Below are 123,695 nucleotides of genomic sequence, written 5' to 3'. Positions count from 1 at the left end.
CAAAGTCACTCAGGGGCGTGTCTTATGCCATTTGGAGTGGATTTGGACAGGTTTTTGGTGAATTCTTTGAAAAAGTTGACACCACCATTTTTGATGTACGACAGGCGGCGGGTCATCGTTTGGAGTGAAAAAAGGTCAAAATTTCAGGTCCACATTTTTCACCTCAAAGTCACTCAGGGGCGTGTCTTATGCCATTTGGAGTGGATTTGGACAGGTTTTTGGTGAATTCTTTGAAAAAGTTGACACCACCATTTTTGGTGACGACAGGCGGCGGGTCATCGTTTGGAGTGAAAAAAGGTCAAAATTTCAGGTCCACATTTTTCACCTCAAAGTCACTCAGGGGCGTGTCTTATGCCATTTGGAGTGGATTTGGACAGGTTTTTGGTGAATTCTTTGAAAAAGTTGACACCACCATTTTTGGTGTTGGCGACAGGCGGCGGGTCATCGTTTGGAGTGAAAAAAGGTCAAAATTTCAGGTCCACATTTTTCACCTCAAAGTCACTCAGGGGCGTGTCTTATGCCATTTGGAGTGGATTTGGACAGGTTTTTGGTGAATTCTTTGAAAAAGTTGACACCACCATTTTTGTTGGCGACAGGCGGCGGGTCATCGTTTGGAGTGAAAAAAGGTCAAAATTTCAGGTCCACATTTTTCACCTCAAAGTCACTCAGGGGTGTCTTATGCCATTTGGAGTGGATTTGGACAGGTTTTTGGTGAATTCTTTGAAAAAGTTGACACCACCATTTTTGATGTTACGACAGGCGGCGGGTCATCGTTTGGAGTGAAAAAAGGTCAAAATTTCAGGTCCACATTTTTCACCTCAAAGTCACTCAGGGGCGTGTCTTATGCCATTTGGAGTGGATTTGGACAGGTTTTTGGTGAATTCTTTGAAAAAGTTGACACCACCATTTTTTGACTACGACAGGCGGCGGGTCATCGTTTGGAGTGAAAAAAGGTCAAAATTTCAGGTCCACATTTTTCACCTCAAAGTCACTCAGGGGCGTGTCTTATGCCATTTGGAGTGGATTTGGACAGGTTTTTGGTGAATTCTTTGAAAAAGTTGACACCACCATTTTTGGTGACACGGCGGGTCATCGTTTGGAGTGAAAAAAGGTCAAAATTTCAGGTCCACATTTTTCACCTCAAAGTCACTCAGGGGCGTGTCTTATGCCATTTGGAGTGGATTTGGACAGGTTTTTGGTGAATTCTTTGAAAAAGTTGACACCACCATTTTTGGTGACGACAGGCGGCGGGTCATCGTTTGGAGTGAAAAAAGGTCAAAATTTCAGGTCCACATTTTTCACCTCAAAGTCACTCAGGGGCGTGTCTTATGCCATTTGGAGTGGATTTGGACAGGTTTTTGGTGAATTCTTTGAAAAAGTTGACACCACCATTTTTGTTGGACGACGGCGGGTCATCGTTTGGAGTGAAAAAAGGTCAAAATTTCAGGTCCACATTTTTCACCTCAAAGTCACTCAGGGGCGTGTCTTATGCCATTTGGAGTGGATTTGGACAGGTTTTTGGTGAATTCTTTGAAAAAGTTGACACCACCATTTTTGGTGACTACGACAGGCGGCGGGTCATCGTTTGGAGTGAAAAAAGGTCAAAATTTCAGGTCCACATTTTTCACCTCAAAGTCACTCAGGGGCGTGTCTTATGCCATTTGGAGTGGATTTGGACAGGTTTTTGGTGAATTCTTTGAAAAAGTTGACACCACCATTTTTGGTGACTACGACAGGCGGCGGGTCATCGTTTGGAGTGAAAAAAGGTCAAAATTTCAGGTCCACATTTTTCACCTCAAAGTCACTCAGGGGCGTGTCTTATGCCATTTGGAGTGGATTTGGACAGGTTTTTGGTGAATTCTTTGAAAAAGTTGACACCACCATTTTTGTGTTGGCGACAGGCGGCGGGTCATCGTTTGGAGTGAAAAAAGGTCAAAATTTCAGGTCCACATTTTTCACCTCAAAGTCACTCAGGGGCGTGTCTTATGCCATTTGGAGTGGATTTGGACAGGTTTTTGGTGAATTCTTTGAAAAAGTTGACACCACCATTTTTGCGACAGGCGGCGGGTCATCGTTTGGAGTGAAAAAAGGTCAAAATTTCAGGTCCACATTTTTCACCTCAAAGTCACTCAGGGGCGTGTCTTATGCCATTTGGAGTGGATTTGGACAGGTTTTTGGTGAATTCTTTGAAAAAGTTGACACCACCATTTTGATGTTGGCGACAGGCGGCGGGTCATCGTTTGGAGTGAAAAAAGGTCAAAATTTCAGGTCCACATTTTTCACCTCAAAGTCACTCAGGGGCGTGTCTTATGCCATTTGGAGTGGATTTGGACAGGTTTTTGGTGAATTCTTTGAAAAAGTTGACACCACCATTTTTGCGACAGGCGGCGGGTCATCGTTTGGAGTGAAAAAAGGTCAAAATTTCAGGTCCACATTTTTCACCTCAAAGTCACTCAGGGGCGTGTCTTATGCCATTTGGAGTGGATTTGGACAGGTTTTTGGTGAATTCTTTGAAAAAGTTGACACCACCATTTTTGATTGGCGACAGGCGGCGGGTCATCGTTTGGAGTGAAAAAAGGTCAAAATTTCAGGTCCACATTTTTCACCTCAAAGTCACTCAGGGGTGTCTTATGCCATTTGGAGTGGATTTGGACAGGTTTTTGGTGAATTCTTTGAAAAAGTTGACACCACCATTTTTGGTTGGCGACAGGCGGCGGGTCATCGTTTGGAGTGAAAAAAGGTCAAAATTTCAGGTCCACATTTTTCACCTCAAAGTCACTCAGGGGCGTGTCTTATGCCATTTGGAGTGGATTTGGACAGGTTTTTGGTGAATTCTTTGAAAAAGTTGACACCACCATTTTTGGTGACGACAGGCGGCGGGTCATCGTTTGGAGTGAAAAAAGGTCAAAATTTCAGGTCCACATTTTTCACCTCAAAGTCACTCAGGGGCGTGTCTTATGCCATTTGGAGTGGATTTGGACAGGTTTTTGGTGAATTCTTTGAAAAAGTTGACACCACCATTTTTGATGTTGGCGAAAAAAGGTCAAAATTTCAGGTCCACATTTTTCACCTCAAAGTCACTCAGGGGCGTGTCTTATGCCATTTGGAGTGGATTTGGACAGGTTTTTGGTGAATTCTTTGAAAAAGTTGACACCACCATTTTTGTGACTACGACAGGCGGCGGGTCATCGTTTGGAGTGAAAAAAGGTCAAAATTTCAGGTCCACATTTTTCACCTCAAAGTCACTCAGGGGCGTGTCTTATGCCATTTGGAGTGGATTTGGACAGGTTTTTGGTGAATTCTTTGAAAAAGTTGACACCACCATTTTTGACTACGACAGGCGGCGGGTCATCGTTTGGAGTGAAAAAAGGTCAAAATTTCAGGTCCACATTTTTCACCTCAAAGTCACTCAGGGGCGTGTCTTATGCCATTTGGAGTGGATTTGGACAGGTTTTTGGTGAATTCTTTGAAAAAGTTGACACCACCATTTTTGGTGCGACAGGCGGCGGGTCATCGTTTGGAGTGAAAAAAGGTCAAAATTTCAGGTCCACATTTTTCACCTCAAAGTCACTCAGGGGCGTGTCTTATGCCATTTGGAGTGGATTTGGACAGGTTTTTGGTGAATTCTTTGAAAAAGTTGACACCACCATTTTTGAGACAGGCGGCGGGTCATCGTTTGGAGTGAAAAAAGGTCAAAATTTCAGGTCCACATTTTTCACCTCAAAGTCACTCAGGGGCGTGTCTTATGCCATTTGGAGTGGATTTGGACAGGTTTTTGGTGAATTCTTTGAAAAAGTTGACACCACCATTTTTGGTGACTACGACAGGCGGCGGGTCATCGTTTGGAGTGAAAAAAGGTCAAAATTTCAGGTCCACATTTTTCACCTCAAAGTCACTCAGGGGCGTGTCTTATGCCATTTGGAGTGGATTTGGACAGGTTTTTGGTGAATTCTTTGAAAAAGTTGACACCACCATTTTTGTGACGACAGGCGGCGGGTCATCGTTTGGAGTGAAAAAAGGTCAAAATTTCAGGTCCACATTTTTCACCTCAAAGTCACTCAGGGGCGTGTCTTATGCCATTTGGAGTGGATTTGGACAGGTTTTTGGTGAATTCTTTGAAAAAGTTGACACCACCATTTTTGGTGACTACGACAGGCGGCGGGTCATCGTTTGGAGTGAAAAAAGGTCAAAATTTCAGGTCCACATTTTTCACCTCAAAGTCACTCAGGGGCGTGTCTTATGCCATTTGGAGTGGATTTGGACAGGTTTTTGGTGAATTCTTTGAAAAAGTTGACACCACCATTTTTGGTGACTACGACAGGCGGCGGGTCATCGTTTGGAGTGAAAAAAGGTCAAAATTTCAGGTCACATTTTTCACCTCAAAGTCACTCAGGGGCGTGTCTTATGCCATTTGGAGTGGATTTGGACAGGTTTTTGGTGAATTCTTTGAAAAAGTTGACACCACCATTTTTGACGACAGGCGGCGGGTCATCGTTTGGAGTGAAAAAAGGTCAAAATTTCAGGTCCACATTTTTCACCTCAAAGTCACTCAGGGGCGTGTCTTATGCCATTTGGAGTGGATTTGGACAGGTTTTTGGTGAATTCTTTGAAAAAGTTGACACCACCATTTTTGGTGACTACGACAGGCGGCGGGTCATCGTTTGGAGTGAAAAAAGGTCAAAATTTCAGGTCCACATTTTTCACCTCAAAGTCACTCAGGGGCGTGTCTTATGCCATTTGGAGTGGATTTGGACAGGTTTTTGGTGAATTCTTTGAAAAAGTTGACACCACCATTTTTTGGTGACGACAGGCGGCGGGTCATCGTTTGGAGTGAAAAAGGTCAAAATTTCAGGTCCACATTTTTCACCTCAAAGTCACTCAGGGGCGTGTCTTATGCCATTTGGAGTGGATTTGGACAGGTTTTTGGTGAATTCTTTGAAAAAGTTGACACCACCATTTTTGGTGACGACAGGCGGCGGGTCATCGTTTGGAGTGAAAAAAGGTCAAAATTTCAGGTCCACATTTTTCACCTCAAAGTCACTCAGGGGCGTGTCTTATGCCATTTGGAGTGGATTTGGACAGGTTTTTGGTGAATTCTTTGAAAAAGTTGACACCACCATTTTTGGTGACTACGACAGGCGGCGGGTCATCGTTTGGAGTGAAAAAAGGTCAAAATTTCAGGTCCACATTTTTCACCTCAAAGTCACTCAGGGGCGTGTCTTATGCCATTTGGAGTGGATTTGGACAGGTTTTTGGTGAATTCTTTGAAAAAGTTGACACCACCATTTTTGGTGACTACGACAGGCGGCGGGTCATCGTTTGGAGTGAAAAAAGGTCAAAATTTCAGGTCCACATTTTTCACCTCAAAGTCACTCAGGGGCGTGTCTTATGCCATTTGGAGTGGATTTGGACAGGTTTTTGGTGAATTCTTTGAAAAAGTTGACACCACCATTTTTGTGCGACAGGCGGCGGGTCATCGTTTGGAGTGAAAAAAGGTCAAAATTTCAGGTCCACATTTTTCACCTCAAAGTCACTCAGGGGCGTGTCTTATGCCATTTGGAGTGGATTTGGACAGGTTTTTGGTGAATTCTTTGAAAAAGTTGACATCGTTTGGAGTGAAAAAAGGTCAAAATTTCAGGTCCACATTTTTCACCTCAAAGTCACTCAGGGGTGTCTTATGCCATTTGGAGTGGATTTGGACAGGTTTTTGGTGAATTCTTTGAAAAAGTTGACACCACCATTTTTGGTGACGACAGGCGGCGGGTCATCGTTTGGAGTGAAAAAAGGTCAAAATTTCAGGTCCACATTTTTCACCTCAAAGTCACTCAGGGGCGTGTCTTATGCCATTTGGAGTGGATTTGGACAGGTTTTTGGTGAATTCTTTGAAAAAGTTGACACCACCATTTTTGGTGACTACGACAGGCGGCGGGTCATCGTTTGGAGTGAAAAAAGGTCAAAATTTCAGGTCCACATTTTTCACCTCAAAGTCACTCAGGGGCGTGTCTTATGCCATTTGGAGTGGATTTGGACAGGTTTTTGGTGAATTCTTTGAAAAAGTTGACACCACCATTTTTGGTGACTACGACAGGCGGCGGGTCATCGTTTGGAGTGAAAAAAGGTCAAAATTTCAGGTCCACATTTTTCACCTCAAAGTCACTCAGGGGCGTGTCTTATGCCATTTGGAGTGGATTTGGACAGGTTTTTGGTGAATTCTTTGAAAAAGTTGACACCACCATTTTTGGTGACTACGACAGGCGGCGGGTCATCGTTTGGAGTGAAAAAAGGTCAAAATTTCAGGTCCACATTTTTCACCTCAAAGTCACTCAGGGGCGTGTCTTATGCCATTTGGAGTGGATTTGGACAGGTTTTTGGTGAATTCTTTGAAAAAGTTGACACCACCATTTTTGCGACAGGCGGCGGGTCATCGTTTGGAGTGAAAAAAGGTCAAAATTTCAGGTCCACATTTTTCACCTCAAAGTCACTCAGGGGCGTGTCTTATGCCATTTGGAGTGGATTTGGACAGGTTTTTGGTGAATTCTTTGAAAAAGTTGACACCACCATTTTTGGTGACTACGACAGGCGGCGGGTCATCGTTTGGAGTGAAAAAAGGTCAAAATTTCAGGTCCACATTTTTCACCTCAAAGTCACTCAGGGGCGTGTCTTATGCCATTTGGAGTGGATTTGGACAGGTTTTTGGTGAATTCTTTGAAAAAGTTGACACCACCATTTTTGGTGACTACGACAGGCGGCGGGTCATCGTTTGGAGTGAAAAAAGGTCAAAATTTCAGGTCCACATTTTTCACCTCAAAGTCACTCAGGGGCGTGTCTTATGCCATTTGGAGTGGATTTGGACAGGTTTTTGGTGAATTCTTTGAAAAAGTTGACACCACCATTTTTGGTGTACGACAGGCGGCGGGTCATCGTTTGGAGTGAAAAAAGGTCAAAATTTCAGGTCCACATTTTTCACCTCAAAGTCACTCAGGGGCGTGTCTTATGCCATTTGGAGTGGATTTGGACAGGTTTTTGGTGAATTCTTTGAAAAAGTTGACACCACCATTTTTGACGACAGGCGGCGGGTCATCGTTTGGAGTGAAAAAAGGTCAAAATTTCAGGTCCACATTTTTCACCTCAAAGTCACTCAGGGGCGTGTCTTATGCCATTTGGAGTGGATTTGGACAGGTTTTTGGTGAATTCTTTGAAAAAGTTGACACCACCATTTTTTGGTGACGACAGGCGGCGGGTCATCGTTTGGAGTGAAAAAAGGTCAAAATTTCAGGTCCACATTTTTCACCTCAAAGTCACTCAGGGGCGTGTCTTATGCCATTTGGAGTGGATTTGGACAGGTTTTTGGTGAATTCTTTGAAAAAGTTGACACCACCATTTTTGGTGACTACGACAGGCGGCGGGTCATCGTTTGGAGTGAAAAAAGGTCAAAATTTCAGGTCCACATTTTTCACCTCAAAGTCACTCAGGGGCGTGTCTTATGCCATTTGGAGTGGATTTGGACAGGTTTTTGGTGAATTCTTTGAAAAAGTTGACACCACCATTTTTGGTGACTACGACAGGCGGCGGGTCATCGTTTGGAGTGAAAAAAGGTCAAAATTTCAGGTCCACATTTTTCACCTCAAAGTCACTCAGGGGCGTGTCTTATGCCATTTGGAGTGGATTTGGACAGGTTTTTGGTGAATTCTTTGAAAAAGTTGACACCACCATTTTTGATGACTACGACAGGCGGCGGGTCATCGTTTGGAGTGAAAAAAGGTCAAAATTTCAGGTCCACATTTTTCACCTCAAAGTCACTCAGGGGCGTGTCTTATGCCATTTGGAGTGGATTTGGACAGGTTTTTGGTGAATTCTTTGAAAAAGTTGACACCACCATTTTTGGTGCGACAGGCGGCGGTCATCGTTTGGAGTGAAAAAAGGTCAAAATTTCAGGTCCACATTTTTCACCTCAAAGTCACTCAGGGGCGTGTCTTATGCCATTTGGAGTGGATTTGGACAGGTTTTTGGTGAATTCTTTGAAAAAGTTGACACCACCATTTTTGGTGCGACAGGCGGCGGGTCATCGTTTGGAGTGAAAAAAGGTCAAAATTTCAGGTCCACATTTTTCACCTCAAAGTCACTCAGGGGCGTGTCTTATGCCATTTGGAGTGGATTTGGACAGGTTTTTGGTGAATTCTTTGAAAAAGTTGACACCACCATTTTTGTGTTGGCGACAGGCGGCGGGTCATCGTTTGGAGTGAAAAAAGGTCAAAATTTCAGGTCCACATTTTTCACCTCAAAGTCACTCAGGGGCGTGTCTTATGCCATTTGGAGTGGATTTGGACAGGTTTTTGGTGAATTCTTTGAAAAAGTTGACACCACCATTTTTGACTACGACAGGCGGCGGGTCATCGTTTGGAGTGAAAAAAGGTCAAAATTTCAGGTCCACATTTTTCACCTCAAAGTCACTCAGGGGCGTGTCTTATGCCATTTGGAGTGGATTTGGACAGGTTTTTGGTGAATTCTTTGAAAAAGTTGACACCACCATTTTTGGTGACCGACAGGCGGCGGGTCATCGTTTGGAGTGAAAAAAGGTCAAAATTTCAGGTCCACATTTTTCACCTCAAAGTCACTCAGGGGCGTGTCTTATGCCATTTGGAGTGGATTTGGACAGGTTTTTGGTGAATTCTTTGAAAAAGTTGACACCACCATTTTTGGTGACTACGACAGGCGGCGGGTCATCGTTTGGAGTGAAAAAAGGTCAAAATTTCAGGTCCACATTTTTCACCTCAAAGTCACTCAGGGGCGTGTCTTATGCCATTTGGAGTGGATTTGGACAGGTTTTTGGTGAATTCTTTGAAAAAGTTGACACCACCATTTTTGGTGACTACGACAGGCGGCGGGTCATCGTTTGGAGTGAAAAAAGGTCAAAATTTCAGGTCCACATTTTTCACCTCAAAGTCACTCAGGGGCGTGTCTTATGCCATTTGGAGTGGATTTGGACAGGTTTTTGGTGAATTCTTTGAAAAAGTTGACACCACCATTTTTGGTGACTACGACAGGCGGCGGGTCATCGTTTGGAGTGAAAAAAGGTCAAAATTTCAGGTCCACATTTTTCACCTCAAAGTCACTCAGGGGCGTGTCTTATGCCATTTGGAGTGGATTTGGACAGGTTTTTGGTGAATTCTTTGAAAAAGTTGACACCACCATTTTTGATGTTACGACAGGCGGCGGGTCATCGTTTGGAGTGAAAAAAGGTCAAAATTTCAGGTCCACATTTTTCACCTCAAAGTCACTCAGGGGCGTGTCTTATGCCATTTGGAGTGGATTTGGACAGGTTTTTGGTGAATTCTTTGAAAAAGTTGACACCACCATTTTTGGCGACAGGCGGCGGGTCATCGTTTGGAGTGAAAAAAGGTCAAAATTTCAGGTCCACATTTTTCACCTCAAAGTCACTCAGGGGCGTGTCTTATGCCATTTGGAGTGGATTTGGACAGGTTTTTGGTGAATTCTTTGAAAAAGTTGACACCACCATTTTTGGTGACTACGACAGGCGGCGGGTCATCGTTTGGAGTGAAAAAAGGTCAAAATTTCAGGTCCACATTTTTCACCTCAAAGTCACTCAGGGGCGTGTCTTATGCCATTTGGAGTGGATTTGGACAGGTTTTTGGTGAATTCTTTGAAAAAGTTGACACCACCATTTTTGGTGACTACGACAGGCGGCGGGTCATCGTTTGGAGTGAAAAAAGGTCAAAATTTCAGGTCCACATTTTTCACCTCAAAGTCACTCAGGGGCGTGTCTTATGCCATTTGGAGTGGATTTGGACAGGTTTTTGGTGAATTCTTTGAAAAAGTTGACACCACCATTTTTGGTGACTACGACAGGCGGCGGGTCATCGTTTGGAGTGAAAAAAGGTCAAAATTTCAGGTCCACATTTTTCACCTCAAAGTCACTCAGGGGCGTGTCTTATGCCATTTGGAGTGGATTTGGACAGGTTTTTGGTGAATTCTTTGAAAAAGTTGACACCACCATTTTTTGCGACAGGCGGCGGGTCATCGTTTGGAGTGAAAAAAGGTCAAAATTTCAGGTCCACATTTTTCACCTCAAAGTCACTCAGGGGCGTGTCTTATGCCATTTGGAGTGGATTTGGACAGGTTTTTGGTGAATTCTTTGAAAAAGTTGACACCACCATTTTTGGTGTTACGACAGGCGGCGGGTCATCGTTTGGAGTGAAAAAAGGTCAAAATTTCAGGTCCACATTTTTCACCTCAAAGTCACTCAGGGGCGTGTCTTATGCCATTTGGAGTGGATTTGGACAGGTTTTTGGTGAATTCTTTGAAAAAGTTGACACCACCATTTTTGGTGACGACAGGCGGCGGGTCATCGTTTGGAGTGAAAAAAGGTCAAAATTTCAGGTCCACATTTTTCACCTCAAAGTCACTCAGGGGCGTGTCTTATGCCATTTGGAGTGGATTTGGACAGGTTTTTGGTGAATTCTTTGAAAAAGTTGACACCACCATTTTTGGTGACTACGACAGGCGGCGGGTCATCGTTTGGAGTGAAAAAAGGTCAAAATTTCAGGTCCACATTTTTCACCTCAAAGTCACTCAGGGGCGTGTCTTATGCCATTTGGAGTGGATTTGGACAGGTTTTTGGTGAATTCTTTGAAAAAGTTGACACCACCATTTTTGGTGACTACGACAGGCGGCGGGTCATCGTTTGGAGTGAAAAAAGGTCAAAATTTCAGGTCCACATTTTTCACCTCAAAGTCACTCAGGGGCGTGTCTTATGCCATTTGGAGTGGATTTGGACAGGTTTTTGGTGAATTCTTTGAAAAAGTTGACACCACCATTTTTTGACTACGACAGGCGGCGGGTCATCGTTTGGAGTGAAAAAAGGTCAAAATTTCAGGTCCACATTTTTCACCTCAAAGTCACTCAGGGGCGTGTCTTATGCCATTTGGAGTGGATTTGGACAGGTTTTTGGTGAATTCTTTGAAAAAGTTGACACCACCATTTTTGGTGACTACGACAGGCGGCGGGTCATCGTTTGGAGTGAAAAAAGGTCAAAATTTCAGGTCCACATTTTTCACCTCAAAGTCACTCAGGGGCGTGTCTTATGCCATTTGGAGTGGATTTGGACAGGTTTTTGGTGAATTCTTTGAAAAAGTTGACACCACCATTTTTGGTGGCGACAGGCGGCGGGTCATCGTTTGGAGTGAAAAAAGGTCAAAATTTCAGGTCCACATTTTTCACCTCAAAGTCACTCAGGGGCGTGTCTTATGCCATTTGGAGTGGATTTGGACAGGTTTTTGGTGAATTCTTTGAAAAAGTTGACACCACCATTTTTGATGTTACGACAGGCGGCGGGTCATCGTTTGGAGTGAAAAAAGGTCAAAATTTCAGGTCCACATTTTTCACCTCAAAGTCACTCAGGGGCGTGTCTTATGCCATTTGGAGTGGATTTGGACAGGTTTTTGGTGAATTCTTTGAAAAAGTTGACACCACCATTTTTGGTGACTACGACAGGCGGCGGGTCATCGTTTGGAGTGAAAAAAGGTCAAAATTTCAGGTCCACATTTTTCACCTCAAAGTCACTCAGGGGCGTGTCTTATGCCATTTGGAGTGGATTTGGACAGGTTTTTGGTGAATTCTTTGAAAAAGTTGACACCACCATTTTTGGTGACTACGACAGGCGGCGGGTCATCGTTTGGAGTGAAAAAAGGTCAAAATTTCAGGTCCACATTTTTCACCTCAAAGTCACTCAGGGGCGTGTCTTATGCCATTTGGAGTGGATTTGGACAGGTTTTTGGTGAATTCTTTGAAAAAGTTGACACCACCATTTTTGGTGACTACGACAGGCGGCGGGTCATCGTTTGGAGTGAAAAAAGGTCAAAATTTCAGGTCCACATTTTTCACCTCAAAGTCACTCAGGGGCGTGTCTTATGCCATTTGGAGTGGATTTGGACAGGTTTTTGGTGAATTCTTTGAAAAAGTTGACACCACCATTTTTGATGTTGGCGACAGGCGGCGGGTCATCGTTTGGAGTGAAAAAAGGTCAAAATTTCAGGTCCACATTTTTCACCTCAAAGTCACTCAGGGGCGTGTCTTATGCCATTTGGAGTGGATTTGGACAGGTTTTTGGTGAATTCTTTGAAAAAGTTGACACCACCATTTTTGGTGTTACGACAGGCGGCGGGTCATCGTTTGGAGTGAAAAAAGGTCAAAATTTCAGGTCCACATTTTTCACCTCAAAGTCACTCAGGGGCGTGTCTTATGCCATTTGGAGTGGATTTGGACAGGTTTTTGGTGAATTCTTTGAAAAAGTTGACACCACCATTTTTGGTGACTACGACAGGCGGCGGGTCATCGTTTGGAGTGAAAAAAGGTCAAAATTTCAGGTCCACATTTTTCACCTCAAAGTCACTCAGGGGCGTGTCTTATGCCATTTGGAGTGGATTTGGACAGGTTTTTGGTGAATTCTTTGAAAAAGTTGACACCACCATTTTTGGTGACTACGACAGGCGGCGGGTCATCGTTTGGAGTGAAAAAAGGTCAAAATTTCAGGTCCACATTTTTCACCTCAAAGTCACTCAGGGGCGTGTCTTATGCCATTTGGAGTGGATTTGGACAGGTTTTTGGTGAATTCTTTGAAAAAGTTGACACCACCATTTTTGGTGACTACGACAGGCGGCGGGTCATCGTTTGGAGTGAAAAAAGGTCAAAATTTCAGGTCCACATTTTTCACCTCAAAGTCACTCAGGGGCGTGTCTTATGCCATTTGGAGTGGATTTGGACAGGTTTTTGGTGAATTCTTTGAAAAAGTTGACACCACCATTTTTGGTGACGACAGGCGGCGGGTCATCGTTTGGAGTGAAAAAAGGTCAAAATTTCAGGTCCACATTTTTCACCTCAAAGTCACTCAGGGGCGTGTCTTATGCCATTTGGAGTGGATTTGGACAGGTTTTTGGTGAATTCTTTGAAAAAGTTGACACCACCATTTTTGCGACAGGCGGCGGGTCATCGTTTGGAGTGAAAAAAGGTCAAAATTTCAGGTCCACATTTTTCACCTCAAAGTCACTCAGGGGCGTGTCTTATGCCATTTGGAGTGGATTTGGACAGGTTTTTGGTGAATTCTTTGAAAAAGTTGACACCACCATTTTTGGTGACTACGACAGGCGGCGGGTCATCGTTTGGAGTGAAAAAAGGTCAAAATTTCAGGTCCACATTTTTCACCTCAAAGTCACTCAGGGGCGTGTCTTATGCCATTTGGAGTGGATTTGGACAGGTTTTTGGTGAATTCTTTGAAAAAGTTGACACCACCATTTTTGGTGACTACGACAGGCGGCGGGTCATCGTTTGGAGTGAAAAAAGGTCAAAATTTCAGGTCCACATTTTTCACCTCAAAGTCACTCAGGGGCGTGTCTTATGCCATTTGGAGTGGATTTGGACAGGTTTTTGGTGAATTCTTTGAAAAAGTTGACACCACCATTTTTGGTGACGACAGGCGGCGGGTCATCGTTTGGAGTGAAAAAAGGTCAAAATTTCAGGTCCACATTTTTCACCTCAAAGTCACTCAGGGGCGTGTCTTATGCCATTTGGAGTGGATTTGGACAGGTTTTTGGTGAATTCTTTGAAAAAGTTGACACCACCATTTTTGGTGACGACAGGCGGCGGGTCATCGTTTGGAGTGAAAAAAGGTCAAAATTTCAGGTCCACATTTTTCACCTCAAAGTCACTCAGGGGCGTGTCTTATGCCATTTGGAGTGGATTTGGACAGGTTTTTGGTGAATTCTTTGAAAAAGTTGACACCACCATTTTTGGTGACTACGACAGGCGGCGGGTCATCGTTTGGAGTGAAAAAAGGTCAAAATTTCAGGTCCACATTTTTCACCTCAAAGTCACTCAGGGGCGTGTCTTATGCCATTTGGAGTGGATTTGGACAGGTTTTTGGTGAATTCTTTGAAAAAGTTGACACCACCATTTTTGGTGACTACGACAGGCGGCGGGTCATCGTTTGGAGTGAAAAAAGGTCAAAATTTCAGGTCCACATTTTTCACCTCAAAGTCACTCAGGGGCGTGTCTTATGCCATTTGGAGTGGATTTGGACAGGTTTTTGGTGAATTCTTTGAAAAAGTTGACACCACCATTTTTGATGTACGACAGGCGGCGGGTCATCGTTTGGAGTGAAAAAGGTCAAAATTTCAGGTCCACATTTTTCACCTCAAAGTCACTCAGGGGCGTGTCTTATGCCATTTGGAGTGGATTTGGACAGGTTTTTGGTGAATTCTTTGAAAAAGTTGACACCACCATTTTTGGTGACTACGACAGGCGGCGGGTCATCGTTTGGAGTGAAAAAAGGTCAAAATTTCAGGTCCACATTTTTCACCTCAAAGTCACTCAGGGGCGTGTCTTATGCCATTTGGAGTGGATTTGGACAGGTTTTTGGTGAATTCTTTGAAAAAGTTGACACCACCATTTTTGATGTTGGCGACAGGCGGCGGGTCATCGTTTGGAGTGAAAAAAGGTCAAAATTTCAGGTCCACATTTTTCACCTCAAAGTCACTCAGGGGCGTGTCTTATGCCATTTGGAGTGGATTTGGACAGGTTTTTGGTGAATTCTTTGAAAAAGTTGACACCACCATTTTTGGTGACTACGACAGGCGGCGGGTCATCGTTTGGAGTGAAAAAAGGTCAAAATTTCAGGTCCACATTTTTCACCTCAAAGTCACTCAGGGGCGTGTCTTATGCCATTTGGAGTGGATTTGGACAGGTTTTTGGTGAATTCTTTGAAAAAGTTGACACCACCATTTTTGATGTACGACAGGCGGCGGGTCATCGTTTGGAGTGAAAAAAGGTCAAAATTTCAGGTCCACATTTTTCACCTCAAAGTCACTCAGGGGCGTGTCTTATGCCATTTGGAGTGGATTTGGACAGGTTTTTGGTGAATTCTTTGAAAAAGTTGACACCACCATTTTTGGTGACTACGACAGGCGGCGGGTCATCGTTTGGAGTGAAAAAAGGTCAAAATTTCAGGTCCACATTTTTCACCTCAAAGTCACTCAGGGGCGTGTCTTATGCCATTTGGAGTGGATTTGGACAGGTTTTTGGTGAATTCTTTGAAAAAGTTGACACCACCATTTTTGCGACAGGCGGCGGGTCATCGTTTGGAGTGAAAAAAGGTCAAAATTTCAGGTCCACATTTTTCACCTCAAAGTCACTCAGGGGCGTGTCTTATGCCATTTGGAGTGGATTTGGACAGGTTTTTGGTGAATTCTTTGAAAAAGTTGACACCACCATTTTTGGTGACTACGACAGGCGGCGGGTCATCGTTTGGAGTGAAAAAAGGTCAAAATTTCAGGTCCACATTTTTCACCTCAAAGTCACTCAGGGGCGTGTCTTATGCCATTTGGAGTGGATTTGGACAGGTTTTTGGTGAATTCTTTGAAAAAGTTGACACCACCATTTTTGTGACCGACAGGCGGCGGGTCATCGTTTGGAGTGAAAAAAGGTCAAAATTTCAGGTCCACATTTTTCACCTCAAAGTCACTCAGGGGCGTGTCTTATGCCATTTGGAGTGGATTTGGACAGGTTTTTGGTGAATTCTTTGAAAAAGTTGACACCACCATTTTTGATGTTGGCGACAGGCGGCGGGTCATCGTTTGGAGTGAAAAAAGGTCAAAATTTCAGGTCCACATTTTTCACCTCAAAGTCACTCAGGGGCGTGTCTTATGCCATTTGGAGTGGATTTGGACAGGTTTTTGGTGAATTCTTTGAAAAAGTTGACACCACCATTTTTGGTACGACAGGCGGCGGGTCATCGTTTGGAGTGAAAAAAGGTCAAAATTTCAGGTCCACATTTTTCACCTCAAAGTCACTCAGGGGCGTGTCTTATGCCATTTGGAGTGGATTTGGACAGGTTTTTGGTGAATTCTTTGAAAAAGTTGACACCACCATTTTTGGTGACTACGACAGGCGGCGGGTCATCGTTTGGAGTGAAAAAAGGTCAAAATTTCAGGTCCACATTTTTCACCTCAAAGTCACTCAGGGGCGTGTCTTATGCCATTTGGAGTGGATTTGGACAGGTTTTTGGTGAATTCTTTGAAAAAGTTGACACCACCATTTTTGGTGACTACGACAGGCGGCGGGTCATCGTTTGGAGTGAAAAAAGGTCAAAATTTCAGGTCCACATTTTTCACCTCAAAGTCACTCAGGGGCGTGTCTTATGCCATTTGGAGTGGATTTGGACAGGTTTTTGGTGAATTCTTTGAAAAAGTTGACACCACCATTTTTGATGTTGGCGACAGGCGGCGGGTCATCGTTTGGAGTGAAAAAAGGTCAAAATTTCAGGTCCACATTTTTCACCTCAAAGTCACTCAGGGGCGTGTCTTATGCCATTTGGAGTGGATTTGGACAGGTTTTTGGTGAATTCTTTGAAAAAGTTGACACCACCATTTTTGGTGACGACAGGCGGCGGGTCATCGTTTGGAGTGAAAAAAGGTCAAAATTTCAGGTCCACATTTTTCACCTCAAAGTCACTCAGGGGCGTGTCTTATGCCATTTGGAGTGGATTTGGACAGGTTTTTGGTGAATTCTTTGAAAAAGTTGACACCACCATTTTTGTGAGACAGGCGGCGGGTCATCGTTTGGAGTGAAAAAAGGTCAAAATTTCAGGTCCACATTTTTCACCTCAAAGTCACTCAGGGGCGTGTCTTATGCCATTTGGAGTGGATTTGGACAGGTTTTTGGTGAATTCTTTGAAAAAGTGACACCACCATTTTTGATGTTGGCGACAGGCGCGGGTCATCGTTTGGAGTGAAAAAAGGTCAAAATTTCAGGTCCACATTTTCACCTCAAAGTCACTCAGGGGCGTGTCTTATGCCATTTGGAGTGGATTTGGACAGGTTTTTGGTGAATTCTTGAAAAAGTTGACACCACCAGTTTTGTGACTACGACAGCGGCGGGTCATCGTTTGGAAGTGAAAAAAGGTCAAAATTTCAGGTCCACATTTTTCACCTCAAAGTCACTCAGGGGGCGTGTCTTATGCCATTTGGAGTGGATTTGGACAGGTTTTTGGTGAATTCTTTGAAAAAGTTGACACCACCATTTTTGGTGACTACGACAGGCGGCGGGTCATCGTTTGGAGTGAAAAAAGGTCAAAATTTCCAGGTCCACATTTTCACCTCAAAGTCACTCAGGGGCGTGTCTTATGCCATTTGGAGTGGATTTGGACAGGTTTTTGGTGAATTCTTTGAAAAAAGTTGACACCACCATTTTTGGTGACTACGACAGGCGGCGGGTCATCGTTTGGGAGTGAAAAAAGGTCAAAATTTCAGGTCCACATTTTTCACCTCAAAGTCACTCAGGGGCGTGTCTTATGCCATTTGGAGTGGATTTGGACAGGTTTTTGGTGAATTCTTTGAAAAAGTTGACACCACCATTTTTGATGATTGGCGACAGGCGGCGGGTCATCGTTTGGAGTGAAAAAAGGTCAAAATTTCAGGTCCACATTTTTCACCTCAAAGTCACTCAGGGGCGTGTCTTATGCCATTTGGAGTGGATTTGGACAGGTTTTTGGTGAATTCTTTGAAAAAGTTGACACCACCATTTTTGATGTTGACGACAGGCGGCGGGTCATCGTTTGGAGTGAAAAAAGGTCAAAATTTCAGGTCCACATTTTTCACCTCAAAGTCACTCAGGGCGTGTCTTATGCCATTTGGAGTGGATTTTGGACAGGTTTTTGGTGAATTCTTTGAAAAAGTTGACACCACCATTTTTGGTGGCTACGACAGGCGGCGGGTCATCGTTTGGAGTGAAAAAAGGTCAAATTTCAGGTCCACATTTTTCACCTCAAAGTCACTCAGGGGCGTGTCTTATGCCATTTGGAGTGGATTTGGACAGGTTTTTGGTGAATTCTTTGAAAAAGTTGACACCACCATTTTTTGTGACTACGACAGGCGGCGGGTCATCGTTTGGAGTGAAAAAAGGTCAAAATTTCAGGTCCACATTTTTCACCTCAAAGTCACTCAGGGGCGTGTCTTATGCCATTTGGAGTGGATTTGGACAGGTTTTTGGTGAATTCTTTGAAAAAGTTGACACCACCATTTTTGATGTCGACAGGCGGCGGTCATCGTTTGGAGTGAAAAAAAGGTCAAATTTCAGTCCACATTTTTCACTCAAAGTCACTCAGGGTGTTTATGCCATTTGGAGTGGATTTGGACAGGTTTTTGGTGAATTCTTTGAAAAAGTTGACACCACATTTTTGATGTTGGCGACAGCGGCGGGTCATCGTTTGGAGTGAAAAAAGGTCAAAATTTCAGGTCCACATTTTCACCTCAAAGTCACTCAGGGCGTGTCTTATGCCATTTGGAGTGGATTTGGACAGGTTTTTGTGAATTCTTTGAAAAGTTGACACCACCATTTTTGGTGACTATCGACAGGCGGCGGGTCATCGTTTGGAGTGAAAAAAGGTCAAAATTTCAGGTCCACATTTTTCACCTCAAAGTCACTCAGGGGCGTGTCTTATGCCATTTGGAGTGGATTTGGACAGGTTTTTGGTGAATTCTTTGAAAAAGTTGACACCACCATTTTTGGTGACTACGACAGGCGGCGGGTCATCGTTTGGAGTGAAAAAAGGTCAAAATTTCAGGTCCACATTTTTCACCTCAAAGTCACTCAGGGGCGTGTCTTATGCCATTTGGAGTGGATTTGGACAGGTTTTTGGTGAATTCTTTGAAAAAGTTGACACCACCATTTTTGATGATTGCGACAGGCGGCGGGTCATCGTTTGGAGTGAAAAAAGGTCAAATTCAGGTCCACATTTTTCACCTCAAAGTCACTCAGGGGCGTGTCTTATGCATTTGGAGTGGATTTGGACAGGTTTTTGGTGAATTCTTTGAAAAGTTGACACCACCATTTTTGATGTTGGCGACAGGCGGCGGGTCATCGTTGGAGTGAAAAAAGGTCAAAATTTCAGGTCCACATTTTTCACCTCAAAGTCACTCAGGGGCGTGTCTTATGCCATTTGGAGTGGATTTGGACAGGTTTTTGGTGAATTCTTTGAAAAAGTTGACACCACCATTTTGATGTTGGCGACAGGCGGCGGGTCATCGTTTGGAGTGAAAAAAGGTCAAAATTTCAGGTCCACATTTTTCACCTCAAAGTCACTCAGGGGCGTGTCTTATGCCATTTGGAGTGGATTTGGACAGGTTTTTGGTGAATTCTTTGAAAAAGTTGACACCACCATTTTTGTGTTGGCGACAGGCGGCGGGTCATCGTTTGGAGTGAAAAAAGGTCAAAATTTCAGGTCCACATTTTTCACCTCAAAGTCACTCAGGGGCGTGTCTTATGCCATTTGGAGTGGATTTGGACAGGTTTTTGTGTGAATTCTTTGAAAAAGTTGACACCACCATTTTTGATGTTGGCGACAGGCGGCGGGTCATCGTTTGGAGTGAAAAAAGGTCAAAATTTCAGGTCCACATTTTTCACCTCAAAGTCACTCAGGGGCGTGTCTTATGCCATTTGGAGTGGATTTGGACAGGTTTTGGTGAATTCTTTGAAAAAGTTGACACCACCATTTTTGATGTGGACTACGACAGGCGGCGGGTCATCGTTTGGAGTGAAAAAAGGTCAAAATTTCAGGTGCACATTTTTCACCTCAAAGTCACTCAGGGGCGTGTCTTATGCCATTTGGAGTGGATTTGGACAGGTTTTTGGTGAATTCTTTGAAAAAGTTGACACCACCATTTTTGGTGACTACGACAGGCGGCGGGTCATCGTTTGGAGTGAAAAAAGGTCAAAATTTCAGGTGCCACATTTTTCACCTCAAAGTCACTCAGGGGCGTGTCTTATGCCATTTGGAGTGGATTTGGACAGGTTTTTGGTGAATTCTTTGAAAAAGTTGACACCACCATTTTTGGTGACTACGACAGGCGGCGGGTCATCGTTTGGAGTGAAAAAAGGTCAAAATTTCAGGTCCACATTTTTCACCTCAAAGTCACTCAGGGGCATGTGTTATGCCATTTGGAGTGGATTTGGACAGGTTTTTGGTGAATTCTTTGAAAAAGTTGACACCACCATTTTTGGTGACTACGACAGGCGGCGGGTCATCGTTTGGAGTGAAAAAAGGTCAAAATTTCAGGTCCACATTTTTCACCTCAAAGTCACTCAGGGGCGTGTCTTATGCCATTTGGAGTGGATTTGGACAGGTTTTTGGTGAATTCTTTGAAAAAGTTGACACCACCATTTTTGGTGACTACGACAGGCGGCGGGTCATCGTTTGGAGTGAAAAAAGGTCAAAATTTCAGGTCCACATTTTTCACCTCAAAGTCACTCAGGGGCGTGTCTTATGCCATTTGGAGTGGATTTGGACAGGTTTTGGTGAATTCTTTGAAAAAGTTGACACCACCATTTTTGATGTTGGCGACAGGCGGCGGGTCATCGTTTGGAGTGAAAAAAGGTCAAAATTTCAGGTCCACATTTTTCACCTCAAAGTCACTCAGGGGCGTGTCTTATGCCATTTGGAGTGGATTTGGACAGGTTTTTGGTGAATTCTTTGAAAAAGTTGACACCACCATTTTTGATGTTTGGCGACAGGCGGCGGGTCATCGTTTGGAGTGAAAAAAGGTCAAAATTTCAGGTCCACATTTTTCACCTCAAAGTCACTCAGGGGCGTGTCTTATGCCATTTGGAGTGGATTTGGACAGGTTTTTGGTGAATTCTTTGAAAAAGTTGACACCACCATTTTTGGTGACTACGACAGGCGGCGGGTCATCGTTTGGAGTGAAAAAAGGTCAAAATTTCAGGTGCCACATTTTTCACCTCAAAGTCACTCAGGGGCGTGTCTTATGCCATTTGGAGTGGATTTGGACAGGTTTTTGGTGAATTCTTTGAAAAAGTTGACACCACCATTTTTGGTGACTACGACAGGCGGCGGGTCATCGTTTGGAGTGAAAAAAGGTCAAAATTTCAGGTCCACATTTTTCACCTCAAAGTCACTCAGGGGCATGTCTTATGCCATTTGGAGTGGATTTGGACAGGTTTTTGGTGAATTCTTTGAAAAAGTTGACACCACCATTTTTGTGTTACGACAGGCGGCGGGTCATCGTTTGGAGTGAAAAAAGGTCAAAATTTCAGGTCCACATTTTTCACCTCAAAGTCACTCAGGGGCGTGTCTTATGCCATTTGGAGTGGATTTGGACAGGTTTTTGGTGAATTCTTTGAAAAAGTTGACACCACCATTTTTGGTGACTACGACAGGCGGCGGGTCATCGTTTGGAGTGAAAAAAGGTCAAAATTTCAGGTCCACATTTTTCACCTCAAAGTCACTCAGGGACGTGTCTTATGCCATTTGGAGTGGATTTGGACAGGTTTTTGGTGAATTCTTTGAAAAAGTTGACACCACCATTTTTGGTGACTACGACAGGCGGCGGGTCATCGTTTGGAGTGAAAAAAGGTCAAAATTTCAGGTCCACATTTTTCACCTCAAAGTCACTCAGGGGCGTGTCTTATGCCATTTGGAGTGGATTTGGACAGGTTTTTGGTGAATTCTTTGAAAAAGTTGACACCACCATTTTTGGTGACTACGACAGGCGGCGGGTCATTGTTTGGAGTGAAAAAAGGTCAAAATTTCAGGTCCACATTTTTCACCTCAAAGTCACTCAGGGGCGTGTCTTATGCCATTTGGAGTGGATTTGGACAGGTTTTTGGTGAATTCTTTGAAAAAGTTGACACCACCATTTTTGGTGACTACGACAGGCGGCGGGTCATCGTTTGGAGTGAAAAAAGGTCAAAATTTCAGGTCCACATTTTTCACCTCAAAGTCACTCAGGGGCGTGTCTTATGCCATTTGGAGTGGATTTGGACAGGTTTTTGGTGAATTCTTTGAAAAAGTTGACACCACCATTTTTGGTGACTACGACAGGCGGCGGGTCATCGTTTGGAGTGAAAAAAGGTCAAAATTTCAGGTCCACATTTTTCACCTCAAAGTCACTCAGGGGCGTGTCTTATGCCATTTGGAGTGGATTTGGACAGGTTTTTGGTGAATTCTTTGAAAAAGTTGACACCACCATTTTTGGTGACTACGACAGGCGGCGGGTCATCGTTTGGAGTGAAAAAAGGTCAAAATTTCAGGTCCACATTTTTCACCTTAAAGTCACTCAGGACTTTAAGGTTTAAGGTTTCTTTGAGAAAGGTGAGCTCACCGTGTTTGATGCCTGCCAACTTGTTGTGGCTGACCATTCTTTTATTATTGGTCTGTTATTAACCTTTGAGATGTATTATAGAAAGCATGCATGAGATGGTCGATTTTAGATTTTTGTGCTTGCATATACAATCGAACTGAACCTCAGAGATTAGTATATGCAGCATATCACAACCATAATTCACATCAGTCAGGACAAAAGAAAAAAAAATACAGGTGAAATTATAAGACCTCTTAAAATAGACTATTATTAAATTATTCAGGCCTGGACAGTTTCCCTTTTACAGCTCAAATGTGATCTGCATCCACTCTCACACACACCCTCACACACTGTCACTGTTACAGAAAGCCAAGTCAGCCCCCATTTGAACAGAGCTGCCTCAGCTGACAGCTGCAGTAAACTGAGGAGACAGGACCAGGGTAAAAAGCTTCACCACTTTCTTCCTTTCAGAGTTGATGGTTATGGTGCTGGTTTTCCACTGTTCTGTGATCAATATCATCAATATGTGTGTGTGAGTGTGTGTGTAAAAGAGCAGGAAGTCATTCATTGCAGTGTGAATTACTGGCATGATGACGTTAAAGTACAAGAAACAGAACCCAGTGGGAATATGTCAAAGAATGAACATGTGTCTGTGTATAAATAAGACTACATTTCTCTGGGACATGATGGTGTACAGTGCATAAAGCATGATAGTAAAATACAGATCGAGCCCTAAAGCAGGAGCAGCAGATACTGTGTGACTGTTACATAAGTGAGCACTGCTGTGCATACAGAGACAGGCAACAGCAGGTAGAAGTATGCAGTGATACTATGAGTTGATACTGTAGAGCAGAATCTTTCGGAACGGTTCGTGGTATGGCAGCGTTTGCCTGCTGGAGGAAAGAAAGAACATGAGGAGGAGGAGGAGATGGAATGATAGTCCAAATCCAAGAGACAGATGGAGAGGCGTTGAAGCTGAAAGTCATTTACATACAGATACTGTAAACTGTCTCCAGTGTGCATGTACCAATACAAATCAATTTACATTAACAAGACTTTATGCAATAGATGCCGATAAACTACTCCCTGTACTTTTTATTAGAGGCGAGTAGTGTTGTGAGACTATATAAATAAACTTGACAAGATTACTATATTTAAAGGCAACATGTAACACTGTGGTTGAATGAGCAGTAAAGAAGAAACTGCGGCATTAGCTGTGGTCAGCACGGAGTGCTTTGAAAGAGAGGCATTTAACTAGGTGAGCCTGGATTCAAATTCGCTTTTACATGAAAACAAGCTTGCACTTTATCTCCCTCCAGTGACCAGCAGTGGAAACGCACCAGGCTGTAGTGCCACAAACAGGGATGCACCAGTACACCTTCTTCTCTTCTGATACAAATTTTTATACATCAACTAAAGGACTCTGTGGATATAATAGATGGATATGGATATAACTCACTGTGTGGAAGTAATCATGCGTGAAATATAACATGAGGTCATGTATCATATAGTGGACCTTACAATGATGTGGATACCTGAACACTAACAGAAACAGAACAAGAGAGACTGTTTGTCGTAGCAACTGAATTTTTAATATTTGTAAGATATAAAAATCTTCATCTTTATCATACAATAACATCTTACCATAAATCTAGTCAAAGAGGGAGAGTTTTGCCACCAAACAAGGATTACAATATAACTTTGATCCCTTTTGAGGTAAGACAGCTGGTTCATAAATTATTTAGCCGCACAGGTCTTCCCTTCAACAGATGTACAGTATCTTCAGGCTGCTTGGTTTGTTTTCATGTGTTTACCGCGTAAGACATTCTGCCTCACCTGTAGGCCTAGGCACCGAGCTGAAAACAGGACCTACCCTATGAAGCTACTTACATCTAAACACATTAATTCTTCTTTAGGATGTCTCCAATTGAGCATTAATAGGAATGAAAACAAGTCCGCTAATTAACAGAATCAATGGAAATTCAAAGATTGTGAATGGAAAAAGTAAAACGTAAGACTGCTGAATATACTACACAGTGAGAGTAGGTCTGTGTGATATTAACAACCAGTGACTTGAAAGAGAATTCAGGGGGGAGAGAGAGAGAGGCTGCCACTGAGTGTTCAATTCCAGAAAGACAACAGTCAGCCCGTCCTCCCTAAATTTTGAAAAAACAGAAGAAGAGACCTGTATGGCATTAAGTCCACAGACTGTGATGTGCTCAGCATGTCTTTCACTTTTTTAAATCACCACTTTCTTTGGACAAAAAGGAAAAAAAAACCAAAACGATCAACAACAAAAGCAGCCAACACAGGAAACAGCATCCAATATGCATTATCCAAGAAACACAGTGGAAAAAAAGGAACTGGAGAAAACTAGAAAACAAAGCAAATATAGAATTTTAACATGCCACATTGTTCCTTGGGCAAGTTTTCTTTCACAGAAAGCCACCTTTTTTTTTTTTTTACTAGTTTTTATAGTAATAAAAATAACAGACTCAAATGGTTGCCAGCAGGTGGACCAAGCAGAGAAAAGGGAGAGGAGAGAAACAAGGAAGCCACATGACATTATCACGTCACCGGACCATGCATATGACCCCGTAGCATCCTGCAAGACAGTACACACACACACACACACACACACACACACACACACACACACACACACACACACACGTACACCCACACTTCAAGTCATGCAACTGGTGCACGCACACACACACACACACACACACACACACACACTTTCTGTAAAACAAAATACAAGCATAGATTGACATTAACCAAAACATCAGCATTTGACATTTCCCAGAATTCCCGTATTCTGGCTGTACCAAAGCCAAAGAGGCATTTGTGGCAGAAATGTTTAATATTCATATTAATAATGCTCTTTCAAAAAAACATTTAACAGCAGTCAGACAGTACTATGGTTTTGTGCTGTCGGCACAAGTTGATTTGGCAGCACAACCGGTGATAATAAAGCTCATTGACTTTACAAAAAGAATAGGAAGATGGACAACAAAACAGGCAGGCAGACAGACAGGCGTGCAAGCAAGCTGAATGGCAACCAATTACAGCAACGATGAGGAAAGAGAGGAAAAAACTTTCATTGTCACAATCGAAAACGTGGCTGTGCCGACTCTGTGGCAGGTCATGCACAAACACACTCACGCTCACACTCACATGTACAGCCTACTAATACATCTGCCAAAAACCCGCACCTATATTTTCTCTTTCATTTTTTTTTTGCCCTCATCGCCCTTCCCACAATCCATCTTCACAATCTTTTCCTAGCCCAAGGAGACTAAGGAGGCTAGCTGACAAGCCCGAAGAAAGGAGGATAACAGCAAGAGCGGAACAACAGAATGAGGGCAGGACCACAGTCGGTGTTCCTTGGCTGGTAGTAACGAGTGGACGGTGAGTCCCCGAGCAAGCTGACTGGGTGTTTTTTTTTTTTTTTCGGAGCCAAGAGGTGCGGTTTTGGTCAGTCTCCAGTGAGATGACTGGTTGTTTTGAGTCTCTACAGGGAGGTAGAGGGAAGCTTCTTGACACGCCTTTGGGCTAGGAAGGAGCTCTCAATGGGTTTGAGCTCTGGAGTTGGTTGGGAGTTCTTCAGGGCAGAGTAGGTGGCTGCCATTGCACCCTGTACATAAACAGCAGCATGGTGATCAAAGCCAAAATAACTATGTAACTATCCAAAATATTGAGTATGAAAAAGAAAGCAATTCAGTAATATTTTAAAGAGCTGATAACAAAATATCAGATAGTTAATAAAGAATATTCTACCTTGACCAGTTTGGGGTCATGGTGTGGGAGCTGACTGTTGGGTAGTTTGTCTCTCTGGACAATCCAGGGGTGCCTGAGGACCTGTTTAGCAGTCAGTCTCTGATGAGGATCCACATGAAGCATCTTGGACACAAGGTCCTAAAAGGGAGCACACATTAAATATGAAACTGGCAAGGCAGGTGGAGACTGGGGTCACCTCTGAGGAACAGGAAGCAAAAAAAAGGTGTTAGTCAGATTTAGAGCTCTACCTTGGCAGCATCAGACACAGTGTCCCAGTTGCCTCCAGTCAGGCTGAAGTGACCGTTGCCTATCCTGTTCAGGATCTCGTTGGGGGTGTCCTCGGGTCCATTAGCAAATGGAGTAAAACTGGTGGGAGATAAGTAGATGATAGAATAGAGTGAGAGAGGGCAGTAAGAAACGGAAATCTGTGTAAGACTAGAGTATAAGTGTTTCTAATTACCCAGCCAGCATGGTGTACAGCAAGACTCCCAGACTCCAGATGTCACATCCCTCATCATAGCCCTGACGCTTCAACACCTATAATGTAGTGTAATGTAGAAATAGTCAAGCATTTAATTTCAGTGTCTAACACTGTAATGTTTCAATTCAGTTTAAACTAGATACAGTTTTGACCTTTACAAATACAAGACTGTATGTGACTTGCTCACCTCAGGTGCCACAAAATTAGCAGTATAGCATGGGGTCATCAGCAGGCCATTGTTGGCACGCAACTGCTTAGCAAAGCCAAAGTCACAGATCCTGATCGACTCTGGATTGCCCGACTCATCAACGTAGAGGATGTTGCTGGGCTTTAGGTCTCTGTGCACCACCTGGAAAGCACAAGGAGGAGGAATAAAATAAGGAGATTTCTGCTGCAAGAATACATTGACACTGTAGTTTGTGCAATGAGCACAGAGAAAGAAAATCTTGTAATTTAAAGGGCAAAATTGGGTGAAAATGCAGCTTAGGTTCTGAGCATTGTATGCACCTCAAAACAAAAACACAATACATTATAAAGAAGATAACATAATAATAAATCAAAAAACTCATTGTCACAAGCCATTAGAGAAATATTTCAGCCAGGAAACTCAGACAGGATGAAACTTCCTGTGCTTCATAAGAAATTACTAGTCCAGAGATGAATAAGGTTTTACATTTTTTACATCTTTACATTTTATCAGATTTGGTTAGATACGCTTGGAATCCCATTGGCAAATTTGATGTGCAGTAAATCAGTGATCAATTGGGAATAACGGGTACAGGGGAGCTAGTGGTCCTCACCCCCTGTGAGTGCAGGTACTCTACAGTCTTGGTGATGGTGTGAAGCACAGCGCTGGCCTCTCTCTCTGAAAAGAACTTCTGTTTTAGGATCCGATCCAGCAGCTCGCCTCCGCGCATCAGTTCTGTCACCAGGAACACCTGCTTACCATTATCGTACACCTGAGACAGAAACACACAGACACACACACATTGTCATATCACCAGCTGTGACATTCAGTCCAATTAACATCTGACACAAATAACAGCGCGAGTGTAATCCAAGTGTTTTTATACTCACATCCTTCAGGGTTATGATGTTGGGGTGCTGTCCATATCTAAGTAGAATCTCAATTTCCTCAGAGGGATCTGTGCTGGTCTTGTCAATCATCTGCCAATCACAGAAAGAACAGTCACATGAAGCTCAATTTTGCACATATAATTCTTCAGATATCTTCAAATATAATTTTTCAGAGTAAATAAACAAGGCACTGAATTTTGTACTTTCAACAAATAAATAAAGTATACTTGATAGGATTTAGCATCTTTACAGAAGTGGTATTCCAAAATAATTTAAATAATATAACAGAGATAGAGTAATGATTCTCCTGTGTAGTTGTTGATGTGTGGTGTGTATTCATACCTTGACAGCATATTCTGTGTTTGTGGTTTTGTGGATGCATCGTTTACAGACGGAGAAGGAGCCCATGCCGATATCTTCCTTCAGTACGTAGCCGTCACTGAACAGCAGGTTCTTCCCATGCAACTGCTGCAGAGGGAGAGTTGGAAATTTGAAGTGCTGTGGTGAGTGGAGGCGTGACGGACTGACAGGGGGCTGACAAGGTAGAGGGATGTTGATGGTTTTTCGTGAGGAAGCCGGATCTATTTCTAGCAGCATTTCCTCTCCTTCTCTTGTTGTTAAACTGTCTCTCTCAATCGAACACATGCAGTTAATTACTGCTCCTGCCATGCATGAAACAGGATCTGAAGCCATGTGCCTCTGTTAAGCCATTTCATTCCCTTATTCTTCCTGTCTGCCTTCCACACACCTCACACTTTATATTTACCTTCCTTTCCTTCCCCCACCATGTCCCATGAGAACCAACACAACTGCTACATAACATGTGGAACTGTGTTTTTGTTTGTTTACTCGGCTACATTTAACTACAGTCTGACCTGGACCACTGGATGTGGAGGAGGCTGCACCGGCTCCGCTGAGCCTTCCTCTTCCAACAGAGTCGACGCAATGAAGCTGAAGCCTCTGAAGAGCTGGTGAGCTCCTGCACTCGGGGGCACGCCGGGGGAGTCTGAAATATAATAATGCAAGGTTGAGTGGTGAAACAAGGGAAAAGTAATGCTAGAGATGTTTGTGTTCAAGAAAGCTGCTGAAATAATCCCGAATTTGTATGGTGTTGCAATCACCACTGTGTCTCCTTTAAATAAACAACATCCTGCATTGATTAGTTTTTTTCAGCTGAGAGGAACAACAAAAAATAGAACACTTCCACTGAACTGCTCTCAGGGAGGAAATAGACATAGAGTCATGATATAAAACAGCACAGGTGAACTCTCAGCTCTGAACCCTGACCTTTAGGGGTGCGGGAGGTGAACTCAGAGTCAAAGTAGAAAGTATCGTCGGGACGCGCCACCGCCGGTCTGAATGGAGGCTTTACTTCTTTCCTGAAGAGTTTCTGTAAAGAATAAAAAGGACTTTCACTCACAGCAGTTCTGAATGAAAATCCTCCCATTGTGTTTTTACTGTGCATAGACTTAAACATTGTTTAACACTCACATTCCAGTCTATGGTGGAGAAGAAACCGTGTCGTTTGATCTCCTCTGCGCCGTCAGCACCAGATCCTGTTAGCAAAACATCAACATTTAGCAGTATGAATCTCAACCAAATAATAATAAAAATATAAAAATAACACATTTCTGAAAAAACACAGGGTCAGTCTTAACCCTCCTCTATAAAACTGTGTCAAACACTGTATACTGCCATCTGTGACAGTCATGTTCATGGGTCCATACTAACCCAGTCTGTTGGCAGGGTTCCTCTTGAACAAAGCCCTAAGCAGAGACTGGGCCTCTGCACTCAGGAACTGAGGCATTCCCAGACGTGCCCTGCAGGGAGAGACAGACGACATGCAGCTTAAATTATTTCACCAGCAATCGAATGAGGTACTGTGAATAGCTGCTGTATGTGACAACGGGCCTCCGTATCACAGCTGTTCCTCCATCCAGAGGATACTCACTTCAGAATTAGGTTCATAGTTTCTTTGCGGTCCTTCCCTTGAAATGGCAGTGCTCCTGTCAACATCTCAAACTGGGAGAGAGATAATAAACATACATTTATAATTTTAGGTTCTGTAAAATACAGACATATAATAAGTTAAATACAACTCTTAGGTCTGTTGTTGTCTTAGAAATAATCTGAAAGGAACAAAAAATGTTACCATTAGTACTCCAAATGACCACCAGTCAGCACTGTGGGTGTGTCCCTGCCTGTTCACAACCTCAGGTGCCATGTACTCCACAGTACCACAGAAGGAATAAGCTTTCTTCTCATGATCAATGGCTTCTTTACACAAACCAAAATCTGAAAAAAATAAACAAGACACAGTCAATTCATTCCTACACAGAATCAGAATGTAGCATCTTACAGTACTGTACTACTTTCTGTCATTCTGAATCAGTAACTTAATATTATAGGTGTTTTCATTGCACCTGATTAAAAGGCTTCTTTTGTTTCCCTTATGTAAAATGACTTTTAATATTTTTAATTACCAACACATTGAAGTGAATAAAAAATCCCCAACACTGTAATCTGCAATGTATTAGCAGCAGAACTATCTTAAACATAAAGCTCATATTTCATCTTAAAGCACTTTATCTTTGTCGGCATTTGTCCCTCTGAAGCTTCATCAGCGTGACTTGTTATATTGCCTCTCTAAAACCTCCTAAGGTCACCTTTGGTTCAATGGCAGCAGGGACCTGAGGTAAATAAATGGCCGTGATTATGGACGATGATAAGATAAAGTGTAATAATTAACTCTGGGAACCTATACAGACCCATATGCAGATACCTTGAGTCAGCGAGATAAAGCTGTCAGCATGCTGTGAGTAATGAAGGTCAACAAGGTGGCTGAGAGGAAAGTCTGTGTGTGTGTATGTGCGGTAGAGACACTGGGTGTAAAAGGAGAAGGAGACTCACCTGTGAGTTTGATGTGGCCCTCTTCATCCAGCAGAATGCTACAATAAAAGATTGCCAAGCATTATAAAAACAAACATCGCAGAAAGTGTGAATATTCTTTTCATCATGACATCACACCCTGCGGACACTGGTATCAATTTAGACTAAACCTCCACATGCCTTGCTCTGCTGTAGTCTGGATTATCACTGACTTTTTGATCAGTAGCAGCACTGTAGAGTAAATTTTTATGGATGTGTTTGTATTCTGTTCTGTCACTATGAGGGTGCGCATGCATGCCACAAGCACAGGGGACCTGCAGGGGTCGGGGATGAATATTAACAGCTGGTGGCACTAATGTACCATACAAAGTAGTAATTAAGACGGAGAGAAGAAGATTGCAAGCTGATGTAAACAACACAGGGTTCAACACTTAAAAAGGCTTTGCCATTGTTTAATGAGGCAGATTTTAGTGAATGATAATTCAACATGTTGCAAGTGCAAATTGGAAATTCGTGGTGCCTTTTAGGTGCAACAACAATAGAATAACTTCACATATGATAAAAAATTGCTGATATAATTCTAAGCACCGAATTAAAGCCCCATTACTGTTTGTCCAGGTTCTCGGCTGTTGCATCATTTATTAGATTACACAGGATAAAAGCCTCCTCAGAGAACACTGTAACAGGAATAAAAGCTTTTCCATAAAGATTACAAGAGTGTACGATATGTTTGAGTATAATTCCACAGTTGGAATTATATATAGAACTTATTGTCCTGGCACATTTTTACACTCCTGTGACAGTAGGTGAAGTCTAAACATATTTACTGGGTTAATTGAAAGGTCAGTGATGCTGCTGTCTGTTACATGACTCTGGCATATCCAGATGGGTTTGGGCCTAGGAGGCATTGTTCATCAAATATGCATTTGTTTGTGTATGTATCTGTGTATTCAGTATGTCTTGTTGCTCTTACTTTTCAGGTTTAAGGTCTCTGTAAATGATGCCCAGGCTATGAAGGTGGTCCAGTCCTAATGCCAGCTCTGCTAGATAAAACTTCACATCCTCTTCTGTGAACATAACCTGAGCAACACGGAGAGAGGAGGTGAGACACAAAAAAAGAAAGCATGAAACAATGAAGAAGAATAACACCACAAGAGCAAGATAGTGGAGAAAATGAAATAAATATTTATTACCAAGTGAGATAAATGACTGGACTTATGGCTGAAAAGAGAGCCTGACCACAGGCCAATAAAACAGCACAGTCTAATTATCCTCACCTCTTTAGAGAGTCTAGTGAAGAGATCTCCTCCTCTGAGGAAGTCCAGGATCAAGTACAACTTTCCTTCAGTTTGGAATGCTGCAAATTCATAGAAGTTCAATTCAAATTAGATTCAACTGGAAACAAGAGTTGGAATAGTTTGGAGTTCAAAGTGAGAAACTGTTTATGGGTTTGGGAAGTAAAGAGAAATTAAGTCTCAGGCTGACTCACCATAGTGCAGTTTGACAACAAATGGGTGGTTGACGTCTGCCAGAATGTCTCTCTCCATCTTGGTCCTCACCCTGTCTCTCACTGAGGATGAGTACGAATGCAGTTTAGTGTGTGTGTGTGTGTGTGTGTGTGTGTGTAAAACTGTAACACAAACAGTATTACCTGAAAAGGAGTTGTAATAGTTTTCATTTAGGAATACATTTTATTTTAAATTCAAAACATAAAATCAGTTTGACAAAGCCCTACAATAATTCTCACTTCACCCACTGTGGTCTAGCAACCACATGGGAGAAATTAGGTTGAAAAAACTTGGTTTCAAGTTGGCTGTACAATAAATGGTCGATACTATGCTGATTTGTAGAGGCTCTCAGGTCATGCAGAGTTTCAGTGTGGTACTATGGAAGCTGGCAGTAGTACAGACTTGAGGTTTGGATAAATAAAATGCTGCCTTTTTTATATAGTGAAGTACACAGTGATTCATTGTTGTACACACAGTGTGTTGATGAGTTGTCTTTCTTTCATAAACAACAAAACAGAATTTAAAGATGAAAATAAAATATGTAATTCTACACACTTGAAACTAACCACATCAGTTTGGGGGAGCTGTGTGAACACAATGTCATACCCTGATGTTTACTGAAGAATGAAGAATGAGACCGCACCACCTGTGTGCAAAGGTGAAACAACCACAGCAAACTGTGGTGGTCTCACTATACCAGCATACAGTAATACTGTGTGAGGTTCTCTTCGAGTTACGGGAAAAAATGTTGAAATTTACCAGAGATGAAAAAAACAGAGAAAAGGCCGCAAATTCTAACATTAGAGAAGCTGGAACCTGCGAATATTTGGTATTATTTCTTACGAAATGACTTAAACAATTGTCAGACTAACAGGTTACAACACATGTTACCATAACTAATGCAATGATGAGGAAACATGGACCATTTTCATCTGCTCCCCTCTACAAGAAGATGTGTCAGATCAGCTGCACAGCAACAACTCTGCTGCACCTGGTGATGGTTTCAAATGGGGTTACCAGGCTGACAGCTGGGGCCATGAAAATTCAAACCTTTTGGTTATGAGAAACCTTTCAGACCTCAGACCAGCCTTTTATGCTGTTCCACTGTAAAGACACTGTTCAGTCACAACAGAGGCTAATCTACCTTTGAGTGTGGCCTTCTTGAGGACCTTCATGGCGTAGAGTTGGTTGGCATCTGGAGGGGTCACCTTTCGCACCAGGAACACCTGTATTATGCACAAAAAAAGAAACAGGGACTGAGAGTCTGAAAGTGTAAAGGTGGGAGGAAAAAGTGAGCAATGTCAGACAAAGAAAGCAGCAGAAAGAGTGAGTATTGTGTGTTACCTTGCCAAAGGATCCCTGTCCCAAAACTTTGAGCAGTTCAAACTGAGAGGCATCAGCCTTTTCTGAGCCCTCTTTGACCACATGGGTAATGTTGATCTCTTTGATGTCTCCATCTTCCTAAAGAGCGCAAAACAAAGGAGAAAAGTATAATAAAACAGTCAGTGATCACAGGACAAATGGCTAAAACAATGGGGATAATGTATGTTTGTATGGTCTATCAGAAAATGTCAGAGAGAAATGAAAAAAGAACGAAATGAGAAAATCTTTGTTTTACAAAGAGCACACTTCTTTCATGGAGTGTCTCCAGCTGTAAATAGCAGCACATCAAAATAAAACACGTCAGAAAGAGGAAGCACAGTAACCAGAAAGATGTGTGTGTTCGAAAGAATTACACCCAGGGTTTTTTTTTTCTTAGCTGTTTCTGGAAATGGTAATGACTGCAACATAAAATGGAAGTCAGTAACTATAGCACTAAACCACTGTGAACTCTTCAAAAAGTCCAATGTGAAATCTCTCCAACGGTTCATTTCTGTGTTTTTGGACACAGGTTGTGTAACCTGAAGCTTGACTTTTTGCTCATGTTCTGTTACAGGGTGGAGCACTGCTGGCACTGGTGAGAACACAGTTGACCCGGTGTCAACCTCAGCCACAACTCATCAACACCCTACAGAAAGGCATCAAAGCATTGCCAGCGAGCATCAACAACATCAACATCAACAAGAAGTCACTTTCTGTAGACCAGCCTTTCAGTTCTCTGCACTTGTAATCCTCCTCTGAGCTTCACACCCCAGGCCTACGATGAGCACAGCACTATGGTTACCCTGCACGGAGCATTTTAAATTCAACAGTGTGGTTAGAGGGGAAACACATGTTTTTTTCAACTTCTACCCAGGATGTTCACAGCTATTTAACAGGGTTTCATTTCAAAATTTTTGACTAGAAAATAGAAAGTAGGACAACTTGAGTATTCTACAATCCCTTAAATTTGTCCTCTGCAGACACCAGATACAATGCACACCATTATCACGTGCACCTGATTATAGACATTTTAATCTACAGGGTTGATGCTCAGTTCAATTAGCAATGGCAGCTTATAAAACACACTGGAATGGAAAATATTTTATCAAGAACAGTGTTAAATTGATTAGTCTGTTAATCAAAAGAATGATTTAATGAGTGACTTGATAGTCAATGCTTAAAGCATTAGTGATTAAACAATTATTTGATTAATAACTTAGTTGACTGACATAAAGTTAATTAAAACCTAGTATTATGTTTCATCATTTAAGTCATTTTTCCTACAAAAAATGCCATGTATTCTCTGGTAACATTACACAAAGTTTCTAAGTTTTATCATTGCAAATTTATTATATTTGCATTTTAGATTTTGATGGACAAAACAAGCAATTTAAAGAGGTGCACCTTCGGCTCTGGGAAGTTGGAACGGGCATTTTTCACCTGTTTTCAGATTAATCGATAATGAAATAATCATTAGATGAAGCCCTGAACAATTAGTCAGTAAATCAAACGAATGATGCGATAAAGTTTCAACAGTGTACCGTAAACAGCCAACAGCCACAGACCACTATAGCCTGGGACTTTATTTGACAACAGGAAACCAGAACAAGCAGGCTTTCAGCTGCACCTTGTTTCTAAACAACCACCAATAACAGCGAGCACCACAGTAAAGTCTAATATAATGTTAATATATTCCATTTCCTTGCTTTTTCATTCATAAACAACAGTACTTAAACACAGCAAAACATCACTAACAGCTCTCTCAGAGAATACTCAAAAGTTTATCAAGATGTCAACATCATGAGGAGATGTCACTTTACCGTCCAGGGGTTCCTTGGTTCAGGTAAAACGTCGGTGTTGTTTTCTGCTGCAGCTGTCGACCTGCTCTTACAGTGAGCAGGGCTGCTGGTCAAGGCTTTGTTCTTTTTGGACAGGTAGAGGGTCAGCAGGTTGAACAGGCTGAACTTTCTCTTGTCCTTCTCCATCTCAGCATTTCCCAGGCTGTTTTATCGTCCTGCCCACATCCATAACAAGAGCGAACACCGGCGCTACCTCGCGTTAAATTGACCGAAACCTCACCTCATCTCATCACAAGCACACTTTAGACTCATTTGTGCGCTCATGTTAGGATTAGTTCTGTGGACTGAAGGTAAATATGGAAAAATCTCTCAGCCTCTGCCCTCTGTCTATTGTCTCTGCAGGGGCCTCCTGCTATATTTTTTATTAACTCTTCATCTTCCTTTTCTCTTCCATTATCCCTCCCCGTGTTCTCTCTATCTCTCTCTGTCTGTCTGTGTTGATTAGCCTAGTGTGTCCTCAGTGACTGACTGCATCTGAAGTGAACTGGAACCAAAGCATGCAGGAAGGAAGAGCCTGCTCTTATTCTCACAGTCCTGCACCCAGCAAGTCCCACACACCACACACACATTTGCGGCTACAAGAGCGTGAGAGAGAGAGAGAGAGAGAGAGAGAGAGAGAGAGGTTGAGAGAAAGAGAGAGGGAGACTGAAATAACCAAAAAAGAGAGAAAGAGTGGTGGAAATGTACTTTTTTTTGGTCCCATGATTGAACATAACACAGCATAACACCTCATATGTTTCTGTGTCATCAGGAACTGCCTTGACTCCAAAACCCAACTCTGTGCTGCTTCCCTTTACCCACAATTCAATAGAGTGAGAAGCTAGGAGGAAGGGAGGGGAGGCTAGTAGTGAGAGAGAGAGAGAGAGAGAGAGAGAGAGAGAGAGAGAGAGAGAGAGAGAGAGAGAGAGAGAGAGAGAGAGAGAGAGGATAAGGTGTCCCCTCTGTGTGTCAACATGGCAGAGACGATTCAGACATCTCACCGCCCGCGGATGATGGAGATTTTCCTGTCTCTGGCCAGGCATGTCCCTCTCTTCCCTCTCATAATAGTCTATTCCTGCCCCATCCTGTCTCCTAAAACAGCTCTCACCCATCCTATAGTGCCACCTCTCACTCCTTTCCTTTCCTTCATCTCTCGCTTTATTGCTTTTCACAAATACCCTTTTAACAAGAAAGAACAGGCCATTACACAGACATATAAATACAGAGCATGAGTCAACTTCTCTCTTGACCAAACAGTGGCTCAATGGAGCGTCAAACTGACGTACGTTTGATTACACTACACTGAAGTCCATACTTGGGAAAAGTTGATTCTTGACATTTTTGCAATTGATTTATAAAATTTCCAGGACAGAAAATGGGAAAAGTGTGTTAGTCTGAAGTGGATAAATTGCAGGCATATTACTGTAAGCAACAGTAAGCTGGAGTGTGTTTGCTTAGCGAGGGAGGAGCTGCAGATTGGCCTGACTTATAGTTGCTGTACAGTACAAGTGGTCAGAGCTTACCTGGATTCTAATATTGGTAAAGTCCTTCTCTATCCAGGTAATACCAGACTTGTGCTGGATGGGGAGGATGGTGTGTTAGAATGGAGAAGTTAACATGGGATACAGAGAACTGGGTTTACATTAAGCAACACAAAGGTATCCTCCCTTACAGATACAGGACACAAATGCACCAGTATCTTTGCAGGTACACCTCACTCACACACCTACGCACACACACACACCTACGCACACACACACACCTACGCACACACACAGAGGGCAAGGTTGTGATGGTTGCCACACTGGTGACAGGAAACCTCTTTTCCCTCCTACTTCTCACTTCCTCTTTTCTCGAACCGATCTCACTTCCTTCCTGCTCGATAACTCCAACACAGTAGAAGCAGTAGCAGCAGAGGGGGGGGGGGCTGAGTTTCCCAGCATAATTGCTGCTCGAGAGATTTTTGAATATCAAATAACACATCTGACTGATCACACATGAAGGTGGTAGCTATACCTAGAATTTAGAGCATCCAGAAATGAGTCTATTTAAATTGAGTCATTTGGACCTACTGCATATGGTCACCAGACTGTGTCAAACTAAAATGAGACTGCACATTGTTTTCGAATTTAATGGGCACAGCATGTTAAGATTGTGTGCAGTTTCATTTTTGTGTTGATATGACTATTTAGTGCAATGCAATGTTTAGCGCATGAAACAATGCATGCGCTAAACACTGGGGTAGCAAATCAGGAGTATACTCAAAAACCATGTGTATATGCCAAAATCAGCTGCATTTGTACTAAAACAAAAATTGGAGTTTCAATGCAAAAGCAAAACTAACCATTAATGATTTAGGGTAACAGGAGGTGGAAGATAAACACGTCCTCCTGCGCTTCCTCTCACTTCACAGCTGAGACGATGGCAGCTCAGCTTCACATCCACCGACACAGATGAAGCCCCTTCCTCTCATCCCAAAATAACCACATGCATGCGAGCACGCACACACACACACACACACACACACACACACACACACACACACACACACACACACACACACACACACACACACAGCTGGTCTGAAGCTTCGGGGGCAAGTCCCTAGTCTCAACCACAGTTCAGCCATTACTCCAGCACCAACAACACTCCTACGCGCACACACACACGCAGATGCAGGTTAATGACAAACACGCATGAAAAAGTGGCCACTTGCCTCTTGCGCACGGGTTTTGGTGCGGAATAAGAGCCTCCACATGTCTGTGTCCAGATATTTCCATGTCACTGATGCTTTCACTGGTGTCAGAGACTGTCACCCCTGTCATACACAGCCTCTGTGTCAGAATTAGCTAACACTCTCTGTATGCAATACCGCAACAACAGAGATACTATCTGCACGCACTAAACACACACACCAAAATGGGAAGTGTCAAGTTATAAAAATGGACATCAGCAGCAAACTTGTCAGGTATGGAGCAGAAGGAAATTGTTCCAGAGTGGCAGGAAGTAGCTCTTGGGAGGCGTTTTCTCATTGGGGAGGGAAAAAGAAGCAGAGACGGGGAGTGGTGGAGTGACAAGAGGAAGAGAGGGAAAAGACACTGTTGCGAGAGCACGGAGAAGTTCCCGACAGGTCTGCTCAGCTGGTTTTCAAGCTCTGATGTGAAGTCAAACAAAACAGAGATTCACTTTGCATATATAGGCACTCAAGTTTCTCTCTGCAACCACAGGGGTTCCCAGAGAAGGGGAGGAAATTGGCTGCATGCTGATGCACGCTTCTCAAGAATCTCTCAGAGTCTTGAGAACATGACAATCCTGTATGAAGTTTGCAATTTCCACTGGAATCCCATCTGGCAAAACTCCAACCAAACCTTCAACTACTACTACACAATGAACCTTTCATGACATGGTTCTTGGAAGTGCATTCTTCTACTATCAAATTAAAGCTAAAACAAACTAACCAAATGCAAATGCAAAGTCAACACTTGCACCTTTAGTAACTTTAGTAAAGCAGATATAACTTCTGTCAGACAGGCAGGGTGTAATGCTCTCTGATAAACACATGGGGCCAGTGCAAGTCTACAGGAGTAGACAGTGGAGGGAGGGAGGAGGGACGAAGGGGGCTTGCTCTGGAGAAGAGTGTTATGAGATGGAGCTTTAGCCAAGTAAGGGCATGTTCACATTGTTAGCCCATGCCTCCTCCAAATCTCAGTGTCGGTTCTGACATCAATTACACCGAGGGAGACATAAAGTGGGACAGAGAGGGAGCATGTGGGAGGCGGCCGAGGCTGGCCCCTCTCGCTCGAAAGCTGTCCAATCACAGCGGTAAAGGTCACACAGGTTAAGCTGCAACAGCATCTGTCAAGTGTCTCAGCTCTAACTGTCATGGATGGTAAGATTTAGAGAATAGAGTCGTAAAAAAAGAAGACTGGATGTGATGAAGGAAAGAGAGAGAAAGCGCAACTAAGATGGTGCATAAACACAAGAAAAGGAGTTAATTCAGACTCTGAAAAACACAAGACAATCACAGTGTTTGTCTCCGTGTCTCTCACTCCAGCCTCTCCTCTTTCCTGGAAAAACGGAGCAGCAGCACCTGCATGATTTCAAACGCATGACAGCTCTGACTGTTGGAACAGAGAGGAGGAGAAAGAGAGAGGAAGTCCAGAGTGGGAGACAGCACAAAATGACTCCATAGTGTACATGGAGGGAGACAGAGTAGTCTAAACATCCATCCAACCAACTGTGGTTCAGTCTCATTACTGTGAAAACAAATATCCTACACTCGACTACGTCTGAGCAAGCATACACACACGCACACATACATGCATACACAGAGGGGTAAAATAAACTGCATAGGTACTCTGCAGCACTGCACTCTAAGGTTTTGTGATTATATAATAAGAGCTGAAGAAAAAAAGAGACTTGAATATGTTGTAAGCTGTATGTCAAAAATACTACAATGAGAATATGCATGCATTAAAAAGCTTTTGTATGTTTAAGGTTCTAGCTTTATTAATGATAAATATATCATTTACTATCATCATCCCATCTTCAGTATCTGTTATAAGAGCAACTTATTATGTTTGGTTGTGTTTACCCTCGTCGAGCGAGACACTAGCTTTGTATTTGTAGCTCTTTAGTTCATCTGGAAGACCACTACAATGTCCACCTCCTGGAAAGGATCCAAACTAAAATCTACTTGTTAACAACTTTTTAACATTTATAACTGCATACTGGATGGACTGCATAACAAACAAATGCAAGTTAAACCACGTGTTCAGGCCCCACTCAGTGACGGCTTCAGTGTCCCTGCTGCCCTGGTCAGTGCACCTTTGGCTCAGAGTTGCATCAGGTGCTTGGAACCTGGTATACCTGCTTGCAAGTCCGGTTAACATTTGTAAGTGTTGATTTGAATGGATTTTGTAAAAACATTTTTTTTAAAAGGAACTCTGACTCCTTTTGATTTATAGTCCTTTTCAAACTAAACATACTATAATAGATGTCCAATAATTGTATGGTATGGTATGTTTTGAGAGAGACTGATGGTAGGAACAGCTAGCTTGAACTGAGCTGTACATGTCTACAGCTCTACGGTTTGACTATACATATGCACTGATGTAAGAATTTCTAGTTTAGAGGTACCAAAAGAGGTTTGTGTTTGTGTGTGTCTTTCTGCGTGAATGTCCAGACATGTCTTCAGGCAGGCACCCAAATCTGTCAGGTCAGAGCCAGGAATGTCTCTCTCTGTCGTTATCAGTCTGAAACTGTCTCCTCTCCCCCTTCATCAACTCTGAGGGCATGGGCCAAAGAGTGCTGCTATACTTTGGAGGGCAGGGCTGACTCATTCATTCAGCTTGTTTCTTTCCCCATTCATTTTTTTTCTTCCTATAATGAACAGGCTGTTCCTGTGGCACACCTTCTTCTCCATCTGTCCACCCTCATTTTGTCCTTTCCCCTGTACCATTCGTTCTCACTTTCTCTTTTTTGCCCTCTAGCAACACCTGCTGTGACAGCCATGACTGACAGGCCAAAAAAGGGGGGCAGAAGTGGAAGGAGGGCAGAAATGAGTGGGAAGGGGCAGTGCTAGTGCTGCAGATGGACATTCACCTAGTCCAAATGCAATCCTCAAACATCCCATCATGCTGCTTTAATACTAACTTAGCCTGGGGCAGGCAGGCAGAGAACAGATTTAAAGAACATCATAAAAGAGGAGACAAATGGAGAAAAAATAAAAGAAAGTTTGGGTTCAAGCTGGCAGAATAACCCACAGGCTTACAAAGAACAGAGAACTAGCAGCACAGCACACACTGAAAGTCCTAATCCCTCACTACTTAACATGATTATCTCTGTCTTTGCCAGTGTGGCTGCTGTTATCCCACAGAAAGAGGAAAGACAAGAGCATTGAGAGAAAAAGTAGAAAAAAAGAAGAATTTTAGGAGTTCTACAAACATAAAAAAATGTTGATAACAAACAATACTCACTTCTGACATCCATTACATTCAACAATATCTTTTTATATCAGCACATTTCATTATAAAACACATGAAAAAGTGCAGAAAAATAAAAAGAATAACACAAAGTCACCAGGTTCAGGGAGTGTTGTCTGTCACTGTTGAGAGGTAACATGTTTTGACCCTTGACCCCTTGGTGAAGGGCACCACTGGGGTTAATACCCATCCTTTAGCAGACTGTGCCATCTGTCCCATCTGGTCATCCAATTACGTCGAAGGCATCCGCACAAACAACAAAAGACACAAGTTGTTTTATACACAACCAGTCACTGTAGATGTCCCAAAAGCATCTACAGGGTGGCACCAAATGGCATCATTAAGTGACAATGGCAAATGTGTCACGAACAAGGCACAGGTGCTAGTTTTATATCAGATGTCATAGACATGTGAACTGGATGCTACAGGAAATGTACCAGAGGTAGCGCAGGATTAGCACAGATGCTACAGGAAATCCTGCAATGGCATCTGTAATAATAATAGCACCAGCAAGGATAGCAGTAAGATGATAGGCAGTTCAGCGCTGAGCCAACTGACATGAAGCCATAATGGTGTTGCGTAATATCTACAGCGGTATGGTCAATAAATACCAAAAAAAAAAAAGAGGGACACAAGTGGCAGGAAGGACTAAGAGAGGACAAAGGCAAGGGATAGAGAGATAAGTGGGAGAAAAGGATGAGACAGAGGGAGAGAAGAAAGACTGGATGCTGGTAATATACGCAATGAGGTCATCGGAGCTAAAGCAAAGCTGGCTGACTGCAGTGGGAATGTGTAGCACTCTACAGCACCATGTGAGGAATGCAGAGCAAACATCTGCATACACACACACACAACCAGTACAACCCATAAACACACAAACAATAACACGGCCTGAGCTTTACGTCACTTGTCTCTAATTTCCGAGTCAACACATAACCATTCCCTCTCTCATAGTTCAAACTCCTTACACCAGTCAGAGCGGTCGAAAATAGCACCTTCGTATCTCAGTGAATACTTCCTATTTCCTGCCTCCAGTGGTTCTTCTCTTTCCTTAAATATCAGACTACCCACTTGCCAAAAACACACTCTCAGAACACACATGGACAAAAGTCAAAACACCGGTGTGTGCATCCTTCTTGAGCCTGTCTTAACCACTACTAATAAGCCTGTGCCTTGTTCCACAACATGTCTGACCATCAGTTTAGTTCATATCTTAAATCTACTGCAGTCACACTAATGACAATTACATTTGTGGCCAATGTTTAACCAGCAGCCACACCTGCGCTCTCCTCCATTGAGGCCAGATAAGAGCCAACTAACCTCCTGTATAAAGTTACACTCCATTTCACACCACAAAATGTTGCTGTAGATAGAGTGCTTGGAAAACTTATTCATTTATTTATGGAGTACAGGTCCTCAAGGTGTAAAGAAAAATTGTCTCCGCTTAGTTTAATAGAAAGCACATAATGACTACAACAAACTGAGTTTGAGACAACAATCCAAATTTAACATGTGAGCAGGAATAGATATGAAATTCTGACAAAATATTTCTCACTGAAACCACAGGGGGTGCATTTATTAGTATTTTATTGATTTGCATTGATACCTTTTTTTGGCAGAAAATTTTGTAAACACAATGCAACACTGGCATATGCTAAAACTGATAAGGTTCAACATTTTAGCAAGTACTTCCAGTAGACCCAGAGTAACACCACCACTCATTTGGAGTCGTGTCTCTGGCCATTTGACAGTTTAATAGTCACTCTCTCTTTTTAGCTGCGTTTTAGTCTACACCAACTCCTGAGAGAAATATCTGGCTCTTTAGCTCTGAAATCTCTCACCAGCTATTTGCTAACTGTGTCTGTCTGCTGTGTGGTGCTGGGCAGGTAGCAAAAAGTAGATTCATTAAACCTTGTTAGTTGCAAACGGCTGCCTGCTGCTTCTACACATGGAGTTGACGAGACTACTGACATTGAAGCAGAACGCTAAGGTGGCCATTGCTGCAGGAGGCAATCCCTTTGACATTATAAACATATATTTTGTAGCAGACAGACGAGAAGCAAAAGCAGGCTAAGAGTTAAGAAATTAAGGAGTAAATGAAGACAACCTGTCTGCTCACCAAAGCAGCTGGACATATGACAGATGGGGGCAGGCCAGCCAAATTACCACATTTGGTTTGCTCTGCCATGTCAGACTGTGTAATCAGTATGAATGAAATTCCTTCTGAAGCTCATTCTTTATTAAGGTTCTGTTTCCTTACACTCAACACGCTAGCCCAGATAAGTAAGTGTGCTGGTACTGATAGAAAAAGTGAATTTGTTGGTAGAAGTTGAAGAATCAGTTCTGCAACTAAATCCTTACAAATCAAAACGATAAAGAAGTCTGGAAGGAAACTGCTGTGAGATAAACAGCTCTGTGGTTTTATCAACTCATCTGGGAATAGACAGGACTATGAAATATATTGTTGTTAATGGTTAGCACTTCCTGCACTGCACATGACACTCCTGCCATGGCAACCAAGGTCAAAGGTTACATGCTCCTGGGTGCAACACTTAAAACTGCTGAGAAAGAGAAACAGATGAGAGAGGAAAAAGAAGTGAGAAAATTCAGAAAGAGCCAATTAACACAAAGGCAAGACATTGACTTGAAAAGATCAATCACAATCAAATGGAAATATAAAGAAGAATGCCGCAAAGGGAAAGAGAGAGAGAGAGAGAGAGAGAGAGAGAGAGAGAGAGAGAGAGAGGAAGGGCAGAGCTGAGAGAATAAACACCATCAGCATCCATATTAATGAGAACTATAAAGGATGAAGGGAACTGGTCGGAACATTTTCCTTAATCGACCCTGAGAGGGAAGACGCATGAAACTATGGCAACTGTGTTTTCTCTGTCTCCATCTCCCAGCATCCTCTTTGTAAAACAAGAGGTGGTACGAGAAACAAGGCCACACACACACACACACACACACACACAAAAACATTTTTGAGATGATGCTTCCAGGTAACATTTGCCAGCTTCCATCTTCACAAACAAGAGTACTTTTGTGCCATCACACTCTCTACTTCAAGACACAATTTGATGCCAGAATCATCTTCTCTGCAGCATCGGTGGTGCATGAGAATGGATTTATCTACGTTTATTCTGTACGGTAATATATTATGATGGCCTTTAAAGGTTGGCAGTGCCACTTGTGATTCTAATATCCGAGACCTTTCAGAATACACAGACTTATATATAAGACAATGCACACACACACTGGATGATTAATGGGGCTGAGACTCTGTCAGAGTAGCCTTGTGTAATCACTACTGTACTAGTGTTTGTGAGTAAGGGTATGTGTGAGAGAAAGAGAGAGAGAGGAACTGAGTGTAAGTCTGTCTGCATGTGTATCTTAAGCCAAACCGATATATGAATGAAAATCCCCATGAGTAGACCACTGAGGATTTATCAGAAGTGTGTGTGTCTGTGTGTGTGTATATGCACTATCATAAACCTTTTTTTTTCTCCTGGCAGCACAAGTCACAATCAGGGCTTAGCGACGTTGAGGACACGGTAACCATGACAACTGGGCACACAGCAGCCATGAATGGATGAAGGAGGGGATGAAGCAAATAGATAGATGGATCCTGAGTTTGAGGGGCATGCGGTTCAAGTCTAGTGGGTCTGTTCTGGGATGATGAAACCCACTGATATTTGGACTTGACACGCTCTCTGCATACACACAGCCCTGTCGCATCCATTCACAGAAACCCTTTAAGTGGTGTCCTAAGATTTTGTTCACTTATACATTCACCAAAGGAAATCCTGGTGTCATACAACCTGTAGTTTTTATAGTTTGGGTATTTCTTCTGTGGGTAATAACATTTTAAGCACAAAGTTAATGTCTGAGATCTGGGAATGCAGCAAAAAAAGTCCAATGGGGGAAGAAACATTAGTGAACAGATGATAAAGCCCCCGTTAGCTAGAGCATTTGAAAGAGAAAACAACATTATCAACCATACCTAAAATAACGGTCAGCTTGTTTACAACATGTGTGATAGTCTGGGTACTCATGTTTCATGCTGCGTTGGACTTTGTTGTAGCGATGTTGCTATATATCAAGATCTTATGACTTTGTTGAGTACAATGTTATCATAACCAACAGAAGCTATGGGCAAAACTACAAAAATATGACCTCAGTAAACTTAAACAAACCTGAGTCTTGTGTAAAAGATCACTTGTGGCAAAATGAACCCTTTGATGTGATCTAAAAAACTCTTGATGGATAGATAACGATTGGTTTAACAGCATCGCATGACAACAGAGAGCAGAAAGAATAACTATGTGGCTGAGAGGCAAGAAGAGGCAGAGAGAGGGAGTAACAGAGGTTATATTGTGTACAATAGAATCCAAAGATTTAGAGCCCCCTTCTAGCACAGAGGTAGGCTGGGTAATTGGGCTGTAAACCATCTCCCAGCCAGTGTTTGTATGTGTGTGTGTTTCTGTGCCCACCAGCAACCCAAGCCACCTAAACTGCTGCTGCCATCAACATCAGTTTCTGCTGATGATAAACACAGATAAGAGCACACCCGCTTGACAGACACTTCAATCACATGCTACCAACCCGCCAGTGCACACATATGTACACACACACACACACACTACAAACTGCAAAGGACCATCACCAACAATCGCTGATTTATTTCCTCCAAGCACTACTGCACATGCACACATGCACACATTAAAGTGCACTTGTACCACGCACCCCTCCTGGGCCCGCAGAGGCAATCATAACAAGGTCTGTTAGCTACTGCAAAGAATAAGGAGCCATTTTAATTTGTATTAAAACCTTCTGGAGAGGCTCAATTAACTTCCTGCATAAACACAACTCTGTGACTCACACTCAATAAGATGTGAATGATGGTGAGCCTCAGTAATAGATTTTTCATTGTACTCTGAAGATTATGCATGTGTGTGTGTTTTGTGCGTGTTGTGTGAGTGTGTGTCAGAGCAAAGTCTGTCCGGCTTATGTAATTAAGCTGATTTTCCATTCCCCTCTCTTGTTAACTGACTAACTTGCCATGTAGGCACAGGAACACTGAGACTTGTTTATACATAACAGATGAACCAAACGCGGCTGCAGCTATTCACCTAAAAAGCTACTGATTTGCCGAACGCCATTCAATCAGGCAGTACAATGTCAAACATCCTTTTTTGCAAGACTTCGGGTGACCTTGCTGAAGAGCTAGCATTCAGGGTTCGACAAAAGGCGCTCAACGGCAGTCAATTTGAGGTTGTCCTCACCTTTGAATGATTAACTTTGCGGAGAGGAGTTTGGCTCAGAAAAGTTTTGTAAGAACAAAAGCCAGTTGGATGAAAAAACTGGGCAGGACAGTCAAGGACAACTGCTTAACTACTCGTCAAATAGCCGAGGCTTTATCTGGACTACAAGACATAATGATGAATTAGGCTTTAAGGAGGAGTGCTGAGGAACAGTTATGGGAGATAGGGGGCTGAGGAAGAGAAGAGGAAGATGTTGTACTGGAATGTACAGAGTAGAATGATGAGGGGTGGTGAGATGGAGAGCATGAGAGAGGGCATCTTCAAGCATCAGTGCTTTTTCTCATTTAGGAGGTTTGTGTGTGTGTATGTGTGTGTATGTGTGTGTCTGTGTGCGTATGTGTGTGCGTCATCAGGGTTCCCTCCCTGTCGTCATCTAAAGTGGCGTTGGAACACCAGAGTCCACTCAGTGCACCACTCTGACAGAATCCAGAGGCTGTTTCCACTGGTTGTTACTGCGGCGATTTTTATCAGCCGATCAAACAAGAATTAAAAGCCATAACTGGCAGGTCTGGCTGTTCCTCGTCCGCCTTCTCACAAAAATAATCGAATGAGCCAGACCTCGCTGCCTTCAAAACTGACACATTCAATCCCATTATCATGTGTCATGTAAGGAAATGGAGAGGCAGAAAGTAACGCCAGAACAGATTGAGAGCATGGGAAAGAAAAGAGACACAGTGGACATATTCAGGTCAAGTGTTCGACACCTATGATGGTACTAGCCTCATAATGTCAAGCCTTCACAATCTCATCTTAAACATGTGATCGAAATGAAAAGGGGTATATACAGTAGTGACTGATGTATTACTGCAACTTCATGATCATAATTTAGATCTAAAAGAAAGAAAGACTACTGGCGATGCAACTAACAATTACTTTTGATTCATCATCAGTTTATGATTTTCTACATCATATGTATCATGACAAAGAAAAGGTGCAAATTGTCACAATTGAAAGGCTGGAACCAGCAAATGACTCAAACAACTAATCAATTATCAACAACATCTGCTATTGTTGTGAGGTACCAGTCATGTGTTGTTGGCAACTTGTTTCTTTTCTTTGTTTCTTTCTGATTAAAAATGCATTTAAATGCATTAATAGGAGAGCTTATCTGAAAATGAATATAAATGGTAAAACATCAAAACCCTGTATTTATACAATACAGTTGATGTTATGAATGACTACATGTTGGCTATATCCATGCACAGTGAGAGCTGCTGCCTGTTTTCAAAAAGTTGTTTTTACACTGTGCCAACATGCATGCATATATGAAGAAACATATTTTTAATGCTTAAGTGCTTTAACTGTTTTTGAACACACATTCTGCATTGGCAGCACATGAGTTGAAACTGAAAACTAACAAAAAAAAAGGCTTGACTATCTGATAACTGAGTGGACAATAATGTAGCTGCTAAATCTTAATTCAGACCACATCACTGCCATTCTCCTAAGAAGCTTTCCCACTGTTTAATGTCCTCTGCTGCAGCACAGTTGCTGTGAGGAGGACTGTAATTAACTTCTGGAGAGGCAATACACTTCAGATAAAGAGTACCTCTCTGCAGTGGCAACACTGACAGAGCAAAAGTCTCAGGTACACTGTGGTTTTTATGGGAGAACTACCTATACTAGCCTATATTAGATCTGCCATCACAAACATGTGACCAGGGCTGCTCACTGGTCTAATGTTCTGCACGTCTATAGTCCTCTTCCTTTATATATATCAGCACTGGTATACATACACCGGTTGCAGTTGTGGCTGTTACATATTCTATAAATAAAGCACCTAGTACAGCAGGAATGCATGATGACTACATATATAAACAAATAAAGCAAGAGGCATTTTACTTACTAATCCCTGCATTTTCATTCCACAATGCTGGCTTATTTAACCTCTCTTTTCTCATAACGGTCACTTGTTTTGAAAGAGGGGACACTTTAAATATTGGCTCTTCCTCTTGAAGGCGCAAGCTGCTTTTATTAACGCCCCGAAATTAAGTATCAAACTTTGAGATCAGCTTTCAGGATGTGGCTCACTTGTGTGGTGCAGGCATATGCACAACTCTCAAAGCTTATCGATACACTGAAACAGCACATTTGATATCAGCCATCTTTAAGCACATCTCATGAGCTGATCTGTTGCTTAACACGAGCTTAGCTTTGTTTTGTGCTGTCAGCCTCAACAAATGACATTTTAATCTTCTCAAAGATAATCATTGCAACCGATTATATGTATATAATTAACATTCCAACAGGTGCAGTTTATTTGCTCTCCTCTCAAGCAGAAAGTATGATTATGAATTCAGATTAATATCACAGCCATTTTCTTCTTCATCAATGTCAATTGACAAATATTCACTTTTTTTCGTCATACAAAATCAATTATCAGTTACTTTCAATGATGATGGAGAAACCTTTAAGAAAATGTGGTTTATTTTTTTTTTCTTAGTTTGCTACCTTTCCTGTCATATGACTGTGCAGTTTCATACCTCAGTGTGCAGGCAGAGTTCAGCAAAAGTCCAACAGTGCAACTGAAACTACCAAAGCTCCTAAAACATGGTGTTTACATCTTTCACACTGCAGTGTCTACATCTGATGTTAGATTAGGACTCAAAGATGTCAGCTGTAACTGTGTGCTTGTTAGTGTCTTGAAAATAGAGTACTCCTCATTTCCACGCATATCATATTAAATTTCAATTTCAATTTTACTGGGGAAAGTAATTTCACAAACACCTCATAGACCTCAAAATTGATTAATTGAACTGATGGTAATAAAATAAAAAATCCTTGTGTATCACTTCCTCTAGACCGGACTTTGGTTGCATCATGGAAGCAGCACATGCTGCAATTCATTCATGTACTTTATTTTTACATACTGTGTGCTATTAATAGGTCATAATGCTGACGTATTTCTTCTATTTTGAAAGGGTGTGTTGCCGTATTTTTTGGCTGGGTTGCTTGTCTTCCCATTTGTTCTTTTTGACTGACTGATGGGTAAGCAGATCTGCATTTGAAATGGTGACATGATCAACTAGCAGTTTAAAGACTAAACTAATCTGAAATGTCTATATTTTGTAGAAGCACCTCCTCATACTTCCTGTAGAAATATTAACCACTTATATTGCAAAATCTTTCATAGCCCTTTTACAATAGCAGCACAAACTGCATTAACATTCCTTGTTTATCTGAATAAGAACAACACCATTAACAAACTTGTGTCCATTTATTCAAAAGATGTCCTGTGAAAGCAGAGAGGACAGCCAGTGTAATTATAAGACGTGAGGCCGAATGAGCAGGAAATGGCAAAGCATTTATGTTTAGCACATACATAGACCAAATTTAGAGGTGGGCTGTATCTATGAAGCCATAATACTCACATGTAGGCAAAGTCAAAGGCTGCCATATAAACAATGCATGTTTGAAACAAGGAAACATAGACTACTTACTATACTGAAATTTCTGACTGTGATGCCCCCTGGTGGTAGTATCAAAAATAGATTGTGGAAATACATGTCTCTGCTCATTAATGGGATGAAAGTCACACCTAGAGTATGCCCATTTTCACTGGGCCTATTTCATTTCATTTCACAAATAAAAACTTAAATCATCACAACACCTTGTAACTTGACAGGTAATTGTGTCAAAGCTTTAAACACAGCGACCTTAAAAAAGAAAAATCTGTCTTGTGCATTGCCTCCTAAATATACAATTCTGTCTATATAAGGTGGCCTGAGAGCAATAAAGTAAACTGAAAGTAATGTTGGGTAATTTTATCCTTATGGTGCCATATGTTAGGGTATGTGAGGTCTGAATGTGTATACACCACAAAACCAACAACTGCAACCAGTTAAGCCTGATAATATATAGCTGTGCAAAATCACTGTGAGTAATAAACCATTGGCTGCTTAGAGCTGTTCGAGGACCTTGCCAAAAGCATGATGATGGTGAGCATAAGTGTTCAGGGACCGTGCTGATTTTCTGGCCCAAAACAGGAGCAGAAAAGAACATAGTATGTGATGCCTATGAGATTTCCAATCTCAATGTAATCTCCATCCTAAAAGCTGTTTAAAAGCACCACCATAATTTGTTTTGTGAGGGAGAGGTTGCCGTCTAGCAATCTCACCCCCTTACAGATATATATATATATATATCTCAACAACAAAAATACAACTGAGTTTCTCCTTCTTCGACCGCCCCTAAGGATGTTCTCTCTTGTGCAATTCTACTTTTTTTAATCCAGCCTGACACGACCCTAGAACTCCTGTTACTTCAAGTGACATTGAAGTCTATCAGCCAGTGGCATTTCCAGCACCTGCTGTGACAACAGGGCTCTGGGCAATAACCAACAAAGAGGCAAAGGGTGAAGGGGGGGGCTCTACTGGTGTCTACTGATAGGCCCGATCTCATTTTGAGGTTCTTAATGTGCACAGTTATTGTGACTAGTATAATTGCAGGATAATTATTTCCTATTATGTCCACAGGTAGATGATGGGCCATCGTTGTGGCACATGATGCCCACTGGCATTTATGTGCAAATCATGTTAAACTGGAATGTTGACACCCATTTATTATTAATTGTTGGCATGGGCACCAGGCATATGCAAACATACAGCTTTACAATCGAAGTGGAACACGGCAGGAACACCATGTGAGCAGGGTTTTATTACTCTGATAAAATACTGTGTGGGCCAATTTACAACTGAATGCATACACACTTTTAGTCTTGAATCTGTAAAGTTTTATATATCCTGCTCAGCATGTACCCTCCCTCCTAATAATCTTCTAATTCTCCTGTATACCCTGTATATCTAAGAATTTCCAAGATTCTTCTCTTTACAATATTCTGCATTCACGTACTTTCACCTTAGTCTTTGATCTAAGATTTAGATATTACGAGTGAGCTACAAGAGGAGACTTTAATCTCTAAATCTTATTTTATGGATGGCAATCCTCTGATATTTCATTAAAATAACAGACTATTTGCTTAATCCCAACATCATTTTGATTATGAAAATGGCAACTGCCTTAAATATTCTTTAAGAGCAACATGTGGAATTTGGATAACTGGCAGATTTTGTTTCAGATGGAAAGATTTAAGTGTGCATTGGAATGTGTGACAAAAATCAGTCTCTTCAAAGGAGCTGCTCTTGAGTCAGATTTTGCACTGCCACCCTGCCAATGCTGGCTCCTGGCAAGCTAGCCTTTGGGCGTTATCTTTTATGAACAGCTCTCTGCTCATTACTGTTAGCTGACTAGCAGCTAATCACACACCCAGGAAATGAAAGGAGGTGCTGAGGTATGAAGGGTAATAATGTATGTTACCAAGGGAGCAAAAAGAGACAAAAAGAAAAAGCACAGGGTCGTAGGGAGGCTGCAAAGAGCAATTAGCTCTGTCAAGGCTGAGGCCGGCACATAATCCTGCTCAGCAGTCATTTCACAAGGTTGCTTACTGTCTGACTCATGCACAAAAGGGAAGATAGTATACTTTAATGCATCAAGGAGCAGGAAGAGAGGAAGCAATATAACAGAAACAAACAAAAAGAATCAAATATTCTTGTTCCAGAGGCGGACTGGCAAACACTGCACACTGTCTCTGTCTCCACGCTTTGTGTGTGTATGTGTGGCTATAGGCTGCCTCCAAGGTGTCCTGTCACAAAGTGGGATCCAAGACAATGCTCTCAAACTGCTGAATAACATAATGACAGACCTGTCAGCAAAACAATGCTATAAAAACACACACCCTCAAGCTCACACCCTGCACACTGTTCTTACTGGTTGTCATTGTTGTGTGTGTGAGAGTGTGTGTGTGCTTACGCCATGTTTGCTGGAGCCACATCTGCGATGGGCAATGGGCAATGTCACCTCTGAGTCGGTGCCACAGCGCTGCCATCAGCAATTCCCCTTATCAAAATGTAAAAGCTGTCATTTTTATTTCCCTTACCACTGCACCCCATTCAATCAAAGTCAATTTCTTTGGGGTTTTTTTTGGGGGGGTTTGTGTGTTGTTTTTTTTTTTTTTTTGGGGGGGGGGGGCGCGCGACAAAACACACACACATGCAAAAAAAAAAAAAAACTACACAGATTTACAGAGCTCAACAGATGTAATATTTTCATGTTTATTTGGCATGAGGAAGAGCAAACTGAGTACATAGTTCAACATCCCACGAACACCCAGAGAAAGATGTAGACACACATACACACACACACACAGCATGTGAACAGACCAGACAACAATACATTAAGTGCATGTTAGGCTACAGCCTGAGGCCCAGAGTGAGATAATCAGTCAGAGACAGCTCTATTCACTTTACCTCCAACCCCACTCTGCTGTTAATAACCCCTCCCTGTAACACTGCAGTGGAATGTGAAGTGTTTAGCTCCGTGGAGCTCTGAGGCGTGTCCAAACCTTGTTAATACAGGCCCTCTCTGCTCACTAGGGATCACGGCCAAGCAGATGCCGGTATAATGCATTACTCCTCTGGCAGGATTTCTCACTCTGTTGCAAAGATGGTGATTGGGTTTTTTATGAAATGTTTGACACTTTCTGGCTCTGAAAATACTTGATGATCCTGCGCAGAGGTGGAAAAACACAACGGGATCAAGCTCAAAGTAAAGATCCACAGCCGTACTCTTGTCTTTTATTGTGGCTCCTTCCATAAAGTTTAATTGTATTTATTTAACCTTGATTAAGCTTGTCCCTTTCCAGCAATATCCTGTTGCACAATCATCTAGTTACACATATTCACAGCTGATCACATACTGGAACAACTAAAGTGGCTGGAGGTTGACACATGGATGTTTCAAGGATTTGGGGGGAAGGAGGAAGCAAAAGCGGCACAGAGAGAGAAGTCAATACAGCAGAGATAAAGAGATTAAGTCAAATTTGCAGTTCAAATACTGTAACTCTGGGCTCAGATTCACAGGTTTTCAAGTAAACTGATTCAAGATCACAGGTTTGCTGATATGATCATCACAGTATTTGCAAATCATCCCTGGCTTCCATCGGAGCTTGGCAAACAGGAGCAGCAGATGGTTGAGGAGTAGTACCATATTCCGATGGTGTCAGGTTATTTATTAAACACAAGAAAGCTGATGTATGTGTTTCGTGTTGCAATCTTCAGCTCACAGGCCCACTCCACACAAAAAAAGCTAAGATTTGCTGCAGGATTACAACAGTACTTTATCCTGACGTGAATATGAGCTTCAGTAGGTGCTCAGGGCAAAATCACACACCTCTGCTGCAAAACTGTCCAATGCACAAGCTCAGTTCCTTCGCATAAATCCTACTATTAGTCAGCAAAAATCCGAAGGGGCCAGGAAGCGGAGTGGTTTAAAAATGATCGGATGCATCTCATCAAGAGGGGGGGAAATGCAAACAGCTCCTGCAGGGATGCCAGCCAAGAGAACAGGAGACAGCTTAAGTAGGAAGAGAGGAACAGAGGAAGAGACAAGGCAAATGAGAAGGTAGAAAAGAAATGATTTTCTCTCTTCTCTGTCTTGCAGCCATAGGCCCTCTGATGGGAGTTCAGTGAATTTACCAGATTGAAAGCCCTCAAAGGAACAATGCTTGCAGTACATCTGCTAAGAGAGGGAGAGAGTTCCCCTTAAAAGACAGAAGCACAGCGGAAAGATGGGAGCGGACAAGCGAGAAGGTAACCGCCGCATGAGGAAACCCTTCAAGAAATAGTTAGTCATTCTGGGAAATGTGCTCCTGCTGAGGGTCAGATGACAGAATTGATACCACACTTGCTTGCATATTTCCAGTAAATACGAAGCTACAGCCAGAGGTACACTGCAAAGCTTTGTCATACTTGTTGTTATGTCATTCACTGTCAAAGGAAAGAGACTAGTACAGCTTTGCTTCTCCTTCCTTTCTCTTTACGTCCCAAAATTGTATCATTTCTCCTATCTTCCCCAGCCTTTGTACACTGTAGTTTATATGTTAGTGTCTCCAAGTTCCACAACAATCTTCTACCGTCTTAATTAGTGTCACTTAGCAACCACAACTATTCATGAAGAGGCAGGGATTTCCACTCGCATAAATCCAAGCATAATGCACAAGAATACATATACGCATACATGGGTACAAACTGGATGTTCACACAGCAGCTGCTGTGATGTATGCATATCAATGATATGCAGGGTTAATTCCTCACCAATGTGACTTCTGGAGCATCATCCCCAAGTTCATCTTAAAATAGGACAGTAAATCACATGTGCCACAATGACCATGAAAAACAAGTGCTGGATATACAACCGCTCACTGCAGGAAACAGATTGTATACCGGTGCCTTAGGTTATCCGGACCATCTTCCATGCGTAATCTTAACTCGATCCAGGATTTGAGATTATGCACAGACAGGAATTGGAGAGGAGGGCTTAGTGTGTCCACCTCTGTGGAATATGTGTGTGCGTGTATATAAGAGTGTCTGTGTGTTGGGGGGGGGCGGGCGCAGGAGGTGGGCAATGCCACATAAATCAAGTGCAAGGTCAGGTTTGTGAGGGGGTGAGCAGTTGCCATGCCTACAACATGCATGTGCAAACAGAGAGGCTTATGGTTACACAAACACACGTCGCAAGGCTACGCAGGCTTGACTTTCCCATTTCCTGACTCGCCAGCCCCACAGCGCTCTACGGTAGCCCAGAGGTCAAAAAGCTCATCATGTAAAGCCACAATCCCTGCCTACACACTCTCACCACTGGTAAATATTTAATCAGTCCTGGAAACACTCAACACCAAGGCTGCGTTGAGCCCTCCTTCTGATTAACACACACACAAACAGAGAGGCGACAACGCGAACCCGAGGTTAGTGATCTGAGGATTAAGGCAGATTAGCCAGAGGTACATCGGATCACAATTCAGAGAGCTACACAAGTGTGCATCTGCTTCACACACATCATTGCCAAGAGACCCAAAAAGAGCGTGTCTGAAGTGCTGACTTATTCTGCCACTTCTTTCTTTTTGACATCCCTGCACTCCGAGTCCTTCTTCAGTCACAAAGCGCTGAGCTGTGTGACTGGGTCCACAATTGACTGACTGGAGGGAGAACTATGCCGGGGCGGCCTACTGTTTCCCCTCCTCCCTACTCTTCTTTCTGCACTCCACTCCTGCAGAGTCCTCCAATGCTGCTCACCCCTCCCTCCATTCCCTCTTTGCTCATGCTCTTGGCAATTCCCTCGCTCCTGTCTCTGTGCTCCGCTGTGCCCTCTTGTCACTCGGTTGGTGAAGCACGAATACTACTCGCTCAGCACCTCGCTGCAGTAAAAAGCCATTATCCACATTATGGACTACAAAAAATGTCACTGACATCAATGGGAAAGGCATTTCTTCTTTCTGCTTGCTACCCTCATGCTTGGTAGGTGGAGGTTCATACTGGAGGGGGAATCACACCAACCAATAAAAAGCTCACACATGCAGGCATGCAGGCATGCACACACGCACGCACACACACACACACACACACACACAAAGAGAAGCAGAACTGCCTACTATGCATATTATTGACCACATACTGTCTGTTTCACAACATGATTTAGTGGACATTGCAGTGTCAATGAAATACATTTGGGGCTTGGTCTGTTATTGGGTCAAACAAGCATTTTAAAGGGAACGGGACAAATAGGATGTTTATGTGAGTGAGTGTGTGTGTGTGTGTGTGTGTGTGTGTGTGGTGTGTGTGTGTGTGTGTGTGCGCTACCCACAGTCAGTGATAGAGCCACTCTGTCACAATGTCGTTTTGGGCCTTTTCATTTATCTTTTGACATTTTATCAACTAAACAATCAAATGAAGAAAATAATTGGCAGACTAATGAGAATGAAAATTATTTTAAAAAAAATTAAATTCACTAAATAGTTAGAGTTTTAGGGCTTTGTAGTTTTTTTTTCAGGGGATAAAAAATCAAAACAGCCAAAGGAACTGTTAACCATTAAAACAGTGAAAATGCCCATCTTCAACTTGCTTGTTTTGTCCAACCAACAGTCAAAAAACCCACACATACTTAATTTACAATTATATAAACTGAGGAAAGTAGCAAACCCCCACATTTGATGAGCTGGAACCAAAGAATGTTTGGCACTTTTGCCTAATAAACGACTGTTGTTGGTTTATCTTCTGTCAGTCTACAAATCAAGTTGTTTTTTTGTTTTTTTTGCCAAAACATGACTCATGAGTTTCTTGGTTTAGTGTATGTGTGTCCATGTAGCTGTCATTTTTTTCTCAAATTTTCTCTCATTGTGGTCCTTTGCCATTATCTAGCTTGTAATGAATAACACCACAATAGTTCTGGTGGCTGCTTTGTGCTCCCCCCCTTTATGTCTGTAATAACTTTAAAAAAAGCTGTGTTCTACAAATGTGTCCTCCATTTGCAGGAACACCAAAAATCATGAATTATCCCATTATAACTCTGCTTGCTTTTGCCGCACTGGCTGTCAGTTTGTCAGATTTGATGTGAAACCATGACAACCTATTCTCCTCACGCTGAGGGTACATTACAACACCTTGAGGCCAGGCAATAATTTAATGTTGTACTAAAAGGTGTAATAAAAAGTAAAAATCTATAATCTGTAACAATCTGTGGTAATAAAGTACAAGGCCTGAAAGGTTTGTCCTAACTGCTTTAATGGTGGGAGTCACTGTTAATCGAGCTCCAGCTAATTCAGCAGCTTTATAATGACATCACCTGAGAGTTATGGTGCACGATCGGGTAAAGTATAAAAAGTTAAAAAATCATTTGAATCTTACTGCAGCTTGTCAGGGACTTTTAAAAGTGTTTGCCAACGTTTGACTGCCATATTTTAAAGGCTGAGGAACTATTAGTGCCAGGGTCCTACAAGTTTTTTGTCTCACTAATTTGAAACGGAAGGAGTTCAGTGAGACAAAGATGATGTTTCATACGTCCCTGCACCTGCGCCATCAGGATTGAGCAGCATTTAAATTAAAATCTGATGACAGTTGGTGGGTTGTTTGCTTAAACTGCCAAGCTGTTGTCAATCAAACTGAAACACACCCACACAGTCCTGATGATGCAGATTAACTGAGTTTATGAAGTTTAAATCTTCAGTATATAATTACTGAGGAGTTTTTTTCCCTAAAATTTACTTTGGTGGTTACTCATTTAGTCATGAATAATAAATGTTTTAGAGAAATACAAAAAGGTTTTAATGTATAAGTTCATATATATATTTAAACCTTATGCCTAGAATGACTGCATATTGTATTTTGTTTTGGTAGCACCACGAACTTTGTTTCTGGTTGTCTCTGTGACACACACAAACAAACATAATATGATTTCACTTAAGTGACTCAGCTTCAGTAATAAAGCAAAACACAATTAACAATGAGAGACTACTGTTACCTCGTTTAGACTGTCCATTAGTAAGGCACACTAATGTATTTGTGGTTGGGTAAATTAGAACAGGCTGAATAAATTACCCCCTGAATGTCTGACCAGATCTGTAGCCTGTTTTTCAGTCATGTCAGAACAGAGCAGTTTTTGATTTGGAGATGCTGAAAATGTCGAATGGCTGAAAATGTACCTTTGTTTTTGACAATGCAACACTGCTGTCAGGACAACCTGCTGTAGCACTCTCTGCCTCCTCAGATTTCTTTTGCCGGCTTCTCTCTTTTAGCTGTGTGAATGTAAATGATGTGCCTCCTTGGATGAGCAAACAGGAGTTGCACAATCTGATGTATATCCAATATGGATTTGCTGTATGCCATTACTTTTCAATCTTTTTCAAAAATAAGGGGATACTCTGAAAATCCGAGTTCGCTAGTTCTCTTGCAACCAGTGAGACATTCTTACTGGCCAAGACAGAAGGTTTAAGAGATTAGGGCTGCACCTAAGAATTATTTTTATTATTGATTAATCTGACAAGTCAGAAAGTAGTGAAAAAAATAACTTTTAGAATTTCCAGTGGTGTCTTGTTTTGTGTGACTGCTGAACCAATTCTAAAGATATGAATTCACAAAGATACAAAACACAAAAAAATCAGAAATTCTTCGCATTGGAGAAGCTGAAATCAAAGAATAATTGCTGTTTTTGTTTGAAAAATTACCCATTCAATAATTAGAATTGTCATTGCCAATGAATTTTCATCCAATTAATAATTTTCAACCATTTCATCTCTACGAAGGTTAGATTTGTTTTTTATATGATTGCCTGGAAATCAATTGCCAACAGCAGATCATACAAATTTGTTACAAGAGGTCCAAAAATGGCTGCCACCTTGCTCCATGCTCTGCAGACCTGCTGTAAGGTCACTCCAGCCTGCTAGGCTAATTAATTTTCTCTCTTTTTTTGGTCCTCTGACAGACAGCTGGCCTCTCCCCAAATACAATGTGCAATGAGATTTTTCCAAATCACCTTATTCTAGCACTTCTTTCTTTGAAACTGAGGTTGTCATGTCCATTGTTTGTGCTTTTTGAACAAATCTCCCTCCAAGGTATCCTCAAGGGCAACAAAAACAATATGATTTGTTGCTAGAAATAGACCAATTTCCACACTTGTGTGGGTGCAGATCATTGTGAGCCTGGCTCTGTGCCAGGGAGTAAATTGTTGGGTAGCATAATCCCCCTCCGACGAGACGGATTAGTTGAGCACCCTCTCAGGTGACTGTGCTGTGCCGTCTGATCATCCCATCAATACACCTCGCCTCAGAGGCCATTAGTTGGTAACTGCTACTTTCGCAGTAGAATCTTTGCTTTTTCTCAAGTTCTTATCTCTTGATAAGGGCGAGGGAAAATCCAAACAGAGAAATGTGCAATAAAAAAAAGGTTGTTATTGCCTTGTTACTCTGATACTGATACTTCTAGGGCTTGATTAACTGATTAGTCCCATTAATTGACAGAAACAAATCGACAATTTCGATTGATCATTAGTTTAAGAAATTTACCGAAAACAAAAACAACAAATACTCTCTGGTCGCACCATCTCAACTGTGAGAATTTGCTATTTTTTCACAGTTTTGTTACACTGTAAATGTAATATTATTGAATTTAGAACTGCTTTATATGCTGTACTCTCTGAACTGCTGATAGACTAAAGCATTTGTTCCCAAACTTTGCAGATTTTATTGCTTTATTATGAAATACCAACTCCTTGCAAGCCTTCATGAAAGGTTTCATATCTGTAAGCTATGAGCAGTTCAAATAAATTTTGATGCCTCAAGAAGAACATATACAAAATTTCACAAGTAAGAGGCAAAGATGAGAGTAAGGTCTTAAAAAATAAAGAGCTTTGTGTATCAGAATTTAGCTTGCTCTTGTTTCCTACCATTGCAATCGTCTCAGAACCCCCCTCTTGACACCAAGGTTGGGAACAACTGAACTATGAGATTAATTGTAATCACCCAAAGAAAACATTTTTTGACAGACTTAAATATGAATATTGCAATTTAGTTGCAAGCCTAGTCAGCATTATATAACATGATTTTTACCCTGCTTCATTCATTTTTTTATATGTCTCCTGAAACAGATGACTAATAAGGCCAAAAAAAAAAAAAAAAAAAAAAAAAAAAACAACCATAGAGTCACTGGGTTAAAATCCTGTGAAGAGTTGTCTGTCAGGGCACCTTACCTGCTGCGGTCACCTTTACTATCAGGTTAATGACTTTGAAAAAGCATGGGAGGGACAAAAGCAGCACTACTAGCAGGGTAATATGCTCTTGCGTATTCACCAAGTTTTACACCATATGAGGAGTCAGAGAGAGAAATGTCAGGAGACAGTAGATGAGCTCATTAGTGCTGTGGATGTTTTCTCCAGGGTCAGAGGACTGACTTAACCTCACCACCCCTTAACACACACACACACACACACACACACACACACACACACACACACACACACACACACACATACGCACACATATATATACCCTAATGCTGAGGACTATCACTTTACCTTTTTAAAGCCTATCTCAGGTTTTAATGTTAGCATCAGCCACCAAGGGCAGGTACTCTCTCCCTCCCTTTATCCCTTACCTTTATCCCTTCCACCTCCCCCTCACCCCCACTCCGTTTCTCCCATTAGGTCTGCTGGAGCCAGGTAACTCCCCTGGCTAGAGTAGATAACAGCAGCCATTATCAGATTCCCAGCATTTAAACAGCAGCTCGGCATCGATCGACGCACCGCCTGGTTATGACTGTCCTGCCTGCGCGGTGCCAGAACAGTCTGGGAACGAGGTCTACCCCCCACCCCCACCCGTGACAACAACCAGGATCTCAGAGTGAGATATACAGTACATTTTATAGGTTATTTAAAGGCTGCTCACTTATTCGCACCATACGGAAGTCAAATCCATTACTATAATGTTATCTCATGCTGTCTATCCATCTCATTGAAGAAAGATGAGCCACCACTCCTGTAGACTCCCAGACACACCAGCCTGTTTGGAGGCCATCCTAATTAACAAGATCACATTAATGATCAGATTACTGAAATACTCCCCAATCAATTAACACAACACATAATGTACGTAATCATGGTGCTGCCCAGGCCTGAGCCATAATTAAATTTTATCGACTTTTGGCAGAGTCATATTGTGATGATATGATTAGGAGCACACCAATCCAGTATCAGCGCTGATACTGACCCTGTTGTATGGATTAGGTGTCTGCTGGTTTCTTTTTCGGTGCCAGAATAAAAGTAAAAGTTTCTGTTAGCTGCATTTATTCTATCATGAAAGGCGGCTAATGTTTTTAGTGCCTCAGCAACCTCTGGCCTCATATTACTTTACATAACAATGATTCCAAAAAAGGTGAGGTACCTTAAAATTTTAAAACACTGAGCAGTGAATTTGAATTGGTACTCAATTTGTGATCATTTAACATGTGATTTTGCATACATTTGCTGTATCATACATATAGATATTGAAAATATCCTTGTTTATTACTATGATAATAATTTCAACCATACTGTCCATTTTCCTAATAACATTAATAAATCAGTTCTTTTTTTTAAACTCTGAAAATACACTTTCTTAACTAATGTCCAAGCTAAAAAGCCTATGTCTTTTTTTTCCTTGCCATCAAACATTAATGGCATTGGCCAGCACAGCCCCTGTTTGTCTCCTTTGACTGAAACCCCTCTTTCGCATCCAGCGCACTCAGCTCTCCCTCAGTCAGAGAACATTGTTCTGAACTGAAAGAAAAGACGGCTCTTCAGAGCCTCTCCCCCTTGAAAGCGAGGACAGGGAAAAACAAAAAATAAAAACCAGGCTAATCGAGAAGGAACATTTCCTCATCCTCTGCTACAAGGCTAGAGAGTAATAGTTTACATGAGGAAACGGGATCACGTTTCAGGGCCGGACAATAAAGTGTAGAGGCCAGCCAGGAGGTAGGAAAGGGCTGACTCAATGATTCTCAGAGAATGCGTGTTTCTGTATGTGCATGTTACATGACGTGTTAAAATGTCAGCAGGACAGTTGAGGACATGCAGCATGTGTGACACTACGGCCCTATTATTATTGACCCAGACACATCACTAAACTGTACACAGCAGCCCAGACTGTTGCTCGATCAGCCTCCCTCAGACAGTATTCAACACATTAAATTCCAGCTGGCTAATGCCCTCTGAGGGCTGCTGTCAATGCAATTGCTAAATGAATAAATCAACACACAGTCACACATTTGTGAGCATGGACATGGGAGAGCATGATGGCTTTCTTTCTCTCCTCTAGCAGAGATGGGAATGGCTTGAAATGACAATTCACACAAGAATTTGCCCTTTGATGGAATTTTGTCTTCATAGAAAAGCACAAACAAAAGCCAAGAATTCAATGCAAGAGTTTTGTCCAAGTCCTCAGCCAAATTTATTGGATGTTAAGCTGTATGACTATGAATAAGTCACATTTGTGTGTGTGTGTGTGTGTGTGTGTGTGTGCTCTTGCACTCGTGTGTGTCTGTGTTCCAGGGAAGACACATACCTTGACAGCAGGAGTGACTCCATCCTCAGTGGTGCTCTGCCCATTCTGTCAAGAAAGCAGAGAAACAGTCAGTGTGCATGTATCATATGTGTGCATGTATCACACTCTGTGTGTGTGTAAAGGAGGGAGACACAGAAAGAGAGAGATGCAAGAGAATATTTGCAAGACTGTGTGGGTGGCAACAGTCCATTGTATCCAGCACTTTGCTCCTCTACTGGCAAACCTAATAATCTAAGGCTGACACACAAATGCACATCCTTCATCCGTTCCCCAGTAGGTAAGTCTTGCTGAAAAGGGTATTCATTGTTATTTGTAAAACAATGGCTTGCCAAAGGTGATTCAGAAAATCAACATGTTGCTCATATGTCAGTGGGTGGCTGACTTTGAACAGATTAGATGATTAGACGTGTATCTCTTGCACACAAAGCCAACAGTGAGAATAATAAACAGAGGATACAGGTGACTTTGTGAGATATCTTGGATGTAATTTTTAAAAAGCAGGGGCCATTATGATGTCAAGTCAAATTAGGATCACTTGCTATTGCCTATGTAAAGTCTACAGGAGCCAGACAGGCACAGAAACAAAACTACATCAGTAAGATTGGCTGCCTAGCAGAACTGGCATTTCTACATTCAGAGAGGATTTGATTGATAGTAGAGTGAAAACGAACATGAAACCTAGAAAAATCAGTCCTGGCTCCATCAAAACCCCATACTGGAGGTTATATTTAAATATTTAAAATATTTCTTGCCTCGGTATCATCACACACCAGACATACACCTTAATTCATTCATATACACACACATACTATCAGACAAGGTATTAGGCTACAGATTTTGTAGCATATTTGTTGATCACATTTTTTTTTTTTAAATCCCCTCCATTCAAAAATGTGTTTTTGTTACTGTTACTTCACTTGGATGTTTGTCCTCCAGTTTACAGAGTGATGAATGTGCAGAGTTTGACACTAGAGGGCCGTTTTCACATTCATCTGCTGAAGGGGAAAAAGTTTCTCTGTGCTCATCTTGACTCTGGGGTGCAAGTAAAAGCACGACTTCATGACTCACAGCTAGTGTGGAAGACAATATTCAACTACCTTCAGGGACACATGCAGAACGGACTTTTCAGTGAAGTAGGAGACATCTTGCATCCAGGAGTTGAACTTTTGAAATGCACAATATTTATACGTCCATAGATTCAGGATGTTTCAATGAGGGAGAAGTAGATTTAATCATCACTTTTTGTATCATATGAGTGGAGTGTCTCATATTTTCCACTTTTTGCCAAAAAAAGCAATTTAGTATTGCACTTACATAAAGTAATGGAGAGACTAATTCTAAATTAAATCAATGCAGCTGAGATCCAGATACACTGACTTTATAGTTCCTAGTATGGATCAAACCCTGCAAAAACCGGATACAGGCTACATTTCCCTTGAGGTAACTTCACATGCAACTGTAACTAGTAAATTAACTCTGACATCTAAAATTTGTGGAGTGCTCCTTTACTGATGTTGTCTTGGACCACTGATGAATGTGAAAATAAATCTCTGATGATAAGTGACCCCTTCCAGTGATCAAAGAAACACTCCTGGGCCCAGGGTCGAGTATTCTGGCCAAGTGTGAGAACACCCTAAATTACAATTGCCCTCCTTTTCCGCTCCTTTTTTTGTTTTGCCATTACAGAGGGGCGACCCTGAGGTTGTTCACTTCCTCCATGCCCTCTTCCCTCTTCCTCTTCCTTTAGACTGCACAAAATAAGACAGGCAGTCAACACAATGAGAAGCAGTGGCCTTAACAATCAAACACGAACGGGTGTAGAGTGTGTGGAAACGTAGAGGGAGGAACGCGCTGTGACAACAGAGCAGATTTGCTGGGCTGTTGTCACTGAAGGGGGGAAAAAGACCTTCTGAACAGAAAGAACAAAGATTGCGGATCTAATTTACTGTCACTGTAATGCCTCACAATACATTCTCGTCTGCCCTGCAAGATTGGATGTGTTTGGCAACTGGATGTACTTCCTTATTTTCTGCTTTTGAGTTTCATTCCAGCAACGAGCAACAGCCATAAATTGGGTTGGTGCTACAACCCCTGGCATTTTTATAGACCAACAGTTCATCTGGTTGGACTTTACTCATGAACTCTAGGGAGGCAATTTAATTTAGCCAAACTGTGCCCGTCATAAAAGCTGTAACAGGTGTAATGTGAGGTGGCACAGGAGAAATGGAAGCAATTAAGTGGCCAAGCCTGGTTTGAAGTCAGACACAGATGTTTTAGGAGTGATGATTTAAAAGAAAATCAAGGGAAGTGCAGCGGTGCATGATGAACTCTGCAGACGCTAAGAAACACATTGTTCTCACTTCATTCCACTTTCTGACTCCTTCCTTCTGTTTATCTGCCCTTTGTGAGGTATATGTGGTTGGTTTTGTTTGACCCTCAGTATCTTCTGGACCAGCAGTGGGAATCCAAAGTGAGCGAGTGTAACGGTCTTGAGTTTGCATGAGTGTGGTCAGCAATGCCTTCCCTACGTTGCTGCTCAACACATTTCAACCTCATTAGCTCTGCATGGCTGATCCAAGTGGCCCAGTTAATGGTGCTTTCCCTCCCCTGGGCTTCCTCAATGAGAGCACAGGACATGCACGCACACACACATACAAACAGCCACATGAATACACTCGAAGACGAATACATTAATAAACTGTCGTGATTTTGTAAACATGGTAAGGAAGTATTGAAATTATACTGTGCAAATGCATATGAGGAAAAAAAATGATAGATGCAAGTTCATAGGAAGAAGTTTGCAGGCCACAAGCATTCTGTAAACAGACCAATCTATTAAGCAAGCCAGAGCCAGACAGGAGAACTTTTAATTTCTCACAGGACTCCTATATGATTAGACAAAGTAAACAATCTCAGAGCACTGGAGGTGTGTGTATTTGGTAGATAAATCTGTGTTTTAACAGTGTGATTAGAGCAGCACTGCCCTGTAACTAGGCAACTAAGAAACACAATAGCAATTCTTTGTCGGTGTCTATAATCCTATCTGACTAAAATTTCTTGTAATCTAACCTACTACTGAGTATTGACAGCAGGTCACATTACTAATGTCCTCTTTTGGTCAATGCAGAAAATGAAGTAGCTATTTCTATTTGTCCTCTTTTAGTCCATGCTAAAAGGTTTCTCCCTAACATCAACTAGTGTGAAGAGAAGAATTTGGGTTTTTCAGCACCAAATCTGCACCTCTGCCTAACAGTCTGACTGTGAATGGACATTTGCCATCTCTGCTTCACTTGTAGATGGAGTCAAAAGAAATGAGAACTCGCTTTCTCAGGGCACCTATCAAGTAAAGAGTTGTGTTATCACATGCCCACCCAGCCCTCCTCCACTCCCACACCTCTGCTCAGGTGTTCCACAGGTCACACCCAGATTAGCTGCAGCTAAGCCAACATGCATTCTCACACACAAACACACACATACACACACACACAGCAAGCAAAGCATGAATGTGAACTCAGTGTGCACAAGTGCTCAAGAGTGCACTGCTGACCACACCTGGCTAACAAACATGGCGCACATTCCACTGATTAACCCTACTTTCTCCTCTACATGTACTGTTACGTAATGGAGAAAAAGACTCTAGTCGTACCAAGTCTCTGTACCTCTCCTTCACCATCTAGGCTTGTACAGTCCTGCTCTATAAATCCTGGCTTGTGCAGTCCTGCTATACACTTACTTTTTATTTTGCCCTGTCTTTTGAAATACTAAGAGAGTATGTGAAGTAACAGAATAGAATGGCTTGAAGCCCCACATACTCAGTAGGCAGATGTGGGTCCAGATCCAGACTACGATACATCTAAATCCAGATAACTTAAGTTTCACTAAAAGCTGATCACCTCATTTGTGATCTTACTGACACTAGTGGGCACAATTCAAAAGTTTGTTGTCTGAGGAGAAGTGAAATGGCACTTAAAAGTCAATTGTGCAAATAAAAGACAGGCTTGCAGTGAAAGTACTCCATATAAAGATGCTACTTGTAAGTATTTTAGTCTAAAATATTCCAAAGAATGAATTAAATGTATAACTTAACTTAATGTTATATCAAAGTTGTATGAATGGAACAGTAAACACGACAATAACGGATACTTGACAACTGTGTCCTTGACAAACGACCATCATCATCACCACCACCACCCAACCCAACCCCTGCAAGAAACCACATCCAGTGGTGAAGAAAAGAAGTGACAGATATAGCAAAACTAGAGTTGACACTGGTGTTGTTTTCTACCACTGGAGACAACACTTGGTGAGTAAAGGAATTAAGTCTGATGCTGAATCCATTTTTCCAGATTGGTAAGTAAATAGCTGTTAATGCTAATGTTGGCTATGTAGCGATAGCAAAACTTACATATAGCACCTTTGAAGATGAATAGATTACAAATAATGCCACGAAACTTACACGTTTTGAACAAAACTAACTCCAAAGAGGCAGGAAACCACAAAACTTAACCAGCTGAAACCATCTTATCAAGCTATTGTATGAGCAGGAAAAAAAACAGGCAAATCAAGGCTGCAGTGAGAGCAGGCAATATAGTCAGTATTATCAAAAAATTAGCAGCAAACTACCTCATAACCACTGCAGTGTATCTCCACCTGGTCATTGCACCGCTTGTGCCAAACTTTAAGGATTTAATTACACAACAGAGGTGTCAATTCTTCCATTAATAAGAAAATCGGTTTGAGTTTTTGGGAATATAGTTCTATAGTGGACCTCAGACAATGTGGAAATTTTAGTGTAAGTTTGAGTACCTCCGCATTATCAGCATAATGATACTGCTGCAATATTGTTTTATAAATATATAATTATTTCACAATCAAGACTGTGAATCGATGAAATAAGCTAAGGTAACAAAGTCACGTCTAAATTTAGGTTTCGCAGGGAAAAGATTTTTTTCTTAAATAATGGATCAAAAGGCTTAAAGGAATGTGGATCCATTTGGCATATCTGTAGCAGAGATCTGTGATAACTTACTGACAGAAGCATGATTCAGATCTTTTGGAGGACCTGCCTTAACCTAGTAATAGCAGTGACCAATGCAGGTGGTAGTGACTCAGCTGAAACAGGATGGAGATGATCTGCTGAAGTGTCTTTATCAGAATTGACTCATTGAGGATCAGTTAATTCACAACAGACACGGTTTGTTGATGAATAAAAATATGTTCAGTATTTTTGCTCTCTTTGCACATTTTTTGTTCTTGCTTGCAATGGCTTTGAGCACAAAAGGCAGTTAGTCTGATTTCCATTCATGACACCTTCTCTGCTTCCAAACAGAAGCGCAATGAGTGACGGGGAGAAACAGATAACGGGCCGGCATATTATAGCCCATTTCTCTGCACTGCATGTGTTTAAACTCACGCAGATGAGACTGGTGTTTCTATGATACAAGGTGATTTTTTTTCTTCAATCCTCTGTTTTCCAAATCAGCCAAAAAGTGTGTCCCTCCGTCTGTCCCATCTGTCCACATGACTAGTTTGCTCCCATTGCTGTTCCTCCCTTTTGACTCTCCCAACATGTTTGCTGGCATGGCCTCCAGTCCTACTCGCTCTTTATGCTCAATCAATCTGAGTGCTCTCTCTATCTATCTATTTATCTATCTATCTATCTATCTATCCATCTATCTATCTCCATCTCCATCTCCCTCGGCCATCGGGAACCCAAACTGTGCAGCTGGCTGGTAGGTTGGTGACAGAGATAAATGGCACCGACCCCACTCTGAGTGGCAGCGACCGGTGTGATCGAATTCATTACAGATACTGGTACCAATGAGAACAAAGATCATTTGTCCTTATGATATATAGGCTGATATTTACACACACACTGTATTTTTAGCAAGAATCTCACAAATCTGTTTATCAACGACTTGCGAGCATTACACATAGCAAAAGCGGGGGTATTGTTACAGTATTAAACTTAGCACCCTTCACAGGCTCTTCACCACCATCTGTTCAGCTGTGATATGCTACTCAGCCAACTCACATGCTGCAGAATACTGTAAATAGTGGAGGCTGCCGAACAAATTATGTCAGGGTGACACTGTTTCTAAATTACCTGAAGTGCCTCTTTCTGCCTGACGTGCAGCTTTTTAATTCATCATATGCCCCAACACTGATATTTCCCTGCTCTAAAATTAACTGTAACAACTGTATCTAAGTGTACCATCAATAATTTCCTCCTCCTTGATAGCCATAGAACTCCTCTGATTAATTGCATGGCTTAATGAGACAAGACTCATTAACTTGTCTTTAGCATTTCATCAATTAAGCCTAAAGTTTAATGAGCAAACTCAGCTTCTGAGAATAACAATTTTTCACTCTTTTTTTTTGCAAATCATTTCTACAGCATCCTTTTCTCCTTAATGCTACACTTATCAAATTTCCCATCAAATCAGGATGGTTATCTAGGCCGAGAGATGAGCCTCATTCACAATCAGGCACATCTCTTGTAAAGCTGATTGAGGACACCTTGTAATATTGTGTGCCAAGCTTTTCATCGGTGAGATCAGACGCACAAAAAGGTGGGTATCGCATGCTGGCATCACCTGCTTCACTAGCAGACAAATTCAAAAGAGCTAAAGACAACCTTAAGTATTACATTACAGGAGAAAACAGTAAAACCAGTGTAGCCTAATGTGCCACAGGTTGCTTCTACGCCGCCTGTGTCTGCTCATAAGAACCAGAGTGTGATAGATGCATATTCACTAAGCAACCAGTCTGTTCAAGAGGCAATTGAGGAGTTCATGAATATTGATGCTGCATCAGAATAATAGGGGGTCTGGGCAACATCAGGGCCACTATTCTCTCTTTCTGTCCCCAAATTCTACATGTTCTGAGGTTTAGTGACAGAAAACTGTACAATTTTCAGTCTTTATGAGAGTCCATGCTAAACAGTGTCATCCTCTACATTCTTGTGTAGTAATCAGATACTTGTTCAAGTAAAACTTTGCAGAGGAAGAACACATGCTCATACACAAGTGGCACGAGTGCAGCACATTTAAACCATGTTCAAACTATGAGCAAGAAGATTAACTCACTCTGCAGCCCACATTCAAAAGGTAACAAACTCCACTGACAGTCAAATAAACTGGTGATTAAACAAGTTAGTCTGTGGGCTGATGGCTTAATGATGACCATGAGCAGAGGACAGTCTCTCCCTGAGCTATATACGAAAAGCCCTTACACAGAAAAGGCACTGGAAACCACTTTAAAAAGGTGAGAGCAGTGACAGACAGTCATGATGAGCCTGTGCATTTCCTCTTAAAATAACAGCCTGGTCGTCTCTGTGGTTCTTTGAAATGGAATTGTTTGTGAGCATCAGTGAGAGAAGGGGAAAGTGGAGTCGAGTTAATTTGAGCTCTTTGAAAAACAATGATGGGAAATGATGAAACGTCTCCCCTGTTGGTTAGTACGGGCAAATCAAAGCCTAAAACAGGCCTGGGCTATGACTGTTGCCAACAAAGTGATCACCAGTGAGGATTTAAGTGGCCAAATGACATGTCCTCTGGAAACTAGACAGCCTATTCATCACATTTTGAGTTACCCTGATTAAAAATACATACTTCATTTAAAACACAGGACATACATTATGAATTATTTATTAAGTGTATTCACCCCCAGTATGTGCGCTGCCAAAACATCTAAAGTAAATGGAGTGGGTATTCAATCACTCAACTCAACTTTCCACTCAATCACTTTGACACTGTTTTAGAAAGTAGAGACTGAACACCTTGAATTGGAGGCAGATGTGCTCCTACACCTTGATCGCCATTTTAATTTCACCTGAACCCTAATAATCAAGCAAGAGTTGAACAAAAACAGTTCAAACAACACATGCAAAAAAACCCTACACATTCCACCTCTCATTACCTCTGTTTCGAGCTGCACTAGTTCCATTGTGGGCCATGGCTCCGCGATCTGTGCGAGGGGCATTTTCGCAGGATTTTGTCGTCTTCTTTTTTTTTTCTCCTACTCCTCAGCTGCTCAAGCGCGATTTTAAATCTTCAGCCGCTCCAGTCAAGTGCAGTTCGCCGAGAAGCTCTTTTACACCGAGGTCCCAAGTCCAGGTAAGAGCAGATTTCTGAGCACTTCGCTCTGTACTCAGGGGAAGATGACGCTCATGCAGGTTTACAAACAATTGTAATCCCTTTGGTTTGACTTCGCCGTCGCTTGGCCAATTGTGTGTTGATTTGTTGGAAGTGATAATCCGGCTGGAAAACAGTATAAACACTACACAAACGCTCTTGTCCGTCCAGGTTACGCGCGCAGACTTGCCTCGCGATTTGGGTTTGACAAGCGGGAGAGGTGAGCGGTGTTCCAACTGTGAGATCCCGGCTCCTCTAACAGGGCTGTGCGGGAGCCTAATGCCACCTAAAGGAATTAACCAGAGCTCGTGCTGTCTTTGCAGTCGACGCCGAATCAAACCTTAACGTCTTCCTCCACCCCTGTGTTGTTTGTGATTTCTTCCCCCCGGGCAGAAAAAACGGAAAGAGACTTCGCTCTCTGTCCGCCTGGTTTCCCCCCCAAACACACGGTGTGCGATGCGCGTAGAGACCTCGGTGTGGCTCTGTAGTACGAGCAGGCGACCAAACTCGAGCTGTTATTGGCAGACTCCAACTGGGTTTTATCCACCCCCCCTTCATCTCCCCTCCCTTTCTCCGCCACTTGTACCGCCCAGGTCTGATCGCGCCATCATCTGGCGGAGAGGTGAACTGCAAATACGTAATGCAGACTGAAGCCCAGTGTTAATGAACGGCCTCGCTCTCTTTGATGCTCGTGGTGCAGCAGGTGCATCAGAGGAGTGTGGAGCCTCTGCGCTCAAAGGGAAAGCTGCCAGTCATCAGCGGCAGCCAGAGAGAACTGGAGATGTATGTGGTTGCATAACATCTCCTGTAAACTTAGAGTGAAGCCAAAAGATGGAGGATGCAGAGTGTGCAGCTGATAATTCATGTCTGGAGTGGCACTGCTGTCCCCCAAACTACAATGTAATTTCATGAAAACATATTTAGTGGACCATACCTTTATACCCACATCAGCAACTTCCTCTAGGCCTGGAATAACACACACTGTTGCAAAAATTATATAATCGATTACACAATAAATTTAAAGAATAGACCAGAATAGACTAGAATTTTGGGTCGTGACCAGTGCTGTTTGATTCAGTCCGGACGTTACATTGATGGAACAGTTTTTTGGTGGTGGTTTTTTTTTTTTTTCTTTCTTTTTTTTCATTGACAACCACTCTTGTAAATGGTCCTTGTAATCTTCAGTGATGTAAAACACCCCTCCACCCTCAACACTTGCTCCGCTTCATTCACTAACGAGTGGATTTTGCTCTTGGCCGGCTTTGGTTACTATTGGCAACTAGAGAGCATCAAAACCGCCTCGCCGTGGATGGATGAGATAAATGTTGTGATTCAAATTAAGATGAAGGAGGAGGCATGGCATTTCATTGGAAACAAAAATTAAGAATCAAGTGGAACAAAAAAGAATGGAGCCTGTGATTTGGTGCCTGTCTTTTCATAGATGTGTTGTATATTTAAAATGCTGCTGCTGCTGCTGCTGCTGCATTGGTAAAGGCTGTTTATCGTGCCAAGCTGCCTATGGCTGTCTGAGCTCTGTGGCAAGTTAAACACACAGATATGATCTGTAGAGGGAAAACACTTCCTGTCTTGTGTAATTGCATATCATATTCCTGACACATCTGTGGCTTTTGGACTTTGTATCCAAGCTGTTACCATGCAACACCTTGTCTGTTCACTCCAGAAAAACTGTCACAATCATTCATGTCTGAAGGTTTGCTGCAGTTTCAACACATTCATTCACTGGTTTATTTTTCTGTAGATCATATCACCAGTATTTCTGGTGCATGCAACACACATTTATTGGCACATTTTCCTCCTCATTTCTACACTACTGGGAAGGAGAAGAAAGTCAATGGAGAAAGGAAGAGAAGGAAACAGTTTTTGTTTCCGCTTCAAAGCTCTTAGGGCCGATGTACAGCTAATTCATCTTCTGACAAATCCATACCACCCCTCTGAAAGGGTGGTCGAAAGGTGAGATCACGCCACCTAGGGGGAGAGTTATCCATCACGCTCACATTGTACCCAATATTCAAAGTCACTACCATCCCAAAGCTCGCATTTACCCAGCGATTTGTCTCTGTGATGGATTAGCAGCTGCTGAGGGAACACTCATGGCACCTCATAATGCCGTATTGGTGTTTTGTTATTTAGTGCAGCCAAGCAGCGGCAAACCGTTGGTCTTCTCTCATCTTCTTCCTCCTCATTTTTTTTTCCTTTGTCCATTATGTACAGGACAACTACCACTCTCTCCTCTCCTCTCCTCTCCAAGGACGCCAGGAGATTGATTCTGGATGTTTCTCGCCCTTTATGGCTCCTCCTGCGTGATATGATGAATTCCAGACTTTCATTTAGATCCTGCAATGAAAGTTAAGGATGTAATAAAGACAATTTATAGGGAAGAATAAAAAGAAGATGATCTTGAAGGGTGAAGAGTTGTGTCAAGAGGCCCTGGGAATGCAGGCGGGGGACGTTGCTTTCCAAAAAAAATCAATATATTGTAAGACGTGGGTCGCTAGTGGATGGAAGGAAACAGCCTCTTGTAAAAACAGGCAACCTACCATAAGGTACCCTGATATTGATTGACATTTAGTACAGTACGCAGCCACTCTGACTGACAGGGAATCTCTTCTTCCAGTCATGATGCAGCAGTTACATCACAGGTGACAGCGATGACTCAGAGGTGTCTCCCGTCCAGTGACAAGAGACTCCAGGGATACCCTACCCCCTCCCCAGCCAACACACACCTCTGGCTAGAAATGAAGCATCATGGGAAATATGACTCAGTCCAGCTTGACATTAATGTGAAATGAAGCAAGACTCCACCCTGACTTGTTGGTGTTTTGACACAGGGGTGAAGTGGAGGAGCTGTCAAAGAAATACATTAGCTGAGCCGTGACAAAATAGACGGCAGATTTTGCCCCACGCCACCCCTGGACGACAGCCTGCAAATTAGATAAACTGAAACAAAGGCGACACCGTTGTTTAACCTCATTTTCACGTTGAGCTGGAACCACAGAGGTGGAGGAGAGGGTGAGAGGTGTCGAGTAAGTAGAAGGAGAAACAATGAATCACACAATATAGTTCCCTCCTCTCTGAATATACTAACAGTAAACAGTACAATTAAAATGCAAATACATGCATACTCCAATTGTGAAGTGGCAGCTGGTACTGGAACAGCACCTCAAAATTCACTCTGTTCATCTGTTACTGTTGCTTTTCTCTGATTTGGTTATTTCTTTTAGGTCTCTCATATAACTTCACTCAGCCTTTGTCACACTGTCATAGACGTGTGTGTAATTCTTTTCAAATGTAAAATAAAATAATAATATAAGATTTGAATGCACTTACTGTATTTGGTAGAAAGTGAGTTAATACAAGATGCACGCAATGACAGGGCAGCTAACCATTACTATAATGCCTCTGAGGTTTTTTTTTTTTTTTTTTTTGGCTTTTTTAAGTTAGACAGACCCACATTGAAGAGGCAGACAGGAAACATTGGGGAGAGAGTTGGACAGGGGAATAATATACCATGCAGTAAATGGTGTAGCTGGCCAGGTGTCAAAATGGGGACCTCAAGGTGTATGCCCTCAAGGTGTATGCCCCCTAACAACTCAGCCAATGGGTCACCTGTAAGCACCAAGGCAACACAGTATATCTGAACTTTACACACAGCTAACAGAAGTCTTAAGTAATAGGTGTTTGATAATTGTTCTGTTTTGCTTTTTTATCCACCATTATGAGGATGGGTACACCTGAAATGCATCTAGAGCAGATTAAAATAGAGTTTATAAGTGTGACAAAATGTTTAGTTAATCCAGGGGATTAATCTGTTGGTGCAACGCAGGCTCCAGGAATTGACTCCACTTAAAGACAAGAGCATCCCAGCATTAAAGCGACGCGCAACACACTGATAAATACAGGATACAAATGCTAATGGACGAAGCATTCCCACCAACTATGAGCCCCTTATGCAGTAAATTACATCTTAGTCCACTTTATTTCAGTTCTATATTTAATAGTCTGGGTGGGTCAGGTTTCAGCAAGAGCACTTTCAATAATTCCTGCTTAGCTGAGCTGAATGAGCACATGTCTGCAAGGATCAACGCCATCACTGGGGCTGCAGCATAGAACAAATTAATTAGCTGCTCAATAGTGGGGCAAGGGTAATTATCCAGTCTCTGCTGACTGACTGTGGCAGGGGAAGATGATATTGTAATGATTCAAAATTCAGTCTGGGTCTGTGCCATACAGAGATGATGAACAAATAGCGTTATTGTATTTCAAACATCAGTGGAATTATCATTTGTCACAGAAATGGCTGACGGGACGGTGTGGCTGCAGATGGACTGGGAGGATAATATTGATTGATGAAAAGAAAAAAGAGACGGAGGCGGAGAGAGATGAAGACAGGCTGTAGATGTACAGCGTAAAACACAGTTTACTATTGTCGGTTGTTATGTATAGCCTTGTCCTTCTTTGTCATAGACAATGACTTCTGCAGTAACAGCTTCTAATGCAAAACAGTATCTGCTGACTCCATAAATATAACTGTAGTAATGGGTGTGCTGTCAAGCAAAGGCGGCATGTCGAGGCTTGAAGTTGTGTCTCTGGTATTTGGGCTGGGCAAAAATGCAGGCCAAGCACGAGGTCTTTCTAGAAAACCACTTCTGAGATCAAGTTCAGCACAAACAAGCTGCAAGAACACATCATTGTGTCATTGGCTTTCACCGAGAAATGGATCAAACCATTGTGAAGCACTGGAACAGTCCAAGTCAATAAGTGTGCCCACATTCAGACTGTTGTTTGGTCATTTTTTAGTCTGGAAAACAAGACAGCAAAGGAGCGGCATAAGCTTATATCAATAATATGTCACACAGAGCTCTGCTATCACTGTAGCACACTGCACAAAGGCAACAATAGGGAAGAATCTAGCAATACAGTGGTTTTCTAGTAACCAAGACCAGTTTTGATTTGTCAGGCTAGTGGACTGATGTCTCACATTCAAGCTTGGTTATTTTCCTCTCACACTTTCAGCAGAGAACATCTTGACTCAGCAGAAGATCAATAGTGATTCAGCCAGCATTCACAATGACTAAAACTCGTTTGCACTTCTCCAACCCGGGGGGCTTATGGTAGTATCAATAAGCTGCAGTTTTTCTGTTCCATTTTTTTTTCTTTACTTTGAAATAAATGTTTTTAAGTCAAACCACATAGATTTGAAGCAATTAAAAACTAGGATGCTACTTCACGCAACCATATTTCTACACAGAGAAGTTACAGGAATAGATTTTTGTATGCAGCCCAACAGATTTTCACTAAATATTTGAAGGTACTGGCATGAAGCATATACACCACACACATGGGGGACACAGTGCCATTTTGCCTGCTGACACATGAGTCCAACTTCTCCCTCTCCTCTCTCTTTCTCCTTGTTCAAAGAGAATAACAGCAGGGGGTGCCAGATATCAGAGGGCAGCCCTTTTATGACTATAGCCTTTTCATCAGGCGTTGCCCTTTGCTTCTGGGGAGGCCTTCAGCTGCAGATTTGTTGCGAAATGTACTATACAAGACACTAACGACAGCTTCCCAGCGATAGCTCACAGCACAAATCCCACAGTCCATTCACAAAATCCCTACACTTACAAGTCATAAGCATGAATGGAACCTGCACTGATTCAAAGATGTTGAGAAGTACCAGTTAGATCAACTGCACACATTAGCTCAACAGTGTTGTTATGACTCATAGTCTCCTTTAAGGTTTCATAATATTGAATTTTATAGAGGTAATCATTCAATATAATAGGAACTTTGAACGGCCAAGACCAGTTATTGCTCAGCTTCTTTGTCATAATAGTAAGTGAATATGGAGAACAAATAACAATTAAATATACAGAAACACTGTCACAGGCTTATAATTCCTCAAGAGAGACCACATACCTCACTGTCAATCACCAGAAAATGGATCCCTGTATTTTCTTTTGAGTCAAAAACTGTATTTTTGTGTAAATACGGATCAATTATTCATGAATAAAATCCACCAGTAACAGGCATCTGATATAATTGTTGATGCAGTGAATAATTCAACAAGCAGAAATGTTCTCATACTGTAAAATATTGGGTAGTAATAAATAATTGATAAAGTTTAAGGCAATGTTTTCTCATGCTGGAGCCTAGGAGTCAACACGGTTCAAAGGATAAAATAGGAAACATTTCTGGAAAATTCTTAAGAGAGCAGCCTAAACCGGTGGACTTGGAAAAGAGGATTAGATGTGCTGGTCTGTACAGGGAGGGCAAGATATTTTTTCCCTTTAAGTCTTGTGACAGTTCATGAACTGTTAAGGAAAAACTGAAAAGCTGCATTGACGAACATGTGTGTTTCTGTAGGGGATCACAATCATGTCTGAAAATGCAGAGGATTTATTTATTTGCTTATAAATAGGCATTATATAACTTAACAACTCTCATAACAACTCTCAAGAAAGACCACAGGGTTAAAAGCAGGACCTGTCTGATACAGTCACAAAAGCTGCATTATTACAGGGTTATTGTGTTGAATTGCATTTACACTGAACAGGTGTTGCTGTTGTTGCGTCCGCCCCTGCTGTGTAACCACCACAGGACCTGCTCGCGCATTTATCGTGCAGATGACGTGACTGTGCATGAAAGTAAAACTACGAGGGAAGTTATGAAGCCTTAAAGCTGCAGCACCTTTTTCTCGCACACTATCTATTCCTCCAGGTACAGGGGGTGGGGTGGGGGGGTTAGCAGGAGGGAGGGGTCTTTGCACCCAGGTCGAGCCCTTACAGATTTCGCATTGGCTGACAGCAGGGGGACTCACTTACCTGTACCTGAGAGAAGGAGTGCCATTCGTCATCGTCCGACTCCAAGTCAGGATCAACTTTTCCTTCTTCCAGCAACCCGGAGAGGTAGAAGTCGGCCAGGAAGACTGGAAACTGAACGAGCGACTGCAACAGGACTCCGAGCATGGAGCCTATAACGTCGTGGAGCGAGGAGAGAGTCAGCGAGTGGCTCCAAGGTGAGGAACATTATTCGCGACTTATGTTTTCTCTCTCTCTCTCTCTCTCTCTCCCTCTCTCTCTCTCTCTCTCTCCTTGATCACCTCACAGGTATAGTAACTTTGGCTCGGACGGTAAAGTCAGAAATAGAAGCGCCGCCACATAAATCCTCTTGGAAGTGAAAGGTGGAGGTGGAATGAGGAAGTGGCCTGAGAGGGAGAGGAGCAACAACAGTCTTGTTCTGATCAGTGTCAACACCTGAAGTAGTATCATCAGAAACAGCGTACACGGCTGTCTGCTCTCTACTTCACTCACCTGATTGATTTATGTCCTGTCTCGCCCAAAGGGTCATTTTCAGAAAGTATACTGCTCATTATAACCGTACTATTACTCTCTTATGCTGTTATATAAGGAAATGTATTAGAATATCGGCCTACACTAAAGTTAAGCCATTACTACTACTACTACTACTACTACTACTACTACTACTACTTGTTTCAGTTTTACTGCACACTTCTACTTAACACTAAGAGGGAGATAATGTACTTTATACATTTATTCAACAACAACTGTATAATTACTGGTTACTTTACAGATTAAGATTTTATATAATAAAACATATCGTCGGTGTATGTGATCGTATGTGTATGAGAAGTGTGCTTCCTTGTGGTGGATTAAAGTACCAAACAGTATATAAAATACTCTTCCATAGCAAAAAACAAAACATTGAAGTACCACTTACATGTTAATACATCAATAATAATGATGCAATTGTAAAATAATTTAACACTGACAGGTGTCATTCTGCATTGAGCACTGTTACTTTTGATACTGTATACATTTTGTTGTCTTCTATACAAATTAGTATTTATAGTGTGGTATTGCTGTTTTTACTGATATAAGTGATTTGAATACTCCTTCCACCACTGGCTATTACATATAATAACATATTTAAGCCTGTTTATTTTGAAGTGGTCATCATTAAGAAGTCATTACTTCTAAAAAAAAATGAGAAGATGTGGCATGCAAGTAAATCTCTTGTGTTTTCCATGCACATTTTTACTTTTTTTTCAGACCGCCCAATATTGCCCAACACGCAGCAGAGCAGATGTCTTTTTTCCTGCTTCATACTTAATTCAGGATACCAGCAGCCCTGCTGATTTAGTCCACGCTCACCCTGCATGTCTCTGCCTGTACATGCATGTGTTTTTCTGACTATGTGGTGCTTCCATTTGTACTCACGCCTTGCATATGGTTGACGTGTTTGTGTGTGTGTGTGTGTGTGTGCCGTGGCCAGGTCTGGACGCCCCCCTGCATCAGTACCTGGTCTCAGAGTGGCACCTGTCAGGTCTGGATCTGCTACAGTTGACCACTCAGGACCTGGAAAAGCTGGGAGTCCGTAAGATTGGGCACCAGGAGCTCATACTGGAGGCTGTGGAGAAACTCTGCTCTCTGGTGAGCGACGAAGGAGGATCACATGTGTTTGTGTACTATACGTGTCCATAGCAGTGCTCTGTGTATCCAAGGCTGCTTTGCTGTGTGTGTGCTGTGGAGGGGATGTGTGAGGAGAGGATATTTACTGAGCAGTTATCATCTGGTTTTGTTGCATTGCTGTGTACGGTCTGATACTCGAGAACGGAGATGTATGTTTTTCTCTTCTATCGCTGTTTTTAGATCCTGCTCTTGTTTGCCCAGCAGAACCAGCAGCTGTTGGACAAATCCAGCCAGAATACACATACAGCTGCTTTTATTGCCATACAAGTCCTGCTTCACTGAAATACCCAAAGCCTTTAGCAACATGCATGAGTTTGAGTTCATTTCTCCACTTTTTTATATAAATTCACCTTAGTCAAGCATATCACTGTAAAATAGATACTTTATTGTTTCTAGCCAACATCAAAGGACTAGTCATGCTTCAACTGCAACCAAAGCAGATTTAGAATGCAAAAGCCTGCCTCTAATACTTTACATGCAAATTTCTGCTAAAGTTTGCTGTCAACTAAAAAAACACTTCCGCCTCCCCTTTGATTCTCTCCCCTGTTTTTTTTCCCCACTGCCTAATTAATTTTCCTCCCTGTCCAATTTTGAGAGGGAGTTTTAGGACACTTAAATAGTTGCGTTGGTGTGTGTGTATGTGTGTGTGTGTGGGGCGGGTGTTTGTGTGTTTTCAGAGTGGCCTTTGTTTCACTGGAAGGACTAATTGAGCAGGACAGTGCTAGGCAAGATTCCAGCACTGGTGGCGTAACAGCCTGTGAACATCAGACTAAAGCTCAGGCTGCTTAAACTGCCTGTTTAATTATTGAATAACTGTAATAGTGATTGAAATAGCCATTACAGCATTAGCAGCTCACCCCAAAGTCTGATTGAATGATTGTGTAAATACGTTTGTGAATAAGGTCTTCTTGCAGTAAAAGCCTAAATGCAGTTAGTGCACTTGTGTGACATAAGATAAGATTAGAGCCCGTACACATACACACAGATTTTACCTTAACTACAGTGTGGATGTGTGTGTGTGTACGCATGTGTCTGCTTCGCTTCCTCTCGGTCCTGATGCTCCGTGAAGTGCTAACACTGCGCTCATTCATTAAAACAACCATCCGATGCTCACATGAAACAGACCAAACACATTCAAGTGCACAGTTACATAATTAACAACCACAGTGCTGAAAAGGCCATGAAAAATTCATGGCCACTTGTTGACGGAGGATTGTTCCGGCTGGTCGACGCCTAACTACAAAAGCTCGAACGGTCCAAACCTCTTGACCAGAACATGAGTGGGTCACGACAATAACCTGCTCCGGCTTCGGCGGCTGTGGAGAGTCACAGTCTCGCTCCACCAGGGCAAACAAGTGTGATGACAGGCATACGGAAAGAGACACCAGAAGCTCTGTCTTGTTAAAAGTTATCCCATTTTTATTTAATCCCTTGCTGCAGTTTGATTTGTTAACTGTGAAATTATCAGGGTTGTAGTACCTTTATAGGACTGAAAGTGTTTCTAACATGTCTTCCCTCACTGATATAAAAAGGATTGATAAAATATAATAACACAATACAATTCAACAGCACCATAAACTTCTCTCTCCAAATTGATCATAAAGGTCTTTCAAGATGTGAACATTATATCCCTCAGGAGGGGAGGATTTATTGCAGGACTGTTGTGCTGGACTATATTAGTTTTAGCTAGGTGTACCTAACACTGTACTAATCTGACAACTGAGTGTAGATGAGAAGGAAAGTGCCTCTTACATTCTTCAAAATTCATTTTGACAATGGGTACGTTTTTTTTATGTTGTTAAGATACTGAGCATAATGAGATATCAGCATTATGATGACATGACATGATGTTGGCTCAATAGATTTTACAGAAACTACTTTATCACAGTACAGTCTGTATTCACCTATTAGCATTAATATAATTGTCAAGCAATTATGACTGTATATTAAGATGAAAGAGCAGTCTCCACTTCCTCCCATAATATCACACATACGGGCACTGCCATCTTGTGTTGGTGATGTTATTTTGAGCCAGAGTCTGCACAGTAGTGACTGGGTGGTGGAGCTTTAAGGGCAGGGTCACACCCATACACCCGCTTGACCCAACCATGTCGTCAACCCTAATACAGTCATTGATTTCAACATATGCAATTTTTCTCTCAAGAAAGATTAAATTCTACACTAATATATCCAGTAACAGTACATACATCAACACTATACCGCAACAGTATACAAATTCTGCACATTCTACACAACCTTTTTATATGCAAGTCTATGCACGCAACCTATATCTCAGACAATTGTGCTATTCATGCAATCACAGCGTATGAAATGGCTCTTAAACACAAGGCCCCTACTTTCTGTGAACTGTTCAGGGACAGGAAGAGGCCATAAAACACAGATTATGTACAGTGTGAGAGGAATTTTTTATCAACCAGTTGCCTGTGTGTGTGTTTTGGTGTGTTTGCACTCTCCAGACCTATGGTATAGGCGGAGAGAACCTGCGCAGTCTGACAGAGAAGCTGCGCGCCGTCGCCCACACCCTCCAGATGGGCATCCAGAGCCGCTGGCGCCTCAACAGCTACAACGGACGGAGCGCCACCAAGCTGCCTGTCGGAGTTCTGCAGGTTGTGGTGGAGCTCATCACCTCTGCCAAAGGACTCTTCTCTCTGCTCAACAGGTTTGTAAAGAGAGAGTTATCTAACTGTTATATATACAGCACTTGAAATTCTGTTTTATGCTGCAGGTATTTTTTTTTTTTACCCAGAGATGTTATCTGCTGTGTTTTATAAAAATAGTTCTGGCAGTAGTTTCTGTTGTTGTAGACTTTATGTAAAAAGGATGACTGTGGGCTGAAGTCATTTCGGGGTGCAGCCTTTACTGTATATTGGAATGTTTTGGTGTACGCACTGACCCTCTGTTTACATGTTGTCCCTTGTTAAGAAAGCTGATCCCTGCCCCATACAACTCCATTCTGTTTGCAGTCGTTTCCATTTTCTCTGTGTGTGACTTCCTTAGATCTCTCTCTTTGTTCATTTCACCTGTCACCTGTGTGAAATTAAATCATCATACTTGCTCGCAGTCAGTCCTTGGAGTCTCTATCCAAACTTATTTGAAATATAATCCCTGTCTTTCCAGGTATCAGTTTTTCCAGCTCAGTGGATACGCCACCGCCCAGAACATATTCAGCTACTGCAGAGAGCTGGGAGAAATTGTCCACAAGGTTGGTCCATTTACACCTTTAAGCAATTAAGTACATAAAACAGCAAAATAAAAAATGAAAATGTTTCCCCTTTATGCATACTGAATGGCTATGTGATAGTTACATAAGTACATTCTACTGCACATGTGTTCTTGAAAATATTAGGTGTTTATCTTAAGAGGAACCATGCACACGAGTAAACTATGTGTCTAGTGGTTATTGTCATGCACACTAAATTTCCAAAGAGGAACTACAACCTGTTGGGCGATCAGTTACTCCTTTCTAAATCAACTCTCCAAACTGCAACAAGAAAAAAACAGGAGCAAAAACATACTCCCTGCTCTTCAGTTTAGCCTCAGTAATGCATTCTTTATCTTTACATTCCTGGCATATTTGAAGGCGGCTGTACCTTGAAGAAGTGTAGGTCGACAGGATTGCCAAAGAAGAGAGGTTGGATTTTGTTTTGTTTTTTACCCCGTCATAACACTATGACATCTCTGAAAGGAAAGGGAGGAAAAGGAATATTCAGAAGTGGATGAATGGAGTGTGTGAAAAGTTCTTTGCAGGTAGGAGAGCAGACAGGCCTGGATATGTTGTGGTGCCTAGGGGAGGAAGGGAGGGAGGGGAGAGGAGGTGAGGGGAAGGGCAGAGCGAGAGGCAAAGGGGGAAGGCAGAGGGAGAAGGAGGAGACTGAGAGAGGGATCGAGAATGACTTTTGACTCCTGGGCGAGTGTGCGTTACTGAGCGCTCAGCAGAGAGCAACAGGCAGAGAGAGGGACACCATTAACTCTGACACGGCACTGTGGTGACACTAAGAGATAAAGAGGATGACTGAAGTGGAGAAGACAAAAAGAAGATAGAGCTACAGAGAGAGCAAGAGAATGAGGGATAATTAGAGAGAGGCAGTAAGAGGTGCAGGGAAGCTGTGGGTGAAAGAAGAGGCTCAGTATATAGAGGAGTTTATATATAGCCAGCTCTGGACGCCTGCCCGGCACGACAGGTACGCTTCTCACCTCTTTGACTGGATAATTCTCCACAAGGTGATGCTGCTTTTGCTGCTTTTGCTCTTTGCTTTGACTGGTTAAAAATGGCTCAAGCCTACTTATATAAAACAGCAAGTGTATTTTCTGCTCGTTATTCAGAGTTGAAAATCATTCAGTGTGGATTTTTTTGGTTGATAATAATGTTAGAGATCATTCAAACATCATTTGAGATATACTGTACTAACCATATGAGGATGTTTAGCCATGCACAGGAGTTATATCAAGCTTACAGGACTTCTGTGTGACAAGTAAGAGTCGTGGTCTCTGTGTTGGTGTATAGTAACAGTAACATTTTTATTATGGACTTGGGGAAACAGAGGGGAAGGAAGGAAGGATGGATTTCAGAGAGTGATTTAGCTTGCTGACTCTGATCGGATGTTTTTGCCACGATGAAGTGAATCAGATTTGGACCCGTCGACTGTTGTTTTCATTCATTGTCTGCTCCAGAAATATGGAAGTAGAGCACTTAGTGAGTGATTAGTAAGTTAAAACCTTTACTGCTTTTGTCGCCGGTCTCTCTCAGAGGTTGATCATAGTTTGGTAATGACTGGCTATTGTTTGCTCAATTCCTGTTTTTGAACTTCGGGCTGCACTTTTGTGTTTGTGCATGCAGGTGTTTTAAAGGTAAGGGTAACTGTCCATTAAGAAGGAGTTTTAGATTTTGTCCAGTGAGTTCAGGGTCATGTAAATTCATTTTTGAATGGATTCACTTGTCAAAATGACGTCAGTCATTGAAGTGAACGGTGGGCGGCTCATTTTTTGGACTTCCCCTGTTCTCAAACTTCACCCATTGAAGTTTTGTGTGAGTGTCCAAGGTTTAAATTACCACATGGTATCTAATTCACAAAGCAGCACTGGTAATGGATAGGGTATACTCTTCTATAAAACCTACATATTACCTGTTTTTGTTTTTGCAGGTGCTGTGTAGTTATTAATTAAGAAACCTTTGGCAGATGAGCTAAAAGGTCAGCTGTTTAATAGACAAGAGAAAATGAGAAATCCTCAGGCACGTGGTTCCATCCATCTAACTGTCATCATAGTATTATCAACCTGCAGGCTGTGCAGAGGAACACTATGTTTCCCACATACTTGTAGCACTGTACAGCTGAGTCACATTGCATAAGCTCATGTGTGTCTCCATACCATACCCCATCAAATCAACAGCATAGCGTTTGTTGTAGCATTCATACAGTGTTACACAGTAGAGTTAGCTCATAGGTAATTGAGGCTGGTGTCATCCCCGCCCCGTGACGCTCTGTCAAGAGGCCACGGCTCCATCATGACGTCTTTTTCTGGGGAACTGCGTCCACATAAGCTACACCACATCCTTCATGCCAAAGAAAGGGCTCTTGTTTCCTGTTTGGCTGTGCGTGTTTTGAAGTGTTTGTGTGTTTTCTTCTCACTCCCTGAGGGCGATCAAGGTCAGTAGTCAGCTGGTGTTGTTGGGATCCCACACTGGAGTTGTCAGGTCTGGGCTTCACAGTAGCACCCGCTCAGTCTGCCCTGAGCCGGCTGAGCAGCAGGCAAAGTTCAGGAGAGAGGGAAGTAGAGGGGACAGAGGGAAAGAGAGAGGGCTGCATGAACTATGAACTTGGATTTGGAAGCAAAATGAATTGGGAGGCGCTACATTAGGGTATGAGTTTAACAGCTTTTCTGTTGCAATATCTAACTTTTGAAGGTGACTTTGACATGGTGACATTATAACTAAGCCATTTTAATATTTAACCTCCAAACCATTTTAAAAACTACATGCCTCTGAGACAAATCCATGACTGTTTTTTTCTTTAAAGGGTGACATTCTGGTTATGTAACATTTTTGTTTGACAGTGAAGATCAATGAACACTTGATCAACATGTTCAATGATTTTGAGCTGCTATTGGATGACTTATTAAAAATCATTAGAGGTTCAAACAAAGGCAGGACAGATTGGCAAAAGGACAGAAAAGATGTGACACATGTGAGCAGTCAGAAGTGAATGACTAGAACTTTTATTATTTACGGTTCTAAAAAAGAGAACACAAGATGCTTACGAGGCTGAGTGGAGTTGTAAAAGGCAAGAAAGACAAGATGGACAGAAAATGAAGAGAGAAGGAGATGAGGAGCAGGTGTAAAAGAGATCTAACATAGCTACAGTGTGTCTCCAGTCTTTTTATAGCAAGTCTGTGACCTGCTGGCAAATAGAAATATCTCCTGGTGAAGTCAAAGTGTATAAACAAACTAGGAGACGTGACAGGGCTTGACTAGGCAAGGCTTTTGGTTTATATGGCTTTGATATATTGTGTATAATGAGTTGCAGACAACAACAAAAACAATGGAATCTGTTCAATTGTGTGTATAATCAACAGTCTGTGTGAACATACGTGTACCTTCATGTGTGTTATTGCCTTTTTTTAGTTTAGTGTTAGTTTCAGCCTTTTTGTGTATGTGTGTCCATGCGTGGCTGTGTACATTCTTGTTGTCTGCCTTTTTTTTCTACACACCCACATAATAGCTTGTCTTTGTTTCCTAGACAACTATGGAGAGCTGAACAGCTTTCAGGCACAGAGCGCTGCTGTAAAGTTCGCTCACCGCCTGATCAAGCTGCACACCATGCTTCACAACACAACACGACACAATACAACACAACACAAGGCAGCTCCACACAAGACCTACTTTTAATCAAGTGAAGCAGATGCATGTTCCTTGTCAGTGCAGCAGAATGCAATTAAATTAATACTTTTCATCTTTAATGACAACACAGCAGGTCCCTGTTGTGATTTTGTATTAATTTGTATTGAGGTAACATGAATCTAACTGCAGCTCAATTTGTGTTGGATTGTGTAACATTTATTGTTACAGTCCACAGTTTGATTGAGGCTGATCTGTAGCTATTGCAGTTAATGTGAAGTGGAATAATTAGTTGGCAGAGAAGTGAGAGTGGTTCATCTCAACAGAATCTGCACTGTTAAGACGAGACAGTTTGGAAATCTTATGTTGCAAAACCTGAGGGGTTCCTGTAAAAACAGTAGAAGTCGTTTTCATGTGAAGTACTTTAATTAACATCTTATTGAGAGCAAAATAAATAGAAGGGCATGCAAGTGGAGCATGAACATGCTGGAGGCTGTTGGGAACTCATCTCCTTTCCTCTTCTGTCTCCTCTCTCCCCCTCTCCTCCTCATGTCTCTCTGCCTCAGCAATGAAACACTTTGACCTCTGCAAAGGCATCATATGCTTCATAAGTTTCATATGTTTCATATCTGCATGTTTGTGTGCATCGAAAAATACCATGTAACTGTATATGGAAGTTAAAATTGATGGGAATGTGCTAACAGATATTTTTTTGAATGAGCAGTACCGCATGTTTTTTGCTTAATATTTTTATACTACATGTGTTTGGACATTCTTAGCTCTTATTTCTTAGGTACTCCACTTAATTACTTCAGAAAGTGATGATGTGTGCATATATTTGTGTTTGTGAGCATTCAGACACAATGTCTCTTTGTGTTGACAGGTCGCATCCTCACTGTGAGAAGTGTTGGTTTGCGCTCTCTGTTTTCCCACCACACCCTCCTGACATTACATCAGTTTCATGGTAGAAGTGTACCTGTCGCCCACCTCACATACACGAAGGTGTCATTTCCTGTTCTGGCAGAGTTAGAAAAGAAATGCAGAACAGGCTGTGGTGTTGTGGGAAAGCCTCCCATGATATGGCCCTAAACACAACAGAAAACAGGTGTGGATGTTGTATTTTTACTGTACATCTAAGAGGCATTGGTGAAATGCTGAAAGAGGTTTTACAAGAGACGCAAAGGCAGAAGTGATAGTATAGGTGTGGTAGAAGTTAGCAACAAGTTTAAACCTCAGCTGCCACTTGGAACGTGGATCTAGCCAAGTCATAAACGAGTTTCTGTCCAGGGTTTTAACCCTTGTTTCATTATTTACCAACAGGCTTAAGTGTAATTGTGAATACTACTGTCTAGCTGACTCTGGTAGTGTGATCTGGCTTTACAGCAGTTAAACAACATTCATTTTATCCCTAGTGGATTGGGTTTATCATAACATTTACTTTGTCAATCATTAGAAGATATGCTAAATGTTTTCTAGCCATACTAGTGCTATGGCTCCAGGGTTGGCAACACTGTCAGTCAGTCGGTTGCTTGTTCCACTATTTTGGTCCAGACATCAAATATCTAATTCGAAGCCCAGTGACTTTGATGATTTTGACTTTTCCTCCAAGTTTAAACATGCAGTTCATGTGTCAACAACTATTGGAAGGGTTGGCTGTTAAATTTGGTACATAAATTCTTGTTCATGATGAAATGTAACAACAGGTGAAACTGTTAATTTGTCAAATACGTTTAAGACTAAATGCCTGCGAAACTAATAACATTCCCAACAGCCTCACCTAATTGGTGTTTAGTGCAAATTAGTTAGCAAATAGTGAACACCACATGTGTGTACCTGCTAACATTGGCTAACATTGTAATTGTGGTCATGTTAGTATGCTGATGTTAGCATTTTGCTCAAACCATCACTGTACTTCATACTGCCTCACAGAGCTGCTAGCATGACTGTAGACTTAAGTCTTGGTTTAAAAATCTTTCTTGTTATTGCCCTATGTTTCTTGTGGTGTTAACATGTGGGACAAAATGAATCCTAAATTTACTTTCAAATGCATTTACCCAAGACTGTTTGCACTGATAACAAGTTTTGGTCACGTTAGCAAAAGCCTCCACTTTTGCTCCTGACTCCCCTCAGTATTTTACAAATATGTGTTTATAACTGAACCTGTGTGTGTTTTTTAAAGTCAAGTTTCTTCTTGAAGTTATCTTTAAGTATCTGTTCCTCATTAAATCTTTTCTGTGTATGCAGTGGATGAAGCTGTCAGTGAAATTAACTAGCTAGCTAGCTAACTAACTACTAGATAACTCTAGTCACATTAGCATACAACCAGTGTGCTAAACAGTCTACTTTGCTCAAGTAGGGATCAAGATAAAGATCTGGACATCTTGATGTGTTTATACACAACATTTTGCAGTGCTGTCTTTAAGCTATCCATACTCAAACAAATACCAGAGGGCAATATGACAACACACGCACAAAACAAACAGACAGGTTGTCAGAAGACAAGTTGAACTGACCAGCAGGCATGACAGAAACCTCTCCCAGTCGTACCCCTCCTTCCAGCCTTGTGTCATAGTCTTTAATTAGCCCAGAAATCCAGCAGTGTTCACTGTTGATCCCTTGTTACATTTCACAGGGATTAGTTTCCCCTTACAGTCTTTTATGTAATACACACATCACCAGGCATTGCAAATTAGCTTATAGCCAGTAACGGTATGTGGCATTAGTCTGTTCAATAAATATTCAGTGCTGTGTAAACATCTACCTCCTCTCTCTTAACCTCTCATCATCCTCCTTCATTCAAAGCCTCCCCCTCATCTCTCCAGCTCTGAGGCCAGCTCAGTTGCCTCATAGTAATGCCTGTATGAGCATAACCCACACTTTCCTCCCAGAAACCAGAGATTAAGTGGTTTAGTTGGACTGTATTGGTTCTATTAACTGTGACATTGACCACTGACTTCCTGCATGTCTTCGTATGTGAATACTTGCATACACATATTGTACATAAAGTGTGTGCGCATGTGTGCTGGTGGGGATTAGTGTGAATCCTTGGATTAGGTGGACTTTACACAGTGTTAGAGGTGTCGTTCTCCTGCTGTACTGGTAATTCTGTAGACTATTTGTAACAATGTATTTATTCATCTCTACAAGAGTATTTCTTTTATAAAAGCCAGATAAAACACCACTAGAGGACTGGGATGATGGCTCTCTTGCCTCTGGATACCTGTGGCCTTTCACTTCCTGACTCATGCTGCGAGGAGGAAATAGGACATGAGTTTTGAGTCAGAGTGTCCCATTTCCACAAATCAATACTAGCATTACATACTGTAGGCTGCTGTGGTGTCATTTTGGTATTCTGCTCATGGCATGTTTCACTCATCCAACAGGATACCACTGTCTATGAAAAGGAAAAGGACATCATTTCTGTAGTAAGTCTGCTAATTATTTGTGTATTTTTTGTCTGCTTTACTTTATGCATATATTGAGAGTATGCCAAATTTATTTAGTGTATGCCTAATAAATTGTAGTCTAAACAATTGCATAAATTGTGCTGTGTTTCAAACGCCAGGGCCGTCAGTTGGTGGCTGTGTGCGATGAGATCCTGAACTCCAGCCCCGAAGAGCTTCTTACCCACACTGCTCAGCTCGAGAGCGTTGACCTAGTGCCTGTGTCACCTGGTGATCAGCTGGTAAACACATCTTTCTTGCTCTTTCTAACTTTTGTTATTAAATGTAGACCCAATGAAAAGCCTTTTTTTTTTGCACCTAGGCAGATGCTAATTCTGTTTAGAATAGTTCCAACACTTTTACTGTGATCATCAGAAGAAACAATTAGTTTGATAGGAACTATTTTGATAGGAATTTTACAAGCAAAAATACCAAATATTCTCAATTGGGAAAATTTACTTACTTTTCTTTGTCATATGTGACAATACAGTTGATATTTTTCTGGGCTGTAGTTTTAACAAAACAAGCAGTATAAAGAATTAATCTTAGGCTTTGGGATTGTTATTTATTTTTTTTACTATTGTCTGGGATTTTTTTAAATTGAACAATTAAAATAATGAAAATAATTGCTGGTTGCAACTCTAAAGAGAAGCACACTAATATTAGAAAATAATCATTGTTTTCTGCCTCACTGTTATTATCTCATACTGTGTACAATTTTGATAGTAGTACTAGCAAGGTGTCATTTTGACTTGAAAAATAACAATAAACCTACTGTTAGTGGGCTGCTGCCCTCTGACACAATCTTTCGAATGTTTGACAAAATCTGCAACACATTTTAAATTCAGTATTTATTACATTCAGTGACTGTGCTCTGTGTAGCCATTTTAAGCTCTTTCTCCAGAGTTCTACCTCCTCACTACTTTCCTAAGCATCTGTTTATCATCTGTTCATCTCATTTGTGCAGCATCTTACCTCTCATTATCACCATCATTTTTTACATTTTCTCCCCGCTCTATCACTCCACCAGTTTCTTGACAGTCAACTCTAACTCTGTGACTCATTTTCTCTCACTCTCTCTGTCATTTTCAGTATTCATTTTCTGCCTTCATCATTGCCTGGAGGTTTCCATCATCATTTGGTTCCACTCATCACTTCTTTCATCTAACTCAAGGTTCTCAGTGTGCCCACTTGTGTTCTCTCTGCTTTCCCGAAAACCTTCTCTCAAATCTAGCTGTTCAACTTTCTATTCCTGCCTCTTCTTTTTTGTTAATGACTTATCTTTCAGTTGGTACATTGAGTACAACAATTATAGCTCTCTTCTTTGCCTGTTATCTACATCACCTTGTGTCCTTTTAGTTTTTGTTTCGAAAGAGCAATTTTGTTCAGTTCATTTGTCCAATTTCCTTCCCCTTTGTGTCCTCAGCCCATTAGGTGAAAGCTCTCTTGTTAGATGATAATAGCTGTCCCATTTCCTTGTGCTCATTCACTCAGTTGATTGGCCCTCCAAATCATTGTCAGTATGTTGTCTGTACAGAAAATATACATGTCTAGTCCCACTCCATCACCATTGATGCATTTTGTTTGTGTCTGTGGGTTGCTGCAGGTGTGTAAAGGGTTTTAGCTAAACTGTTGAAGGTAATTCTTGTTTTATTGTTCCTGTAGTGGAACTGTGATTTTTTTTTTTACAAATGCAGTCAACATCCAGCAACAAAACCTGATTATCCCCAATTGACAGAGAAATTGTTTGGATCACATGACCAATAACGAGGTTTGCCCTCTGAAAGATTGACAGTAAGTGGAACTAAAGGCAGAAGGGGAAATGAGAGGCAGGAAGAATCATAATTCGCACTGAAAGTTCATGATGTAAACATGAATCTAAAAGTGCAAACTAGTTTTTCCTCTTTTAGTTTCCTTGAATTTAAACATATCCCAGTCACAAAGGAGAGAGTGAATTTCTGTTAATTGTATCACAGAAATATATGCAATATTAGGACATGATTAACAATAGTGATTCATCCCAAATTTGTATACAATGCTTGTAAAGACGTCTTACTATAAAGACGGGAAGTAATGTTTTTTTACTATTTCATGAAAGTATAGAGGCCCTTTGTTCTGTTAAAAACAGATATTATTATTAACATGTTGTTTTTATGAATGATAGGAAGGAATAGTTTCTCAGGCTCTGCTCTTTTCAGTGTTTAAATCTGCTCATGTTTCTGTTGTTTTCTGATGTGAAATGTATTGATTACGTGATCAGGGCTGAGCTGGGGTGTGAGTAGTTGGCTCTCCCTATTCCCATTATGACTTAAAATAATCAATCGGGGCAGGCTGATGGGTAATTACAGGCCGAGCCATCAATACATCTGGAGACAGACATCGATATCTGCACAGAGAGAGCGATGTACGTTATGATGAATCATTTTGACTCAGTGATGTGACATTTTGTACGGCTGGTACATGCAGGTCTATGAGTCTGACATGTATTTAACATCTTTCTGTCCTCACCCCCCACCCCCACCCTCTCTCTCTCAGGGGATTGAGATAACGTCCACTGGCTCCAGTAACCACTACGTGACCGGAACTGCTGCTGAGGTCAGGCTCTCTCATTCACTTTCCTTCATTCACCGTTGACTCACAAACCACACGGAGTTAACCATCACAGCCATCTCAGGGCTCTAAACCAATCCTCAGAAGAGCAGCATGACTCAAACCTCTGCTCCTCTTGAACTTTTAACTTCAGCTACAGTTTGTCTCTTTGCAAAAGCCCCATGCAAAGAGCTTACATCCAGAAGAGTTTAGGGCCTTACAGTGTTAAGTGTGGTGCAAGAACACCAATGTGTCAGAGTGTAGCAGGTTAAGTTATGTCTCCGATGTCACATTTTTCTGCACTTTCACACTTTTTCTACACTTTCACACTTGTTGACACTTCTGCTTTTGCTGAACGCAGACATTGCACTTGTTTGTCTGGGTCTCTCATCTAGAAGGAACTGGTATTCAATTTTTAGCTACTATATATAAAGCAGAAGTAAAGAAGAATTATAGGTTTTCCCCTCTGCTTCAAAATCAACCCTCGCCTATGATTGTGGCAATTCACTTTTCATTTAGTGGTTGTTTTTCGGAAGCAAGAAAATCACTATACAATGATGTCTTTCTCTTCTATGAATTCTGCTCTGCACAGTGGAAGTATGAAATTTTAATTTTGATTCATTTATCATGAAGGCATGAGCTCTGTACCAGGCAGAAATCCCCTTGGAAGTACTTTTGTGTGACACATTATTTTTAGCTCTTTCTTTCACTGCTTTGAAATTGAGACCAATCTGAGCTCATGTGCTGCAAATACATGTATTTATAAATACCTACCTGAAGCTGCTTGTTCCAAATGCTGTTAACAATCGGTGCATGACACATTATGGCTAACAATATGTTGCAGTATGTGTATAAGTTGCAATGGGTGTCTGCCATTTTCATATTTATGATAAATATATTCATCGTAGTTGACTATTAAACTGGATAGAACCACAGGGGAATCTAGTATATTGGATTTATCACATTAAAAGTGGTGAGTTAACTCAGTATGTTGGTTTTACTAACTTAAGTTTAAATTGATTTGGCTTTTAATATACATAAAAGCTTCTCTGGGAAAAATGAAATCATCCAGTTGCATGATTTCTATTTCTGAGAAACCCAAAGATCACTGAGATCAGGGAGTTTGGTAAAATAAACAAGCGAGCGATGGGAAGATGAAGGAGTATTTATCAGCCAGAATAAGGAGGGCTTGTAAAAAATGAGTGTGAGTGTAGCTCTCTCTCCTGTGGGACTGGGAGATGGAGATGTTATTTTTCCATGATGTCAACAATAAAGAGCCCTAGATTGTCCTGCTACTGCAGTTGTTTTACTACAAAAACACACAGATGTACAACACATGATCGTTGTACTACTATACAAACAGATAGCACCTGTGTAATCATAATCAACCTGGGCACTATCAGTGTGCTCACAAAGTCATTGTTCCATTTCAGTGGATCATCTTATGTCATACCACAGGTTATTGTGCACAGTATTTGACAGATTTTGTTCTTATTTGTGTTGTTTCTCCTTTTGCAGCCTTCAAATGACGTCTATGTGAAGATCTTGGCCGGTGACGAGGTTATTCAAGTCAACGACCAGATAGTGGTAAGTGATATATGTGCACATGTGTGCACAAGTCTGTATGTATTTTGCTCCACTGCACTGTATATTTGTCTTTTGGGCTTTATGTCAAACTGCAGATTGTCTCAGCTACGAAGTAACTCGCACACAAAGTTCTGTACATTTACTGTCCCTGCAAAGTGTCTGCATCAGTTATCCTCATACTGGAATAATCACCTGTGTCGCTGTATCAGGTGGGCTGGAGCAGAGCAAATCTTGTGAAGAAGCTACGGGAGAATCCGAGTGGGGTGACTCTGGTCCTGAAAAAGATCCCTGCATCACTGCGACGCAAAGACCAGATCCAGCAGATCTCCTCCACCCAGGTCAGGGATCTTTGAACTACCTTTTTAATTTACAAAGAAAAGAGTGATTATGACCAAAATGTTAAAAGAAAATGTAAAACATTTTAGCCGCCAGAGCCACTTTCAGAGTTTTAGTTTTGTTAACTCTATGATTGCGTCAGTTGCTCTCTCATCCATGCGTCACACACAGTACCTTCACCACCAACCTCCTTTGGACAGAACAATGGGAAAAACTGCATGTCACCACTATATACCAATATCCATGATTACTCATGATGGGGCCACACGGAGACTGGAACATTTTTAGGAGGGGCATTTTTCTTGTTTCTCAGTTTCCTCACAAGCTTGTGGGCTTGAAAACTTAAACTGGAAATTTGTGAAGCCATTAGAAGAAACCCTGGGCTGACAGTTTTATTGTTGCATACATGCAATTTTAATTATCTACCGGTCAATTTGAGTTTAAGATAATTGGATCCAGGGTTGAAAATCAAATCATCCTTCAGAAACTGGATTGTTACATACATGTCAGGGGAACTCGGACTTTCCCTTTCTTGGGAATCCTCTCTTTGATTTCCGTTTAACATCACCCGGGATTTGTTTCCATAAACACTTGCACGGTTTCAGTAGTCACTATGCCGACTGTTGTTTGTCTTTGAGCTACACGCTGAATTGCACACGGCATCTGAAAGCACACACACACACACACACACACACACACACACACACACACACACACAGACACTCACACTCTGAGCATTTCACACCCCCTTGTGACCATTACCATGTTAATCTCAGATCTTGTGGTACAGGGTGTGGGAGCACACATAAGGCGATGTGAATCAGCTGTGTGTATCATCTCCTTATTGCCCTCACAAGATGCCCTGCTTTTAGCAAGAGTTTCACAGTCTGTGAGTGCGCTTTCGTGTGTGTGTGTGTGTGTGTGTGTGTGTGTGTGTCTGTGTTTGTGTCTCATCTCCTGAGCCGCAGAGTGTGCAGATGGAGATCTGAGGAGAAGGCATCATTACAATCCACATGACATCCGTTTCTTTACCCCTCCACTAACCCCTGAGTAACCACACACGCACAGAGTTGAGCGTGCACACTCACATGCTTATATTTCTGCTGTTTTCTTTTCAGAAAGAGGAAGAAGAGAAAGAAGAGAAGTCAGAAGAGGAGGAGGAAGAAGAGGATAATCCAAGGCACTCCATATTTGAGAGGGTAGCAGCTTCTGTCAGGTCCCTGTCTTTCAGGTGAGAGTGTAAATTAGCTTTTTCTCTAATAAGTAAGTCTGAGTACATCAGGCCCTTGTGGGCAACAGTGGATTTGAATATGATTTTTCTTCCAGTCATCTTCCCTGTCCTTTAGGTCAGAATGTAAATTAGCTTTCATGCTAAATTGTCTTTTAGATGAGAATCTCGAAAATCTATCTTTCTTGTCCAAAGAAAGTCGTTTCATGACCTGAATGATTCATATGATCAAAAATACATTTATGTACAGTGCATAAATGAGCATAAATGAATGGTGTCTTGAGGAGGTTTTGACCACTAGTAGTGCTATAGAGCAATGTTTTGATGAGTGGGCCCCGGTTTTGTTTGTTTCTTGTGTAGATGCTGAAGGTAAACAATGAATGTAAAGGTACCTTTAATCGTAAAACAACATACATGTCCACAATATGCAAAATCAGAAATTGCAGATAATTGCAGAAAATCGTTAAAAGCAAATCATCTAGTCATTCTTGCATCTAGTGTCTCTCATCACAAATATATTCTGTCTTGAATATGAAAATTAAGCGTTTCAATTTCACAAATTTTACCAGTAAAATGATCTGTGGGAACTTGCAGTTTTGTCCTCATCAGTACGCAGACAGAGTGGGCTGGACATGAGTTTGGTTCACTAAATTACCAGAGATTTACTCAATACAGCTGAACCTCCCACAAACCCTTTTGACCTCGTCAATCTGCCAGGAACCGGTAGGTTTGCGATGAGGTCACACTGCAAATGCCATAAATTCCACTACGCACCCATAACCCACGTTTGACTGGAAATGAGAGAAGAAGGAAGAGATGAGGGGAAAGATGAATGGACAAGGGAGTTTTGGAGAGATGAAGAAAGACATAAACAAGGGGAGGGGAAAAATAAGAAAAACGGGAGAGGGGAGGAAAAAGTGATGGACAGGCGAAAAGAGACAGTGAGAGCTGATGGAGAGCAGGCGTACTCTGACAAATGGAGGGAGTAGGCGGGGATGGTGCACTAAGGTTGTAAATAATCCTGTCACGTCCTCATATACTACAACTCGATTCTAAGGAACAAAACAAGCAGAAACTTTATACTGCTACTATATAGAGTCATAGTTCATCCTTTCTAATGACAATACAGGTCATTTATACTCTTTACATTACTATGACCACAGGTTTCACTTCATACCAATATGTATGTCCTTTCTTTGTCAAGCACACTTCTGTGTTTGCTTATTGTGTATTTTTCTGTAAATTGTGTGCTTCTTGATCATCAAATCTCAGATGTCGTTGCCTCTTAGAAGCGCCTGAATGCACCAGTGAGTTGTTGTGATCTGTGTCTTTGTTTTCCCGTTACAGGAAAGCCGTTCACGGGCCAGAGGTGAGTCAGCAGCCTACGGGACAGGAGGAATCAGAGTTGCCCTCTGACAAGGAGATAGAGGGCAGTCTGACTCTCACTTCATATCAAAACCAACAAGGGGGGTTGTCACCACGGTCCGCCTCAGGTAAGAAATGCACAGTGGAGGAAATCCAGGCCTTTTTCAAGATGTTTTCTTCCCTCAAAAGTCTTCAGTATGTTTCAGTTGTTAAAGCAGGATATTGGCTGGAGCGTAGTGCGGAGAGAGTTCTCTAAAAAAAAGGGGTCTTTGTTAGAAAGATATGAAAACTTAAGCCGCCTAAATATATATCTTTTTTTAAAAATGTTTAATAATGTAAAGAAGAAAGTCATTATACACTGTCTGCAGGTAAAAATAACAACATACCATATACATTTGCCACTATAAGGCAAAATGAAATAGATCCATCCCCCTGAAATGTTACATATAGTGAAGGAATGTTCATTTTTTTGCCTCAAATGGTGTACTAATATTCAAGTGCTGATGAGGTGACAATATTGGCTTTCATTGCGCTGTGACATTAAAAGGATTAGAGACTCTGACCTCACACAGATGAGATGCCAACAAATCACAAAATTCTCTCTTAATGGAAAAGTAGTCAGAGTAATTGCTAGCTTAATGGATTTAATAGCATTTGCACAATGAACACAGGTGGTGTTGATTGAAGATAAGAGCATTTGATGTAAATCGCTAACTGCTGACAATTCAGTCTTTAAAACGTGTTTTAAACAGTATTCGTGTTACTGTCATTTAACCGTCAACACAAATTTTCTCAGGGGATTGTGAGAGTTTGGAAAGTTCCAGGCTCTCCCCAGGTCTCCGCAGAGACCGGTCGCCGTCACCCAGAAGTCCTTCACCCCTGCAGTTTGGGTCATTCAGGAGTTCTTCACCTCAGGGAGTCAACCAGGAAAGAGGCAGCGTCAGTTCCTGCCCTGAAATGGTGGGACACACGGTGAGAAGAAAAGAATAATGCTCTCTAGTAGAAATTTTAATTTGAACCAGATTAGTTGATGGTGTTTGTATTAAACTACATTTGAATGAACTCTGTCGGATTCTCTTTTCAGGGCAATAAAGACACTAAGAAGAGCTCTACAAAAGGTAGCATTTTTTCATTGTAAAAACACCATAATAAGCTGAACAAAGCCAGGTCGAGCTAAATTCAGGACAGGGTTGACAAGAGCCTGGACCAACTCAAATGGGCCAGAGCAAAATGAGTTCTAATTAAAAGGCACAACCAAGAACTAATACCTTGTTACACTCAAAAACTGAGATCTGCCCCTGGATGTCTTTTCCTCTCAGGGATGACGACAGCTCTGAGCCGGCGTCGCGTGTCCTGCCGTGAGCTGGGTCGTCCTGACTGCGACGGCTGGCTGTGGAAGAAGAGAAAGGAGAGCAGTGTATTCATCGCCCAGAAGTGGCAGCGCTTCTGGTTTGTCCTCAAGGGGCCTTCACTTTACTGGTACAACAGCCAGCAGGTAGGGAATATGACAGTAAGAGCAGTGTGTTTAAATATATTACTGCAAGTAAGACTTGTTGATTTATTCTGAAGACACAGCAGGGTGTTAACAATTTGTTTTTGAATTAACAACCATTTTGTATGACTAGGAGTCAAATGTGATATGAGCTTTACTCTTCAACTGTTCCTCTTTCCTTTAGTCAGTTTAACTTTGCTGAAATGTTTTTTTTTTCTTTTTCTGCAGGATGAGAAGGCAGAGGGTTTGGTCAATGTAGCCAGCTACAGCATAGAGAGCGCCGGAGAGCATAAGAGAAAATAGTAAGGATGAACTCAGTAATGGATCATATTAACAAACTTATGTTTTATCTAGGAATATACAGGGCTTTGTAGTGTGTAGATTTTATGAAAGATGAAGTGAAAAACTGGTCTTTTAGTTTGAAACAGAAGCTTTATTGTACGCATGCACAGTGAGCGATCTGTTTTGGCTTCGTGCAGTAGTTACAGTCATGATGCAGGAATCCATTTTCTCTGTTTTCAAAATAAACTGTTATGGAAAAAGTGTATCTCGTATCTCACAAATTCATGGAATCCCACTACTACTAACAATCGTGAGGGGGTATGAGACTTCATTTTGTGTTTATGTGTGTATGTCTGTATGATTAATGTGTTTTAATTTCACTGTGACGACGTTCTCGTACTCTGAGATTCACTTCATGTTTGTGATCCCCCCGTCTCTCTGTTCTCTCTCCACCAGCGTGTTCAAAATGTGCCACCAGAGGTTTCAGAACTTCTTCTTTGCTGCTGAAAATGTCACAGAGATGAGCAAGTAAGTCTGCCCTGTCTTTCCTCTCTTTTGTTTCTCTCTCTTTTTTTGTGTAGTAATTCAAGTTCAGCCACCAAAATTTAAATTCTTACATAAGTAACCAGCTGCAAAATGCATCTGTACAATAGTAGGCTAAGGACTGTAAAAGAGATTTTAATTGTGCGGATCTCGACGTGCACCAGCTCCAATATAATGTCATCATTCATTCATTTTTTTTACAAACAGTGAGCATGAAGAGGCGTTAAATCACACTGTAACAGGTGTTGGTCTGCACTGCCCCCTACAGGTGGCTTTTTAGGGACACTGTGTTTGTGCTGTCATAAGTGTATTCACATGTATTCACTTCATTATCATTTTGTCCTCTCCAGATGGATTAACTGTCTGATTACAGCCATACAGAAACACAAGAAGTTCCATGAAGGCCCTCATAGTGAGGAGGGTAGGTTGATGTTCTCCCCTTTACTTTTATCAGACACCTAATCCCCATAATGTATGCATTTACAATGTCCATTTAGTGATTTGTCTCGTCCAGAATTTCTTACACCGGCACCTCTGAGCATATATTACTGGCTAATTTAGCAACACTGCACAATGGGCAAGATGGTGGTGCTTCTTCCTCCACGTCCATTATTATTTTTGACATCAGAACACCTCATACTTATTCCATTATCAAAGATTATTAAAGATTGTAGACTTATTAATCTATGGTCACAATAGTTTCAGCAGACAGAGTCAAGTGGCAACATAGGAAGAAGCATAATAACTGTTGCTATGGTTACCTGCATTTTGAGATATGATTTTAACCATGTCCTGTCAGCCAATTAAAATGAATCGGAGAAGTTGAATGTAGTACATAAATGTTGTCAATACACTGTCACGTACTGTACTGTAATGTCATTAACACCTGTGTTAATTTGTGAACAGAATGTTACAGTGAGACAGAATCAGAAAGTGAGAGATCTCCCTCACCCCGCAGAAGAAACAAGGTGACATATATTTACACATACACATATTTACCATCCAGAGAATCATTCAGATCATAATGTGTTGTCATTATGTGCCTCAGAAAGTGCAGTCCAACACTCTGCCTCGCCCCAAGGGGAAGATGAACAAGGTGCCATTATCGACTCATTCAACAGGGGGCAGCAAAGGAGCAGGTTTGTACTCTTAGTCTCTTGACTCCTTCCTTGCTCTCTCTACAGCGTTCTAATTTTCTGTCTCAATGACTAATTTCTTTAATCCGTTAGGGCTGAGTCCCATTGATAGATGTTTTAATAATTTGTGTTTGGAAAAATCTGCTTCTCCATGACATGTTGTTTTTTTGACTTTTCCCTGGGGATATTTTTGTCCAATCAACCGTCCACAAATGGATACTTAATTACAGTTTTGATGTGTGTGACGCTGTCAACCAAATCCCACTGCCCCATTTTAGATTTAATTCCATCTCTTTCCCCTGTCACTTGTCATGTCTCCACTTTAACTTGCCCTTACTCTGCTTCCTCGCCTGTGTTTCTTGTTTCTTGTGAGAAGGCACCCCAGAGGATGAGATGGGAAAGATGTTAAACAACATAAAGGAAGGAGGGGTCTCTCTGATCGGCCATGAGCAGCCGTTTACACACGACCACTTTAGGAAATCATTCATCCGACGCAACAAGAACCCTGTCATTAATGAGAAGGTGCACACACTCCGGGCCCTGCAGAGCACACTTAAGGTGAGGAGAAACATCAATCAGACAAGAGACAAGGCAGCATCATATATTTAACAACATACTGGCACAGGATGACCATGTCACTCTGCTACATTCACCAGTCTTAAGATCCTATAATTTCTTTGCTTTCTCTTCTCCTCCTTGTTTGCTCTGCAGGCAAAAGAAGCAGAGTTGCAGCAGATCAACAAGATCTTGGAAGACTCTAATCTGACAGCCTCAAAGTACCGTCAGTGGAAGGAGCAAAATGAGGAACTAGTTCAAGAAATTGAGAAACTGACCGTGCTCAAGGCCCCCAAAGGAGGGGACGATGCTGCGGCTCAGGACACGCCTGCAGAGGAGGTTGCCTGGGAAACCGTTGCCATGGAAACAGCCAGCACAGAGACGGAAGGTGCGTACAGACTGAGCCTGAGCGACGGGGAGCAGTTGGTTGACGCGGAGCCGTCCGACGTCCTCCTGGAGATCCCGCAGGGCTCTCCATCCCCAGAGACCAGTCCAGTGTTAGAACTCTCTCTGGGATCACTGCAGGATTCAATAAACCAACAGCTGAGCGAGATGGCGGAGAGTGGAGACGGCGCCGAGAACTACTTCTACATTTAAACCCAATTTAAGCTGGTCTTAACCACAGTCGCACCGCTGCAGAATTGCTGTGTTTACGAAAAATCAGACAAATGGAAGATGCTTGCCATGCAACAGTGTGAGAGGGGAGCATTTCACCATGTCCTTTACAGACGTTCTCCTGAAAGGAATAGTAAAGAATTGCCACTAAATCATTGCTTTAATCAATCTGTCAGTGAAACGCATCAGCACGTACTTGTTTGTCTTTTCCCGTAGGAAACAAAATTTAACCCCGTACTTGCTCACAACAAATATGACAAGTTTACAAGAGAGAAACGAACAATTTGCCAAGTGTCAATCTGAGCTCAGTATATATTTATGGGATTCTAAGGCTGTTTTTGTTCTTCTCATGATAAGAAATATCAAGTTGAACTTTTCTTAGAATTCAATAAGAATTTGTAATATAAGTCATGCTTTGTAATGTGATATGTAAATACAGTTTTACTATAAATACTGTATGTATGTGTTTATTACCTTAATAAAGGTAAAGATTTGAAATATTTTGCACAGAAAATTCACTTCAGAAACACTGTTGTTTTTAGTTGTTTTGTTTTGTTGGTCAAGGTTATGTCCCTTTTCGAGCCTACCTGTGTACCTGTGTGTGCCTGTGTATATGAATCATATGGTAGAGCTGTATGACCGTTCTGGTTCAGTGGTTCCTTATTGTCCAAGTCTGCCACGAATGCAGCAAAACAAGTGAAGACACCTCAAGTGTTGAGAGTGTCCGATGTGACTCTGCTCCTTTTCTCTGTAATCTCCATCAGCTTAATAAAAAGGGAGGGAGACGATCACCGAAATGTGTTGAGAAGTTCTACCATTGTGTCTTCAAATTAATTTGTGTGCTTGTCTGCATGTGTATGGACATGTGCGTTAATTTGAGACAGCAGATAAATACATGTGCATGATGGCCTTGGGTTCGTGAATTTCAGCCTTTCAGACTTTTCTTTGTGTCCTTTTGCTCTTTGTGCTAGCCTCAGTTAAGCCATGTGCTGAAGGTTACCTCTCTGAACAGACATGATGTAGAAATTGTTCCTTTTCAGACTACGCTTTGACCCTATCATCAGGTCAGAAGCAGCAACTTGAGGTCAAAGTCATTTACAGATTTAATAACTTCAAGAATGGTCTGAATGCATTTTCCAAACTACTTTTAATTTCAGTGCAATATTCCACTTAAACTGCCTTTGTCTGTGCCAAACTCTATCACTCTCTGAATGACGCAGGTTGCAGCTGATTGTAAGAACTGAATCGTTCGTTTCTGTCATTAGGTCGTGATGTCTTCACATAGCGCGCATAATTCAGTAGATTTACATGCAGTGGCCGTGATGATCTCTCTGCCTGTCAGCTTTGTGTGGAGAGAATGAGCATGGAACCACTGTCCATCTCTATAAATAGCCTCATTATGTTTAAGTGTAGCGCGGATGTACACATGTAGTGTAATTAGTGAGGTATGATTTCTGTTTGCAATATTTCTTTTCAATGGAAATCTGCCTTTACTCTCAATTTCACATAATCAGGATGAAGCACACAGTGATATATTGTTGAAATTCTTTATTCAATGCAGAATGCACCACCAAGCATGAACACACTATAACAAGTTAACTCCAATGAATAATTTACAAAGAACAAACAACACCCTGTTGTACATCCTCCTCCTCAAACACTTTTCTCACTGTTTGTGTCATCAAGTCGGCAATGTCACATTCGTTAGATGAAGGCTCCTTAGTGAAAGTATCGTACAAACTTTTACCCTGACGGACAGGCTAAGAAACTGGCAGGTTACTTGTGACGTCTTTACATTAATCTGACCTTTAAAACTGGTCTTTTTCATTGCTTACAGTGACTACTAATAAAAACATTAAAAAGCAGATTGCACATTCTTTTGGAGAAAATTTTTCAGGAATGAATTTCCATATTTGCATTGTTTTTATTAAGTTTCAGTAGTAATCTACATAATGAAATCTAACACTAGCTCTTCCATCCATAGAAGTATTTGAAGCTTTAACATAATCAAAACTACTGCTAATCTGCTCGTATCACAACTATTTTACATTTCACAGTTTTGTTCGGACACAAATGACGTTATGTTTCTTGCTAACAGTACAAAGGCATGGCTACAATGTAAAAGGCAGCACAAAGAGATACTTCAGTCATGTTTCACCACATGAGAAGGCAGCGGGAACTTGAGCTCTTTTCAACCATGACGATCTTGCATGAATCTATAACAATCATTGTACTCCTTGCACTGAAATTATGTTTCTGTCTGTGTCAAGAGGCAATTACATCCATCATGTTCACACCAGATATTAGAGTCCATTAATCAGGGAGTGGCAATGTTCTGTGGTTCACGGTCATTGTTTCATTGACTCATTTAGTGGCAGCTTTACTAGCTGATGAGCTGGAAGTGATTTTAAGAAAAGTACACATGTCCAGATTTGTTCATTTTCACCCACGCTGTCTTTAAATCTTTGAAGTCTGTGGTTTACACTCTAACAGGTGACTTCATATACATCAGTGTCTGGCTTGTTGGTGATCTCTGGACATGAGCGACACGCGGGGCAGACAGGTAGCTCTGGGCAGGACGGGCAGGTCGGGCATTTTGGTCGTTTGAAGCTGAACAGCAGAGCGCTGCCTCCGAGCACCTGTAAACACGAACCCAGCCACCCAAAGTAGAGCGAGCCGGCCGGACGCAGGCTGAGGTGAGGGAACCTGTGGTTGTTGATCCCTTGACTCGGATCAACCATCCCCAGTCTTCTGAGGTTGTGGGTGTACACCCCGAGGGCGGTCAAGCTCAGCAGCCCAGCCATCACCACCAGGAGTCCACCCGTAGCTGCTACACCTCTAAGAGGTAGATCTGTCCAGCACCGGACTCCGATACAAGCCAGAACAATACCAGTGCCACACAGGAACAGGGAGGTCAGGACCAAACCTTGCGCCAGGCGAACCCGTGGGTCCCTCTGGTACGGGCCCGCCACAGGCCAGCATTGCTTCAGCTCGGAGTGCTCCACCTGCAGGCAGCTCTCCCACAGTCCATCAGACCGCAGAAGGAGCAGAGTCTCCGCTGACCCGGACCTGACCCCCATCCCGTGACCTTTGGCCCCTGATCGTAGAAGCGACCCTGGCCCCGTCATGCCCAGACGCGCCTGTCCCTCTCTCCACTGAGGGGTGATGGCAGCAGTGAAGACAAGGACCAGTCCCAAGGGGGCAAAGACAATCCCCATCACCATGGAGGCTGGAGTGTGCATCATAAGTGGTACGACCCTGATTGTCTAGGAAAACTTGCAAGATGTAAAACTAATTTGGTCTCTGTAAAAAAAATAAAACAGTACCTGTGTTCAATGTGCTTTGGATATTTTCCAAAAGCTGCTGTTTGTCCTCCAGAGATTCTGCTTGTTGTTATCATATGTCAGTGTCATTGCACCCCTCAGAACAGGGTGGATCAATTCTGAAAAATAAGACATCTTCTTTTGTCCTCTGACAAGACACAGCTTATTAAACTACAACTGCAAGGAAACAGAGAATTTAAAACTTGAAATATTTTCTTCACAAATATGCAAACATGAGCAGAGTACAAAGAGCGGAAAATTTTAAGTTCAACAGCTCATCCGTTACCTTTTCCTCGAAACTCTCCTGCCTTTTTGCTGAAGACTCTTCATTCTGACTGTCAGAGTGAAAGAGAAAGACTCAGTCAGAGAGGGAGAGAGGGTGGTGCATGTCAGGCTGAAGTGATGGAAGAAGAGGTCGGCAGAGACAGAGAAACGAGAGGAAACAGGTGTGAAGTAGAGCAGAGACATGCGCTCGTGCAGCAGGAGAAAGCAGATGGAGGTATGGCTTCGCCTGCTCCGCCGCTGGACAGAAAAAGACTGAACGGTCGATGCCTGTCTGTGTTGCTAGGATACGATAACCTGGCCAGCCTCAACGTGAGGGTGTGTGTGGCTTTATTTATCACAAGACCTAGTTAGTCTCCTCTATAGAAAAGCTGATTGCCTTGTTTACACAAACAATGCCATATTGTGCAGCTGTGTGTGTGTGTGTGTGTGTGTGTGTGTGTGTGTGTGTGTGAGTGAGTGTTGTTGTTTTCTCAAAGCCCGATGGGTAATGGCCATTTATGACCTTGGAAGAAGTCAGCTGGGTTGGCAATTATCTCAGGCCAGTGTCTGAATGCAGAGTGAGTCCAGCTACAGTGTCTCAGCCCGGAGGAGGACAGACAGAGGACCGAGGGGGGAGCAAAACAAGACAACCTGAAGACGTGTGTGATTCATGCAGACATGCACAAACACAAGTAGCTCAGTTCTCTCTCAACACCCACAACAGATATTACCATGACCTCAACCTTGCTTCATGTACTTATAATTTTCCAATGAATCACACACTTTTCAGTCCTCCAGACTTTCTGTTTATAACAAAAACCCAATGTGATGATGACGTATGAGGCAAATCATCAAGGCAAATCATTGTTGAGCTTCCTGTGAGTTTTTTGTCATGACATAATTCTAACATCTAGCCTTTATATTTGCAATGTATTGAAAAAATGATAGCTATTAAGACAAGGTTTACAAAATGCTGAGCTGTAATGTCTGTAATACATTACACCATAGGATCACATCACATCACAACTCTTACTGGGAGGACATACAGTGTAATAAAATCATCATCTAACAGGAATATTTTGTGAACTGGAGCAGGTTGAGTGTGTGAATGACCTGAGAAAATGACTAACCCAGGGACCTTTTCATTATTTGTTTGTTACTGCAGTATTGCTGCATAGTGTCACTACATAAAGCACTGGACAGGATGTCCAGCCTGCATGAATCATGTTTGTATATTTGACCTTATTAATTGTGTGAAAATGTCACTGGAGGGTTGATGACATTTCGCTTGCGAGGACTGACCAATCGCCTGCACTGAAGTATTTAATTTTGAAAGGATTCCAGACAAATGAGCATCAACCAGTCTAAAAACAGACCAGAATATATACCAGACATGTGGCATATACTAAAATCTACAAAATAAAATACTAGAGAAGAATAAAATAGAATGGAAATTTCAACATGTCTGGATTTTGAAGAGATGGAACAACAACATACCTGTGTTCACGCATCATCGTGTCTAAAATATATACCAACGTGGTGACTGGAAGTGTGGCAGTATTTCCTGTTTTGCTACTGGAACGTTTCATTGACATGACAGGAAAGAAGAGAAAGAGAGAAGATTCCAACAACACGTAGCTCTCAGACCTGACCCATTTGTCAGCATCATCGACTTCTCTGCATTGGGAGTGAATTAAATGGGTTTGGCAGTCGGCTGCACAGTAAAACCTCACCCTATTCGAGGTTCAAGGTGTTTTGTACACAGGTGTCAGGTAGAAATGCACTTACAGCAGGCTAAATCAGAGCTTTCTGCTTCCTTAAACACCATTAAGATCCTATCAAACACTGCACCTGCCAAATCCATCTGCCAATCCACTGAGGTGATATACTGTAAATGCACTGACTTCACATGATGCCTGATTTGTTTCAGTGCAGAAAAGATAAGAGTGAAGGCATGGAAACATCTGCAGAGACGCAGAGCTGAAGAGGCTGGGCATGAATTGAAAATGATGAGCATACTGTAGGTTATTAATAGCCCTAACACTTTCTACCACACAGGCACATTTTGAGCGACTGTAAACACATGTTCACACACACACACACACACACACACATGCAAACAGATAGACACAGCCCATGGAGTCACAGTCACTTACCATTTCAGGAGGGGTCTTGTGTAGATCTCACTGCAGATCTGTGGCTGCCTCTCTGCTCTCGTCTGTATGGTTAACATGTTTCTCCCTCTGGCAGCAGACGGTGCAGCCACTTCTTCATTATTCCTGCTCTCTCGCTTCCCTCTCGTCTGTCATTGCTTCGGCAGTCTCTCACCACCACCACCACCTATCTCTGCCTTCTAATTTTCCCCTGTCTTCACGTCTCTGTTTGTGTTTGTCCTTGTGTCTGTGTTGCCTCACCGGCTGTCTGCTTCTCTGCCTCTCTGTCTCACTTTCTGTGTGTGTGTGTGTGTGTGTGTGTGTGAGACTCTCTCTTTGACTTGCTGAAGGATGTCTGTGTTATATCTAGGACAGAGTGTCTCCCTGCTCTCCCTGTCAGTGTCACCAAATAGGGGAAAGCAATGAGTTTTTCTGTGTGTGCCAACACTTCGGCATGTGTGGCTGTCTGGGGCAGCTGCTAAAAAAAATAACAACCACTGATAGGTGAAGTGAATAACATTGTGGCATCTGTGGGACCTGCCTGATATTGTGTGGATGCGGGCATTCGGACATGGGACCTCTGAGGGTGTCCTGTGGTATCTGCTATTAGACATTGGGACAGCTAGTCCTTTGGGTCCTGTGAGTTGAGGGGTGGGGCCTCCATGGATCTGATTTGTTCCAGTGCATCCACAGATCTATCAGATTGTATCTGTGATTTGACATCACACCTTTTTTGTTTGTACATTCATTCACTGTCATTTATTTGTCTGATTGTGTATTTGTTTGTCTGTTGTCATCTCATACACCACACCACCCACACACACACACACACACACACACACACTCCCTGCCCCTAACACCAACTAACCTCTCATGCTTTTGTGTTTGATCTGTAGAGAGATAGCAGACAGAGCAATTAGCTGTTTCTACATTTCCAATATGCACTTCACCTCAGAAAACTAAATGGATTTGTGCACGTACACATGCGCCACACACCCAGGAAACATCTCTCATCATTATCATTTGTTTTTCCCCATTGACGACTCGTCCTGGCAGAAGATGTGACAGCTTTTCAGTCAGATCGTAATAACTGAGAGACCACAGAAGTTATTATGCATGTTTTTTTTTTTTTTTTCTTACAAAATGAGGCAAGATTTGACTAATACAACCAGAACTGCCATGGTATAATAATGAAATATTACAGGGATACATGTTCGCTTTGAAATGCTGCATAACATACAAGGAAAAAAAAAATCCTACAACTTTTTGTGCACACACACACACATGCTTAAACACACGCATACTATGAAAAGTCCTCTGGCAGGCCTCAGGGTTTTAGGTCATTTGAACTGTTTACACCATACAGTTAGGAAATGTCCACAGCTTCAGGCGAAATGATGGCCAATACTACCGCTCTTTTGTGTGGTTTTATGGGTGGAAATGTGTGACTTTAGGTTTCTGAATGCAACCTGGCGTTGGGTCACTATAGTCGTGAAACTAACAGGAGCCAAGAGGAGGATACTTTTGGCAGTGAAAAACATTATTAGCAGGATGAGGGTGAGAAAATGCACCATTGACTCTTACAGAAGAAATGATGAGTACACTGAAAGCAGCTAGAAATTGCAACCTCTGAAAATGCCGTACACAGATCATGTACAGGGCTCTGTAAAAAAACAATTGAAATACATAGCAATTTGAGGAAAATGGATTGCAAAATGCACATGGCTAGTTCATAAAACACTGTCATATTAAAATCTATTTACAGTATATATGTACAGGTTGTTCATTATAAATGCTCTTACGTTACAATATTAAATTCAAATAACAAAATCATAAGAATTGGGGAGGGTGGTATTTACAACAAGAAAGGGTTCGATATTTTCACTGAAATCAAAAAACTTCAACCCAGTTCTCTCTCTGGTTTCTCAGCAGTCCACAGCTTACATTGTCTCTGACCTGGCAGTGCTTTGAGAGATGGTTTAAATTGGCATCTGTGATTTATTTTTATTTTTTTTCATCCTTCAATCGAGTAGGCAGCTGACTTGTTCTCATACTTCAACGAGGGTGACCTGGATCTGACCGGAGACCACCTCTGACATCTCAATGAGAAAGGCTGACTGGTTGGTGTAGTGTTCGATGATGTTGTCGTCCATGTTGACAAAGATCCTGAAATATGAGACAGGAAAAAATGAAAGATTACTCTGGCGATCTTGGCGGAAAAAAAGTGGTGCACAGAAAGTGGGACGAATCAAATTAACCTTTTTAAATAAAAGCATGTTCATCTCCAAAACTAGAACATACTAATTGGCTCTGAAATGGGTTGTGCTCTACTTTTGACTCAAGTGTGACATAACCAACAAATCAACAAGTTTCCTGTTAGCGCAACATGTCATTAGCTCAGGTGAAAAACATAATGGCGAAATATCTCCTGCATCAGTAGGGGCAGTAAATCAGGTCACTCTCTTCCTCCTCCCTAACGCTAATGCTAACCTGTGAGCATTCTGCCTGCAGGGACAGGGCTGATTGAAGACAAGCGAAAAAGAGGGAGGGAGGGAACTGCAGGGAGAATGCAACCCAACCTGTTAGCTTAGCTGCTCCCCCTGCACTGATGGCTGCTGGCAAGCAGCAAGAAAATCACCCGAAGGTGTTGCAGCCTCCATCAGGAGAGCCAACCATCATTATGGCCTTTGATCTCTTCTGTTATTTCACAAGAAGTGGCCTGGTCCCATAACCAGTGCGACAGCTTTTGAATGACTGTCTTTTGGGTTTAAAAAGAAACAAAAGGATGTTTGGAAATCTTGATTTTAGAGACTCTTGAGACTCTCCCCACCTATAATTATTTTACAAGTAGTTCTCTTTGAATCATCAGTCATCAGGAGAGGTGGTGACCTATTCATTACCACTGGAGTGCAACCTTTTCCCCTGATATCCTTTGAGGAAATTAAACACTAGGAGTTTTTTGTTTTTTTTTTCTAAGCAGAGCTCCCAATCCAAAGCACAGCACAGTCGGTGTTCCACTGATATGATTGTGACATCTCCCAGCTCAATGGGTTGACCTTCAGCCTGGTGACTGTGGGCCTCTGAAACCCTTATCATACCAGATATCTCTTTAAACGCCTCAAAACTTCCTGATGCTCCGATGAGATGAGGTTATGAAAACATAAATAAGTGCAACAATCGCCTGTGACTCATCCAGCAGCACTTTTGAAATGTTTTCATCCCTCATCTGTCTTTCTTTGTTGGAGGAGCTGCAATTAACACATTCCAGCAGGCCAAGCCAACTAACCTACCCACCCGGTCTGTCAACATGAGCTTCCTTAAAGGAGAATTAGATTTAAAAGACAAACTAAGCCCTGAATCTATGCTCATCGTCTGTGTCAGATGCATGCCTTTAATTCGGCTTGTGTGTAAAGCCTGTTGTATAATGCATTAGACATTTCAAAGAAACAATATGACACTCACCCTCTCTTGCATTTTTTGTAGATTTTCCCAATGGTGTCTTTTTGCATGCCGTACTTTTCTGAAATCTGAGGGAGGAAAGGAATATGAGATGACAGTTAGTGTGACCTCCTGCTGAAATGAAAGGTGATACACTTGAGGGATAACGTACGGTTGCATTTACGCTGTGTGAGCGTGATGTGCGAGTTTGCGTTCCTTGGAAGGGAACAGCAGAACCTCATAAAACCAGGTCAGGTAAATCAAATCAGGAATGTGTTTGTGAGTGTGTTTGAAGTAGTCATGTAATACTTACAGCTTCCTGTAGGCCCGACAGTGTTGGCGTGCTGAGCATGAGCGCATCAAACACCTCCTCTGCGCCTGTCCTCACATACAACAGCACTAACAGAGAGAAAGAAAAGAAAAAAAACAGTTAGATGACAAAGGCACATTGACTCATTATTGGTGATTACTATCATCAGACTTTTAGTCTTCTATCTACCTCTCTGTGGGTCTTCTTTGCGGGCTTGCTTGCTGGGTGGAGAGCTGTTCTGATCTCTGTCTGGATACAACCTCTTCATAGAACTCCTGGAAAAAGAGAAACGCTCACATTAAACAAAAGCAGCCACTATGCATCTGTTTGAAAATAACTGATTGTGATGGACAGTTGTTAACACTGCCTCATGCTGACTACCAATGCTTACCTTTCGATCTCATCCATGGGAGTGGCCTAGAGAGAGACAGGCAGAAAACAGAGAGGAGACCAGAGATCTGATTAGACACAACTCAGCTGATAAAGGTATTGCTTAATGTCCCCCTTCCCAGCATTATCTGTGCGTGACACCTTCAAAAAGGAATGTTATCATTATTTTAATGACCGCATTTCCCATAACCTCTAACAGAGCCACATGAGCATGGACACTGATGGAGAGACACAGATAGCACTGTCCAAGGCTTTATCGCATTGGCCAATCACAGACATTTATGCCTTAGCCATTCAATGCAGACTGAAGGGCACTGCATTATAAAGTCAATATGTAATTGCTGTTTTTTTGTGCATATTCTTTAATTGTTTCACCCACTGTAATGCAGGGATGCTTTATCCAAATTAACAGTGCCACAGTGTCTCTTTGCCTCTCTCTCTCTCACACACACATCCACACTGTGGGAAAACTGGCCTGTCTGAACAGCACGCTCCCCTCACTGTTTTTGCAAGTTTGTGTGTGAGTGAGTGAAAGAAACACTGAATATAAGGGTGGTAGCATACTGAATGTCAGGTGTCTGTGTGTCAGAGCGCTGCCCCACCAGGTGTGTGTGTGTGTTTTCGTGTGAGCCCCTATAGCTTAATCCCAGTGTCAGCAGCTGTAGCGGCTTGTACCGGTGCCGGGTTTCGACTCCAATTAGCTCATCCCCCTGGTTTCTTTGCCTCACTTTCACTGACACCTTCCCCTCCTCCTGCTCCCACCCTTTTTCCCAGCCCACTTTTCCCACTTACATACTTTCCCACAGTTCCCCCCCCCCCCAACTCTCCCATGCCTGTCCCACTGCCTGCAGGGATACGGGTGGTCGGGAACACATGATTCACTCAACATAGGGAGCAGAGGAGAGAGGAGGGTGCCAGCAATAATAAAGTATAAAGAAAGGTGGACTTACCATGCGCTGTAAGCTGGAGAGGTGTGTTTCTGGAATAAAGAGAACTGGCTGGGTGACGTGGTCATCCAGAGTCTGGAAGAAGGTGCAGTCACTGCCCATGGAGCTGCTCACTAAAGACTTGTTGGCTGGAAAATGAAGCAGGAAACACCCACAATGTCAGAATAGACACTCACTTATGTGTAACTATCTTTAAAAAGGTGCTGTTTATTTGCAACACTCACTGTTAGCATCGTTACTGTTCTTTCCCCTCCTCTTGCTTCTCTTCCTCTCCTCATCGCGCATCTTCCTCTCTGCACCCTGAGGACAACGCACACATTCGCATGGTTACATGGATGACTTTGAACTCAGCCGATCGGCCAATTTAACCACGAGTCGAAAAGAGGTGAAATGATGCCAGCATAAGCACATACCTTATCGCAGAAAATCTTGATCTGGCAGGCGGCCCTGTGTATGAGCTGGTTGGTTCCTGAGCTGAAGTCATAAGTGTCAATCTGCAGGTTTAGAGGCAGGCCTTTCACTCCCTTCTGAGAGGAGAAGTCTGTGCTCAGGGAGTTGATGCCAATGTACACCTTGGGAATAAGAAAATAAAGGCATTTTAAATACATCATGTTGGCATCAGGCTTTTGACCAGTGTTGTTTGCCTCATTCTTTCCAGTCAAGAAATAATAACAGGTTTTAGAGTCATACAACATTTGAGAACAAATGAAGAGGCCAGTGACATTCACAACATGATGACATGTTTTTGTAGCCACTGTTTGATATAAAAATAGATACACATTTGTTGGTTTAAAAACTCTCTTAAAAATACACCTCCAAGTGTTTATTTCACTGTCTTCCTCCATATTTGTTTTTATAACCTTTGCCCCTCTCTTCCCCCGTTCCTCTTCCTCTCTGTCCTCTCCATTTTCTGCATACAGGTCCCTCTCTTTCTCCTTCCAGTAGGTTCGGTGGCCCCGCCCCACCGCCTTTGGGCCACAGAGACACGTCGAGGCTCTCGCCTGATGTGGTGAAAGGAGCCTTGGGGCCAAACACATATCTGGGATTCCTCCCCTCCCTCCCTCCCCAGCCACTCCTTGTCTCTCCACCTCCGTCTTCTACCTTTCCTCTCTTTTCCTCTAAGTCTTCCACCTGTTCTCTCTTCGAGAGAACTGGTCTGCCTTCCTTACACTCGCTTGTTTGACAGTGTGGTATGCTTACCTTGGCTTCTTCGCTGGGGTTCCACACAAAGGAGAGAGCGTTGAAAGCCACCTCCTCTATGTTGCTAATGCCGCTGAACACTTCTTTGTAGTCTGCTGTAAAAGAAAGATAAATTCAATTTCCTCTTTGCATGAAATTCTCAGGTTTCAAATCTCATGTAACTCATAACAGAAGGAAGTCTTTCACTTGTATGTCGTACAAGTACAGGCGTACAGTGACTTTGTATATATATATTTTTTATATGAGATGAACATACCAATGTCAATGACCCTCTGCTTGACGGTCGGCTGCCGCGCATGCCAGTGATTCCAAAAGCGGAGCTGCATTTCTGGGCTCTTGTCATTTTCAAACACAGCCATCACCACCGTCTAAAGTGGGGAAAGAAAAGCGATAGAAAAAGCAGAGAGTTAGGTACATTTGTCTAACTACATGTGACTCTTCACCTGCCTCCAAGAATGACCAACCACATTTCATTCATCACTCCAAATCTCTCTTTTCTCCTCACACTGTCATCAGTTATTTGCAGTGAGCTGGTGTGTGTTTGTGTATATTCTTAACCTCTTGATTCTCTTGACAAAGATGAGGTTTGTCGCCTGTGTTTTTAAAACACACCACACCTTCCCCCACTCCTTTTTTTTCCATTCTGAGCTTAAGCTGAGCTGCGTTGCACTCTGGCCTCATTACACCACCGTAGGAATAAATTAGACAGGGCAGGACACTGTAATTTTAATGGTACCACCCCAGCATGCAGGGTGTCAGCAGGGGAATTAGTCACAGAGGAGCTGGCTCCAAGGGAGGGACAGATATTTGGGAAGGGTTGGCTTGGTGGCACGTGAAGAATTTATGTATTAGTGAGCATGTGAAAAAAGCCTAAAGGGAAGGATGCCACTTGGAACAACAGTAACCAAATTTTTTTACGTAACATACAAACAAAACAAGAACACTGGAGGATAATTTCCAACCAAAAAAAAAGGTCCTTGTAATGTGTCACCATGACTCACTTTGACTTTGGTGGCAGTGAGGCAGGCACTGCTGTCCACTCCCTGGAGAGTGATGGGGTAGAACTGTCCCTTGTTCAGGTAGACCATGGGCAGCTCACTGGACTTGTAAGGGGAAGCCGGGGGAGCTCCCAGGGAAAACTGGAAGTCGTTCCTGAATCTCTGTGGCGGGGAGCCGGTGTAGGAGCCGGAGTAGACGGGGCTGTGCTGTTCTTCAGAGAAGGGATCGCTGTAGGGAAGAGCCTGACATCCACACAAGGAAATGTTTTAATAAAAGGGAAGAAAGACAGGCCCAAAAAGACAAGACTAGCTGCACAGGAAATAGCTCTCAGCTTTCACATAATGACACATCGGCTCACCTCATTGTTAGGGTCGCTGAAAACAGCGGGCTCCGGCCACTTCTGCAGCAGGGAATCGAAGATGATGTTGAGCTCCTGTTTGTCGTAAGTGTCGGCCACAACGCTGGTCAGGGTGGTGTAGGTGTCAGAGGTGGTGGGGACAGAGATGGGCAGGGAGGTGTTCTGCTTGGATCCCAAAACTTCCTGGGGATGGCTGGTGGGAATGCTCTCAGAGAGGATCTTCATGACATTGGCGGACGCCTCCAGTGAGGCAAGTTCATTGGCATTGGCTGGCGTCCTAGAGGTTGTGGGGGAAGTAGGAGGGAAAGAGAAAGTTGTTAAATCGCAACAGCACAGCCACCTTTGTGAAATCAGCATGACTCGGCAGCTATCAACACAGCAAGGAAACAAACAACCTTAAAGTGACTGACTGGTATTTTTGTCTCAAATATTAACAGAAGCCTGCAGACGGCCTGTGCAAACGCACGACAGCCAGTAATAGCACTTCACACACAGCTACTGTGAGGTGAGCTCGCAGAAAGACAGGGTTTGAGTCTGGGTGGGAACTATTTGTCTCTTAATCCAGCTTTTTTTCTTCTGTGTTTGAGTTTCTCTGTTAAAAATGTTTGAGGGGACAACACTGCGCCCCGACAATGGCCATTTCTCACCCACCTGAGAAGTAGTACTAATAGGGAGCTCAGAGAGGACAGAGGGAGGAAAACAAGCATCTGTCCGCCTGTTGTGAAACTCTTTAAGCAAGCCCCAGATGATGATAGAGAGAGGAGAGATGGATGGAAGGACTGGAGAGGTAGACAATAATCCCTCTGACTATGTTTGACTTGAGGATTACCCACTCACCTGTTAATGACCTCCTAAAGCCCTGCCTTTCTCTTTCTGTATTATTTACTCTCTCTCTAATACAGTCATAACAGGGGATGAGATAGAAGTAAAAGGAAGACATTTAATTTTCAAATCATGCAGCTGCTCCAAGAAACCAGACTATGTGTCTGTGAGCTCTTACCTTTCTGTTTTGTAGAGGTTATTGCCACGGTTGCAGGCAGCAAGCTTCTGTTCTTTCTGGCTCTGGAGGAAATTAAAGCAAAAACAAGATGTTAAGATTTATTTTTTGCATTACAAACATAATTCACTTTCCCATCGGTACTGATTCTACATTATCTACCTTGCACTGTTCGTAAAGCATGGTTATTGCTGCCAGGTCGTCTCCTGGGTGGAAGTCTGGGTTTGGAGTGGTTCTGCTCGGGGACGGGGCCGTCCAGGTAGGACCAGGAGTCCATGATGTAGTTTGTATAATGGTTATAGTTGAAGTTCTCACTCTGAAAAACCAGTCCCAGAGTCCTACAGAGAGGAGAAAAGGGTCAAAAGTGATTAATTAGTGATTAATTAATAGCCAGGTTGATTGAGGTGTTGAAAATATACAGAGAAAAAAAGGTTCAAATGCATGCATTCAGGGGTGTTTATGTCTATTTGACAAATAAGAGCAGGCTGGAGTTTGGCTGCAGTACCTGAGCCTAAGAGCACTGCACATACTTGCCCCTGAGCACGAAAAGGTTTCGATTGCAAAATCACAAAGCTGAGTAACATACCCAAGGAGCAGTGGTGTCAAAAAAAAAAAAAAAAAAACGTTTTAAAAAGCCAAGGGGCCACCCACCAATGCCAATACATACACACAACCAGCGTTTTGTGGTTTCCAGTGTTGTGAAAGGAAAAAAAACTACATTCCTGAATGTTGTATGAGCTCCTTATTTGCATAGATCTCAAAAGAGACCAAGATTTTCTTACTAAGTAAAGAGAAACCCACAACCATCTTTGAGGTGAGCTCTGGTTTTCAATATCACTTGTAGAAAAAAAAAGGAAAAAGTAAAGCCTGGGATTGTGAGGATTTGTTTGGAGAGGCTCACAGTGACATTGGATTGTAAATATCCTGTCCACTGGGATAAACCCCCTTTTGAGTTTGTCTGAAGTAGCTGATGAACAAATAGGCAGGTTTGCTCTGGATAAACAGTTAATTAAATGTGCTGACAGGTAGGAAAGAGTACAGGTGTTCACAAGCAAATCTAAGGATTTCTCACAAGGATTACTGAAGAGCACTGAATGCATAGTAACACAAAACCTGGGAAAGTAGGGATACTGTATTTGAGCATGGAATACTGTACATTTTAACTTATTTTGATGCAGAATTATAGCCTTAGTTTAAGTCTGTGTCTCATACACCTGCTCTAAGATGCACCTGTCTCTCCCTCTCACACTCAGCAGCCTAAAAAAAAAAACAACAAAAAACTGAACACCACAGCTCCATTAGTCACTCTCCATTTCCCCCCCAAAAAAGCCAGCCGAGTGCAGATGTTTTTACACAGACGCAGGGTTGGGGGGCTTGTGTCTAAGGTTTCGCCATTATGTAATTCAATGCATTACATGCTGCCATTGCCTTGTGTGCCCTGTCCAACACCTCAAGAGGAGATTCTTATTTCCCGGTCTCCCTTTGTGCTCCGTGGCCCCTAGGTGAGTGACAACACAAGCCGAAACAGACCTTCATACAACTGCAGACTCAAGCCAGTGTGTGCGCCTGTGTGTGTGTTAAAACTATCCATATCAATTTCCCACTGCAAAACACCCCTTTCTTAAAACGGGCACTTTCACATGGGGGTCTCATTGCAAATAGAAACAAGGGGGTGGGGGGTTTCCTGCTCTTCTCCCACCCCAAGACTGAAATCCAATACAAAACATTCACTATGTTACACTAAGTCTAAACCAAAAAGTTTTTACTTTAGCTGATGAACAGAAAATGTGGGAGAAAATTTTTTTTTAGAGCAAAACAGACGAAAATATCCACACAGAACTTACTCAGTCTCTTTGGTCATGTCTCCAGTCCAAGTCAGTCGGAATAGGTTCCTTTAATTTCAACTCTTCGCCTGTGTCTATGTGTCGGTGAGTCTATCAGGTCTAGCAGAGAAGAGCAGTTACACACAGATGAGTCAAGTGTTGTGATTCCCTCTGAGCCGGGGCCCAGATTTATTTCATTCCAGCAGCAGAGTTTCCCTCTCTCCTCTGATTGGCTGAGAGCTGTGAAAACAGGTGTCTTGATAGGACAGGTGTAGGATTATTAACACTTCAGGGGCTGGAGAGAAACTGGCTTGCATGTGTATGAGTGTGTGCAGCGCAGAGAGCACTTTGCAAGACAATCCGAGGCAGGAGTGTTTTGAATCTCATTATTGCACTGGATAAAAGAGTGTGATTGGGGTGGGGGGTGGGGATCCCAGAGGTGTGAAAGGTTTTGGTAATGAGTCTGAGAAAGGCAGGGAGAGAACTGGAACTCAGCTTTAATATGTTAATAGTTTTTCAGTATCATTTTTCACTCTCCCCCTTTATTCCATGTCATACACAGGTTTTGGTCTCTTTAGTCTTTGGGGGATCATAGATGTAAAGATCAATGCTTTACTGTTGTGGTTAAAACTGCTGAGGAGAGGTGGGCTTAAGGGAAACTCACATCAAATCAAAGTGGAAAAGTTACAAAATTGAAAATTTCACTACACACAGATTTTAAACAGAAATTATTCATCTCATTTTAATGCATTGTAAGGTTTAGTCCATACACTTTAACTGAGTTGAAATGTATACATGCACAAGTATATACTTAAAGTATTAAAAGCAGAAGCCTTCATTGTGCAGAGTGGCCCCTTTTAGAGGTTTATAGGATCATGTATATATACTATATTAATGCTTTTTATTGATGCACTATTGTTGCTCTGTAATTTACAGTAAGTAGGAATTTGATGCTACAGTTAGTCCTACTTTATATAATGTTGAACATTTTATATATTTACATGATTTAGATTTTAGAAAAGGATACATAAGGGGTAAAAAAAATCATTGTTAAATGACTGTGGCCGTACTACGTAGTGTCTGTGAGTAAGCACAGTACTTTCTACCTCTGTACAATTAATATTAAAGTGGCCAACTAAACTATAAACAACTTACTCCTTGTGCCAAAATATTTGGAATGAACAATATATTTCTTCTGACTGATAATAAATCACTGCACTGACTTTACATGGGGATTTAATTCAGGTGAGGGGCTGAGGAAATGATGTTGCTGATTTCACAACACTGGAAACAAACTGTCCATGCCTGCAAGATGAAATGTTCACTTTCACAACAACTCAACAGTAAAACACACACACACACATACTCACACACTTCCTATCAAGTAAAACCAAAGCTCACAGGTTGTGCTACCGGGAATCCAAGAGCAGTGAGCCTTGCAAAGTCTTCATGTCAATCGGGGATATTATCTCCCACCCACACACTTATACAAACACACACACACACACAAGCACACACAGTAATGTGCGTGTGTATAATTGTATGTGGCTGTTTATCTGTGCGTTCGTGTGTGTGAACACCTCTTGCGCCTGACACCTGAGGGAATCTGGCGTGGTAGTACACAAGGGTGCGTGTTGTGCAGCTTGCCCACATACTCATACACACCCCCAGAGCAGAACACACACACATGTACACGGAGCCCTGAGGGCAAATTGGCATCGACTCAAAAGAGAAAGAGAAAGAAAGAAGACTTTCTGTATATGACACACCTTACTTTGTGGTATACTTCCTTATACCTGCATATACCCAATTAAATGAAAATAAAGGTAAATAAATGAAGTTAATTAAAGTAATTCAAGCTCAATCTTCTACACCTGAGGTTTCCAAATGCAGGTGACTAAAATCTATTTGTTCCCATGTCCCAGCGCCCCAGTTTGTACACAGTGGACAGAGGATGGCTGTAACCTGGATGTGCCCCCCCACACAAACACACACACACACACACACACAGCAACAAGCCTCTCCCTCCCTTTTCACCAGCTCGTTCAGGGTGTGAACAGCTCCACTTGCCTGTGGCTTCTTTCTCTCTCACCCTCAGCCTGTCTTTCTTATATTTTCCCCCTGTCTGTCCCTCATTAGTGCTGTGAAATTAACACATCAAAATGTTAAGCTCTTTTATCCTCACTTCAGTCTCTCTCTGTCACTGTCTCTGTTTCTCTCTCTGCAGGAAACATCCTGTAATGATGCACCAACTATACACACATCCTCTGGACACACTGGACATTTGTTATATTATTCAACACAAAAAAAAACTTCTAAAATGTGCAATGATGTATATGGACCAACTGTTGAATACTTAACTGCTTTTTAGTATCTATGTTTAGTTACATGACAACCCTACAGAAGCCAAGGCCGAGAATATGAGGATGCAGTTTGGCTGTGTGACAAATAACCTCAGATAGATATAATTAAATCTGCAGGAATATAAGAAAAAAGAACTCACAACTGGGAAAGCCAAGATTCTGTTGTGTGTCTCTCTGTTTCCTGAATTCATTAAGAAAACCCCTTCAGGGAAATAAATGTATCTTTGCACAGACCCAAACACCAGCATGAGTAAAGTTCAATCAAACATCCTTAAAGTCTTTTGTTTGGTGTCGTTCTTTCATGTCTGATTGTGTAACAGCGTCAGCGGCCCGACTAGAGACCTCTGGCCCAAACTGACAAGCTCAGAACGACGGGGGAAACGAGAAGACTGATGGATGTCAGAAGATGTTCAAACGTCCACCTTCCACTCCTTGAAACTCGCCAGTGGAGCGAGAAACCGAGACCCGTCGAGTGTCCCGGCGCTTTGGTCTGTTATGTGACTGTGCGTGTTCATGTGTGCCTGCACCCATGCATGGTAGCATACAAACAGACGTCAGTGCTGCCTCTACGCACCACTGCTGCTGAGAAGGAGCTCTCTCATCGCCTCTCTCCTCCTACTTTATGTCTCTCTCTCTCTCTGTCTCTCTCTTCTTTTCCTGTCTCCCACGCACTCTTCCTTTCACAATAGGTTTCCTGCTCCCCCTTTCTCTTACAACTGTTAAATCTTACCCTGTCCCTGCGGCCTGAGAACATTCTCAACACAAGGCTTAAACCCTAAACGTAAAGATCATGCAAATTCAGGGCCTTAAACCACAGTGAATAACTCATGTGAAGTGAAGAAACTAATGAAAATAGAAGCCAGTTCTTTTGTTCTGTTCAACCTACAATACATATCTCTCCATCTCTTTCTCTTTCTAAATCTCTCCATCTGCTCTAATGCCCGGTTTGTCATGGAGGAATGTGTGCTGAGGGTTGACAGAGATATAAGGAGCCCGGGGCGAGTTGCTCTGCTGCTCACACTGGGAAACTAGTGTGAGTGGTGCACCTGTTACTGTAAAACACCAACATGTTTACTTCCCCTGCACCAAATACTGTTTTTTTTTTTGTTTTTTTTTTTTTTTTAAAAGAAATTGAATTTTCTACCTTCCCCCACACTGTTCAGATATGTATTCATGTTTCTGGCATTGTTCAAAATATAATATTGTTCGAAATACAACCCAGGACGTGGGTTGTCACTATCACTGCATCAAATAATTCCTTCTCTGTCCCCATTTTGTCTCTTCCCTGCCTCCTCTGTTGCTTTTTCACCATCTCTTGCTGACCTTATCACTGCATGCTGCTCTCAGGCTCACAGCACAGCAAAAAATGTCTGTTCTGCAAGTAATGCTGGACATCAGGGCCTAAATGACACTGGTCTGAAAAACCTGAAGAGACTCCAATCTTCATATCTAATATCAAGCCTCCTCTTGAGTTATTTTAGTCACTAAAGTCTTATGTTATTCTTTTAAAAGTGAAAAAAAATTGAATTCACATAATAAATACTCTCACTTCAGTGACAGGTTTGTCAAACTGTATGAAGAGAATAAAGGTTTTAAGGACTAAATTATAGATTTTAAAAAGTTCTTAATAAGATTAGGGGGGTTTGCAAATTATACTGTACAACACAGCTGTAAATTTTAATGCATCAGTAATATGAGTATGAGTACTTTTACTTCTGATGCTTTAAGTACATTTTGATGATATTACTACATTTCCTTGTAACAGAGTATTTTTGCTTTTACTACTTTTACTTGAGTAAATGATCTTAATACTTCTTGCATGACTGTTGACTGCCTAAATCATTTGATTGTCATTGTTTTGATGCTATTTGGTATCATTTTGATTCAGTCAGATACTGATAACAAGGCCTAGTGTTAACTAAAAGATGCCAATGATTGCCTTGCTGGGCTGTGTCCATGTGTGAATGTGTGTGATAATAAAATCAGCACACCATTTTTTTGAATGTTGTGTTGCCCCCTCGAGCTCTGCATGAAGCTGATTTATCAACACGTGTGTTTGCACAATTTGTTGACCTCTACTAGGCGCTCTGACCTCCTCAGACCTGTGATACTGAGGAGAATGGGGAGACCCCTTCAGTGGAATCCTGCTGTCACTTTGTTTGGCCTGGACTAAAGAGGCTCCAGGAGTCTGGAAAGACCCCCCCCACCCCTTCTTCTATTCCACCCAGCAGCTAGCAGCAGCCACTCCCAGAAACTCTACATTGCCTCAAGTGAGGGATCAGGACTTGGGGGAGGACAGGAGGGGGTTTTGGGCGTAGAAATAGGGGAGGAAATGGTAAAATTAACTGACAGGAGGGAAGGAGCAGAACACTGGAACTCTACAGTCACTTCAAAGTCAGCACTTTGGCATTTGCACATAGTTATTGGAGGTTAGGACACTACACGCCTGGGGCAATGGGTAGCTGCAGAGGACAATATGATGGTTGAATTGCTCAATAACAGTACATTTCTTGGAGCTCTGCTTGGGGGGATTTTACAGGCATCAAAATAAGGAGCCTGGTTTCCTATTATATTATTAAATGAGCATAAAGAGCAAATAAAGCCCCACGTATAAAAAAATAAGAAAAAGGTTCATTCCACAAAGAGAAGGAAAATGAAGACAAGCAATTATTGTATGTGTCTGACATAGAAATGAAGTTAATTAGGGTGTTAGAGATTGCATTTGCCTTCAGCTGACAATCCAGGTATAAATTCAAAGAATACAAGAACATTTCTACAGTCAGAGTAAGTTTTGATTTCAAGGTGAAAAATGTTACATTTCTAGCCATAACAAATCATCTCTCTCAAATCACCAAATACTTTTATTTGCTCAACCCAAACCAAAATTTATGTTACCTAAATCAGTCAGATGGAAACTGAAGTCGTTTACTTCCCAAAAATTGGCCAAGCTCCTTGTGTCACACATCTGCAAATGCACTGTTAGTTTACACGGGCACAGCTTTTTGAGAAAAGAAGATTTATGCTCTGCAAGACACAATTTGGCATTCTGTCCAAGGAAATTTACGGCGCCTTAGCTTTTCATCTTCTGCCTAAAATATCTCGGAAGACATTTTAGCTCCTGAGAAATGATGTGCATTCTCACCGAGGATGCTGTAAAGTTCAGCAGAGTGACGCAGGTGGGATGTGGATAAAGTTCAAACAAGGTCTTTTGATGATTCCTTCATTGAAAATGAAAAAAATGAGAACATTTCACAGACATGTGTAAACTTTCTCTTTCACTTAAAAGAGGTCTCCAAGAAAATGCACATGCACAGCAACAGACACACACAAAAACAAAGGTGGTAGATGCAGACAGGTGATAATCTAATCTGTTACCCAAGCCACGTATCTGCATCATCTCTCAGGTCTCTCCACTCTGCCATGTCGACGAACAGACAAATTAATAAAATAATGCCAATCAGAGGGACAAGTGCACAAAGAAACTCAAGGAGTGTCGAGATTTAAAGAAACACCGCCTTTGCCAACTGAAACTGGCGCCATCTGATATTTGGAGACAGTGGCTGAACAGAAATCTTAGAGCTACGTGAGTTTGTTTACATTTTAAATGAAGACTGCAGCAGGTTAACATGAAATGCTACTCACACCTAAGCTGTTAGGTGTAAGCTGTCACAAACACACACTGGGTGTCGCTCAGTGGAGTCACTGAGTTTAAGATTAAAAAAAAATGTATATGAACAGGAAGCTGTTAGATTGCCACACACAATCAATTTATAGTGTAACTGCAATGCAGCTGATTTTGGTCCCACCCAAACAGAGAGTGGGTGCTGGGCTCATCTCCATATCAGGTTTCATTCCAGACCCCTCAGGCCAGAGATCCTGACTTCACAGTTCTGGAGGACACTCTGATCTGCAGCAACTAAATTGTTTCGTGAGTTAAAAATAGTAAATGTGTGAAATTTTAATAAAGATTTACAGCTGAAGACTTATGTCTGTAAGGTAAATGTAAAGCTAATGTTAGTAGCATGTTAGCTTAGCTTAGACTGGAAATGGTGAAACAGCTAGCTTGGCTCTGTCAAAAAGTAACAAAGCCCTCCTACCAGCATCGCTAAAGCTCACTAAGTGACCAATGTATATCT

At 42.0% G+C, this 123,695-nt stretch overlaps 4 protein-coding genes across 13 annotated transcripts; 1 reads left to right on the top strand and 3 right to left on the bottom strand.

Annotated features, from left to right (window-relative positions):
* Positions 1-23,732: 23,732 nt before the first annotated feature.
* On the bottom strand, positions 23,733-70,952 carry rps6ka1 (ribosomal protein S6 kinase a, polypeptide 1). Of its 4 annotated transcripts, none has more exons than XM_018663604.2 (22): positions 70,246-70,952; positions 62,326-62,370; positions 33,246-33,362; positions 33,046-33,127; positions 31,883-31,963; positions 31,671-31,750; positions 31,367-31,473; positions 30,415-30,452; positions 29,657-29,799; positions 29,456-29,526; positions 29,236-29,324; positions 28,996-29,060; positions 28,792-28,894; positions 28,380-28,510; positions 27,847-27,972; positions 27,505-27,594; positions 27,228-27,386; positions 26,615-26,776; positions 26,407-26,483; positions 26,195-26,312; positions 25,947-26,084; positions 23,733-25,803 (listed from the first exon to the last, which is right to left on the bottom strand). In XM_018663604.2, exons 1-22 carry the CDS (start codon positions 70,306-70,308, stop codon positions 25,681-25,683), a joined length of 2,208 nt encoding a protein of 735 aa, XP_018519120.1. In that variant the 5' UTR covers positions 70,309-70,952; the 3' UTR covers positions 23,733-25,680. The 4 variants fall into 4 exon arrangements, with proteins under 4 accessions (XP_018519120.1, XP_018519121.1, XP_050933925.1 ...); XM_018663605.2 differs by lacking the exons at positions 62,326-62,370; positions 70,246-70,952 and adding exons at positions 36,625-36,678; positions 37,818-38,084; XM_051077968.1 differs by lacking the exons at positions 62,326-62,370; positions 70,246-70,952 and adding an exon at positions 37,814-38,084 and having other exon boundaries at positions 33,246-33,358.
* A 6,316-nt stretch (positions 70,953-77,268) lies between these two features.
* Positions 77,269-101,785, top strand: cnksr1 (connector enhancer of kinase suppressor of Ras 1). Of its 2 annotated transcripts, none has more exons than XM_018663697.2 (21): positions 77,269-77,496; positions 78,774-78,931; positions 81,448-81,650; positions 82,109-82,193; positions 89,207-89,248; positions 89,389-89,508; positions 91,802-91,861; positions 93,374-93,442; positions 93,652-93,780; positions 94,897-95,009; positions 96,354-96,499; positions 97,168-97,343; positions 97,456-97,489; positions 97,691-97,866; positions 98,092-98,165; positions 98,602-98,673; positions 99,039-99,109; positions 99,595-99,656; positions 99,737-99,827; positions 100,198-100,382; positions 100,536-101,785. In XM_018663697.2, exons 1-21 carry the CDS (start codon positions 77,445-77,447, stop codon positions 100,974-100,976), a joined length of 2,559 nt encoding a protein of 852 aa, XP_018519213.1. In that variant the 5' UTR covers positions 77,269-77,444; the 3' UTR covers positions 100,977-101,785. The 2 variants fall into 2 exon arrangements, with proteins under 2 accessions (XP_018519213.1, XP_018519214.1); XM_018663698.2 differs by having other exon boundaries at positions 77,272-77,496; positions 100,201-100,382.
* A 742-nt stretch (positions 101,786-102,527) lies between these two features.
* Positions 102,528-107,162, bottom strand: cldn23l (claudin 23-like). 6 transcript variants are annotated; one of them, XM_051078271.1, is made up of 4 exons: positions 106,738-107,162; positions 104,604-104,652; positions 104,321-104,494; positions 102,528-104,149 (listed from the first exon to the last, which is right to left on the bottom strand). In XM_051078271.1, exon 4 carries the CDS (start codon positions 104,120-104,122, stop codon positions 103,481-103,483), a length of 642 nt encoding a protein of 213 aa, XP_050934228.1. In that variant the 5' UTR covers positions 104,123-104,149; positions 104,321-104,494; positions 104,604-104,652; positions 106,738-107,162; the 3' UTR covers positions 102,528-103,480. The 6 variants fall into 6 exon arrangements, with proteins under 6 accessions (XP_050934228.1, XP_050934226.1, XP_050934227.1 ...); XM_051078269.1 differs by having other exon boundaries at positions 102,528-104,223; positions 104,321-104,436; XM_051078270.1 differs by having other exon boundaries at positions 104,321-104,436.
* Positions 107,163-108,735: 1,573 nt separating this feature from the next.
* On the bottom strand, positions 108,736-117,404 carry grhl3 (grainyhead-like transcription factor 3). Its single transcript, XM_051078247.1, is given in 16 exon segments — positions 108,736-108,900; positions 110,197-110,261; positions 110,486-110,571; positions 110,672-110,757; positions 110,874-110,899; positions 111,823-111,947; positions 112,044-112,119; positions 112,233-112,391; positions 113,020-113,114; positions 113,276-113,387; positions 114,021-114,260; positions 114,377-114,653; positions 115,377-115,432; positions 115,536-115,586; positions 115,588-115,711; positions 117,218-117,404. Coding segments are annotated over 16 exon segments (1,713 nt in total). The 5' UTR covers positions 117,235-117,404; the 3' UTR covers positions 108,736-108,782.
* Positions 117,405-123,695: the final 6,291 nt, after the last annotated feature.

Source organism: Lates calcarifer, linkage group LG19 (assembly GCF_001640805.2).
Source record: "Lates calcarifer isolate ASB-BC8 linkage group LG19, TLL_Latcal_v3, whole genome shotgun sequence".
NCBI classification, from domain to species: Eukaryota; Metazoa; Chordata; class Actinopteri; family Centropomidae; genus Lates; species Lates calcarifer.
This window is presented reverse-complemented; position numbering and strand designations above follow the sequence as displayed.

What these genes read in the sequence shown, in the direction of transcription:
- rps6ka1 (XM_018663603.2), bottom strand. Translation starts at nt 35,248, where the DNA reads ATGGAGAAGGACAAGAGAAAGTTCAGCCTGTTCAACCTGCTGACCCTC. An exon ending in GGTCATTTGGAGTACTAATG is followed by an intron (nt 29,527 to 29,656) that starts GTAACATTTTTT and finishes TCTCTCTCCCAG; the next exon opens with TTTGAGATGTTGACAGGAGC. An exon ending in AGTACCTGCACTCACAGGGG is followed by an intron (nt 26,777 to 27,227) that starts GTGAGGACCACT and finishes TGTGCTTTCCAG; the next exon opens with GTGGTGCACAGAGACCTAAA.
- cldn23l (XM_018663377.2), bottom strand. Translation starts at nt 104,239, where the DNA reads ATGATGCACACTCCAGCCTCCATGGTGATGGGGATTGTCTTTGCCCCC.
- cnksr1 (XM_018663697.2), top strand. Translation starts at nt 77,445, where the DNA reads ATGGAGCCTATAACGTCGTGGAGCGAGGAGAGAGTCAGCGAGTGGCTC. An exon ending in AAAAGGACATCATTTCTGTA is followed by an intron (nt 89,249 to 89,388) that starts GTAAGTCTGCTA and finishes TTCAAACGCCAG; the next exon opens with GGCCGTCAGTTGGTGGCTGT. An exon ending in TAAGAAGAGCTCTACAAAAG is followed by an intron (nt 97,490 to 97,690) that starts GTAGCATTTTTT and finishes TTTTCCTCTCAG; the next exon opens with GGATGACGACAGCTCTGAGC.